General features: G+C 39.1%; 2 protein-coding genes and 1 long non-coding RNA gene across 3 annotated transcripts; 1 reads left to right on the top strand and 2 right to left on the bottom strand.

The window, feature by feature from the left end:
* Positions 1-28011: 28011 nt before the first annotated feature.
* Positions 28012-28685, bottom strand: LOC127805990 (uncharacterized). Its single transcript, XR_008024311.1, has 3 exons — positions 28627-28685; positions 28461-28548; positions 28012-28165 (listed from the first exon to the last, which is right to left on the bottom strand). It is a non-coding gene; the product is annotated as an uncharacterized LOC127805990 (long non-coding RNA).
* A 17131-nt stretch (positions 28686-45816) lies between these two features.
* Positions 45817-48087, top strand: LOC127805844 (U-box domain-containing protein 1-like). Its single transcript, XM_052342647.1, has one exon. The coding sequence runs from the start codon at positions 45920-45922 to the stop codon at positions 47996-47998; it is 2079 nt and encodes a 692-aa protein (XP_052198607.1). The 5' UTR covers positions 45817-45919; the 3' UTR covers positions 47999-48087.
* A 4882-nt stretch (positions 48088-52969) lies between these two features.
* Positions 52970-132880, bottom strand: LOC127805993 (UTP--glucose-1-phosphate uridylyltransferase 3, chloroplastic). The gene is made up of 17 exons (XM_052342909.1): positions 131948-132880; positions 125136-125310; positions 124904-125053; positions 124576-124737; positions 124296-124468; positions 124080-124146; positions 100617-100765; positions 99362-99520; positions 91589-91680; positions 91383-91480; positions 83580-83657; positions 83121-83216; positions 82709-82783; positions 82541-82632; positions 82295-82457; positions 79304-79364; positions 52970-53487 (listed from the first exon to the last, which is right to left on the bottom strand). The coding sequence occupies exons 1-17, from the start codon at positions 132625-132627 to the stop codon at positions 53369-53371; spliced, it is 2589 nt and encodes an 862-aa protein (XP_052198869.1). The 5' UTR covers positions 132628-132880; the 3' UTR covers positions 52970-53368.
* Positions 132881-144179: the final 11299 nt, after the last annotated feature.

The raw sequence follows: 144179 nt of genomic DNA, 5'->3' as shown, positions 1-144179 counted from the left end.
AGCATCTACCAAGTACCTGTCCATGGGAATTAGACCTTCATAGAAATATTGAACTAGGAGTTGGTCACTTATCTGATGGTGAGGACAGCTGGAACACAACTTCTTGAATCTCTCCTAGTACTCATGTAGAGTCTCACACTCATCTGCCTTGTACCACAAATTTCCTTCCTTATTGATGCTGTTCTGGAGGCTGGGAAGAATTTTTCCAAGAAGATTCGTTTCAATCCATCCCAGCTAGTAATGGCAGCTGGTGGTAGGTAGTAGAGCCAATCTTTGGCGGATCCATCAAGTGAGAATGGGAAGGCTCTCAGCTTGATTTGCTCTTCATCTACTCCTTATGGCCACATGGTTGAGCAAACAACATGAAATTCTTTTAGATGCTTGTGCGGATCCTCTCCTGCAAGACCATGAAACTTGGGCAACAGATGGATCAGTCCAGATTTGAGTTCAAAGTTAGCATCCAACTGTGGGTATTGAATACATAGGGGCTGATAATGCACATCAGGTGCAGCCAGCTCTCTAATGGTTCTACCATCCAAATGACCATGATTTACATTATTTCCATGATTTCCATGATTTCCATTATTGCCATTACCATTATTTCCATTACCATTATCTGCCATATTGATGAATTCTAGAATAGGTTCGGATGAAGTATTAGACACACTATTAGGGTCAATCCTATCCCGAGACTTAAGCTCTCTAGCTTGCCTTCTAAGAGTGTTCTCTAATTCAAGATCCAAGTCAAGTAATGTTTTCTTAGATGACCTGGTCATGCACTAGAGATCAGCACAAAAACAGCACACAAAATGGCCTATGCATACCAAAAACTCAAAAACTCAAAAACACAAAAATGTGTCAAACAAGAGGCCCTTAGATGATTTTTTTTATGCAATTTTTCACAAAATTTCAACACTAAAACATTGGGGGACCTAAAAACACTAAAAACCACACAAAATTAGCCACTAAGAAACACAAAATGGCCCAAAAAGTGGTCTAAACGTTGGAATTTGGCCAAAAAACGGTCTCCTCACTACATAGTAGTAACTCATAATCCTCACAACCCCATTTCTTTGGACACCAAAAATCAGCTCAATCGGAGCAAGTGGAAGGTTGTGAACAGTAACCGGGAAAACTGATTTCCCTCAAAACCGGCTCCTATTTTGCCTCAGAAACCACCCTATATGCAAGAAAACATCAAGGAAAGCATATGGACTTGAAAGAATATCAAGTAGGGATGAAAAAGAAAGAGGATGGCACCGGTATCTCGAGCTCAATCCTTAAATATTGCTATCTGTCATGGAGGTGGTCAAAACCGCTGTTGAATGGAAGGCTGCTGTGGGTGATCTCCTCTTGGTTGCAGCTGCTGGTGCCTATCTGCCAAACGAAAAGGGAGATTAGTGTGGAAGGGAAAGACAACGTTGAATGGAGTGTTAAAAGAGAGAAAATAAAAGGAAAATGTGAGAAAGAAAAACGAAATATCCTCTTGGTCAGGTGATCTGCTGTCAGAGGCAGAAAAGTGGGATTCAGCTTTCTCTAAATAAAGGAAAAACGGTTATGCTCCTTGATTTGCTGCAGGGTTGTCTACTTGCTGTGTGAGCTTGCTTTTCAGCGCCTATCAGAGCACATGAAGACCAGAGAAGGACAAAAGGTGTGATACTGAAAATCAGAGAAGGACTGCAGGTGTTTTTTTACTTTTCCAGTTGCTGCAGGGTTGCTTTTCCAGAAGATCAGGTCGTGCAGCCCTCTCCAACAGCCACTTCTTTGTTCAAAAATAATACTAGAAACAAGCAAACAGAAAAGGAAAATACACACACACAAAAAGAAGATCGAAAAGGCAAATAAGGCTTTTCTGTTGCTGCTTGCTATCAGTTTATCTCAAGAACAGAACAGAATTGCTCTTCACCAAGAACACAAAACTGATAACCTTATCAACAGCTGATAACCTCTTCACCAAGAACACAAAACAGACAAAACAGAGAAAACACTCAAACAAGAAAACAAAACAAACAGAAAATAGGGTCGGTCCTCTATGTTTTTAGAAGAAAAACTCGGCTCCCTGGCAACGGCGCCAAAATTCTGGCCAGCGATTGTCGAACCACTCCAGAATTAGAGATCTATGTATCTCTTCTCTAGTTTGCAGCAAAGTGCACCCTAGGTCATCTCTCACAAGGAGCCTCACCTTCTTCTACCAACAAGGAGAACCAATATAAACAACAGTTTGTTTAGGGGGGGTTTCGACAGAAAACTAATTAACAAAACAGAAAGACAAGGATGGATGAAAAATCAGTAAAAGAAATGCAACCGGCTGTGTATTTGTCCCCTCTATGAAATCTTCCTCGTCCAATCTATAAATCTTAGCTTGTTAGATGTTTTAATCTCTGGATATCAAACTTAAAGCATCCCCAACAACCGTCCAAGGATTAGAATGATTGGAATAACAAAATGAATACAGAAACCTCTTATAAACAAAATGCAACCATCCACTCTCTATTCAACCTATCCGGACCTATGCAAGAACAACCGTTCAAGCACATAATATTCATTTCCGAGATGTTATACCAACCGGCTATAACATTCTGTTCTCTTAAGCATTTAACAGAAAATGAAACCATGCAAATTCACACAAACCTGCCATGAACTCCATGCATTCACAAATCTGCTCAAACTAAACCAAATGGAAATGAATAAGAAACAAACAACAAACCAGGTTTTTGTAGCTCATCCGGGACTCAGATTCCACATGGATTCAAGATACACAACCGGTTACAAATGCTCTAGCCTATCATTACAGCAAGGAAGACAAAATGGAACAAAATGAAGAAAACAGAAAAAAAAATGCTACAACAACAAAAACGGCTAGAGAATCCTCTCTCTTTTCTCTTCTCTCCCCCCCTTGAAATAAGTGCTAAGAGGCCTTAAATACATGGCTAAGAAATGAAGAGCTAGGAAGGCTAGGGTTGGGCCTAGCCCAACAGAAAATAAGTGAGCCCAAAAATAGCAAAATTGAGCAGCCCAAGTCTGCTCCTTGAAAGTGAGCCCAAGCTCCTTTAGTTGAGCCACTTCTCTAGCCCATCCAATATTCCCTAAAGCCTGGATCCATAGAAGTAAGATAGAAAATAGTGTAATGACGATTTGAAGTATAATAAAATAGAAACAATGAAAGATCAGCAAAAATTACTTCAAATGGCCTAGTAAGACTAAGGTGAAATGCCAAAATATAGTATAAATATGCATGCTATCAGTGCCCCGGAATCAAGCCAGAGGAAAGGAAAGGAAGTGGTTCTCAGATAGCTAGCTTCTTTACGTTTTAATTGCAAAGCGTTGTACTCTGACTTTAGTGTGAGTTTTACTTGCTGTAAAAGGGAGCCTAAATGATCCCTAGATTTTCAAGTTGTATTATGGATTTCCAGGTGGTTTTTGTGTTAAAAGCATATAGTGGAAGCCTTAAATATCTAGCTTATCATTTTTAAAAAGCTTTTAGGTTCAATCATTTGCTTCTGTTGGCAAAGGCTTCCATAAACGCCCTTTGATTACCATGTGGTTGCTAGCATCATCATGTATCTTTATATGTGTACCTTGGAAAAAGAAAAGTGGGGCGTTACAAGTGGTCCCCCTCCTCCATTCAAGACAAGTTTAAAAAGGGATGATCCTCCTCGGAATCAAGTGTGTAGGGACAACAACAAAAATCTCTTTTTGTGCTTAGAATCAGATAGGAATCAGTAAAGTAGTCTTTACATTTTGCATGTTGTTTGTACCTTTTAAAACACTTCAATTTTCGTTCTTTGTTTTGTTCTTTTAGTTTTACTGCAAGATTCAATACCAGTTATAGCTTTGTTCAGTATTCAATACAACAGTAGTTCATCTTACAATTATCGTTATTGTTTATTTTCATTCTGTTCATTACTTATCTACTGAGTTTAATTCAAGTCATTTACTTTCCATGAAGATGAGTGGCTAATTCAAAACTTAGGGCAAGGCAAGGATAGTGTCTAATGCCTCTGATTACCCAAGGTAGTCGAACTTCATATGTTCAATAGCAGAAGTTAAGAGAGCTTGAGAGTTGTTCTTCATTTAAAAACTTCAGGCTTGGATTGGTTCGTATGCCTAACCTAGAGTCTTCATGCCATGTATGAAGGTTACTTAACTTGGAAACGTTCTCATACCCAAGCCCGAACGTCCATCTTTGTCAAACATTATTTACACACTGATTTATGATAGCTGCTTAACGTAAAGTCCTCCATGCCATGTAAGGGGATTGCTAGAACTAAAGTTATCATCATTTCGGTAGTGTATTTAATGATTGAACCTCAAGCGATCTGAATATTCTGTTATACTTAAGTAAGCTATATGGGAATCAATTGAGCTTGGCACTTGAATTGTCTTGACCCAAGATTTCTCCATATCCAAACACCAGATAATTCCTATCAGTCTAAACAATTCTCATATTCTTTAAGTTGATTGAATTGGTGTGATTATCTCCTTCCATAAGTAATCTCCCTGTGAATTGACCCAGACTTACCCGAAAAATATAAGTTTCTGCTACGATTACACTTGTGCACTGGCGAGTCTAAATGCCTCACTCTTTTATTTAAAAATTTGAGCTACTATATAATCTTTGTTATAACTAAAAGAAGGATAAAAAGTGACAATACATGGTGAGTGATGCATCAATTATAATATATTATATTTATTCCTTTATTATTATTATTATTATTATTATTATTATTATAATATGCCTTGATATTGTTTTAATCTTCATTTTTCATATAAACTTGCATATAATGACAAAATATTCAATTTTAAGATTAAAATATGTTTATAATTATAACAAAATTGACCACTAATCACCTAGGAAGGTGGCCCACGCACCTTCATGCGCAGCCCCTTCTCGGCACGTGTATTACACGCGTCGCCCTTATATTTCGGATAACTTTGCATAGTTTTGGTATTTCAGTCATAACTCCCTCGTTTTAGCTTTAATTCAACCCCCGTTTGAACCTACGGGTTCCTCTACAAGAATGTTACAAAAAATCAAACTTACCTCGCCATTTTTCTAACTGTTTGGGATGACCTCCGACGAAAATTTTCTCCCATCTCTCAAGAATAAGATCCTCACCTTGGAATCCCTCAATCCTCAAACTCCCTTGCAATGATTTGAGAACAACCCATGGCCTTATTTATAGATTTTTTGGACCAATCACGTGTCGCCACATGTCCCTAGATAAGCTTTGGACTCCAAAGACTCAAAGCTATATTAGAAAAGGTTTTAAAATCCAAATCTAGAATTAAATGAATTTTGAAATCCAAAGTTAGAATGAAATGAATTTTGAAATGCAAAACTAGAATGGAATGAATTTTGAAATCCAAAGCTAATACCCCAAGTTTCTTCCAAATGTTATTTTGGCCCTTATTTCAAGTTCTCAAGTTTTGATATTTTACCACATGAACCCCTAAGTCCCATGCTTCTCAATTGGCCTAACAAATTTGAAAAAATATCATTTTTAACCCTTTTTTGACTGGAATAAAAAATCACACTTTGGCCTCAAATGCATGTTTCGACCCTAAACTTTTTTGTTTCATCCTGAAACCACTTAAGGGTTGTTTTAATCACAAAATTAGAGCCTCTACAAGGTTTCATGGATTTCCTAGAAGCCCTTTACCATCATTTGGTCTTTCAGACTATAACTTAGCTGTACCGAAAATCATCCCATATTTGATTTTCTTTCAGTGTCATAAATCACGTCTCGAGACACTCATCGATGTAAGACCCCTATCTTTAAACATCTAAGTTCTGAGGCATTTCCTGTCATCGATTTGATGATTTATTTTACCATCAAACCAATTGTTTGGTATTTTAAACTTACTTAAATTACGTGACAACCTCACAAAAATATGGGTATTTCACGCTCCATCTGATCCATGCGATTTCCATCCTCCCAGCTTCTCCTTTGAAGTGGATTTCTCGGGGGGTGTTTATGATGTTTCCTCATATGAATGTTGTGACTCCTCCTTATGGGGTGCCTCTTGTAACGCCCAAAATTTTTCGTGCATGTTATAACTTAGGATTTTAGGAATATATTTTTTTTTCACACCACATCCACTAATTTACAACATACAATTCCAAAAAAAAATCCCAAGTTCACTTTCTCAGCCTAACAAACCCAATAATCAAATAGTTAAGACATGTGATATTATTACAAACGGAAGCTAGATCCAACCTCATATGGTACATAACCATAACACTTTATTTATGATAAATGAAACCGTTCAAGACGTCTACAAAATGCATTACATGGATATCATCTCTCGAAAGCTATAATTGAACGCCTCAAACATAACCACAAACATACTAAGGTTTACATAGGTTCGTACAAAATCAAAGATAGGCTAAACATGCTACATGCGACAAAATAAGCTTATTCCTCAGCTATCTCCTTGCCTTTAGAGCTGCTTGTTGAACCTGGAACGTTTGAATATTCCAGGGACATAGTCAAATTAGAAGATAAATCTTCTAGTGAGAACTCCAAAACAATTTATATAAATGCATGAACAGATATAAAACGTATGAACTTTTTCTTTTACCTTGCATTCTGTATATTTTCTTGTTAACCCCTACCCTAACCTTAACATTATAAGCCAATAAAGACCTATTGATCATTAAATGTGCATTGTTCTACATTAGTGGAGAGAGGAATGAAAAATATGCTTATGGAGTTTGAATTATTTCTATCTAAAGGTCATTTTATAGCTACTTATTTGCATAAACTCATCTTAAGTGCATTAATAATTCAAACCTCAATGAGTCTCATATTTAATTAAAATTAATTCAAACTAATAAAATCCTCAATTCGTATAATTAATACGCCAAATCGAATCGAATTAAGGAAGGACATGAAATTCATAAAACTGAGGGAGCTCACAAAGGAAGTAAAGAACTATCCTTTAGCTAGTGGATTTCAGTGTTTTTACGCCCGCACGCTGCCAAATTAATACACACTACAAAATAATATAACCTCTTAAAATTAACAAAATTGAACCCAAAATTAAATTTCAACCATACAAAATTATTAATACATGTTTTCCTTGTTACCTGGATAATTAATCTTTGATTAAACCAAGTTAATTCCCAAATTTCTCCCACTTTCACCACTATGCACCTTCTTCTTCCTCTCCTTCTTTCCCTCTTTTGTTGCGCGATTTCCTCTGCTCTAAACACACTAAAATTGGGGTTTAAAAAGCCATCTGGAGGGCAGCTTAGCACACGTCGCGTGGCAGATGTTAGCTGCCCACCGCCTTGCCAAAATAACGTTGTTTTGGGCAAGGAATGGCTGGAAAATTCCAGCCAAAATCCTCCCTCGCGCGCGCACCCATGGGCTTGATCCTGCGACCTCACCCAGCACACATGCACGCGAGACCGCCGGTGCTAGCCATCACCTATAACTTATAAGCACACCAAATTAATTTTAAGGTAACCCCACCACGATTTTCAGAAATTACATTTAGAACCCACATCTTCCAGAAACTACCACATACACCCACTTAATAATAACTCTTATGGCCCGAATTTTCAACAATTACTTGCCCATCTCTTTAATACAAAAATAAATTAATATTTCCTTTAAACCCACAAATAGTCAATAATCACCACAAATACCGTAATTAATAACTATTAATCATTCCCAATTTAAATTAATAATTATTAACCGTTCCTAAATTACCAAGATGTTATAGTCTCCCCCCTTAACAAAATTTCGTCCTCGAAATTCTCTTTGGTTAGCTCAAACCATTCAGGGAGACACACCTATTCCAAAGAATTGGGTCTATTAAGCTCGCGTCTAACACTATTTCTGTGAGATGAATTCATAGTTCCCATGATAACATTCAACATTATCTCTAAAACATTCCATATCATCATTTTCCAGAATTCCCACAAATTCAAGTCCACTAAGTACCCCATTTGACTTAACACACTAACACATCTCCCTAATCCATCACCTCATTTGGGCCATGTTATGACCACTAACACCCTAACCAGCTCAAGGGTCACCATCAATTACATTAGGTGACATCAGCAAAACATCCACATTATATTGTCATAATCCAAATGTCATTCTAAGGCCACCTCGTGCTTACATTGCACTCTCAATTAGTAACATCCTAGCCACATATTAATCTAGGGACATGTTTGTAATGCCCTGCTCCCACTTACGGGTGTTACTCGTGAACAACCACCCGAATTGTCCACCTGCCCGGCCTTAGGCGAAGGGTGGATCGTGTTTCAAGATGAAACGCCCTAGGTGGGATTTAGGCTCGTCCTTCCCTTCGCTGAATCCCAGAATTCGCCAGCAGAATTGGGCTTTAGCCACACCGCATTGGCTATAAAGAAAATCCCCTTCAGGCGCCCAATCGCCATCTTCTCATTTAATTCCTTTTCATTGAAGGATTTTACCGGGCTCCAAAAATCACCATTTAAACCAATCCATTGATGGGTCACCAATTTTGGAGGAAAACTCATCATTTTCAAATTTTCAAAATTTTCGGCATTTTCTCCTAAATACCCGAAAAATCCATTTATTTTGAAAATTCCTCCGGAGCCCAAATTCAATTAAGAAATGCCCCAATTTCTCCCAAAAATTCCAAATTTTTAAAAAAATTTGGCCGGCGGGGCCCACTGGCGCGCCCGGGGCCCAAGTAGGGCCCCGCTGGCAGCTGGCCGCGCGCGGCCGCGCTACAGCGCGCCTGGCCGCGCGAGCCCGCTGCGCGCGCCTGGCCGCGCGCGCGCCCGCCTGCGGCCTGCAGCTGGCTGGCAGCCCTCTGCTGCCCCAGCTGCCTTCCACACTTCTTCCCCCTTTTTTTTTTATTCCTTGGGCTATAAGACCCTAAATTTTCCAGAATTTAATTTAAATAAATAAACTTCACATTCATCTTGGTTTGCCTCTAATTCTCCATAATTAAGGCTTATTCCACCTCTTAATGAATACACAACATATCATACCAAAGTGAGGTTTTGCCTAGGCTTCAACATGCCAAAAGCCTCAATCTCATTCACTTAAAAAAATCAATACTTCAAGGAATATACACTCAAAATATACACTTTGGGCTTAAGAAACCCTTACATAAAGTATATACAACTTAAGCATAAATTACACCATTTGAGAAAAATATTCAATGTCTTCATGCTCAAGCTTCTTTCTCTTGCCAAACCCTTCCATAGCATGCTTCAATACCTACAAGAGGTCAAATAACCTCATGAGCTCCAAGAGCTCAATAAGGGTGCAATGACATAAAGTATGGAAATTAACAACATAGATGCTAATGCCATATGCAAGTGCCTAGGATTCCAATACCTCAACCCTCAAGGTTAAAGGCTTCAACATACCCACCCAACACACAATTTCATGGCCATGAGTCTCATGCACACAAGCATATGCAAAGCAAGCACAAAAATGTTAAAATGCATACAAGAGTCATGCTAGCCTCCATCCACTTGGGGCTTTCCCCTTACCTCATACTCCATGGATCTTCAAGTTTCCAACAACTTCAAGCCTCCAAAATCACTTCCTTTAATTTCCTCAAACTCCTTACATGAAAAACAAGCCTAGGATTATAAAGAAATCCTTTAAAAATGAGAGATACAAGAAAATTATGAAACCCTTACCTCTAGGCTTCTTGGATTTCTTCTTCTCCTTTTTCTTCTTCTTTCTCTCTTCTTCATTTCTTTCTCCAAATGGCCAAAGGAAACCAAGACTTCCCTTCTTGCCATTTTATACTAGTTCCCTCATTTTTCAAGAATGCATGCTAGCCATTAGATTTATTTGGTGAGAATAAATCCTCACCATCCAAACTAACACAATCCATGGCATTAAGTCTTGTTTAAAATCCACCATTGGATCTTTTCTCACTTTACAAGACAACATCTTAGCCATCCAAAGGAAGCACAATCCATGTGCTTTGCTAGGTTTTAATCCTAGCCTTTGATTTAATTTGGAGATTAAATCTCCACCTTCCAATCATTTCTCTTCAAAATCTCTCCACCCATTTGGCAATCCATGCCAACTTCCAAGATTTAATGGCAACCCTTGGATCACTTTCCCATTTCAAGAATTAATCTCATCCCTTGAAATATCCTTTCTTTCCCATTTAAATTTATGGGACTATTTTCATAACCATCACACTTGAATGACATAAATAAATTTCTTTCCCATTTAATTTAATGGGACAATTTTCCACCATCACATGAGAGACCACTTGAAAGACATAATCCCTCATTTTCCATTTAAATAAATCACACCATTTTCCAAGCATTAATGGTGACCATTGACCATTTTCTTTTGGATTTACTTTAATCCATATAATTATGCCTCTCATTAAATGCTTACAAGACCAATTATCATATCTTTTGCATTTAATTAAATCATTCCTCAACTCATAAATCCACATATATATATACATGCTCCCACATTTCTTATATATATTAATTTCTCTCAAATTCCAAGATTATGCTAAGTGTCACTCCAAGACACAACTTGGCTTTCAATTCTTGTTCTTGGTCATCCATGTGGCAATACCACATTTATTTACCAATTTAGGGAAAAATAATTATTCTCCTCAAATAATTTAATATCCACCATTTTCCCTATTTTCCATAATTAATTTCCTTTATGGAATCACTCTAAATCACCAAAATTCTCATTTCATGAATTTTTAATCTCATATCTCCACATAAACACAAATTTGGGATTTATTTCACTTACTCATCTAATTCCACATAGGAATTATTTCCAATTTGCCAAAATACCCTTTTTATTGGATTTTCCTATCCAAATTATCAAAATACCCTTCTCATGGGCATTCTCAATCTCAAGGATCATCACTTCCTCAAGGGAATTTTTGGAAGTATATTTACTTCCTTTCCTATTTTCTTAACACCGGTTACACCGGGTGTTACAATGTTCAAGACACAGGGGTATATAATCCGAGAGACGACCTTACTCACGACACACCACTCCATGCACATATTAATTTTTCATTTGCATCATTTCACACAAAGTTGAGAGCTATTTCAAGGACCACCTGTAGGTAATTAAACCCTCATCTAACATATTTGCATTTGTAAATGAACTCCTACTACTTGATTTGCTTATTTTTTCTTGTTTCTTTCATACTCTTTTCTTTGTGGCTTTTCATTATCCACACCACATATCCATAAGTCTCAATGTTCAACACGTTTAAGTTCTTATTGCTGGTGCGATCACTAAGGCTTGTCCTAATTGCGCACCACCAATGACATCTATTCACCCATTAGAGTTGGTTAAGGTGACTACCCGCTTCGTCCAACCCAAGTATATCTAACTCCTCTCCAGGCACACTCTACAAATTCCCAAGGTAAATATCTTACGAACTTGTTCATATTATTTCCTTTACAACATTCCCAGTGTTCTAACCCATTGTATATATACTATAGCAGCAACCCACTCACTTTAGTGAACACTTGAGGTAGAAAATGCCTCACGCCCCTTCCCGCCTCTAACACTAGCAGGAAACCTACCAGACATCCTACCTTGCAAATCACTCGATATGGTTGCGGTTAACCTCGAATGTCACTAGTGAATTTCCCTTACTAACCAGTTAAGTTGTTATGACACGCGAGACCAACAATAGATTCTATCCGGATGTCAATGGGTTATTCATCTCATGTGACCCATAGACGTCACCAGCACGTCGATTATTCCAAACATCATCAAATGAATTACCCCACCCAACTTGGGTAACAGGGTAGTTACACCTAATGATAATGATAACCTCCTCGTTCTATGCGCAACCATCCTTAGCCTATTTTATCTCTTTTTTTTTCCCTCACCCATATAACATAAATTCACCTCAAGGAGTAATCTTGGATGAGCCCACAGTCAACGGACTCAGGCAACAATTCACTACTAGCCTTGGCCTTAGGCCTAGAGGGTAACTCTTCCCAAAAATGCACCTAGATATTCCTTAATGTCCTGACATACTTTCTGCACCTGGAAATAATTTACAATTGGCTATTAGCCGGCTGTCGAACCACTCCAAAATTAGAGATCTATGTATCTCTTCTCTAGTTTGCAGCAAGTGCACCCTAGGTCATCTTCTCACAAGGAGCCTCACCTTCTTCTACCAACAAGGAGAACCAATACAAATAACAGTTTGTTTAGGGGGGGTTGTTTTGACAGAAAATTAATTGGCAAAACAGAAAGACAATGATGGATGAAAAATCAGTAAAAGATATGCAACCGGCTGTGTATTTGTCTCCTATGTTAAATCTTCCTCGTCCAACCTATATACCTTGGCTTGCTAGATGTTTTGATATCCGGATAACAAACTCAAAGCATCCCCAACAACCGTCCAAGGATTAGAATGATTGGAACAACAAAATGAATACAAAAATCTCTTGTAAACAAAATGCAGCCATTCACTCTCTATTCAACCTATCCGAACCTATGCAAGAACAACCGTTCAAGCACATAATATTCATTTCCTAGATGTTATACCAACCGGCTATAACATTCTGCTCTCTTAAGCATTTAACAGAAAATGAAACCATGCAAATTCACACAAACTTGCCATGAACTCCATGCATTCACAAATCTGCCCAAACTAAACCAAATAGAAATGAATAAGAAACAAACAACAAACCAGATTCTTGTAGCTCATCCGGGACTCAAATTCCACATGGATTCAAGACACACAACCGGTTACAAATGCTCTAGCCTATCATTACAGCAAGGAAAACAAAATGGAACAAAAGATGTAGAAAACAGAAAAATGCTACAACAACAAAAATGGGCAGAATCCTCTCTATTTTCTCCTCTCTCTCTATCTCCTCATATCCTGGAAATTAATGCTAAGAGGCCTTAAATACATGGCTAAGAAAGGAAAGGCTAGGGAGGCTAGGGTTAGGCCTAGCCCAACAGAAAACAAGTGAGCCCAAAACAGCACAATGAGTAGCCCAAGTCTGCTCCTTGAAAGTAGGCCCAAGCTCCTTTAGTTGAGCCACTTCTCTAGCCCATCCAATATTCCCTAAAGCCTGGATCCATAGAGTAGAGGTAAGATAGAAAATAGTGTAAGGACAATTTGAAGCATAATAAAATAGAAACAATGAAATATCAGCAAAAATTACTTCAAATGGCCTAATAAGAATGAGGTGAAATGCCAAAATATGGTATAAATATGCATGCTATCAGCTATACACACACTCCAAAAATTTCTTTGTGAAGATAAATTGATTTATGATTTAAATATAAATTGTTGTAATGTTTGGAATTTTCTTTAAGTTATATATTTGTGGTTATCTTTGAGGCAAAGTTTTGAGAAATCTAAATTAAATAAGCTCTCTTTATTTTCTATTTAAGTTTTTATTTGTATTTCTTTTGCTTGAGGACAAGAAAAAAATTAAGTTTGGGGGTATTTGATGTGCTAATATTTCTTATATATTTTCTATACCATTCTTACTTAATTTTATGCTTAATTCTCATGTTTTTATATGTTTTTTATATTAATTTTAGGTAATTTATCATGTTGACAAGATTTGAAGGAAAAGTGAGAAAAAAGAGCAAAAATTATGGATTTTTGTTGCTCAAGAGTCCAATTAAAAATAAAAACTAGACCAAGTGAAATTTTGAAAAATTCTAAAAAATATATATATGTGAAAGCTTTATATGCCTACTTTTCTACACTTAAAATGGTGCATAAATCCGAATTTTCTATAGAAAGTTATGACTGTTGGAGTGACATAAGGTCAAAACTGTAAAAAAAAAAAAAAAATCAGCATTACCTACGAATTTTTCATTCAATTTTCTCCAAGTTGATCTGATTTGTAGATGGATTGAGAGGCCTTTTAAGGGTTATTTGAGTTGCCTATTTCATGAAGAATTAGACCCAATTTAACCCAAGAAGCCTAGCCCAAAAGTCTAATCAAATTAAGCCCATATATTATAAAAAATCTTAAATTGCAATTCTTGATATTTTGAGGGTTATTTTGTATTTTTCTTTGAGTGTGGGACTTAAAAGTTTGAGTGGGCATGGTGTTGGTCCCTCGACACACAATGGCCACTCAAAAGGGGGGTGAATTGAGTGATTAAAAACTTATTAAACTGAATTCTTCCCTTTTGAAAACTCTTAAGCTTTTATTATATAAAGAAAATACTTGTTATAAATTTATATGCTGTTTGAGAATGATAGCAATATAAATATGGAAACAACAATAACAACACAAGAATATATAGTGGTTCGGTGTCTCCAACACCTACTCCACTCTCTCAAGGTCAACCCGACACTTGAGGTTCCACTAAAACCACACCTAGGTTTTCCAATAAGCTCACCTAGGAAACTTTTTGCACAACACCGAGGTTTTCCCCTTAGCTTACCCTGGAAACTAATACAACAAATACACCTAGATTACTTGGGCTCTAGGAAGTCACTCACAATCTACAATTAATACAAATAAACAATCCTATGTCCAACAAACTTGGACTAATATGGATATGAATACAAGAAAAAATATTACAAGACAAATGAACAAATATAATGATACAATTTTTACCATAGTTGGAGAGAATATCTTATTTACCTTAGGCTCCAAAGATTTAACTTTAAGCTTGAGCCTTGGATTGCTTGAAATGGATGCTTGAGAGCTTGGGTGTGCTTTAGGATAATGGATCTTGATAGAGCATTATCCTTCTCCAAAAATCTCTTCTTGATATATATAGTGGAGCTTCCATCGGATTTGTAACAGCTAGAAAAATCCAACCGTTGGAGTCTGGGAGTTGATTTCTCTAAAACAGGAGTCGACTTCCATTTTAAGTGGGAGTCGACTCTAGTTATACAAGAGTCAACTTCTGTAACACCCGGTGTAACCAGTGTTAAGAGAATGAGAAAGGAAGTGTTAAAAACTTTCAAAAGTGCCCTTGAGAAGGTGTTAGATCCTTGAGTATATTGGTGCCCTATGAGAGGGGCATTTTGGTAATTTGGATAGTGAAGTCCAATTAAAGGGTATTTTGATAAATTGAAAATAATTCCTATATGGAATTAGGGATGTAAGTGAATTAAATCCCAATTTTGTATTTATGTGGAGATATGGGATTAATAATTCATGAAAAGGTATTTTGGGAATTTTTGGAATAAATTCCATATAGGAAATTTAATTATGGAAAATAGGGAAAATGGAGAATATGCAATTATTTGAGAAAATAATTATTTTTTCCCTAAATTGGTGAATAAATTTGGTAATGCCACATGGATGGTGGAGATGAGAACTTGGAAGCCAAGGTTAGTGTCTTGTTGTGACAATTGGCATTTTGTGGTCCAAGTTAAATGGAGAGATTAAATTAAATGCAAAGGAAATTCCATTTAGTCTTTCAAGCATTTAATGAGAGGCATTATGGTGTTGGATTAAAGGAAAAATCCATAAGAAAATAAATTAGTCATGCATTAATGTTTGGAAAATATGGAGATTTTATTAAATGAGAAAGAAAGCATTTATGTCTTTCAAAGTGGTCTCTCATGTGATGGTGGAAATTAGTCCCATTAAATTAAATGGGAAATAAATTAATTATGTCTCTCAAGTGTGATGGTTATGAAAATAGTCTCATTTAATTAAATGGGAAATAAATAGGAAATTCAAGAGATCTAATGGATGAGATGTATTCTTGAAATGGAGAATAAATCCAAGGGTGGGGATTTAAAGAGAGGAAATGGCATGTATTGCCAACCTATTAAAAGTGTGCTTTCTTTAAATGGTGGGGATTAAGTCTTGAAAAGGCCAAATGATCCAATGGATGAGATTAATCAAGATAAAGAGCATGGATTGTGCTTTCTCCTAGTGAGGAGACTTGTTTATTTGAAATGAATGGTGGAGATTTAATTCCCCTTAAGCACATGGATTGTGCTTTTATTGAATGGTGGAGATCCATTCTTGAAAATGGGAAAGGGTAGTATAAAATGGCAAGTGTGGAAGACTTGTCTCCCTTTGGCCATTTGTAGAAAGAATGTAAGAAGAAAGAGATGAGAGGAAAGGAAGAAGAAGAAGAGAAATGAATCAAGGTAAGTGCATTCTTCTTCTCTTTATTTAGTGTTCTTGTATGCAAAGTAAGTGAGTTTTTGTTTGAATGCCATCTTAGATGGGAGAAGATGTTGATGGAAGCTCACTTGAAATGAAGATTTGAAGATTCAAGAAGAGGTAAGGGATAGCCCCATGGGAGGGTGGCCTTGCAATGTGTTGTAAGTATGTTTCATAAGTGTATATGTTGCATTTGGCATGTTCTTTTATGTTCATGAGACTTATGGCCATAGTTTAGTTTGGGAACATGGTTGAATGGTGGGTTGATGCCTCTAACCTTGGAGGGTTGTGAGGGCAAAGAAACCTAGCCACACTTGCATGCATTTGGCATCATATAATCTTGTTATGTTCATATTTATTTGGCATTGCACCCTTATTAAGCTTAATAGCTCATGAGGTTTTTACCCTCACATGTACGTTGTGAAAGCATGGTAAAGTAAAGGCAATGGTGGAATGGCATGTGGAAGCATGGAAGAAGATTCAAGTGTATATTATGGCTTATGTGTTTAATTTATGAGATGTAAATTTAGTTGGTTGGTAATGGCTTGTAAAGCCTAAACCATGGGTGTATTTCCTTTTGTAGCATTTGATTTTATTTTAAAATGAGATTTTGGCTTATGACATGTTGAAGCTAAGTTGTGGTGTAAGCCTCATTGTTGGGTGTGTTGTGGGGAGCAACCAAGATATAAAATAAAATGATTTTGTTGGGAAATTGAGACAAAAATTGGATGAAAGTGAAGTCTTTTTATTTATTTAAATTTTTGGAAAATTTGGGGTTAGGAAGCCCAAATAAGAAAAAAAAAAAAAAAAAGGGAAAAAGAGGTGAAAGTGGGAGCAGGGCCCAGGCAACAGTAGGCGCGGGCAGCAGCCGCGCGGGGGTGTGTGGGCGCATGCAGCATGCCCGGCCAGCACCCAGTGGGGCCTCGCTCGAGCCCCGGCCGGGCGTGCCAGCAGGCCCCGTCGGCCAATTTTTTTTAAAATTTGGAATTTTGGGGAATTAAGGGGCAATTCTAAATTAATTTTTGGGCCCAGAGGAATTTTCGAAATAAAGAAATTTTTTGGACATTTTTGGAGAAAATGCTGAAATTTTGGAAAATTGAAAATGATGAGTTTCTCCTCCAAAAATGGTGATCAATCAGTGGATTGGTTGAAATGGTGATTTTATGAAGTCGATAAAATTCTTGGATGGAAAAAAAGAATTAAGATAAATGAGAAAATGGCAATTGGACAGCTTAAAGTGGTTTTCTTTCCAACCAAATGCGGTGTGGTTGAACCCCAATTCTGCTAGTGAATCCTGGGGTTAAGGGAAGGGAAGGACGAGCCTAGTTCCCACCTAGGGCATTTCGTCTTGAAAGATAGTCCACCCTTCACCAAAGGCCGGGCAGGTGGACAATTCGGGTAATTGTTCACGAGTAACACTCATAAGTGGGAGCGGGGCGTTACAACTTCTGTAATACTAGAGTCGACTCTTCGAAATACACCAATGCTGTCAGGTCGACTGTACATAATATACTCTCGGTTGGGTCAACTCTAACTTTACAAGAGTCAACTTCAGCTTAAGGGGAGTCAACTCCATTGAACCAAAGTCGACTTCTGAGGCCCATTTTACAGAAAATAAATTTTACACATATAGCAATTGTTTGAAGACATAATCCATATAGCATGTATACATTACAAGATATTTACATTTCTTTAGTTTAGTAAATGGAAGGTAAAATATAAATTAAAGAAAAATGAGGGCATTTACTTTAATACATAAATGTAAATAAGAAAGTATCCCCTATTTGGATTCAAGAAAAATATCTAAAAAATTAAAATCCAAAATAATAAGAAAATAGAATTTTGGCTTTAGTACAAATTCGAGATTTAACAATTTTACCACCTCCAAAATACATACATTCTATTTCTTGAAAAATTCATTAAAAATTATTTTAACATCAACGAATATTATTTATCAGAATACAGGGAGATAGTTTTTCAAAATAAAAACATTTTCTTATATGTCTCCTGATAATGCGCTAATCTTCCAGACTTAGAGAAATAACATTTCTTAGTTCATTTTGATACACAAAATACTATAATACTTAAGACATATCAAAAAATCCTTTAGGGAATTTAAATATACCAAAAATAGTTTTATTAAAATTATGTTTTGTTAAATATCAAAATATACAATAGGTTGGTTGGAGCAAGTTGACTCAACACATGGGTGGAATGAAACATGGACGAGGAAATTAGGGAGGTAGGGTATGGTTTGATCCATGTTTTAAGGAGAAAATTAAAGAAAAGAAGAAAGTGATGAGTATAAAAGGAGAAGGAAGGCTGAAAATTTGAGAGAGTTGGAGGTGAGAAAGCTTGAAGGATTAGAGAATTAGAGCATTCTTGGTGGAAGATTTCTTGTATTTTCTTCAATAATTGGTGACAACATTTTTTAAGAAGAAAATCTTACACATCAAAAAAGTTTTATTCTCTTCTTCCATTTCCTTTAAATTCTATATGTATGTTTATTTGTTTTGTTATGGATTCTATCATTTGTAATATGAACTAAACTCTATAACTAGGGTGTTTTGATATAACTTAAATATGATAATTTGATTTACATGGATTGATTTTCTTTATTCATGTAAGTGTTTATTATTATGCTTAATGCTATCAAATACTTGGCCAATATTTGATTGATATGTTAATATAGATTTAGACTAGAAGGAAAAATATATAACTTGATCTGGATAATAAACACTACAAGAATATAATTGGAACGGAAGTAAAAATTTGACTTGTGTGGTTAATTATCATTGCATAAATAATTAAATTTGAATTGTTAACCATTTAAATTAAATTAGATTATTTAGGTGAAATTGAAATACCCTAGTGCTCTAAAAAACTTGAACTTCTTCATATTTATTTTTGTGTTATTATTATTTTATTTTATTTTCTTACATTAATTAATTCATCATTTAATCAATTGTTTAGATAACATTTGAATTAATATAATTTTGGTAATTATCAACCAATCCTTGTGGGAACAATACTTTTACTCACTACTTTATTACTTGTGAGATCCGTTGTGACACCCCGGCCCCACTACTAGGTGCCACCGTAACCTACAGTTACAACCCTGTCCTGTCTTGAAGGACGGCTATGCCCTGCCAACATAAAATATTAAAATAATATTGGGTGCCCTGGGTGGGGTCCAGGCTTCGTTGCCTTCGATTATCGAAAATTCGAGTTTATAATGTATAAGCAACGAGTACATACCCGATTCTTGAAACCAATTAGGCCCTTAAAATATAAATCCAATTTCAAATAAAACAAATAAATACCAACATGCCCAATACAATACTGATAGAGCGCATATTTTCATATTATTTAGCCCTCATATTTAGTTTTTTTGCACGTTAGTTGTGTCATTTTATTCATCTTGATTTTATTTTATTTTATTTTATAGAAATTGGGATTCACACTATTTTATTTTATTTTGGACAGATTAGGGTTTTGATGCCAAGAAGGGAAACAAGGAGATTGGAGACAAAGAAGCAAAAATTGTGTTAATAGATTTGACCTTCTGTGATTCTTTTAAATTTTTGGCCAAGTTATAATCTCAGAACATGAATGATGTCTTCAGAGATATTGTAGATGACTTCTTAGGATTTCTGGAATGGTATTGTTTGTCCAAATCAGAGTTCGTTTGGGCCTCCAAACATCGCTTCAAAGTTGGGACCAGATAGCTGGGTTAAATTAGGAAAGCTGCACAGACGCTGAATCTTTAAAAGGCCATAACTTGGGCGTCCGATATCCAAATCAAGTGATTAAAAAGCCCAAATTCATCTAATCTTCCTGATCTACAATTTTTATGAAGGGGACAAAGCCCATAACTCACGTTATCCTATTCGAAATCAGTTGTTAAGTTTTGGTAACCTAGGGTTTCCTCCCTAAGCTCTATTTAAGCACATTAAGAGGCCATTAGGGCAGAAGAATTATTTTCTCACGTAAACAGTAGCCGATTTTCCTTTTCTCCATTGTTCTTGTCAAGATGGAAGGCTAAGGATTTTGTAACCGGTTGCATGCCATACTCCTTATCCGGTTTGAATCTTTGGACGTTTTTGTATATTTGTTTTCATCTTTAATCTTATGGTTTTGTTTCTTTGCTTCTTCTCAAGTGTGTATGTATTTTATGCGATCGTATGAATGCATGCATGATGCTTGGGCAGATTCGACTAATAGGCTCAATTGGGATATTGGTTTGCAAGAAACAACATAAACTTAGTGGGCGATTGTTCATGTCGGTTTCAGATCTGTGTGCTAAAAGAAATTGAAACTTGTATATTGATTAAGAAGATCTTCTGTGATTTTTATATTTGTTTCGATTTAGTCTTCGGCGATTGTCAAGCATCTTTTTAGATCTGGGGATTAAAGATAAATAGGTTTTTTTTATATGGTGGATGATGATACCCGGGTAGGGAGGAAAGGTTGCAACTGGTTGCATCTCAGTTTACTGTGTTCTCGTTTATTTTGTTTCCTGTTTTTCATCAAAAAAAACCCCTCGTTTAGTCTTGTTTTGACAGATCCGTTTGAGGTTCGTTGGGAGATGACTTTGGGTTACACCCTTATTGCAAATCCGAATCATTATTCATCTAATCTATCGGTGTTCGACAGCCCGACCATTCTCGAAACCAATTAGGCCCTTAAAATATAAATCCAATTTCAAATAAAACAAATAAATACCAACATGCCCAATACAATACTCCAATGGTCAAGCATAACTAGTTCACACTCACTGAGTTACTCATAGTGGGAACCTTAACTTGATCCAAAGCAAGTTTTATTTAAATCACAACCATCTTCAGTAGCCAAGTACATAGCACATATAATTTACATAAATGACACGTACATGACCCACATTCTCATTGCCCACAATTACTATTAATCGGCGACTCTTCCACCACTACCGCTTTCCCTCTCTTAGTCCCCGAGCCATCTTTGGGTTAGTGGGAGTGAGGGGGGTGAGTCTGGGGACTCACTAAAGGCAATATGCAATGTAGTAAATTAATGAGCATGACATCATAGATAAAAATGAAGTGCAGCGTGCACGCAAGCCTGTCCACCACACCTATCTCAGGCTCTAGGTGGCCTCTAATGGTTCCACCCATGACTTCATCCGAAGACTCTCACGGTCAACAATCCACTACCCCATACCTAGGCACTTCCTCAATATCTTATGCAAGCCATGACAAAAGTAATTTACACACAAAGCATATTAAACCCTTACCTTAATTTGTTTGACCAACTCTATTTCGTTGTACAAACTGGTAGCGTACATGCAACGCCCTTACCACAATTATACATATACATGAGGCTAAGTAATTAATTAATTAGCCACAGTCTAAATTCATTAGTTTAACTAATTTACCAATCCAACTAATTATCTTAACTAATTAACTTATTAAACTAATTAATTAAAATAGACTTCAACTTAACTACTAATAAAATTAAATAAATTTAACTCAATTAAACTAATTACCTCACGGCCGATTTCTCCCTCCAAGCGTCTCTGCTTTTCTTCACAATTTATTGTCGAGTTCACCTCTAAACTTCTCCTATTTATAGCCTCATTTGCCCCTTGATTTCTACCTCAAACCCACGAATTTACCCACTAAATTGGCTAATAAATGCTTTGATTTGAGGCTGCAACGTGGCTGAAATTTGGCAAAAAAAATGAAGCTGAATTGAGGGTAAACGGACGAGTGGTGAGGGAAGCACCAGCGTGCGCCACGTGGCGCGACTAGGCAGCACAAGGCTAGCACCTAGCCTCCCCAAAACGAAGTCATTTTGGGGCACTTTGGCTAATTAAAAATCATCTTTTTTTTCTCCCAGCGCGCGCGCCTCCCCCATGAATCGAACCCACATCCCACGCTTGGCCTTCCTTGCGTGCGACTGCCCGGGCTACCACTTGCCTTCAACCTATATATGCATCCCATTATATTTAAGTAATCTCCCAACCTCTTTCTGAAATTACCCTAGCGCCCCAAAGCTTCCAAAAATCATACACACACCCCCACACCTCATTTCCTCTTATTACACTTATACCCCGAATATTCCCAAAAATCCACCAATTTAATTTTATCATTATTTCCATAAATATTCTCAAATAATTTAATTAATTATCTTAATTTTCCATTTCCTCAAAATATCATAAATAAATATTTTCTCTAAAATGTCCTCAAATACCGAAATTGATTATTATTACTTGTCTGCAAATTTCGGGATGTTACATCCATACACTTGCGAAAAATCGCTATCACTTGTGCTGAATGGAATTTCGCCTCCTGAAGTAGATAGGCAACTTTGTGAGTCCAAATTTTAGAGGAAGCGGTTACTTCAACAAGTTGGCCATGAAAGGTATTTTCTTCTAATTAGCACTATTATAGGTAGAAATAATTTTCTCTCACTCAAAGATCCCCTCAACAATCTTCTTTACTTGAGATCTCAGAGGTCTTTATGAGGCAGCCTCATCAGGTGTTTCATCAACAACCTTCCCTGCTTGTCTTTTCCTCCTTATGTATCCTTCTTCAAGTATATAGTCACGCGAGGAGATAGTCCTTGAGGTGGCTTGTCTGTAATACCCCGAGAGCCCAAGGTTAGGTCTAAGAAAGGACTCTAGAGAAGCTAGTATATATATCAAAGATACTAAGAAAGGAAACAACACTAGCTGGATATCTTTTGTGCTAAATGTGATAAAGAAATCCTGGGTTAAGCGTGCTTGAGGTAGGGTAGCTCAAGGATGGGTGCCCCTCGGGAAGTTTGTGTATACGGCCCATCAGGGTAAGTTGATCCGGTCATTCTTATCACTCGATACAAAATATTACAGGTGGAATCAAAGCCAACCCTTAGAGAAGGTGATCCGATGAAGGTAGGGAGTGGCGCCGGGGCACGAGGGCCTGAACAAGAAGCGGCTCCTAGTAGGCTTCTAGGATGGCAACCCCCAAATGGGAGAAGATCTGGGACCATTTGTAAGATCACATGACGAGAACATCATGTGCTCAAGGGGGAAGAATGTAATATTCTGAGAGCCCAAGGTCAGGTCTAAGAAGGGACTCTAGAGAAGTCACTATATATATCGAGAATAGTAAGAAAGGAAACAACACCAGTTGGATACCTTTTGAGCTGAATGTGGATAAAGAACTCCTGGGTTAAACGTGATTGAGCTAGGATAGCTCAAAGATGGGTGACCCCTAGGAAGTTCGCGTAGTCACATCAGGGTAAGTTGATTTGGTCATTCGTATCGCTCGATGCGGGATGAAATCAAGTATCATAATAAGGAAGACAGCTCAACAGTGGGAAGAAAGTCTTCTAGAAAGCCTAAAATGTCCCCAAGCACTTTTGAATTCTTTTCATGTCTCCTTTCAACTTATCATAACTCCTTTTAAGTTCTTGGTATTCCACGAGAGGGATAGTATGCGACATCGTTCCTCTTAAAGGTTCAGGGGGGTCTTGTTATGGCATGCCTTGGAAAACATGTATTGCAGGACCTAGAGGAAGGAGAGAGTTGTTCGGGATGACTCTTCTGTCAACCAGACATCGATAGAACTTGTCCAAGGGAGCCATTCGGGAGAAATTACAGGCTAGCTCCCAGCTCCCCAAGTGTCTCTCTGAGAAGATTTATGGCGAGGCAGGTGAGAGTTGTCTCAAAGAAGTTGCTAGAAGATGTTCTCTGGGATAATTTATAAGGTGTTCAAGAGGACTTGTTTGGCGCCTAGTGGCTTCCTTCCTTGGCTACGATGATTGTCCGGCACAAGTTAATCTTGTCATTGCCACGCATTGGCCTTTTGCTCGATTCCCATAGATGGTGCCAAATTGATATTGTTTCAATACAACAATTAAAATTTGTTTCACAAAAGGAGCTCTGAAAGTCTGCATAACCTGGCGAGAGGACAAGATCATCTGGGAGAGTACCGAGAAAGGTTTGATCCACTGTCCAAGAAAGTTGTCTAGGAGAGTCCAGTTGTTTGGGGAAATGTGGTTAGGGAGAAATAGTTTGCAAGACAGAAGCAAGTCACAAAGCACGTAAGGATTTCTATCGTGCAAGCCTTCCAATGCTTAAGTTAGAAAAAGTCATGGTGAACCAAAGATACAAGCAAAATGCAAGTGAAGATTGTCCATGAAAACTTAGTTCTCCAGAAGAAGTGAGATTGTGCAAGTCTTAGGGTTGGAAGATTGGAAAGGATTCCCCCAACACAAAGGGTCGATGGGTATTTATAGCCTTTGTGATTGGGATATGTGGCACGCACGCACAAGGGATGTAGTGCTCTTCCAGTCCTAAAACTCAGCATTCACTACAAAAAAACAGTAATTTACCAGCGGTTTTTTTGGCATTTAGCGGCGGTTTTTAGCCGCCGCAAAGGGATTTAGCGGCGGTTTTGATACAGCCATCGCGCAGCATTTAGCGGCGGTTTTTATCAACCGTTGGTATAACCACCGCTAAGTGCTATTTTTAAACCGCCGCAATTAGTGACGGTTTTTTAAATTTAGCGGCGGTTTGAAAATCGCCGCAATTAGCGGTAGTTTTTTAAATTTAGCGGCGGTTTTAAAACCGTCGCTAAATTTAATTGAATTTAATATTAAATTATTTAATTTAATATTAAATTTAATTATAAAAATAATTTAACGGGGTTTTTTTTTAATTTTTTGCGACAGTTTTGAAACCGTCGCTATTTTCCGCATGCAAGCCAAAAGCAAGCGCGGGCCAGCCCCCGCCCCTGCGCGCCCACCGTGTCGCGACCCCTGGCCATGCGTGCATCTGCCTGCACATCCGCCCGCCCACAGCGCCTACTGGAATTTAGCAATTGTAATCCCCAAGTTTCGATCCCGTGACCACCCCTACACGCGTACGCGTGCGAAGCCAGCTGATCTGCAAAGCCACCTTGAAATATACTCGCGCATATTAATTATAAAGCACTCGAACCACGATTTTTCAGAATTCACTTTGCACCCATAAACTCAAGTTTTTCAAATTACACTTAGCCCCAAATAAAATAAAATAAAAAAATAATTTTATTTTTAAATGAATTGAATTAAATTAAATTAATTAAATGAACTCTCAAAACACCTAAAAAAGAGTTAACATATTAACTTAATTAATTGAACATAAAATGTTTTAAACCAATGAATTAAATAAAATAAATTAATTGATTAATTAATTTAAAATAAATTAATTAATTGATAAATTTAAAATAAATAAATTATTTAATTTAATTGAATGAAATTAAATAAATTAATTGATATAAATAACTTAATTGATTAAAAAACAAAAAATTTCATATTATTTTGTAAAATTTTATTTTATTATATTTTGAAATTATTAATTTTTTTTGAAATTTAATTTTTTATTAATTGAATTTTTTTTATTACTAAATTTTGAAATTATTTATTTTTTATCACTAAATTTAATTTTTTATTTTTTTATCATTGAATTTTGCGGCGATTCTTAAAAGCCGCTATGAAATTTAATTTTTGATTTTTTTATTATTTAATTTAGCAGTGGTTTCGACGAAACTGCCGCAAAATTTAATTTTTGATTTTTTTTATTATTGAATTTTGCGGCGGTTTCAACAAAACCGCCTCTAAATTTAATTTTTGATTTTTTATTATTGAATTTCACGACGTTTTTTAAAAATCGTCTCTAAATTTAATTTTTTTTAATTTTTTTATTAATGAATTTTGCGACGATTTTGAGAAAATTGCCGCTAAATTTAATTTTTTAATTTTTTATTATTGAGTTTAGCGGCGATTTTAAAAAACCGCCGCTAAATGTAATTTTATAATTTTAATTAATTAATTTTGCGGCGATTTTTGGAAACAACCCAAAATATTGGATAAACCGTTGTAAAAAACATATTTTGTGACGGTTGAGATACCACCGCAAAATACCATGTTTTGCGGTGGTTTTCAAACCTGTTTTTTTGTAGTGATTGTCCTAGTCACACATGATTGTCCCAAAGTTAAACTCAGCCCCCCCCCCCCCCCCGAGAGGAAGGAGAGCCTGCGTTCAAGCGGGCCATATTGACCAGGACAACTTTGTTAGGTAATGTAATTACAATAGCAATTAATACACAACTGGGAAATGACATGACATGATCTGTGTGTGCATACTGGGCTACCAATATTATTAAATCAGAATTTTGCCGGTTCACCCACGCGCAAGTCTAGACTACAAGACTGGAAGACCCTTCCAAATGCAATGCAATTGCATGCAGCAGCAACTAAGTCTATTATGGTCCTCCTCCTATCCTCAACTACCACTACATCCAACAATAGAAGTGTTATTTCCCGGTAACAACAATAAATTTATAAAAAGAGAAACTGCAGATGGATGACCCTCTGATGAACGATTCAAGCGATGGGTGACCCTCTCGTGGTGTGTCTGAGTGATGGATGAGTCTTCCGGGGTGAAGACGCTGATGGGTGAGCCCTTTTTGTCAGGTTGAGAACGGATGGGTGACCTGTTGGAAAAAGAATCGGTTAGGGACGCAGGCGGAGGTCCCCGCGTGAATCCTCCGATGCTTAAATTAGATCACCGTAGGAGTAGAGGACTTGAGAGTAAAAATGTAAATATGAGAGCGAGAGATTGCCTACCAAATGAGGGAAGTGACCTCCTATTTATAGTGAAAGAAGGGGCATCCATGTGTCGCGTGCCCCGAGCTTTGCGGCAAGAATCTCGGAGAGGCTTTGACCGAGTCTCGCGGGGGTTGGTTTAGGCTGATTATTTTGGAGGCGTCGGTGCAAGAATAGGGGGCACATGGATGTTAGTACGTGTAACGCCCCGCTCCCACCTACGGGTGTTACTCACGAATAGCCAACTTACTATTCACACGCTAGGGAAAAGATGAAGAGACGGCTACGTTTCAACGGAAAACGACCTAGGTGGGAACTAGACTTTGCCCTCTCTTCGCTCCGCTCGAGGGTCCGGGAATTATCGATCGACCTATTAAACCCGAAACCTCGCAATCGTCACCCCTTCCTGAGCTCTTTAATGAAGGGCTAAGGGTGACTTACCAGGATCAAAAAGGAATTAAGCTAACTCTCTAACTTAAAGTAATTTATGGCATAACGCCTTAAATTATAAGAAAATAGGTTTTTCTTATCTTTGCCCCAACCATTAACCCATTTATTTCATTTCCAGCTCCTTAGGAAAATATTTGGATTAATCTTCCTTTAGAAAAATTTAAATAAAATTTTCCTCATTAAAGCTCAATTGATATTTCCCTTTTATTTATTTCAAAATTCCATAATTTTCCAACCATTAGAAAATTAATTTTTGAAATACAAATCTCAAGCATCCTCATCCAATTTCAAAATTTTAGGAAAATAGTCCATTATTTAATTTCTCAAAATATAGAAATTTTTCCCACAATTGCCTCAAATTTACATTAATTTAAAAAATTAATTTAGAGGCTAAATACTCATTTAATTATTTATTTATTTAAATTATTTCATAATTTCATAAATGTCAGAAATAATTAAATAACCCACAAAAAAATAAAACAATAATAAAAAAAAGAACTTCTCAGCAGCACAGGGGGGGGGGGGGGGCGCAGCAGCAGCCGCGCCCCCCAGCGCGCGCGCAGGCCGCGCGCGCTGGCCGCGCAGGCCCGCGCGCGGGCCGCGCAGGCTGCGCGTGCGGGCCGCGCATGGCCGCGCGCGCGGGCCGCGCATGGCCGCGCGCGCGGGCCGCGCATGCCCCGCGCGCGCACTGGCCGGCCGCGCGCGGCCGCGCCAGCCCGCCCAGGCGCGCCTTGGCTGCCCAGCCCACTGCCTGGCCATTTTTTTTTCCAAAAAAAAATATATATATTTTTTTTTTATAAAACCATATTTTCCAGAATACATTTCCATATCAAGGGGCTTCCAAAACACTAAATTTTCCCCCCTTTTAACCACATTTACATACAATCCAAGTTTAACAAAATAATACAACACAAAAATACAAACTACATAACCATTACACATAGTTTTCCTCTTTGCTTCAATACCTTCACCCTTGCAAAACTCCCTTTCCCTTGGATGTTTCTCCACCTACATTGAGGTCAAAGGACCTTATGAGCCAATGCTCAGTAAGGGTGCTATGCAAATGTAAATGAAGTATGAGAAACATAACATGTAATGCAATGCAATGCATATCAAGGGTAGTTCTCCATGCCTTCATAACCACTTAGGTTAAGGCACCAACCAACCCCTCACTCCCCTCACAAGTCCTCCTTATGGCCATAGGTCCACTTGGGCACAAAACATGCAAAGAACCATCACATGCAACTCATTCATACATGTACAAATGCAAGCAAAAACCCCTCCACTTGGGGCTATCCCTTACCTTGTTTCCTTGAAGCTTTACACTCTCACAAGCCAAGAATCCCTCTTAGACTTTGAAGCTTCAACACCTCCACAAGCTAATACTCACCCTTAAAGAAAAATAATAAAAGAGACTTTAGCTCTTAAACACATGCCTTAAACTATAACAAAAGAGAAAACTAGATTACCTTTTGCTAGACTTTCTCTTCCTTCTCTAGACTTCCTTGCCTTCTTACTTGCCTTCTTGCTTCTCTACTTAACAAATGGGAAAAAGCTTGGAACTAATTTCTCACTTCCCATTTATAGAGTTTTCTTCTTAATCCATGCCAATTCTCAAGATCACATCCTAGCCATTGATTTTTTTCTTATTTCAAGAGACCTAATCTCTACCTTTGAACATTAGCACAATCCTTGTGCTTCTCCCAAGTTAAATCCTAACCCTTGATTTTAGGAGAACTCTTGCCTAGATACAAAAGAAACACAAATCAAAGAGACTTATCTTATTAAATCTCATCCCTTGATCTCTCTTTGGAGACTAAATCTCCTCCCTTGGATCAATCCCAATTTTCCATAATTCTCCAATTTCCAATTAATTAAATCATGACTAATTTCCAAGATTGACTAATTTCCCAAATTTGCATTTAAATTAAATCCACAACTTTTCAAGCATTTAATGGAGACTTAAATAATTTCTTTTTGATTTAATTTTAAAGGCTCTTGAAAGACATAATCCATTTACTTTAGCATTTATTTAAATCCTCTATTTTCCAACATTAATGCTTGACACATTTCTTTTTATTATTGATTTTTTTTTTAATTTTCTCCATCATGGCTCTCATTAATGCTTGAGAGACTAATTTCTTTTTCCTTTTTCATTTATTAAATATCCCTCTTGGTTCACAAGATCATGCCATGTGTCACCAAATTCTCTCAATTAAATAAATCTTTATTCTCCAAATTAAATTAAATCTCTTCCATAAGAACTTGCCAAGTGTCATCAATCTAACCATACTTGGTTTTCCAATTTAATTCCTAATTATCTATGCACTTAATCAAGAATTAAATTCTCCAACATTTATTCTCCAATATAAATAATTTCTCCAAAAATAATTTATCTTCCTTTAGGATGAAATTCCAAATTACCATTTTGCCCCTCACAAGACATCCAATATTTCATGGCATTTTCTTTAATTCAAGGGCAATTTTGGAATTTTTCATAGACTAAAATTCTCTTAAATGACAAAATTTATCATGACTCTTTAAGGGTATTACAGTACGGCACCCTGGGTGACCCTCACTCGGGGGTACGTACAAGCGCGAGCAAGGAGAGCACGAGGGGCTGTGCGCGCGGGTGCACGGGGCCGGGTGCGAAGGGGCCATGCGCGGGGGCGCGCACGAGAGGCCGCGCGCGTGGATGGCCGTGCTCACGGGCGACTGTATGTACTGATGGCTACGCGCGTGGGGGGAGGGCCACGCGCAAGGGGTGCGCGCGGCCGCCCGTGTGCGGGGGCGCACACGCGGCTGCCCGCGCGCAGGGGCATGCGCTCAGCCGCGCACATGCTCAGCTGCGCACGCGCAACTGAACCCCCGCAGGGGGGGTCACTCGGGGGTACCATACCCCCGAGTGACCCTCACTCGGGGGGAGGGTCGCGCACAGGGGCGTGCGCGGCAGTTCGCGCGCAGCCGCCCTTGTGCAGCGGCGCGCGCGCAGCAGCGCGCACGCTCAGCTACACACGCGCAGCTGAGCCCCCCCGGAGGGGGGTCACTCGGGGGTGGCCCCTACGGGCCAGGGGCGCGACCCCCGCCAAGTAGTCGCGTGCTGCTTGGCCGGGCGCGCGTGGGGCCCCGTGCGCGGGGAGGGCCACGCTGGGCGCTCCCGCACCTCTGGGTGGCCTCCTTTGGTCACCCAAGCTGCCACGTAGCGCTTCCTCAGGATGCCACATGGCGCTTGCACTGTTCTCCTCCTTTCAGTATTCTTATGCATAACAATTGCTCCCTACTCTTTCTGTCGGGAGTCTCGAGAGAAAGAGTATTTTGTTTATGCTGCAATTCTATTTCCAAGAGACCACTTTCATTTTGAGGAGAAGGTTTTCTTCCGTATCTGTCTCTTCCAACTTCAAGTCTCTCGGGGTTATTCTTTCCACAGTGTTTCTCAAGACCACTATAAAAGGATGACTTGGTCTTTCATTTTTTCATTGCTCAACTACTCTCTCGTAAGGATTCTCTCAGCATCCCAGGCTTCTACACGGTATACTTCCTCATCCATGGGTCCAATTACTAGTCGTCGCTTCTTGTGGCCCTCATCCATGGGTCTCTCCATTTACCTCATCCATGCGCGAGTCTTTTCATGGGTCTTTTTACTATCTAGGCGTGACCCTCACCCATGGGTCTTGCCCTTAGTCTTATGTGACCCTCATCCATAGGTCTCATCATTAGCCCCATCCATGCGTGAGTCTTCTCATGGGTCTCCTTATTATCTAGGCGTGACCCTCACCCATGGGTCTTGCCCTTAGTCTTATGTGACCCTCATCCATAGGTCTCATCATTAGCCCCATCCATGCGTGAGTCTTCTCATGAGTCTCCTTATTATCTAGGCATGACCCCCACCCATGGGTCTTGCCCTTAGTCTTATGTGACCCTCATCCATAGGAGTCATAGCTTGCTTGAACCATTCGTGTTTGTGGCCGCGCCTTAGGATTTAAGCACTCAATATGGGCCGTTTTAAGAATGCTTTACCACCTCCACCTCATGCTCCCAACGTATATATATCTTTGGGACGGCAGTCTTCGGTGAAGGGAAAAGAATTAGCCGAGATACAGTCGTTAGGCTAATTCGCAAGCGTACGAATCGCACAAGTAATATAATGAATGAGTAGAGTATCGATCCCACGAGGATTGGATTAAGTACCAAAATTGGATTAACTTTAATATTATTTAGACTATAAAAAAAAGATGAATTTGAATAAATTAAACTAATGATAACTAAAATTAAATGCAAATTTAAAAGCAACTTAACTTGAAAAAATGGAGGCAACTAGGGTATTTCGAATCCACTTATTAATCCGTCTTAATTTTCAATCAATTGGATTTCTATCACTTCAATGGGGTGAATATCTAAATTGGTTAGTTTCTTTCCCAAGATTTACTAACTTAATTAAATCTTAATTTGTTAACAATCAACCTATTTCCCAATAGTTATAACAAATCAAAATTCATTGTTAAGTTTCAATTCATTATCCCTCATAAGATTCAAGTATCAAATTCCTTATCAACTATCTATCTTATGAAATTTATTACTTCAACATGTTATGAAAATCACCTCTGGGTCTCAAATCACAATACAAAATCAATTAAATGATGGTTAAATCACTTAATCGCATTAAGAACAAGAAATAAATAATTGAAATTACGATAGAAAACCCAATCAATAAAAATCAATCATTCATAACAAACTTCATCTCAAACCCTAATTAAATAAAATTAGTTCATAATAGAATTGATGGAATCCATAAAAATAAAAATAGAAATCAAAGCAAAAAGAATAGGAGCTCCCTGCGCCGCCGCAATTGCGCGAGCGGCCTTCATGTGCCCACGCCTTGCTTCCAATTTCTGCCCAGCTTCTCCTTCCTCAATTCCATCTCTGCCGCGCAGCCCCCTCCTAGCATTCCATCCTCCTCTTTTAATCTCTTAATTTATATATATATAGGTTGCACGGCCGCTGCCTTCCTCCCTCCTCCAAGTCCTTTATTCATCCTTTATATATTATAATATATATGCATGTATGAGCCCTAGCCCAAATCCCACATTCGCGCCACTGCCACCACATTATATATACATAAATAATATTATATATATATATAAATAATATAAGATAATATATAATATAATACATATTTATAAATATTATAATATAATATATAATATCCAATATACTATTAATTATAATAACTTGGATTATATTATAATATTAATTATTTATAATATTAATTTAAAATATTAATTTTGAAATTAATTTTATAATATCCTTTTTTTTTCTTTTTATGCCTGAATCTTCGAAATAACATCCTTCGTTGGGTTCCTACAAAAAGAGATTAAAATGATGTAAAAATTATGTAAACACACATTTTTGTAGGAAAAATAGCACAAGGTTAAGATAAAAAGTAGATAAAAATATGCTTACAATTAAACCCTATCAATACAATCTCATTTCCATATTCCAATCGATCATCATATTAGACTTCCTACACCTGAAGAGACAAGTACCGCCATGGTAGGAGGACATGGCTTCGAGGTATATTTAGCTTCTTTAAGAGTAGGTCTTCGTTTCCCCTTGCCTAGCTTTGGCATGGAGTGACTCGATTATCATTGCATTGTCCTAGCTCAACTTCATCCTAATGGTTGGGGTCAGTTAGTTGGCTTCACCATTCTTTGCCATATGATCCAAGTACCTCCTTCCGTAGAGTTGTTTGGTTGCTTCTATAGGTTGAGGAGAGTCGAACGGAGGGGCGTCTTTTTCACACTTCAAAGGATTGTGGGTTTATCTCCTCTCTTTCAAAAGCTCCAAAATAAGGTGGACTTCGAGTCCCGATGGATTGTGGTTGAGCCTTCTCCCAGCTGGAAAGCACCGCTTCGTTGGTGTTGGGATAATGAGCGGGACTTTTGGTCGGAGAAGCTTGATGACATCGGGATTTCCCGGGCTGTCTATCGCCCAGTAATTGAGAGATTATGTGCTCTTAGCACTTGTAATCTACCCGACCTGCTTACCTCAGAAAACATTGCTGCCACAGGGTGGGGCATTGGGCTTGAAGACATGCCCAGGACCTCCACTCTCGCTTTTGTGCCACCATCGGCCATGCCCGAGGACACCTTACAAGTTGAGGAGGAAGAGGGCAGCGAGGAAGAGGATGAGGGCCCCGAGGAAAAAGAAGAGGGGAAATCTCTAGGGAGTATGGTCTTTCTTGGTTATTCTTCCTCTGAGGGTAGACCCCCAGAATCGTAGAGACTGCCTCTTAAATTATCCATGTCAATGGTTGACTTTTACTTTTATCTCTTGTCTTGCAGACGACATGAATATATTCAAGGAACAAACGCTCAGACGACGTGGTGGGAATTCACGACAAGCTGGCGAGCAAGATCGACAACCTCCTCCTCAAGCATCCCATGGCTTGTCACAGAAGCCTCCGTCTAACACTCCAGACCCCAGCCTTCTTCCTTTGCTAGTTCCTAGCTCATCTAGAAGGTGCCTAAAAATGAAGAGGTCTGAGACGGGTGTCTTGCCCAGCCTTTCTTGTCCTGAACCCTCGGTTCCTACCTCAGACATTTCCATGTTAGACCCTCCTGCCCTCGAAGTTTCCCTTGGGGAACCAATTCCAACGGATGCATCTAGCTCACGAAGGAATGGGACTGGCAGTTCTCATTCTTCTTTTGACAGTGAGCTAGATCGAATTAAGGAGGAGAGTCGCCAACCTTTTTGTTCCCTTTCATAGGGATCGACAAAAGCTAAAAGCTGAGCTCCTAGAATTTCAGCCTATTCTTCCTCCCATTGTTGAGCCCAGACGAAATCCCATGCCAATTCCTAACAGCACTCGAGTGAGGGGTGACCACTTCCATGTGCAGCCTGGGCTGATTGATTCAGACTCTGTAAGAGACCCAAGGGTTGGTGCCAAGATGATATATGCTACCGTGCTCCCTCAGGATGAGCAGAATTTTTTTGGCAACTGGCCTAGTGTTGCCAACTCTCCCAAGAAAAAGATTATTGAGGTAGGATGCCTTTATTGTGCCCATATGTCGTATTTGTCGTCTGACTTGGTTGTTGGTCTTCTAATGCACTGTTTGCACCCAGGGAGTTCAAGGGTTGGTGATATCCAACACAATTGGGAGAGCTTATCATCATCAAGCAGAACAAGAGAAAGCGAGGGCAAGAGAGAACATGATAAAGTGGACGGATCACGAGCGTTGCTACCAAGCAGATATCAGAAAGCTAAATTGAGAGGTAGCAGACATGCACTCTAAGCTGGCGGAAGCTGATGGTGAATCGTCAAGCATAAAAGGGGAGATAGATGAGCTCCGGAATAGCAAAGAATTGCTGACGAGAGAGCTTTTAGGAGTTAAGGAAACCCATGAAAACCTTTTGCAAGAGCATTCTTTGAGGGTAGATGAGCTTTCTCGTCAGAAGAAGCAATATAGGTCGCTCAAGGATCGAAGAAAGGAAGAGATTTCGGCGGCACAGGAAAAGGTTGTGAGGGACTATCGCCTTTCAACGGACTGCCAAGAGAGAAAGATCAGTTATGGGGGTTGCTTTACGAAGTATGGATTCTATCTCGCACGCTCGCACCTGGAATCAAAACATCTAGGAGAACAGTTCCCTGAATTGGTCTATACTGATGAGGTTGAGGAGTCTGATGTTCCTGACTGGCGAAGATATAATGATCCTGACCCCACTAGTCCCAAGGCTTATTTGAATGCTCATTTAGTTGATAATCTGGAGAACTTGTCGGGCCCGTGGGAGCCGTACTCCTTTGCCTCAGAGGAAGTGGAGATGACAGATGCCCTACCTATAGCTGATGACACAGTTATTGCATCCTCGGGCCAAGGAGAAGGGGAGGCCCCATCTGCTCCGAGTAGCAGTGCTCCCAGTTCTGGCAGGAGGAAGCGGACTTAGAATAGATCCTTTTTTTTTTTTTTTAAAGTGTAGTAGCTCTTTCTCCGTTGAGTGTAGTATCTTCAATTTGCATAAATAAGATTTGTCTCTTAACAATGGCTGCATTTCGCTGGTTTTCTTTATTATTGCTGCCCATAAAGGGTCTGGGATTTTAGGTTTTTGCTGCCACAAGGTGGACTATGGGTGTTCAGGCCCTTAGTGGTCCTTTGGCAATTTCTTGACCTCTCGCTATCAAGCCAAGTCAATTAAATAGACTGGCGGGATAGCTCGCGATTTCAATATTGGCGAGTTGTGCTAGACGTATTTGTTACTTCATTGGGCCAGGCCACTTGGCTTTGAGGCAGGGCAACTATTACATTTACAGGGCTAATTAAGTCGTGCTTTTCTCATGGTGCATTGCATGGCAGGGCCTTACGTATTGCTATCGGGCTTAGTAAAGCAACCTACTAGCGGGATATTAGTTTACTCGCCAATTTTCACTTCTGGGCAAGACTTGTCATACTACTTTGCGAGGAACAAAAAGCTCTCTTCTCCCTTGTCTGAAATAAAGCGAAAAAAGGAAGACACATGTATTTTACGCGGTTCGGCAAAATGTGCCTACGTCCATGGTCTCTTGTCGGGTTCATATTATTATTGCGTTACATGTCAGGAGGAGAGTACAATTTCAGGTGATTTGTACTCCACATTTTGCTCATGGTTTCACCCTGGAGTGTTTGGCGAATACATGTACCAGGGCTTATCATTTCCTGAATGCGATACGGCCCTTCCCAGTTTGCCCGAAATTTTCCATCCTCTCAGAGTGCATTGGTGATAACCGACTTTCTGAGGATCAAATCTCCTTCCTTGAGAGGTCGGCTCTTTACTTGAGAGTTGTAATAGTGGGCCACCCTTTTATGATAGGCAGCGATTCGTACAGCCGCCCTGTCTCTCTATTCCTCGATGAGATCAATATTTTCTTGTAGTGCATCAGAGTTATTTGAGCTGCTACTTTCATCATAAGCGTCCAATCGGGGTGATCTGCATGAGATTTCTACTGGAATCAAAGCTTCTGTCTCATACACCAAGTTAAAGGGCGTTTCGCCCGTTGAGACTCCTCTGGTTGTTTGGTAGGCCCACAGGACGGTAGGCAATTCATCCACCCATGCTCCCTTTACGCCTTCCAGCCAAGTTTTCAAACCATGTAAAATTGTTCTGTTGCTAATTTCGGCTTGTTCGTTTGCCTGGGGATATGCCACTGAAGAAATCCTTAACTGAATATCCAGGCCTTTGCAGAAATTTCGAAAAGAATCACAGTCAAACTGCTTTCCATGATCAGTGTTAATGATTCGTGGGACACCAAACCGGCATATAATGTCTTTCCACACCATAGCTTCTACTTTCCTAGCACTGATAGTGGCTAGGGCTTCTGCTTCAATCCACTTGGTGAAATAATCTGTTGCTACAAGAAGAAATTTCCTTTGCCCCGTAGCTCGTGGAAATGGGCCGAGAATATCCAGGCCCTATTGAGCTAAGGGGATAGGCTGTAATGTGGGCTGTAATTGCGATATTGGAGCAGAATGAATCGGAGCGTGCCTCTAACATTTATCACACTCCCTGACCTTCGTTTGGGCATCCTGTTGTAATGTGGGCCAAAAGAAACCTGCCCTTAGGATTTTGGCTGCTAGGGCCCTTCCTCCCAGATGCTCACCGCATACTCCGTTGTGAACTTCAACCAAGGCGTAATCGGTTTCCTGGGGACCTAAGCATTTGAGGAGCGGCATAGTGTAAGCTCATTTGTAAAGCGTTCCATCAATCACTGTGAAACGAGCCCCTCTAATTTTAACTTTTTTGGCCTCCTTCGGGTCTGCTGGCAATTCTCCCGTGGTCAAATATTTGTGAAAATGGGTTCTGCAGTCGTTACCATTCTCAATGCATGCTACCTCAGGCTCATCTATACTTGGTCGCTAAAGGACTTCTACATATACTGTTCTCCCAGTGGTTTCTTTGGTGGATGCCAATTTGGATAAGGCATTCGCATGACCATTGAGGGATCTGTTGATCTACATTAACTAGAAACTTTTGAACAATTGTGCAAGTGTCCTAACTTTTTGCAAGTATTGTCCCATGACCGGCTCTCTAGTCTCGTACTGCCCGTAGTATTGTTGAACAATCAACTGAGAATCACTATGCGCTATCAATTGCGCTACTTCAAGCTTTCGGGCTAACTTTAGACCGGCAATTAGAGCCTCATACTCGGCCACATTATTCGAGCTTGGAAAAGCAAATCTCAAAGAGTATTCAAGGAATTCTCCTTTTGGCGGGATAAGCACTACTCCAGCTCCACTCCCTTGTGAACTGGCGACCCCATCTACAAACAATAGCCATTCTGTTCTGTTCTCTTCTTTGGGTTCTTTAGAGGGAGTACATTCAACAATAAAATCTGCCAATGCTTGCCCTTTTATGGCTTGTCTAGGCTGGAAGTGTATATCATACTCGCTCAACTCAATGGACCATTTGGTGAGACGACCGGAACATTTAGGTTTTTGCAAGATGCTCCGCAGTGGTTGGTTCGTCAGTACGTTGATGGAATGGGCTTGGAAGTATGGCCTCAATTTTCTGGAGGCGTTCAGCAGGGCCAGCGCCACCTTTTCAGTGAAGGGATAACGTGTTTCTGAGCCTTGTAAAACCTTACTGACATAGTACACCAACCAATCCACCGATCCTTCCTTCTTAATCAACACTGCACTCACCGCTTTGTCACTTATGCCCAGGTACAAATATAACATTTCCCCAGTTTCGGGTCGGGTCAACAAAGGAACTTCTTTCAAGTATTCCTTTAATGCCTCAAACGACCTTTGACATTGCTCTGTCCACTCAAACTTTTTCCCGCCCTTAACGTCTAAAGAAACGGGAGTTCCCTTTCGACTGACTTGGAGAGGAAACATCCAAGAGCCGCCATCTGGCCTGTCAACCGCTGCACTTCCTTAATTGATGTTGGGGGTTCCATATCCAGTATCGCTTGAATTTTTTTGGGGTTCGCCTCTATCCCCCTTTGCGTGATCATATACCCTAGGAATTTTCTAGATTGAACTCCAAATGCACATTTTGCTGGGTTTAGGCACATTTCGTATTGCCTAAAGACTTCAAGCACTTGCGCTAGCTTTTTTATGTGCAATTCCTTCTCCTGACTTTTTACGATCATATCATCAACATAGGCCTCCATGGTATCACCCAATAACTCTTTGAAGACTTTATTCACCATGCGCTGATAGGTGGCCCCCGTATTTTTTAGCCCGAAGGGCATAATTTGGTAACAATATATCCCTTTCTCTGTAATGAACGATGTTTTCTCCTGATCTGGAGGATACATCATTATTTGATGATACCCCGAGAAGGCATCTAGAAAACTCAACAGTTGATACCCAGATGTTTCATCCCCGAGATGGTTAATCCGAGGTAACGGGTAAGAGTCTTTAGGACACGCCTTGTTGAGGCTAGTGAAGTCTATACACACGCGCCATTTTCCATTGGGTTTTTTAACCATGACGACATTTATCAGTCATTCTGGGTATAAGACCTCTCGAATGAAACCTGCCTGTAGTAACTTATCAACTTCATCTTCTAATGCTGACAGTCTATCAGGGGCAATATTCCTCTTCTTTTGTCGGACAGGCTTGAACTGAGGATCCACATTCAGATGGTGACATATCACGTCTGGCTTGATCCTTGGCATATCCTTTGGTGTCCAGGCGAAAACATCCAAGTTTTTTCTTAGGCACTCCACAATTTCTTCTTTTACCGATTTCAGAAGCTATGTGCCAACATACGCCAACTTCTCGGGGTTTGTATCGATTAAGTGCACCGCTTCTAACTCTTTCACTGGTTGGGGCTTGCGAGCAATCTCTTCTGCCAAGGATTTGTGTATAGCTTTCTCAGCAATAGACAAAGTATCTTATGTCCTTTTTCCTTTTGTTGATGACACATAACAGGATCTCACCTTCCTCTGATCTCCATGAACTTGCCCCACTCCTGAGAGCGTGGGGAACTTCATTAATAAGTAGCAAGAGGACACTACAGCTCTCATATCGTTGAGGAGCGGTCGGCCTAAAATCATGTTGTATGCTGTCGAATGGGCTTTGACCACCATAAAATTTGCCTGTTAAGTCACACTTTGAGGGTCGGCGCCCAATGTGACTGGTAGTTGAACAGATCCCGCCACCGGGACAGCTTCCCCAGTGAAGCTGTACAAGGGAGATGACACTATTTTCAATCGATCAAGGGACATACGCATTTGCTCGAAACAATTCCAATAGATCAGATTAATAGAGCTACCACTATCCACCAAGATTCTACTGACAGGGTGTTTGGCGACAATTGCGGAAATTACCATTGGATCGTCATGTGGGAGTATTATATCACCCCTATCAGCAGGGGTGAATGTGATGGGCTCCTCGTTTTCTCTTGCCTCCATCACTGAATTGACCTGGTAGGCCTGACGAGCGTAGGCTTTTCGAGAAGAAGAAGTATTCCTAGCTAGAGTCTCGGCCCCAGAGATGACATAAATGGCTTGATGTGTCGGCTCATTGTCGAGGGGGGGGCATAATTCTGTCTTCATTCTGCAACAAATTTCGTCTGTCTTGACCCTCGGGTCTTTCTTCCATTCTCTGACAATCTTGGTCTTTTCTTCCTTCAGTTCTTACATACCTTTGCAAGTGCCCTTCCCGAATGAGTGCTTCAATCTGGTTTTTAACTCCCTACATTGGTCAGTAGAGTGCCCTCGAATCCAGTGATACCTGCAGTATTCTTCTTGATTTCTCCCCATGGGACGGTCTGGCTTTTTCGGAAGCTGGAGAAGGCCCGACCCCTCTACTGCTGCCAGTATAGTTGACTAGGGTTGATTGAGCCTAGTGTAATGATGGAATTGTGGTCCAACCGTATCTGACCTCTTGGTTCATTCTTTTCCCTGATTCAATCCTTCTTCATTATCTCGCTCTTTTCTTTTCCTTTCCCCATCTTCATTTCCCTTATTGTTCTCATCATCTCTGTGTGGAGTATGTACTTATTGGCTCTGACAAACAGGTTTGCCAAAGACTTCGGCGGGTCTAGAGAGAATGATTCTTGCAAATGGGGTAGTCGTGTCCCTTGGAACATAGCGGACACAACCATTTCAATAGGCAAATTGCAAATCTCAAACGTGGCATTCCGAAATCTGTCCACGTAGTGATGTAGGGTTTCCTTATGCCCTTGCCGAATGCTAAGAAGGTACGTTGCGTCTTTCTTCCTTTGACTGTTAATAATGAATGCCTTAATGAACTCTGTTTTTAACTGCCTGAATGAAGAAATGGATGTTTCGGGTAAACCATTAAACCAGGCCCTAGCGTGCCCAGTTAAGGTTAAGGGGAATGCCCTACACATTATCTCATCGTCCCATCCATGAAGCATCATTAAAGATTCATAATTTTGCACGTGATCATAGGGATAGTCTTTGCCTGAATAAGGGTTTATCTGGGGCATTTTGAACTTTCTCGGCAAAGGTTTCTCCATTACTTCTGCCACGAATGGTAGCTTTCCTCGAGATTGTTCCTTGGGAGCAGGTAATAACTTATTCTATTGCAGTACCCGCTCTATCATTTTTTTCATATCGGCTGTCTCTCGTGCACTAAATGTGGTAAGGTTGTCATCAGGCCCATCTCTCTATCTAGAATCTCGATCTCTTTCCATAGGAGTGTTGGCTATCGTTTAAGAGTATTTCCTCTTTGTGGACTTCTGATTGATGCTCAAAAATATTAAAATTTTATTATATTTATACCCCTAGTTTAATCTTAAAATTAGTTTTAATTGAATATTTATATGCAATTTGTGGTTATATGCAGGTTTAAAAAATTAATATAAAAATATATATAATATATAAAAAAATAGTAATAATAAAATAAATATAATATAATATATATAAATATAATACCTATATAAATATAAAACATATATATATGTCATATAAGTGCATGCGTGAAGCATATATATAATATAATATATAAGCATATAATATATCATATAATATATATAACATTATAACATATTATAATGTCTTGGCAGCCATGCGTGAAGCTCAATCCGATAAAGCCAACATTCATTTGGATGCTTCACAACCCATTCGGATGGATGAAGTCCAAGTACTGTTGAAGATCAAACTCATTCGAATGACTCGTCCCTCATCCGGATATGCCCTCTCCAAATTGTTCAACGCTGTTTCCATCACCATCATCGGAATCCCTTTTTGAAGATTTTGTCAGAGCACGTGCAAATGACCATGGTGGCACACAACGTAATTTCTTCTTTGACCAGGGCCATTTGCAGAAGATGAATATATATATATCTATCGTCAGCTTCACAAAAAGGAGACCCCATCCGCCATTTCTGCAAGAATAAGGGGAAGAGAGCATTGTTTACGTTCTATTTTTTTTCTTTTCTTTCATTCCAATAGTGTTGTTCATTTACTTTGTTTCATCAATACAATGTTCTTCATTTATGTTAGTTACATTATGCAATTTCTTTTCATGCTTGTTTACATTCTGTAATGTTCTTTAACTGTTCATTTACGTTTCTATAATTTTAATTTCTGTATTTACATTCCAGCATTGTACTTCCTGTCTCTTTAATCTTTAGTTGGAGATGTGTGGCTAAGCTTAAGCTTGGGCCAAGGCAAGGACTCTGTCCAGTGCCACTGCTTGCCCAAGAGAGCCGAACTCTGATTGAATTAACAGAATGCTTATTTGAATTGAGAAATGTGTGTGTATTGAATCTTTGGGTTTGAGTTGAAACATAAACCTAACTTAGAGTCTCCATGCCATGTATGGAGGTTACTTAAACTGGAAATGGTTTCATACTCAAGCTGGAATGATTAATCTGCGATCCAATTTATGGTGGTTTCTTAATTTAGACTCTCTCATGCCATGTATGGAGAGTGCTTAACCTAGAACTACCATGACCTTGAGTTGTGGTTACTTATCGGATCTCAAATGTATGTTAATCTGTATTTCAATTTATGATAGTTACTTAATCCAGACTCTCTCATGCCATGTATGGAGAGTGCTTAACTTAGAACTATTATCATCTTGGGATACAGTTAACTGCATAACCTCAATTTAAATCAGTCGATGTTAATATTTTGATATCTCTTTGGTAAATTAGTGGGCCGGCACATAAATTGCTTTGTCCCAAGATTGCTTCCATACACAAACATCATCTTATTTTTAATCTTGAAAAACAAATCATTTAGCTGAATTGGTCTGACAAACTCATTCAGCGCATAAAAATCTTTCGCCGCATTTCATTTCTGTTTTGATCTCCCAGTGAATCGACCTGGACTTTCCCAGAAAATTAAATTGTGCTACAGCGCACACTCGTACACTGGCGAGTATAAACGCCTTGTGCCTGCATGCTTGTTTCTTCTTTGTTTATTTTGTATGTGTTTGTTTGAAATAAATGCACAAGGTTAAGCGCAGCCAACTTCGCCTTTCAGTCTTTCGACAATCAGTTCCTCCTAGTTTTTCTCACTGTTGAGAGGTTTGGCTATGAGCTCCTCTTAAAGGGGATCTTGGTGGATCATTTTGAATATAGACATGTTGAGCATGGGTTTCAGGGCTCACTTCTCAGTAGGAGCCATCCCCCGGTACCTCCTGACGTGTCCTGTGGGAGGGAACTGTCTCTGGCATAAACTTTCTTAATGCCTCTGGGATTGTGCCGTGAGGAACCAAACTTTGCAAGATACCAGCCATTTCCCGAAGGGCTTGCATTCCTTCAGAATGTTGCTGTCATAGAGCCTCATACACCGCCCAAGGAACGACAGATGGGACTTGTATCCCTGGGTAGGGTCCTGAGAGAACATGTGAGGCAGCAAAAGGCAGTACCTGAAGATGCACCCCCAATGGGTGAGAGGGTTCTGGAAGAGGCAGCTGCTGGTGAATGAGGGATGGAGGACCCTCATGAGGAGATTGATGGATGAGGGGCGGTTGACCCCCATGGGTGAGGGGCGGATGGCCCCCATGGATAAGGGGTAGCGGGCCCTCTTGGGCGGATGGATGTTGCTCCTCCGCTCGAGCGAGGGTCTCTAGTCAAGGTGATTGGGCACCCTTTGAGAGGGTCTGGCGATTACTTCAGGTTTGAGCCATAGCGAGGGAATAGTTCGGTAGCTTTTTGTTTGCGTTTCCCACAGACGGTGCCAATTGTTGTTGCCCAGTAACAACAATAAATTTATAAAAAGAGAAACTGCGGATGGATGACCCTCTGATGAACGATTCGAGCGATGGGTGACCCTCTCGTGGTGTGTCTGAGCGATGGATGAGTCTTCCGGGGTGAAGACGCCGATGGGTGAGCCCTTTTTGTCAGGTTGAGAACGATGGGTGACCTGTTGGAAAAAGAATCGGTTAGGGACGCGGGCGGAGGTCCCCGCGTGAAACCTCCGATGCTTAAATTAGATCACTGTCGGAGTAGAGTACTTGAGAGTAAAAATGTAAATATGAGAGCGAGAGATTGCCTACCAAATGAGGGAAAGTGACCTCCTATTTATAGCGACATGAAGGGCATCCATGTGTCGCGTGCCCCGAGCTTTGTGGTAAGAATCTCGGAAAGGCTTTGACTGAGTCTCGCAGGGGTTGGTTTAGGCCGATTATTTTGGAGGCGTCGGCGCAAGAATAAGGGGGCACGTGGATGTCAGTGCGGCACCCTAACCCTCACTCGGGGGTATGTACAAGCGCGGGCAAGGAGAGCACGAGGGGCTGTGCCCGCGGGTGCACAGGGCCGGGTACGAAGGGGCCGTGCGCGGGGGTGCGCACGAGAGGCTGTGCGCATGGATGGTCGTGCTCACGGGCGGCTATATGCGCTGATGGTTGAGCGCGCGGGCGACCGCAAGCGGGGTGTGGGCAGGTGGCCGCACAAATGGGCACCCGTGCACGAAGGCACACGCGCTAAGGCGCAGCTCCCCCGAGTGACCCTCACTCGGGGGGAGGGCCACGCGCAGGGGGGTGCGCGCGGCCGCTCGTGCGTAAGGGCGTGCGCGCGGCTGCCTTCACGTGCATGCGACCGCCTTTGTGCAGGGGCGCGCGCAGCTAAGCCCCCCCCCTGAGGGGGGTCACTCGAGGGTGGCCCCTGCGGGCCAGGGGCGAGGCCCCCGCCAAGCAGCAGTGCTGCTTGGCCGCGCTCGCATGGGCCCCACGCGCGCGGAGGGCCGAGCTGGGCGTGCCCGCGCCTCTGGGTGGCCTCCTTTGGTCACCTAGGCTGCCACGTGGCACTTCCTCGAGCTGCCACGTGGTGCTTGCAATGTTCTTCTTCTTTCAGTATTCTGTTCTTCTTCTTTCAGTATTCTTATGCATAACAAGAAGGAATTCAACCAAAACTTAAAAAAAGAAAAGAAAAGAAAAAGAAAGAAATTGATGCTTTTGGCTTGCAGGAACTATGAGTTTAATCGACAACATTAATAGATTAATTACAAAAGACAAACTATTAACCTTCCAATATGAACTCTGTATCCGTGCGTGCATGATATATATACAGCATACAGCAGCTAAACGACCACTAAACTTTGATTCTACCAAAATTCATTTTTTATTTTTTTTATCAAATTTTTCGATTAAAACTTGATGTTGGATATATTATGATAAATCCCAAAATTAGATATGTTGATTGTGGGGGGTTTTGGTCTATGTAATTTTGAGATCTATAATAATAATAATATATATCTTGTCAATTTTTGTTAACAAAATTTAAAAAAAAAATTAAGAAAAAATAAAAGTTAGTGAATATATGGTAACAAAAATTGAAGTAGAATAATAAATTTGTAATGGAATGAAAAATTAATTGAGAAATTGGCGGTGTAATTACCTTTTATATATTAATGCTTCACAAAATCACAAGCAAAAGTTTCAAAACTAGAGAGTCAAACATCCTCTTGGGGAGAAGTAGATTATAATGGACTATCTTATTGATACCTATTGCTTTACACTTTGAATTATACAATGCGTTATAAATAATAAAAATATCTCTTTTATCTTATCGTCTTTGGTGAGTGGTATTTTAGTTATGTGTCTTATCGCTTTACGTCGTTTTATCTCACTATCTTAGGTGAGGAATATTTTAAATATTTTAATTATATTGTGTAGTCTAAAATGTAAGACATAATATACCAATAGTATTTTTTAATTATAATTACATGCAAAATTACGTAAACTAAATGAAGACGACAAAAAAGAATGAAAATCAACATCAATCATCATATACCGGAATGTGTCCCATGACACTATTCATTAACCAATCTAATTATTTTTGGGTACCCTAAAGATCACTTCTTTTTTTTTTTTTTTTTGCGTCCCTAATAATATTCATTCATTTGGGTACCCATGGCGTATATCTTATTTCATTATTTTAAATATTAGGGGCCGAGTCAATAATACAAGATCATCTATGAGTAAACATATTAATATTTGACAAAGTATTAACTAATTGCCAGGGAAGGAAGCAACGGCCCACCTAACCCAAACCCAACCCAAAGATTTTGACACGCCTCATTCATTGGTCACATACGCATATATATATTCAACGAGGAAATTTATGAAAAAGAATTATGAAGAAACCTGCTGCGAGGCCGGTTTGTCCTCCAAGTGGCAGCCAGCCCAAGAGTCCTCTCCTCAATCAGTACAAGCAGAAGCAGCCAGTAGTCAGTCCCTTGCATTATTTTAATCCCATTAGCCCGTAGCATAGGTTGAAGGCAGTCTAAATTCTAATAAGCCCTTGGATAAGAAAAACCCGACAATGAAATGAAGCCAAACTTATTTAGCACGGTGAGAAGCCATGGATGCAGCTTTACCTACTCTCATGGCCTCCTCCTCTTCCTCCTCCGGCTTTCCTCCAACTGGGTCTTTGCTGGAGTCATTGATCCACATCTCTAATGAAGCCACCACATCTGCAGAAAAGCTTCCTTCATCTATACAGGTCAAAAATGTGTCGACCATGATCAGAAGGATTAAGCTTCTCTCTTCACTGTATGAGGAGATCCAGGAAGAAGACAGCCCGCTTCCTCCATCCTCAATCCTGTGCCTCACCGAGCTCTTTTCGGTTATTAAAAGAGCAAAGCTTTTGATACAGGATTGCAAGGAAGGGAGTGCTCTGTGGAATCTCATGCGGACGGAACTTGTTTCGAATCAATTCCATGTTCTGGTGAAGGAGCTGGGGAGAGCTCTAGATATATTACCTCTGAGCTTGCTTAATCTGACGGTGGACACTAGGGAGCAAGTGGAGCTCCTTCACAAGCAAGCCAAAAGGGTCGAATTGTTCGTTGACCCTCGAGAGATTCAGACAAAGCAGGAGCTCCTCCAAGTTGTGGCACCTAGAAATCAGAAGAACAGCAAGGACAAGGGCTTCATTGACTTTGACAAACTGGGAGGGATCTTGAGCCGCATTGGTTTGAGAAGCTCGTCGGATTATGAACAAGAAATAGCAAAGCTAGGGGCAGAAGCAGAGAAGCAGGCTGGCACAGGCGGGCTCATCGTTGTCTCTAGCATCAACAATCTCATAACTGTTGTTTCACTAGCCAAATCGACAATTTTTACCAAGGAGGAAAATGGAAAAGGCAATGAAAACTTGAGGCTGCGCTCGGCATCATTTAGGCTTCAGGATCAGTCTTCATCTTCCCAGTCAATAATTTTCAACATCCCTGATGAATTTCGCTGTCCAATTTCACTGGATTTGATGGGGGACCCTGTGATAGTAGCATCAGGTCACACCTATGATCGAAATTCAATCGCCCAGTGGATAAATTCGGGCCATCACACTTGCCCAAAAAGTGGGCAGAGGCTAATCCACATGGCCCTTATACCCAATTATGCACTCAAGAGTTTAATCCATCAATGGTGCCAGGAGAACAACATACCAATCATTGAGCCAACAGCTTCATCTTCTTCAAGCTTGGACAGAAGCAACAGCAAGAGGAAGTCATGTGATAATGCAATTGATCACGTCTCCGCGACAAAAACTGCCATGGATGCTGTCAAAATGACAGCTGAATTTCTGGTGGGGAAACTGGCAACCGGGTCACCAGATATCCAGAGGCAGGCAGCATACGAGCTGCGTTTACTTGCAAAAACAGGCATGGACAACCGCAGGATAATTGCTGAGGCAGGAGCCATTCCATTTCTGGTTACGTTGCTTGGTTCCCCTGACCAAAGAATTCAGGAGAATGCCGTCACTGCCCTCCTAAACCTGTCCATTCTTGAGAACAACAAGATACTAATAATGGCGGCTGGTGCAATTGACAACATAATCGATGTTCTACGCTTGGGGAAAACCATGGAGACCAGAGAAAACGCTGCAGCGGCTATCTTCAGCTTGTCCATGATAGATGAATTCAAAGTGATCATTGGTTCCCGTCCCAGAGCCATACCAGCCTTGGTAACCCTCCTGAAAGATGGCAGCACAGATGGGAAAAGAGATGCTGCAACAGCACTTTTTAACCTTGCGCTTTACAATGTCAACATGGTAACTGTTGTTGCTGCTGGTGCAGTTCCACTATTCATTGACCTCTTGATGGATGATACGGCAGGCATTACGGATAATGCTTTGTCAGTTCTTGCTCTGCTTTTGGGTTGTTCTGAAGGGCTGGAGGAAATAAGGAAAAACGGAGTCCTGGTTCCCCTTCTCATTGATCTCCTGAGATTTGGTTCTCCAAAGGGGAAGGAGAGTTCAATAACTCTGCTGTTGGGGCTCTGCAAAGATGGTGGGGAGGAAGTTGCAAAACGATTACTCATAAATCCACGAAGCATTCCTTGCCTCCAGAGCTTGGCTTCTGATGGGTCTCTGAAGGCTCGAAGGAAGGCGGATGCTCTGCTTAGATTACTCAACAGATGCTGTTCTCAGCCTCGCAATCCTGTTTGATTTACACACTGTAGGAAAACATCCAAGTAAGAAAAGTGTAAATTTGTGAAACTTATATAAATGGAAATGGTGTTCATTTGCTAGTGCAAGTTAGAGTTATTAGTTATTTTATGCATAAATCGTGAATATCACAAAGATAAATACTTGGTTAGCAACGAAAATTTTGAACCTTTGAAACTTGTCGTGCACGAGCCTACTCAAACTTTCAAGTCAGGTGCACAATCATAGGATGGAAAGTGCACTCTAACCACAATTCAAATACCCACTCTTCCAATAAGAACATTCACAATATATATGATGCTCAATGATTTTCTGTGTGTCTCATAACATACACAGGGACTTCTACTTATAGAGGAGAAAATCTTATTTGATAAGGTTTAGGAGATGAAGATCAATCAAAATTCTAATTCCGTAATTATCTCCCTTGGAGATAATTTTATTTTAGGATGAGACTCATCTCATCTTATTTTTATTCCTGATCAGATTGACTCATCTTGATCACTTTTGAATATTAATTAACCATTTATCAATTATGATATTTTTCTACATCTCCCACTCGGCATGATAGGTCAAACAATACTCAAAGTATGAGTATAATCTCTCTTATCAGAGTAAACTTTCGTAAAGTAAAATAAGGCGTGTGATCTGTGAGATATAATTGAGAAAAATAGAAGGAAAATATTTATCAGAGAGCATTCAGCTCCAATCTAATGAGACATCTCTTTGTGCCTTGACCTAACATTATCTCATTTTCTCAATAAGAAATTATTATTTCATATATATATATATATTCACAATTGTTCAAATATCATAAAGATATTATAATTGTCTTCACAATTGTTCAAATATCATAAAGATATTATAATTGTCTGGCCATAGAATATATATATATATATATATTCATAAAAATGGTTTAAGTCTTCTTCTTATACTCATATTAGTTCATTTTGGATCAATTGCCCTTCCAAAAATGTTCCATGAGTTGAATCTATCCACAACTTCATAATATAATCAAAAAATTCCAAAAAATACATCTGTAACTATGAAACACTTGTAACTTAACAATGAGAATCAGTCATAAAAATGGTTTAAGTCTTCTTCTTATACTCATATTAGTTCATTTTGGATCAATTGCCCTTCCAAAAATGTTCCATGAGTTGAATCTATCCACAACTTCATAATATAATCAAAAAATTCCAAAAAAATACATCTGTAACTATGAAACACTTGTAACTTAACAATGAGAATCAGGACTTTCTCGTTAACGAAACACCTATAACTATGAAACACCTGTAACTTAATAATGAGAATCAAGACTTTCTTTAACTTATATATAATTCCAAAATATGCTGATATTCTACTCTTGTGTTAGTTTTGATGATAAAAAACAAATGATTCATATCTTTAAGTCAAATATATGATTTTCAGATTTTCAAACAAAAATCAATTTCAATTACCTTTGTGAAAATGAAAACCAAATGAATTTCATGTATGGAGATTTGCTCAAACAAGTATTATGAAGAATCTCTTAAATGATTTTTATAAATTAGTTTTGAACAATTGGATAAATGAAGCAAAACACTTTCAAATGCAAAAGACCATGCATGTTCTTTATAGATTGATATTTTTGTCTTTGACATGATTTTAATGATGAAATTTAATTATATTTTATAAAAGAATTACTTTATTAATTTGCATTCACTTGGTGCTCTAAATTTCTTTTATATGATTTATTAAGTACTAAACTTAATTTCATCATACAATTAAATTTTGATGACAATTGAAATATTATATTTCTATTTGATCAAAAATTGTTGAATGAAAATTAAATTCAATGTCAAAATATCTTGTGATAAATTTCTTATGACATTTTGGAATATTGTGTTTTTAATTGATTTAAAATAAATTTTCAATAAAATATCTTTTAAATAATAAGAAATCATTTTTTAGTGCATTCAGGATCATCTGTCGACAAACATTAGAAAAATGCATGAAACTGTCGACAATCCTCTAAGACTTTCAATAGTCAGTAAGTTTATAAAAGCAACTGTATTAGAGTTTGACAAACAACTGTCGACAATCAATAAGTTTGCAAAGGCAACTGTCAACGATTTATATACTTCTGTCGACAGTTTTTCATTTCTAAGCCTATTATGTCAATAGTTTATGTTTATGTGCTTTTGTCAACAATTTGTTACGCAGAAATCTTCCATCAGTTAGTTTTTTTAAACTCCAATAGTCACAAATGACTATATTTATCTTGAAGCTTTTGGGAGGCCTATAAATATAAATTGAGGATGATCTTGAAGAGGCTAATAGATGGAATGAAGTGAAGTGAACTTACAAATTATTTACATCTTCTCAATTGTAATTGTACATTAAATTTTCTCTCTCAAAGGCTTTGATCTCAATTTGTATTTTATCATTCAAGCCTTATTTTTACTTTGAAAGACATTGTAACTAATAGATTCATCGCATAGATTCTCACTTATTGTACATTTCTTGTATTTTCTAGTTTGGGTAGCTAGAGGACCTACTTATCTAAGTAAGAGGTTTGCAAATTTCTAGTGGTTAATGCTAAAGGGCCTACCAATTTTGGTAGGAGAATTAATGGATTGGTTTACAAAATCCTTAGTAAGGAATTAAGGTGGTGGATTATACTTGGTTTAAATCGAACCACTATAAATCCTTACGTTCATCTTTTGTTTATGCTTTTTGTTTAATTTATTATTTCAAACATTTCAATAATTCTCACTTGAATCATATTCTTATTTGTTTTGAAAAAGATTTCAAGTTTTCAAGCTAATTTTTAAATAACCCAATTCACATTTCTCTTGGATTGGTGCCATAACATTTCAAACCTATCACATGCTTTATAACATTCATATAAAAAATAATAATAGTTTAACACTAAAAAACTTTGTTTCAACATAAAGAAATGAGAAACTTAAATTGATTTATCTAATAGACATCTAAAAAACAAAAAAAAAACTAAAACTAAAACTTAAATTCTTGAAATCACCACACACCATGTCTATGCTCCAAACTCCTTATTCATATTCACCCCAGGGGGAAAAACATAAAGGGGGTGAGATAAATCTCAATAAACACAAATGAGCTATTAATCGTATTTAAACATGAGATAACTTGAACTTGTATCATGAGGAGACACGATAAATTCTACCAACTTATGAGGGTAATGAACCTTCGTACGTAGTTACTAAACTCCAATCTCGAAACTTGCTTGAGAGACCATAACTTGATTCCATGAAAACACGTAAATAGTTTATAATGTATTTATCTTTAAACTTGGTTGGAAAAACAAATAGATCTTAATGCTATTCTCTTAACAAAACCATCACACCTTGTTGTCTATGTTGTAGCAAGGGAGAGATAAAGGAGTAACAAGAAAGGAAAGGGAAGAGGTCGACCCATATGTTGGAAAATCTATCCCATCCTATAGTTCCAATCCAATAAGAAGAAGAAGAGAAGAATAGAAGAAGAAATTGTAGGATAAATGGAAGGAAGAAGAACATATATATGGCCATGGACTTGAGATTCAATGCAAAAAACTAAATTGAAATAGGATTTGAAATTCAAAACTAAATTATAGTTCCAATCCAAGAAGATTTAGAAGAGAAGAATAGAAAAAGAAATTGAAGGAATAAAAAGAAGGAAGTAGAACATATATATAGCCATGAACTTGAGATTTAATCCAAAACTAAATTGGAATAGGATTTGAAATCCAAAACTAAATTGTAGTTGTAATCCAAGAAGAAGAGAAGAATAGAAGAAGAAATTGCATGAGTAAATGGAAAGAAGAAGAACATATATATATAGCCATGGACTTGAGATTCAATCCAAAATTAAATTGGAATATGATTTAAAATTCAAAACTAAATTGGAATAACATTTAAAATCCAAAACTAAATTGAAATAAAATTTGAAATCTACAATCTTTAACTTCCACATTTGTCCTTTACTTTTTTTCTTATTTATAATACATTCATTTAAATCTATTTTTCAATTTATATTTACAACTCAATAAATTATAAACTCTCAATCGCTCCCCATATGAATTTAAACCTTACATTTTCTCTTAAAGATTTAAATCATAACATATTTAAAAAAAATCAACTTATTCATGTCATATCTAGAGAACTTAATTTATTTATATCCATAAAATTCAAAGAATTTTCAAAAATATTCTAGAAACTCATGTCATGATAGGGCTAAAATCTGAACCTTCTATACTTTTCATTTTGGTTCCTACCAATAATTTCAGGTATCACAACACTCTAATCATTTTATTTTATTCTTGATCAGATTGACTTTTGAATATTAATTAACCATTTATCAATTATTATATTTATCTACAAGAGCTCCACAGTTCCATCTTCACCAGACGGGTTTTCCTGTTCTATTTGCTTCTTCATCAGATAGTTTTTATCTATGTCATCATTAATGGGATATAGCACTAAAATCTAGCTCAAGGCAGAAACTTTTGTTACTCAAGATTCATTCAAGACAATTGGGTAGTAACACTGGGAAGCAACTCCTAATTACTATGTACAGAAAGCAATGAGAAGAAAATGAACTGCAGGATGGATGTTATTGCACATCCATATAGGGTTAAAGAGCAGAGACGTGAATTATTTAAGATGAGAAAAAGATGTACCCCAGAGAGAGAGAGTGCAAAATCAATCCCTTGATTCGAATTAGAACCACAACATACAAACAGAGTACCAGATGTTTTATTGATTTACACCACTTCAAATTAACAGTTTTCTTGTCTCCTCCTGCTTTAACCTGTAGAGAGCCATGAAACCATATTATCACAGAATAGTTGATAGAAATCTTAATTTGGCTGGATAATCCATTGTATGATCATATAATCAGAGCACTGAGGAACTATTCTCTGGTTTTTGGGCAAGCGTAGAAGCCAGCCTTAGGAACAATACTTAAGGTATGTGTTCTGAAAGCAGAATAGCTTTACTCCAGTTATTTTGATAATGATAAGGTGCAGATGCAGAAATGGTAAATTACAACAAAGAATAGACAACTTATTGAAGCTGAAAGAAAATTTGCTATCTACATGTTGAAGTGGGACATCATCAATTTTACATGAAGTGGGGCATACCAAAGGAGAATTGGAATACACCTATTACTTGAGCTCTAACACACATCTAACTTACACAAATTACAGCTGATAACCTGTCAATCTTACTGTCTCACACTAAGATATTATTGCACAGAAATATCCGGTGTAGGTAAGGTTCAACTTCTGTTCAACCAAGAAGAGATCACCAATCTGGCAGCGAGCTCCCGACTCATTTGAGAACCATGGTTCACATAACATCGGGGATCTAGTTAGTCTTGTAACTCCATAAATTCCAAGACAATTTGTGTGCCCTTTATTAAGTAGTTCCAGAACCAGCTTCCACTATTCATCAAATTTTCTTCAATAGGGTTTAACTGGACTGCTAAACCTGAAATGAAAATCAAATAAACAGTAAGCAGATGTACCAATGTATGATTCCAGCAGAAACTTCTGCAGCAACTACAGCTATACAGACAAAGCAGCCCCATGAAATATGGGAGAGAGAGAGTAGACAAATATTTGGTTGGTGAGAAGATCAAAATGACCTGAGACCAAGGGAAACAGGCAACAAATTATGACGACAATGTATTTTTTACAACCCAGATTTACCAAATAACTGACAATTGGCTTTCCACTAATCAGACCATGAATTGGCTTTCCAAATAACTGACAATTGGGTTCTTATTTTAATTTTTAAAATGCAGACCATGAATTACATATTCAAACAATAAAAATAAGTCCTGAAAGTGAAAATCCTTTTTAAACCAATTTTCTTTCCTTTCAAACATAATTATTTGGCAATGGTAACTGTTGGAAAGTTTGATATATATTGTTTGGCAGATTTGGCACCTGGTTCTGTTAAGAACCAAGGCCTATATTCTATGATTTGATAGTTTTTTCATTACACTTGACAATCGATCCCAGTTAGTGGATGTAATTAGCAGCATGATTTGAGAAATCTGAAGTTAGAACACCCACCTCCCCCAGTGATAATCCCCAACTCTAAATTATAATAGTCAAGTTGAATGGGATCAACAATATGGCTTGGTCACAATCACAATTTGATGATTATTCATGGTGTGGCCAAGATTGGTAGCCTGAATGGTAAAATCAAAGAATCCCCCAAAACTAAAACTTCTTATCAAAAGAAGGCCACAAATAACTTCCTGGTTATGCCTTGATTGTTACAGTCTATCCAACTGAGAATAGCTAGTGATTAGGACAGATCTGGAATCCTACTAATACTGGCATTGCAATCATATGAGGATTAGAAAGCTAGGGAAAATTGTTGAAAAAAGCTACGTTTAGGTATGTGACAGGTGGATCTGCAATTTAGAGGCAAAACATGGATCAAAATATGAGATTTGGAGTCTGAAATTGAAAGATTAGAGAGAGAGACGTCTCCTAAGCATCACACCTAGGTTTAGAATTGCATCTTACAATTCAAAGAAAGCATCGGGCTTTAGAGAAACCTAAAATTAATCATTGACTAATGGGAAACAGAAATTAGAATAGTATTTATAAAATTCCAGTAACCCTATTTTTACTAGGATTAGGAAATCCATTCCTATTGGGAAACTAAAAAAAATGGATATGCTTTCTTTTCGTATTGGGAAACTAAATAAGATCTAAAACTATTAATATTAAGATAAAGAAAAAGACTAAATAAAACCCTAACATCATTAAAGTCAACAAAAAAGACTTTAGGAAACATAATCAAAATTAAGCAAAGCTTCTAGGAGGGCTTTCCTTCATTAAAGCATCACAAATCAATGCTTGGGCTTTGGAACCAATTTTAAGACGCCTCTTAAGATTCTTTAGAGGTTGCTTCCAACATCCACCATCAATTACCAAGTTATTTATTGGCACTGCAGAAGAAACCAGATATACAGCATCCAAAAGCTACTCAGAATATGAGAGGCCAGGAGGATTGACCTATAGCCACCTATAAGTCTTTCACTATTAGACGTTCAAGGCTAAGTGCGTAGATGAAGCCACTGTTTCTAAAGCTTGAGGATGGACTTATCCATGATTTTTTTTTTTTTTGGGGGGGGGGGGCGGGGGTTGTGTTTGATGGAGAATGATCTTGTTCAGGATTAGACCCCAAGTAAGAACTCTCTCCCTACTTTCTAAGAATTCTTTTCCTATATCCAGCATGAATAGATTTCCCAGGTGGGAGCAGAATGAGTTCCCAAGTGCCACTAGTGTGTAAAGCAGTCATTTCACCAAGCATTGCCTAATGCCACCACCTATAGTTTTAGGAATGGAAATATAAGACAAGGACTATACAAATGCATAATAGGGTGAAGATAAACTATGATAGCTGAGAAAATAATAGGTGGGATGAGGATAGCCCTAGACCTCCAATTCATAAAACTTATAAGCGTAGGAACAATAAGCTCAAAACTGAATAGACGATGCCTATTGCGAGTGGTTAATGATTAGATTCTAGTTATTCTTCTTATTCCTTTTTTGTCAATTGTCCGTTTTTCATTAGTACTAGAAGTCTTTGTATGGTAGGAGACTTCTTCAAATTCGGTTGCTAGCAGTGTGCAGTGTCCTAGTAGGAGTCTTTTAGGGTTTCCTTATAACTTATTAAGAAAACAATCAGAATAATAAACTCCTTTTTCCCACATACTTTGTGTGCAAGAGATCGAAGGGCAGAGCTGCTCGACCATGAAGCCATCTAGGTGGCCGCCTAAGGCCCGCATTTACGAAGGCCCCAAAATTTTACAATTTATATATTTTTTCTTTTTTCTTTTTAATAATAAATATTTGAGAGCAAAATAAAATCCAATTTTTAGCCCAAACTTGAAAATGTTCTTAAATATGATAAGACTTTCTAATATAGATGGTTTAGATTTATTTTTAGAATTAAGAGTGTTAAAGAATAACTTTTCAAGAGGAAAAAAAATAGTTCAATGGAAATTCTTCATTACATCAAAAGAGTCGATTATTTTCCAAATGCATATATTGCTTATAGAATATTGTTCACAACTACAGTTTCAATAGCTTTTGCACAAATGAGTTTTTCAAAATTAAACTTGATAAAGTCGTATTTGAGGTTAACTATGTCGCAAGAAAGATTGAATGGCTTAGCTATAATATCCGTTGAATATGATTTATTAGATAAACTTGATTATGGAGATTTAATCAACAATTTTGCATCTCAAAAGGCAAGAAAAATTAATTTTACATAAAACTGAACATAGTTCAATACATGTTTGTGAAATGAAAAAATGTTCATTATTGGTGAACTTTATCTTTTTAATGCTATCAGTTTAATGCTTTGTTTTGTTTCCTTCTACGGGAGAATCAATAATGGATAGCTTTTTCTCTCAACTTGAACATACTTTCTTAGAGTTTCAAGGAAAAATTAGTTTTGTTGTTTTCTTTGTTTATTGTAGTAGGTTGTTTGGTTTCTTTTGATCTCTCAGACATTATATTTTAGTTGAAAATTCACTGTCGTTAAAAGATTATCATATTTTGTAGTTGAAGTTCAACTTTTTTTTATTTTTTAATTTAATGAAAAGATAGAATTTTCCCCAAGAAATGTGTATTATTTATTTTTTTACAAAAGCAATTAATACTCTTGAGAAGGCCTCGACAAACTTTTTTCCCTAAGGCCCCCCAAGTTGGTTGAGTCAGCTCTGTCGAAGGGTTCTCCCTAACGAGCTCTAGCTTAAACATGGGTCAACAAGGACAGAAGTCCTTGAAAGAGTTAGCTACAAATTTAGTTAATCGCCCATAGACTCTATCCGTTAACAGATTACATGTGGAAAAAGTGTCTTTTTGAATGGCAAAGGGAGGACTTGCATCAGGAACCGTGGTGTGGGAAACCATTGAAGTAGGGTGTGAATCATCTAGAATAGGTAAAGGGGTGTTAATTGGTGCAAGTATAGATTGAGATCGCCGATGAAATGTGAGGAGATGGAGGAGGGGAAGTCGAGGAAGTAGTGGCATCAGATGGGTAAACTATATTGCCAACATATGGGACTAGAAGGATGTTAGTGTGGCGTGCAGTAGAGGTAAAGGAGAAGAAGGGGATGGTCTCAAAGAAGGTGGCATAACATATATAACATAATAGTTGAGATCTAAGAAATAACACCGGTAGCCTTTTTTTAAAGAGGATTAGCCCAAGAAAATATATTGAGGAATTGAGCTACTAGCTTGTCTTTGCTTCATAAACAAAACACGTACACCCAAAAATACAAGGAGGAAGAGAAAAGAGTGACTATTGTGGAAACAAGATTGAATGTGGAACCTGATTGCGTAACACAAAAGAAAGCATGTGATTGATTAACAAGTGGTAAGTACTACATCTCCCCAAAACTGCAATGGGACATTGATTTGAAGGAGTAAGTATGAGTTGTCTCAATTAGGTGTCTACTTCTCTATTCAACCACTTTGTTTTGTAGAGGAGTGTGAGGGCAAGATGATTGATGAAGAAAACCTTGCAAAATCATAAGAGACTAAAAGGAAGTAGAGAAATATTCACGTGCATTGTTACTGTGTATAGTTTTAATGGAAACACCAAATTGGCTTCGAATTTCAAAATAGAGGCTCAAAACATAGAAAATAATTCTAAATGATCCTCCATTAAAATCAACCAAGAACACCGAAATAATCATTAATAAAAGTAATGAAATATCGAAAACCCAAAATTGAATGGACACGACTTAGAAGACTCAACTCTACCCGTGATACGACTCGAAACCAGACTGCTAACATGTTTTTCGAGCTAACATGACTCATATTCTAAAGATGACAATTTGGATAAGCCAGAAACCATTTGTTAAAGTTTTTGAAGACTAGGATGACCCAAGTGGGTGTGGATGGTTTCTAGTAATGTAGTAATAGTACACGCCATAGGGATGATTGGAATGTTAAGATGGTAGAGCCCCTATGACATACGCCTTGCACCAATTGTCCGTCCCATACCCTGATCTTACACAAGTATAGAGTTAACAACCAATGTGACAACAATTAAGGGAGCAAGTAATTTGACTAATAGAAATCAAGTTAAAAGGACAACCAAGAATAGAGCATAGTGTCTAAAGATAATGAAATCCATACCTTGACTAGGAGTCAAGGATAGAGTATGTTGGGGATCTTGGCTAGGCTACCTTCGCTTGTAAATATAAGGAGATCCCTTATACCTTACTGGAGATGACAGCCTTTGGGTGGCTACTTGCTCATCCAACTCAGCTTCATCATGCCTTTCTTTATGGCTACCTAAGGATAGGTCAATGGGCTAAGTTTGAGTAGTAGTAGGAATGGTCTGGGCATTAGGGCTAGAGCTAGATTAAGGACCATTTTGGGGTGCAAACAAGAGATTAGGAAATGGGATGTCATCAAAGTTGTAGTCACCATAAAGAGTCTCCCCCTGGCGACCAACTGGAGAGGAATCAAAAAATGGAATGGACTCAATGAAGGTAACATCTTTAGAGACATATAGATTTCGAGTTGATGGATGGTAACACTTATATCCCTTTTGAGTAGGTGAATACCCTAGAAAAACACACTTGACTGCCCTTGGATCCAGTTTATCTCTATGTTGTTTGGAAATGTGAACAAAGCCAACACACCCAAACACTCTAAAAGGAAGAGAGGTATGCAAATGAAAATCCGAAAAATGAGTAGTTAGGCAGGCAAGTGGACTTTGTTGGTGAAGGATCTTGGTTGGCACTCGATTAATAAGAAAAGCAGCAGTAAGGACAGCTTCTCGCCAAAACATTTTAGGAACCCTATGATGATGAAGTAGGGTAGGCACCACATTAAGGAGATGTCTCATCTTCCTTTCAACTACTCCATTTTGTTGTGGAATATATAATAAGATTCATGGACAGTTCCTTCTTGCTGGAAAAACTGATGCACATACAGCCAGGATTGAGTGCATTCCAGTGCTCCCAATACAACAAATTGGTATCAGAGCATGGGTGTTCATCAAGAAAGCCAAGTTTCTTGGTCTAAGAGACATAACAAAGTCGCAGTAATGGTTTCAACCGCATCTGCCACAAGATATGATATAGAAAAGTTCGATGGGCATAACGACTTTGGCCTATGAAAGATGAAGATAAGGGCCTTGTTAGGGAATCTTGGATTGGAAGAAGCACTCGAAGGAGAGTCCAAAATGCCAGCCTCATATTCCACAGAAAAGAAGAAGGAAATAGGTAAGAAAGCCTATAACACTCTAATTCTAAGCCTAGGTGATAAGGTGTTGCGAGAAGTCTCCAAAATGAAGACTACAACAGAATTATGGTTGAAATTAGAGTCTCTTTACATGACTAAGTCTTTATCAAGTAGGTTGTACTTAAAGGCTAAATTCTTTGCATTTAAGATGAATGAAGGGCAAAAACTACAAGATCACATAGATGAATTTAATAAGCTGTATCTAGATATTGACAACATATAAGTCAAATATGACGATGACGATAAAGCCCTAGTGTTGTCGCATTCTTTACCAAAATCCTATGAGACTTTTGTGGATATTCCAAAACACGGTAGGGATACCCTTACACTTGATGATGTAATAGGAGCTTTAAACTCCAAAGAGTTACAACAAAAGGTAGAAGGCAAGAACACTACTAGAGATGTTCTTGCGGTAAGATCAAGGCCTGATAGAAGAGACCCTAGAGGAAGGGATAGATCTAGGTCAAGATCTAAGAATGGCAGGAAAATAATTAAGTGTTACCACTGCCATGAAGGACATATTAAAAAGAATTGCCCTAAGAGAAAGAAGGAATTTCAAGAAAATGGTAATCCTGAAATTACAACTTCTATATGTGAATTTGACTATGATAGCGCAGATGCCTAAGTTATATCTGATAAGGCAGATAAAGAGGATTGGATCTTGGATTCGGGTTGTTCCTTTCATATGACACCACATAGGGATTGATTTCTAAATTTTAGGGACATTGGTGGTGGTAAGGTATTGTTAGGAATTACCAAGAATGTAAAATTATGGGAATTGGAGACATTAAAATCAAAGTGCATGATGGAACCATTAGAACATTGACTTCTGTGAGATATGTTCCAGTTTTGAAAAGAAACCTAATTCCACTTGGTGAGTTGCATAAGAATGGCTACTCCTATAAAGGAGATGGTGGAGTTTTTAAAGTGACTAGAGGCTCACTAATATGCATGAAAGCAGTCCTTCAGAATGCAATATATGTGCTGCAAGCATCCACATTATGTGGTGATGCAGCAGTAAGTGAAAATAAGACCTATGAACATACTAGGTTATGGCATTTTAGGATGGCACATATAAGTGAGCAAGGACTTAAAGAACTGTCCAAGAAAGGGAATTTAGGTGCTGGGAGTGTTACAAAACTAGATAAATGTGAATCATGTATTTTTGGTAAATTTGTAAAAGTTAAATTCCCTAAGAAAGCTATCCATTCCTCCAAGGCCCCTTTAGAATACATTCATTCAGATCTATGGGCCCTACACAGACCTTATCCCATGGGGGTGCTAGATATTTTCTATCTATTATTGATAATTTCTCTAGGATTGTTTGGGTTTATGTATTAAAAGCAAAAGACCACACTTTTGAAGCTTTTAAAACCTGGAAAAGCATGATAGAAAATCAGAAAGGTATTAAAATTAAAATCATTAGGACTGATAATGGCTAGAGTTTTATAATAAGGATTTTAACCATTTGTGTAATGAAAATGGTATCCTTAGACACCTAACAGAACTAGGAAACCCTAAACAAAATGGCTTAGGAAAAGGATGAATAGAACCCTACTTGAGAGGGTGAGTTGAATGCTATTTCATGCTAAATTACCTAAAGCATTTTGGAGTGAAGTTGTAGCTACCGCAGCTTATGTGATAAATAGATCCCCATCAACTGCCATAGGTTTTAAAACTCCTTATGAAATGTGGACTGGTCATCAGTTGAGCCTAAACCATCTGAGAGTATTTGGGTTGAGAGTATTTGGGTGTTTAGCCTATGCCCATGTGAAACAAAGAAAATTAGAACCTAGAGCTAAGAGAAGTCTGTTTATCCGTTACCCTTCTAGAGTAAGAGGATATAAGCTGTGGAACCTGGAATTAGGAATGCCAAGGACAATGGCAAGTAGGGATGTTACCTTTGATGATAATTCCACTATAAAGGACATTACAATCGATGACCCAAAGGATGGGGAGAATAAATCTAAGGCTGTGGAAGTTGAACAGCAAGATGAATCTCATGATAATGTCTTTGATAGTCCTTATGATCAAACATCTGATCAACAAGAAGAGAGTGAAGGTTCTTCTAATATAGACAGTCAGCCTAATCTTGGAAGATACAAAGTAGCTAGGGATAGGCAAAGGAGAATCAGTAGACCTCCTGTTAGGTATGGATAATCAGATTTAGTATCATATGCACTGTCAAGTGCAATGGAGATTTCAGGAGAAGAGCCTCTCACTTATGAAGAGGCAGTTCGTTCAAAAGACTCCAAGAAATGGCTTGCTGCCATGGAATCAGAAATGGAGTCACTTAGGAAGAATGAAACTTGGCCCTTGGTAGATAGACCCTTAAGTCAAAGGGTAGTAGGCTGTAAATGATTGTTTAAAATTAAAGAAGGGGCTGGAAATAATCAGCAACCTAGGTACAAAGCTAGGTTAGTGGCAAGAGGGTTTACCCAAGTCCCTGGAATAGATTTTAATAAAGTTTTCTCACCTGTAGTGAGACATACTTCTATTAGAGTCTTGCTTGCCATTACAGCCCACTTAAACTTAAGCCAAAGGCAAATGGATGTAACCACCGCTTTCTTGCATGGTGAATTAGAAGAGGATATTATAACGGATCAGCTTAAAGGATTTGAATCTAGGGAAAAAAGGGAGCATGTATGCTTGCTGAAAAAATCTCTTTATGGATTAAAGCAATCCCCTAAGCAGTGGTATAAGAAATTCGATACATTCATATTAAACCAAGGGTTCAAAAGAAGTTCATTTGATTATTGTGTTTATCTTAGACATATTTCTGCTAAGATCTCTATATATCTTCTCCTTTATGTTGATGACATGCTGATTGCAAGCCAATCAGATGAGGAAATTCATAAATTAAAACTGAAGTTGAAATCAACATTTGAAATGAAGGAATTAGGAGAGGCTAAGAAGATTTTAGGCATAGAAATTTCCAGAAATAGATAGCAAAGAAAGCTCTTGCTATCTCAAAAGTCCTATCTTGAGAAGCTTATTAGAAAATTTCATATGCTTGATGTAAAGGAAGTGAATGTTCCTTTTGCTCAGCATTTCAAGTTATCCCACGAGCAATCCTCAATTGAGGAAGAGAGCATTAAAGAAATGAGCAAAATTCCTTATTCAAGTGCAGTAGGAAGCTTTATGTATTGTAGGGTATGCACAAGACCAGATTTAGCCCATGCCATGAGTGTGACAAGCATGTTTATGGCTAATCCAAGAAAGGACCATTGGACTGTTGCGAAGTGGATATTTAGATAACTAAAAGGAACTATCAATATGGCTTTAGTTTATGGTGGAGCAAGTTTAGGAGAAGAGCCAAACATTCTAAGATTTACGGATGCTGATTATGCAGCAGATTCAGATAAAAGGAGGTCATTTACAGGGTATGTTTTCAAGTTATGGAACTCAACCATTGGCTGGGAAACCAATTTGCAATCTGTGGTGGCCTTTTCAATCACAGAGGCAGAATATATAGAAGTAATAGGAGCTATTAAAGAGGCCCTATGCCTGAAAGGTTTAGTCAGTGAATTGCTAGGGAAAGATATTAGGGCTACCCTAATGTGTGATAGCCAAAGTGCTATACACTTAGCTAAAAACCAAGCCCACCATGAGAGAACCAAACATATAGATGCTAGGTATCATTTTATTAGAGAAGTTCTTGAAAAGAAAGAAATTAATCTAATTAAGGTCATAGGGGAGAATAATGCAGCTGATGTATTCACCAAAGCAATTCCTATATCCAAATTGCATCATTGTTTAAGGCTTTTACAGGTATCTTGTATGTGTGATCAGGTATGAATGCAGGTCCAAAGGAGAACAGATCATATTCAATCAAGCTCAGGCAATACTCATGCAAATGGTGGAGATTTGCTATATGTTTGCATCGAGTTTAGCCCATTGAAGGAATCAGTGGAGTCCATTCTATTTCAAGCAGCAGTTAGTTAGGGTCTTCTAACAGTAACCTACTGTTTGGGGGGTAAATAGGTATGGTCATATCTTTATATGTTTCCTTATATTATCCACTTCTATTGTCTATAAATAGAGAGCAGGGCCAGTCACTTGAGTTATTATGTGGTGAACGAGTGCATGTGTTTGAGAGAAAAGTCTAGAGAAGATAGCCTTTGTAATCTCATGTTTTTGTTGTACTCAGGAGGGACTACTTTGTACTAATTGTTCAAGATTGATTAGTAAGATTGCTCTTGAGGGGATTAAAGGCTGGATGTAGGATCATCTAACACTTAGATGATATGAACCAGGATAATTGCTGGTGTTCTTATTGTGGTTTGCTTTCTGTTCTTTATCATTTTCATTCTGGTTTTGTGTTCTATTATCTTATCTTGTTTAATCCGTGTGTGTGTGTGTATCATATACAGCAAAGATTGAGTGCATTCCAGTGCTCCCAATACAACATACACATATATATTCTCACTCGAGTGTTATCTTTCAATTAGTCAGCTAATCTAATTCCTACTCGAGTATACCTTCCTATTAGTAAGCTAATCTCATCCTTACTCGAGTAAGCCTACTAGCTGATTACTTTTTCGTTCATAGTATTAGAGCCACCTTAAAGAACCCCTAGTTGTTTAACCGAAGCCCTGTTTTTTCACCATGTCTGAAATTTCATCCAAGTCTTGTATCTCTACTCTAGTCCTGAACCCACATACAAATTTCAAAACTCAGTCCAATCATGTCCAAATCACCACCATCAGGTTGAATGGTGATAACTTCCTACACTGGTCTCAATCTGTTTGGATGTACATGAAATTGGATATTTAACCGGCGACACAAAGGCACCTAATGAGAAGGATCCAACCTACTCTACATGGGATGCGGAAAACTCCCTGGTCATGACATGGTTGGTGAATTTGATGGAAGAAGAGATCAGTGCAAATTATATGTGCCATGTAACGACAAAGGAACCTTGGGACAATGTGAACCAAATGTACTCATATTTGGAAAATAGTCCAAAGTATATGAGTTGACCCTCAAGCTAGGTGAGATCCAACAAGGAAGAGAGAACGTTACAAAATATTTCAATTCACTGAAATAGTTGTGGCAAGATCTAGAACTATTCAATGACTATGAATGGAAATCCCCTAATGACTGCGACTACTACAAGAAGATGGTGGAAAACCATCGGATTTTCAAGTTCCTGGCTGGACTCAACATTGAGTTTGATGAAGTTAGAGGGAGAATACTTGATATGCAACCTCTTTCATCTCTTAGTGAAGTGTTTTCTAAAGTCGGAAGAGAGGAAAGTCAAAGGAATGTCATGCTCGGGAAAAAGATTGAGAATATACATACTAAGACTTCGGCAATGGTGGTTGATGTTAAGGTGTATAAGGCGAGCTAACAAAAGAAACCTAGAATTTGGTGTGATCACTGTAATAAACCCCATCATACATGGGAGACTTGTTGGGTCATCCATGGGAAACCAGAAAACTGGAAACCTAAGAATAGCAAGAAACCTGGTCGCACTTACCTTACAACTCATGAAGCTAAAACTAGTCCATATACCAAGGAGCAGATGGACCATCTTCTAAAGTTGCTAAAGTCCAATTCCTCATTTGGTAGTATTCCTAGTGTGTCAATTGTTCAAAAAAGTAGTGGTTCTATTGCTTTATCTTGTTTTTCAAATTCCACACCTTGGATTATAGATTTAGGTGCATCTAATCATATGACTAGTTCATCCCACTTATTTGATACTTATTCTCCTTGTCTTGGAAATGAAAAGGTCAGAATTGCTGAAGATAGTTTCTCAGCTATTGCCAAAAAAGGCTCAACCAAAATTTTAGAGAATATCTATCTTAGATCTATTCTTCATGTGCCTAAACTTGCTAGTAATCTTTTATCTGTGAGTAAACTATTTGAAAATTCTAACTGTTGTGTTGTCTTTTACAGATCTTATTGCAAATTCCAGGACTTGAACTTAGGGAGGACGATTGGCAGTGCTACCATTTTGACGACAACTTCTTCAATAATAAACCAAGTGCTTAAGATTTGAGTAATGTTTGTCCCATTCCTATTTACAAACAAAAAATGCTTTGGCATCGTAGACTAGGACATCCTAGTTTTCAATATCTTAAACATTTATTTCCTAGGTTGTTCAAAAATGTGGATGTTTCTTCATTTCAATGTGAAAGTTGCTACTTGTCTAAAAGTCATCATACTATGTATGTTGCAATTGCCTCAACCTTTTTACTTGGTTCATAGTGATGTTTGGGGACCCTCTAGAGTCACAACATTAACCGAAAAACAAAATGGTTATTAACTTTCATCGATGATCATACAAGATTGTGTTGGATTTTCTTGATGAGTAAAAAATCTGAAGTAAAAAGGTTATCTAAAGATTTTTCTAACATGATTGAAAATCAGTTCCAAACAAAAATTGGAGTGCTTCGTTCTGACAATGGAACAGAATATTTCAATGAAGGATTGGAAAACTTTTTAAAGGAAAGAGGAATTCAACATCAGTCCACTTGCTGAGATACCCTAGAACAAAAGGAAATTGTTGAACGAAAAACAAGCATTTTATTGAAATTGCTCATGCTATTATGTTTTTATCAAACATTTCAAAATAATATGGGGTGAGGTTGTGTTGACAGCAACTTATTTGATTAATAGGATGCCTACTTGGATTTGTCGAGCCCTCAGATTGTGGGCTGGGTAATAGTGGGAATTCGATTGAATTCCAAGAAAGAAGATAGGAGTTTAGGAAGGAACAGGTAGAATAAGGAAAGGAAGAGAGAGAGAATGAGAGACAAAGAGAGAGAGAAACAAAAATGAGAAGGAAGAACTCTGCATTATTCTCCCTGATCCTTCCTTACTGCCGTAGGTCTCTTGATAGAGCCTCTAGCACCATTCATCAACTAATTCAACAACCTAACTAACATAATAGCCAAATAGGTAGTTGTTATACAGTTTCAGTTAGTTATTCTTGTTACCCACCTAACCGCTTAACCCCTTTTAGTTAGCCCCCATCAGCTCACACAAGGTAAATGCCAATCAATTACAATTAGAACCCTAGAGTCGTGACAATCCCCACCCCTTCAACCAATTATTGTCCTCAAGAATTTAGCTGCTAACTCTGTTCTTCATCCAACTCCAGCCTTAACAATCTGATTTATTCTTCTCCTCTTTTTCCTTGCTCTTTTTCTCCTTCTAAGCTTTGTCCCCGTCTTCTCTTACGTTCTGTTGCTTTTGTTTTTCCTTTAAAAATAAAATGTAGACTCCATGGATTGCCATGTCAAGGCTTCCTTCTCCAATGTCAAATCTCCCAAACCAAATGCAACAACCCCCTCTTCCAAAATATCAAAACTTCCGAACCAAATGATAGCATCCTTCATCTTCCGAATCTGGTCTTTCTCTTCTGCAAATCTATTGGCTCCATTGATCTTCCTACGGCTTGGTCACTTTCGACACTACTTGTTTTGTGTCGAATCAAACCCTCAATTCACTGCTTAGAATTTCTGCCCAAATTGAAAGATTCACAGCCAAGGATTGCTTGGCTCTAATACCACTTGTCAAGCGCTCAAATTGTGGGATGGGTAATAGTGGGAGTTCAGTTGAATTCCAAGAAAGAAGATAGGAGTTTAGGAAGGAACAGGTAGAATAAGGAAAGGAAGAAAGATAGAATGAGAGAGAGAACGAGAGAGGAAGAGAGACGAGAGAGAGAGAGAAACAGAAATGATAAGGAAGAACTCTGTATTATTCTCCCTGATCCTTCCTTACTGCCATAGGTCTCTTTATAGAGCCTCTAGCACCATTTATCAACTAATTCAACCACCTAACTAACATAGCAGCCAAACAGCTGGCTGTTATACAGTTTCAGTTAGTTATGCCTGTTACCCACCTAACTGCCTAACCCCTTTTAGTTAGCCCCCATCAGCTCACACAAGGTAAATGCCAATCAATTACGATTATAACCCTAGGGTTGTGACAGGATCTTAAAATATACAACCCCATTGGATTGTATGAAAATCTTCTTCCCAGAATCTAGAATACACGAAGGTCTTCCTCTTAAGGTATTTGGCTGCATAGTTTTTTTATACATACCTGCTAAATTCAGGTCCAAACTAGACCCTAAGGCAGAAAAATGTGTTTTTAGAGGGTATGCACCAAATAAAAAAGGGTACAAACGATACAATTCAAAAATGAGAGAGAGAGAAAATGAACAATTTTTTAAAAATTCTCTTCAAGGGGAGAATGAGAGAGAGGAAGATAATTTTTGGAGTGATGTATCTCTACCAATATAATTTTGGAATAGCTTGCAACAAATCCGGTTTTAGAAAACCAAAATAATCCTAATCATCTAATTTTGCCAAGTATCATTGATTAAAATTCAGGGGAAGGAATACTACAACAAAACTTGGATTTTGAACTTCAGGTTTATACTAGAAGGAAAAATCATACAAAAGAAAGGGGTCTGCCTATTACACTAGCACAAGGCCAATCTGACTCTTAGATTGATGGGCTAGAGAATCTTCCAAGTAATTCCTTGATTCCAACCCTTATTTTTTCAAATCCTAATTCCATTCCTAATGAGCCTTCAGATCTTGATATCCCGATAGCTCTTAGAAAAGGTGTTCATTCTTATACTAATCATCCCATTTCAAAATACTTGTCATATGAAAACCTCTCTATCACAACCCTGTTGCAACTATAGCAGCTTTTACCACAATTCCGAGGGAATTGTGGAAGAGATTTCAGAACTCCACTTGATGGGGAGTCGTCGGAAGAAGAAAACAACTAGGAATTAGAGAGAGAGAGAGAGATAGACAGAGGGAAAGAAGGAGAGAGCAGCTGGAAAAGAGAATCTTCTTGATTGATTATTCTTCATCACACGGTATGGTCCTTTATAGGGACGTTGGAGGAAATATTCCCCTGACAGATGGGGCCCTCTCCCTTAATCGTGTAACAACTTGATTCTAACCGACCTACTGGTCTACCTAGCGCCTAGGGCTACAGTCGAAATGAGCTTACAATTTAAAGGTCTTAATTAGCAAAATTTTTAAAAACAACTCTTAGTAGCCTGTGTGACACTCTCTAACAACCATAGAGCCCATACTACCAAGATCTCCCACCTATTTGTTCCAAAAAACATATAGGAAGCTGTAGATGATCAGAATTGGAAATCTGCAATTTTGGAAGAGATGAAAGCTCTAAGGAAAAATGGTAATTGGGAGATGCATGACTAACCAAGGGGCAAGAAAACAATGGGATGCAAATGGGTTTTTAATATAAAATGCAATGCAAATGAAAGTATAGAAAGATACAAGGCGAGACTAGTGGCCAAGAGGTTTACACAGACTCGTGGAATTGATAGGAGACTTTTGCCCCTGTGGCGAAGTTAAATTCAATCAGAGTCTTGTTGTCACTGGCTGTGAATTTCAATTGGTCTCTACATCAATTGGATGTAAAAAATGCCTTCATGACTAAAGACTTATAGGAAGAGATTTTATGAGTTTATCTCCTGGATTTGAAGAGAAATTTGGCAAGAAGAAAGTATGCAGGTTAAGGAAATCCTTATATGGCCTCAAACAATCACCCAAAGCATGGTTTGAATGCTTTGGAAAGGCTATAAAAGGTCATAGTTATTGCCAATGTCAAGCAGACCATACCTTGTTCTGTAAGCATTCAAGAGAAGGTAAAATTACTATCTTGATTGTTTAAGTGAATGACATAATTCTAATTGGTAATGATGTAGTTGAACAACAAAATTGAAAAAAGATCTTGCTGGTAACTTTGAAATCAAGGACTTGAGCAAGTTAAAATACTTTCTCAGAATGAAGTTTGCTAGATCAATAGAAGGTATTTCTATTTGCCAATGCAAATATATTCTTCATTTACTTGGTGAGACAGGTTTACTAGGTTGCAAATCAATGGAAACTCCAATAGAAGCCAACCTAAAGTTTCAACCAGCCCAAGCTGAAAAAGTGGTCAACATGGAACAATATCAGTGCCTAGTTGGAACTTGGAAGGCTGATCTATTTATCTCATACATGACCCGATATTGCCTTTGCTGCATGATCAGTTAATTTATGCATTCACCAAGTCCCGAACATTTTGAAGTTGTGTACAAGATCTTGAGGTATCTAAAAAGGACTCCTATAAGAGGGCTATTGTCCAAAAAACATGGGCATCTACAGATTGAAGTCTATATGGATGCTGATTGGGCTAACAATATTATTGGCAAAAGATCAACCTTAGGTTATTATGCTTTTGTCAAAGGAAATCTTGTTCCTCGGGGAAGTAAAAAGTAGACCGTGGTAGCAAGAAGTAGTGAAAAAGTGCTCATGAAATATGTGAGTGCATGATGATCAAAAGGATGTTGGAAGAATTAAAAGTATCTGACTACACTCCTATGAAAATATATTGTGACAACAAAGCTGCAATCCATTGCTCACAACTCAGCTCTCCATGACAAAACCAAACATGTGGAAGTTGACTAACAGTTATCAAAGAAAAACTTGACAAGAAGTTAATTTGTATGCTCTACATTCCAACTAGTGATCAAATTGCAGATATACTTACAAAGGCACTACATAGAAGACAATTTGACAAACTGATAAGCAAGGTGGCCATGGAAGATATCTTTAGACCAGCTTAAAGGGGAGTCTGGAAAATCAAGAATGATTCGGCTGTCAATATTACCGAATCATTAGTTGTCTCATTTGTTCTTTGTTACTAAATATAACTTAGTCTAATAAGAAATAGAATATGCATAATTGTAACTAGTAGTAATTAGTTAGTTTCCTATTCCTATTACTTCCTATGGATGGGAGGATGCGATCATGTGTCGGGCTTTTCCTTTAACCTTGACAAATCATGTTGGCGCTTCCTACAATGGTCTTGCTAAGGGATCCATCTCCTCTTTCGATCAATTAAGGGCAAAATTCATAAAGGCATTCATTGTTAACAGCCACGGAAAGAAGGATTGCACGTATTTGCTCAGTATCTAACAAGGTGGCAAAGAAACTCTCAAACAATATGTTAATCATTTTAGAAACACAACATTAGAAATACAGGATCTACAAACTAGCATGGCAACTGCAAGAATCCCTAGCCTTGGATCAGCCAACAATGTTGGCAGATTTGTTTGCTCAAGCCAACAAGCATATATTACAAGCTGAAGTAATGTGAACAGTCGGAGGAAATGCGGATAGGGACAAGAAGAGAAAAGGAAGAGACTCTGATAAAGAGATAAGCCAAAGGGAAAAAAAGGCCAAAAGACATGACTGGACCACCCTCTGGCTACAGTTCAAAGATTATACCCATTTTGACAACTATTGAAGGGTTGGGTCTTACTAAATTCCCTAAGAAGTTTTTTTTTTTTTTCTATAAGTGAGATTCATAGAACAAAAAAAAAACCAATTTCGAATCGACTACAAACCATGGCCAAGGCATACCCCGGATCAACCAAAAAACCAGGGGCAAGAACACAACAACGATCATCCTCTAGGCCAAAAGAAGAAAAAATAAACTAAGATAAGAAAAACGTAGAAAGAAGCAAAATAAAAGACATTATGTACAAAAAATAAACAAAAACCTGGGTGTGATCGAAAGCAACAATCCATCTCAGAAGAACAAGCCTGTTGCACTGATCGCGAGCAAGAAAACTGAAAATGAAACGAGCCCCAACTGGAGAGGCTGCATCAAACACAAGGCATCGGAGGGATTGGTGCTAAACAAGAGACTCTAGGATCACAGAAGCCAACTCCCAACAGCAAGCAAGCAACAACTCAATGGGGAGGGAAAACCTAGTCCCTCGGAAGTGGCCAAACATGATGAAGAGCATAACTCTGAATAGATAGTCTGAATCGAAGAGTCGTCAAGCGGGCCCTCACAGCGCAATGAATCTGATGAGCCAACTGAGAGGCAAATCTCTCCTGATCACGAAAGCACCTGTTATTACGCTCCCTCTAGATGAAATACACCAAAGCACGAAGCACCAATCTATTCGCCACTTGCCACGGACCCTTGCCACTCCATCTAGCAGCAGCCCAAAGCACACTTGTATCCCACCGACGCCAAGACCAATTGAATTTCTTTGATTTGCGAAAGCATGTCAGCACCTCTCTAGAATAAGGACACTCGAAAAAAAGGTGACTGTGTGTTTCCGTATTCATCCTGCAGAGGAAACATCTATTCGGAAAAGACAAATAAAGGTTAATACAATCAAGTGTAGAAAGACGCTCCCGAATCACTAACCACAGAATGAAAGAATGAGCTGGAATACACTTCGGCGACCACACGAGCCTATGCCAAGGAACTCGGGGACGCTGCTCCTGAAAGTCCTTAAGCGTAGCCCTAACCGAAAAAACACCATTCGCAGCCGGGAGACAAAAATTCTCGTCCCTGCTCTAAAAGCGGGGAAGGCTAGGAAGGTGGTTCTTAATAAGGTCGTAAGCTAGACAGGGGAAAAGGTCAAGCCAATTCCAAGAACCATTCTCAATGAAATCAGAGACCTTGGCCAAGGTATGGATGCCTAATTGCCAAGGCAATTGGCGAGAGAAACGATCAATAAGCACACACAAAGGATGCCATTGATCATGCCAAAGGAACACGCTACGACCATCCCCAATTTTCCACCCCACTCTAGGACACACAACTCTCCTGAGGGAAAGCAGCTTCCTCCAGTACCACGGATAAGCGTACGACACTTTAAGGAGCTAGAAACACGCCCCCTTAACTCGATAGGTATGCACCCACTTCACCCAAAAAGACTCCCCATTGCCTAAGAGCAAACGCCAGATTAGCTTGGCAACAAGGGCTTGATTCCAGGCATTGAGAGGCTTGAGACCCAGGCCCCCTTGCACCTTGGGGCAACAGATCTCCCGCCAAGCCACTTTAGCTCTATGGGGGTCAGCTCCATCACCACTCCATAAGAAATTACGAATTAATTGCCCGATCTCATGGATCACCCATTTTGGCAAGATAAACACAGAGGCCCAATAAACATAGATAGTGGAAAGAACAGACTGAGCTAACTGAAGGTGGCCCCCAAAGGAGAGCAACCTACTCCACCAAGAGCAAATCTTATTCTTAACCTTATCAATGATAGGCCGGCAATCCCCATATGATAACTTGGTGGAAAGAAGAGGCATCCCCAAGTACCGCATAGGCAACACGCCTCTTTGGAAACCCGCAACAGTCAAAATATTCTCCCTCAATGACTCATCTCTACAAGATACGAAGCAATCACTTTTTAAAGCATTAGCCTTGAGGCCAGATAAACCAGAGAATTTCTCCAAGCAAGATTTCAAGATACCCACTGAAACAGGATCACCATGAGAGAATAAAAGGAGATCGTCTGCAAACATGAGTATCACCAGTCGAGTCTGCTCACATTTCCAGTGAAATTGAAAATCTGGAGACCTCGTCTAATGGCTAACAATGCCATGCAAGATCTGCATTACAAGGACGAAGAGATAAGGAGATAGAGGGTCCCCTTGCCTAAAGCCCCGACCACTAGGGAAGAAACCATTTAACTGCCCATTGATTTTAATGGAGTGACGAGGAGTAGTGACACACTCACGGATCTAGCTACAAAACTGCGGGAGAAATTCATAAGATGAAGGACATTTAAGAGAGAGTCCCACTCCACAGTGTCATAAGCTTTCTCTAGGTCCACTTTCATCGCACATCGAGGAGGCCCCTTGTGAAGGTGATATTGGAACACGAGCTCCTGGGCGAGCAAGACGTTATCCCCAATCGAGCGCCCAAGCACGAATGCTGCCAGAGCCTCATTCACAAGACCAGAAAGCATGGGTTTGATTCTATTGGCCAAAATCTTGGTGATGACTTTATACAAGACGTTACAACAAGAAATAGGCCTAAATTGAGACGGTGTCTCGGGATGAGGGACCTTAGGAACCAGACTAATGATAGTCGCATTCATCTGACCTAAAAAACGACCAGAGGAGAAGAAGCTCTTGACAACCTCTACCACATCAGGCCCCACAATCCCTCAAGCCCTCTTGAAGAATTTAACAATAAATCTGTCCGACCCAGGAGCTTTATCATCCCCCATACTGAACAAGGCTCCCTGAATTTCCTTTGCTGAGACCTCAGCAATAAGGCCCCCCCACTGACCCTGCGACAAGCGTTTGTCAATAAAGGGGGCAATCTCTTCAGGGGACACAGGGGCTAAACAGGCACTATGACCAAAGAGGTTTTGGAAGTAGGAAACCATAAAACTTGCCACTTCCTCTTTAGTATCCACAACAAATCCATCTTCTTTATTGAGGCTATAGATATGGTGATTATTCCGCCGAGCTAACATGGACTAGAAGAAAAAGCGGGAACACCGGTCTCCCTCCGCAAACCATCTTATCCTAGCTCTGAGGCGAAAATAATCAGATTCCTGCACCAGAGCCGCCGAATAATCCCTATTAAGATCTAGCTCTCGCTAGCAAAGATTAGGAACATGAGGGTTATCCTGCATCTCTCGCTGAATTCTATACAGACTATCTCGGAGAGACAAAACAAGATCAGAGACATGGCCACTTGACTTATTAAGAGTCTTCATAGCTCCTTTAACCACCCTGAGTTTCTGGACCACTCAAAACATAGGGACCCCAGGAACCCACCTGCTCCAACTGTTAGCCACCTTCTCAAGAAAAAGAGGATGGTCGACAAGGTGGTTCAGGAACCTAAAAGGGCTACCATTAGTCCGAGAAGTACTAGATAAGAAAACCACGGCAGGGCTATGATCAGAGATTCCTGGTTGAAGGAAAAGAGCCTCACTCTCAGGGTAACTAGCAAGCCACCCATCATTCACAAGGGCTCTGTCCAGCTTTCGGAAAATGCACTTTGCAGCAGACCTCTTGTTGTTCCATGTCAGCTTTGGACCCCTAAAGGCTAGATCCTGAAGAGAAACCAAGGAAAGAAACCCATTAAATATGCGCATACCCAAAGACATAGAGGTGTTCCCACCTCTCGTCTCAGAACTATTACGACAAACATTAAAATCACCAAGGAGGATCTAAGGGTCGTTAGCCACAGACAACCCCACACCTCTCCCTTTTTGCTTGAGCTCTTGTTTTCGGCCTACTCCCTGCCGAGCTTGTACTTGTCACCCTATAAGACTCTGAGTCGTCATCACCCTGAGCCTTTCTAGCACTAGAGTCCCTCGGGTCATCCCTCTCGGCAACCTCTCCCTGAGACTCTGTGGGGGAAGGGGCGTCCTTATCCTTTTCCATTTCATTTTCACCTAAGACACCATATTTATTGTTTTTTATTATTTGATCGTCGATATCCTTAGGGTCACAAGGAACCGTAACGGTATGATACGAAAGGCAATCCACCATATTCACAGAGAATAGTCAGGTTCTGAGGGTCTAGAAGATGGCCCTACCTCCTCCTCCCTAGCAATTGCCTTATCCTTTCTCTCATTAGTTTTTCCTTTCTTTCCGCGAACCATAATAAAATCTTCACGATCACATTCATTCTGATTATCTTCAGTGTTCTTGGGATTCTGATCATTCTTCTTTGAATACACGACTCTAGCTTCACTCCCTTTTGGCTGAGGCTGAGTCGGACATCGAGAGTTAGGGTGACCAAAAAACTTACAGTGGGGACACATGGATGGCATCCATTGATATTCAATAGGTAGCCAGGATATCCTAGGTTCACCTGTGAGATCATCTATTCCTTGTTGAACATCAATAAATTTGGGGAAGCTGGAATTGACACTTACCTCAACACACACTCTGGCAAACCCAAATCTAGTCCTTTCCTCAGTCATAGGATCAGCGTACAAGGGTCGACCTATTGAACTAGCAATAACAGAAATACCTTTAAGGGACCATCCTTCAAGAGGGGGATTATGGATTTTAATCCATATTGGAACCGATGTGTGGAACTCTCTAGAGATATTCATGCCCGGGTCCCAGCATTTTAAAATGACAGGACGGCCCGCAAAATGACAAGGACCTGCATCAAAGATTTTAAGCATATTGTCTAAAGAATCAAAGAGAATATTATTAGAGAGTACCACAATGAGACCTACATATTTTAAGCATATTATCAGAGAGTACCTCAATGAGACCATGGCGTTGCCACATTTTTTTTTGCAATATTTTGAACAACCGGAAAAGGAAGTCGCTTTTCTATGAAATATCCTACAAGAGTATTCTCCAAAATTCTGTGCATTCTTCAATTACGTCACTAGGTAACTGAATAAGGGGAATATCCGAAAGCGTACCTGAAGGTGGGAAATAATCAAGGCGCGTGGGAGCACGGTGAACCCGATCTTTAGTTATATCCGCCCATGATTTATTGGGTTGTATGGAAGCAGCCAAACAAGTGGGCTTGGGAAAAGATGGTTGTTGTTTACTAATAAAAGACCCATAGGCTTGCTGCTTTGTCCCATTAGTGTGCTGGGCTTTACCCTTTAATTTATGCTGGCCATATTCTGGAGCCCACTTACCTAAATCAAGACTAGAGCCCACTCGCAAGTGAAGCCTATCACCTTTAGAAATCGGCCCACCTGCTTCAACCTCCAACGGTCTCCTTCTCCCTTCCATCACGTGAAGATCCCTGGAAATCCACCGAGCATGAAGCGATTGCTCAGCACTTTGAAGCATGGACCTATGCTGGAAACGGTATGTATTTTCTTGGTTGCCCCAGTCATCAGGTTCTGCCTCGCCAAGTTCGGCATCCATCAGAGATGCTTCTGCCACCGTCGACACCGCCACCTAATGCCTTTCCAAGCTCCTAGTTGGACCATCACTGGCGTTCCACATCCTTGAACGAAGAAAGGGAGTCCAAGCTTCCTTCCGGTTCCCGTTCTCCATGGTCTCATCCCCACTGTCACTGCCTTTAATATTCTCTCCACCGGACTGATCCACCCCACCATGTGAGATTTGCATGCTGACCTCGCCTACTGTTCGAGGCGACGTTCCTGCTAGTGACGAAGCTCTTGGCGACAAGGAGCTGGAGTCCCAACCAACCATCATGGATGAAGACAGCTCTTCCAGATCGATTCTTCTGGGAATACCATTCTTCAATGCTGGACTGTCGCGAAAGTTGAGCTCCTCGTCCAACAGTTCACCTTCCTCATCAGATCTGGTATTTTTTTCCAGCCCTTGAGTCGTTATATCCTCCTAAGCCTCACCATTTTCTTGATGCCCCCCAGCACCTATCTGCACTAAATGGTCACTAGACATGCTAGAACTTTCCAACCGAGAGACTAGTGCATTATTTTCCTTGACACTTCTCGTTCTTTCTTTGCCCTTATGTCCATCTTCCTTCTCGACTACCCGTTCTTTGAAATGAACAGTGGTGAGGGGTTGCTTGGTGGTTTCCCCAACACTTCAGCCAAGAGGAGGCCTTTTTTCGTATGGCCTCACCAGCGAAAGCCACCTGGCGCGCGCTAGGATCTCCTTTCTTTGAGAGTTCGCCACTTGGAAGCCTTGGTTGCCGTCATCATTGCCGTTGGTTTGCTCGTCGCTGGTCTTCATTGTCGTCGCTGCCTATTATAAGTGTCAATGTTCACAATTCACAATATCATGAGTCATAGTCTTTCCAAATGAAATCTTAAGGAAATGCAATCAACCACACTTGTCAATATGCACAAATCAGACAAGATGGACTCTCGGCTCTTTATTTCCCAAGAAGATTGACGAGCCTATGGAGAGGAAAAGGGATGCCTTCTGCCAATTCCACGGTTCTCATAGCCACTCCACCGACAAATGCCAAGACTTAAAGAATCAAATAGAGACGTTGATTAGGGACGAGGAAATAGCAGAATTTGTAGACATGACAACCTAGGGGGGAAGAACAGACTGACTACCACAGAGGACAGGGGTATAACTCAAAACGAGAAGAGCAACGAAAGAACAGAAGCTTCTCCAAGAAGCATGTTTTATTGCTTGAAGGCCCAAAGCACAAAAGAATTCTGAATCCATATGCCCACTTCAAGAAAATATCATAAACAGGATTAAATGTCTTTAACATTTATATATGTCATTCAACGATGCACGAATAAAACAATTTTCATTTTGTTGTAGTTCCATTTTTTTGTATTTTGTTTTCCAGGACAATGAATACACTAAAAAGGGCTGAAACCCCAATAAACAAATGAAGCCTAGTACCAAAGCATGGAATACACGAACAATCTAGAGCTCCTTACCTAACGCCTAGTATCAAAGCGTGAAATGTGCAAGAACGGTTTAGGGGCTTATTATTCTAAAAACCAAAGCGTGAGAACGGTCTAAAAACTGAAATGCTAAAATGTGAATGGTCCAAAAACCAAAGCTCATAAAGCGCGAGAACGATCAAAAAACGCAAGAATTGCCAGAATGATAAAGGGAAAACCTAATATCAAAAATGTAAGATGCATGAGACCAAACTAAAAGCCGAAAGCACAAAAGCACAAAAATGATCTAGGATAACCCATAATCAAAAGCGATAGATACGTAAGAAAAACCTAAAGTCGAAAGCGCAAAATGCATGAGATCAGACTCGAACCAAAAATACAAAAAGCACGAGAATGATCTAGGATCTATCATCAACAATGAATTGGGGAGCGAGCATAATCCCCGTCCACCATTCACAAAGAATTGGGGGAGTGAGCAAAATACCTATCCCACATTCACAAAGGATTAGGGAGCAAGCGTGTCCACCCTCTTCTAGCGAAAAGAGAAGTGTAAGTGGTAAAAGTTTTGAGCGATTTACGATTCAAAAGCTAACCTACAAAATTCTATATAGCTTGTGAGTTGCTAATGTGTTACATAGAGAAACGAACACACGCCTAGAATCAAAAGTGCATAAAGTGTGAGAACAACACAGAAAGCCGAAATGCGAAAGAGCAAGAATGATCTAAGGCAAACTCAACATCTAAAGTGAGAAAATGCATGAACAAAGATTCAAGGATCATCGTCTATGACAATAAGAAACCAAAGGACCAACAAAGGAAAAAAGCCCAAGCATGGGGAAACGGGCTGGAAAAACATTGGGTAGGCCCATAACAAGGTGGGATCAAACTAGGGGGATGGGCTAAACGATTGAGGAAGCAATCCTAGCTGAGTGAGGGTCACTTGGCAACACAAGGGCCTTGCACACAAGTTGAGTGACCCTCCCGCACACGCAACTGCGGGGGTCAAGAGCCCCACCCCTCGCATGGGGCCCCAGGGGCCCCGCACCCCCAACCATGCTCCCATGCCAATCATGCTTCTACCACCCATGCAAGCCATGCCACCGCTCTAGATACCCGAGGTTAGGGCCGAGAGACCCCCTTTCGCCATGCTAAGGTTGAGAAACCCCTAGGTGGGGGCACCAAGCCAAGCGAGAGACACTCCCGAGGGCTACGAATCCCATGAGACCTAGTCAAAGATGCATTCAAGATGCCCGCTAAAATCAACAAGTCACACGCCACCTGTCAACCTTCCCTCTCACTATAAATAGGAGGGTCGTCCTCCTCATTTAGGTATGCTAACTTCACCTCTTAAACCAAAATTCTTCTTCTGGCAAATGACTAACTTAAGTATCGGAGGGTTTGCAAGTGACCTCACTGGCGCCCTTAACCAATTTTCTCTTTTCTAGGTCACTCGTCATCAAAGGGTCATTTCCTCCACAAGAGGGTCTCCCATACTAAAGATTACTGCCCAGAGACGGTTTCCTGTACTAAAAATATATTGTCGTAGTTAGGCAACAACACCTTGTAATTAGAATCTTGTCCATAGTTAGAATAGGTCTTCTTCTATATAATGTATAGATCTCTTGTTAATGAAAGTAGAAGAAAATTTTCCAAGAAATTCTTTACTTTGGGTTAATTTGTCAACAAAAAGTCATGATCCCCTATCTATTCATAAAACAAACTAAAAGAGAAGAAAAGGGGGAATAAATGGAAAAAAATCAAGTTAATCAACAAACTATTAACATGACCAATTGTGATAGAGATTAGCCACACGGAAATATATCTTATTATTTTGTCAATTGATGACTAGAGGCAGCAAAAAGAAAAGCATTAATGCTATATAGCACATATTAGCTCAAAAACTAAAAACCTGTTTTTCCTGATGTGATCTTCATTTTGTAGCCATTTGGAACTTCAAATATGTGATTACCCTGCATTAGGGAAGAACAACAAAGAAAAAACTTTTAGCACCATTATAAATTGAAACAAATTACAGTTGGTAATTTGATTTCGCAACTAGAATATTGATAAAACCCTTGGATTTTATAGGGAACAGTGGGGGGAAATTGAAAAGAGAAAAGGGAAAAGATAAAAGGATTTTGATCTCTTCAAGGGGATTAACCTCCAAATCAGCCAAAGCTTTGAATTGTATTTGATTGTTTGAAACAATAAGCAAAAGGCAATTACATATTTATAGAGTTCCCTTAGTCAATCTGGACTTGTATTCCTTAATTAATTAGGATCTCTGGTAAAAAAGGAAGCAATTAAGTACCTAATCTAATCTAATCTAATCTCTTAATTAAGGAAACATAATCAAAGATAATCAACTAATTAAAGTACCTAATCTAACATCAAAAATTAAGGAACTTTATCATAATCAACTAGGATTTGTAATCTAAAATTGAAATCAAAGAAAATAATTGTATCCCTAAAATGTCAGAATCTTAACATTCTCTGCCTCTTCAAATCAGCCTTGTCCTCAGGGTTGAGTAAGCATTGAACCCTGGAAACCTCTCTTCCAATGACTTGAAAGTCTCCCGCATGACATCTTTCATTGGTAAATTGGCCTTGTACTTCAGCAAGGATCTCTACACTCCGTAAGTGCACTGAAAACCTCCAAAGAACTCTTTCCATTCTATGGATTGTAATAGTTGTGATGTTATTCCCACACTTTCCCTAGAGAATCACCTGCTTTGCATTGAGAAAAATTTTCATGATTAATTTACAACAATTCCAGAAAATATCTCCTAGAATCCGTAACCAATCAATCCCAAGTGCCACTTCATATTCCTCCATTGGCAATAGTGAAAAATCCACAAATAACTCCTGACCCTGCATCATGAGCTTCACTTTGGAACACTTGCCATCACAGGCTAAACTTGTCCATTAGAAATCTTTACCTCAAATTTGTCACATTGTTCAATAGGATAAGCCAACCACTTAGCAACCTTACAATCCTTAAAATTATTAGTGCTTTCCAATATCAATCAAAACATCAACAAATCGACACTTCAAAAACCCCTCAATTTGCATAGCTTGAGGATTAGAATAACTAGCTAAGCATAAACAGTGTATGTGAGGGTTTCATTAATATGATCATTATCAATACCTTCTTGATCTGCACCAACAGTATCATCCTTCAGTTCATCTTTCATTGGATCAATCATCAGAAGTTTGCTTTGCTTGCAATGATGCTCCTTACTCCATTTTTCATCACAATGCCAGCATAAGCCCTTTGCTAACACTCTTTGAGTTTTTCTTGGGTCAGTAGTCTGGTAAGAGGATTTTGGCTAGGAATAATCAGAGCAGTTTGACTCAGTAACAACTTGTTCACTAGTACTCTTCTTAGCTCAACAATTTTCTATATTGATTTTCTCCTCTTGCAACCTTGCAAAAAAAAATTGCACCAATCATAATACGTGATTGGTGAGTCTTAACTTCACAGCAAATATCCATATGAAGACCTGCAATAAATGTGTCCAGCAACTAGCGTTCAATCCAATCTTTAGCTCAGTTTGATATTGCTCAAATTGACTTTGGTACTCTAGGACAGTAGAAGTATGACAAGTTTTAGCAAGCTCCCCATCAACATTCTTGTATTTAGATGGCCCAAAACGAACAAGAAGCCCTTCCTCAAACTGTTATCTTCCTGCAACTTCAAGTTCCTCATATCGCTTGGTTGAAGAAGCAGAATTTCCAACATACAGACTTTTGCTAATACTCTCGAGCAAACTCTTTTGAATTCGTAGAGAGATGCTTGCAGTTTGCTCTCAAATTTCACCTCAAACACTTCAAGTTGAGACCTTATGAAGTTTTCCAAATCCATTGGTGCAAGGTTGAAGATTTGTGATTCCTTAGTTTTGCTTTCGGTTTTGGGTTAAGGGCATACAATGAATGTCTTGCAAAGAAAAGATGGGGATGGTAAAAAAAGCAAATCCTAGGAGAACTGCCTTTGATAGCAAATGATAAAACCCTAAGGTTTTATCGGGAATATTGGGGGAAAATTGAAAAGAGAGAATTTTGATCTCTTTGAGGGGATCAACAGACCAAATCAACCAAGTTTTGAATTGTATTTGATTGCTTGAAAAAATAGGCCAAAGGCAATTACATATTTATAGAGTTCCCTTAGTCAATTAGGATTTGTATTCCTTAATTAACTAGGATCTCTAATAAAAAAGGGAAGTAACTAAGCATCTAATCTAATCTCTTAATTTAAGGAAAGATAATCAACTAATTAAAGATAACTAATCTAATCTATAAAATTAAGGAACTTTATAATAATCAACTAGGATTTGTAATTTAAAATTGAAATTAAAGAAAATAATTGAATCCCTCAAATTTTGGAATCTTAAAAAATATGCTTGGTCCTACAGGTTCTTTCTTTTTTTCCTTTTCTATGATAAATGAGGTCCATGGGCAACTTGAACCTTCATTGATGGCATCCATCAGCAAAGCTGTTACGGCTCCTAGTTCATTAAAAACTTTAACAACCATTTGCATTATAGGTATGATAGAATCACTTGCCACTACTACATTGGAAAATATAATATACAAATTGCAGTAGGTTTAGTTCTAGCATGCCATAATGCAGGATAAACATAGTGAGGAGCCATAACAATCCATTTTGACCTAGTGGGAAGAGAAAATATTGCTGAGGAGTGTCGGAGTATACCAGACAATACATAGAAAATGAAGCAAACCATATTAAAACTAAAATACAGTTTAACAAAATCTGAAAAGTAAATAAATCCCATAATGCATATCGCTGAAAGAGGACCCATACAGCGAACCTTGTTGGAAAAGGTTTAATTAATAGAGTTGAGTTTTCAAGCGCAAATAAATGATCTCAAATTGATCTAACCTGTATGACTACATCAGTGGCTTCAAATTCAGCATTTCCATGCAGTACAATCTTTAGTGCCTCAAGTCTATGCACCTGATGCCTCCAGTATATATTCTCTTCTGAACTCCAATCAATTCCCTCATTGCGTACTTTGACATTTTGTAACTTGCATCTTCCACACCTGTGCATTGACTCCATTCCAACGTCAAATTAGCTGCCAAATAAACGCAAGACAGAAATGAGCAAATCAGCATTGTTGAATACCTGTACCCATACTGTAGTATGGGTTCACCATTTTCAGCAGGGTTCATTGAGCCCAGGATATTTTCAGCCAAAACTATCAAACTTCCATCTAACTGCAATTACAGGACGAGATCAGCAAGAGAAAATTATTTGCATTGCCTTATTTACTGTGTACGAGAATATTAAAACCTGAACTTCTCTCCACAAGAACTCAGCAACCTCTAACTGTAACTCAGAATGCTCAGAAATGGAACCTCCATGAAACTGGGGCATATAAACACAGATAGCACAATTAAAACCTATGCATTAACTATTTGGTGCTATGTTGGAATAATAACAAATGCATGAAATTCTAGCACAACCAACATGGTGGAATGAAAAACAGCTCCTTTGTTTGTCACAGCGAGCTACCGATTAAGCAAATGAAGTAATGAACCATTTCTTAGATAACAAATCTGGATAATTTGGAAGAACATGAACTGAGGGACAAACTCTTTTTGGCAGTAAACTGATAATGATTTACTAAAAGAAAGTCAACAATTTAATAATAAGTTTTGGAAGTAAATATAGAAATACCATTGCCTAAAGTTTCAGAGATTACTTTTTGCCTGGTGACTTCCCAAAGTGGGCCCAAAGCAGGATGAAGGAAGATCAGAAACGGGGGTCCAGAATCAGCATACTTGTCATTATCTTCAATCTGCAGAATACAAAAATAAAAATGGAGTATAGCTTCAAATATACACTCTAGTTTTATGGCAAATGAAAATGCAATATCAGTAAAAAAACAGATTTATACATCTAAGGCAAGAAAAATTAAAAATATAACTCAGAAGTCACTGATAACTATAGTATATTTTCTGTATCAATACTTCTTAAGATTATAGATTAATGATTGCCAGCCTGTCAGGATAATATCATATACAAATTAAGGTATGTCCTAATCATATTATATTATCATTCTCTTGTAACAAACATGGGAATGATAGTAAACATGCGAACAGAAAAAACTAGCAATGGGTAAAATTCAGCACTAAAATTGCAGAAGATGTAGAGCATGTACCTTCGGAATCTTTATACCACAGTGGCACAGAAGGTCATAAGCATTGCGCATTATATCCAATACTGCACCATCTGGAGTCTGTATGTAAAATAAACATACCATTAGAAACCATCAGGATCATTAGGAAGTTCATGTTTTCAATATGTAAGAAATAAAATGACACTGTAGAAGATTGAGAACAATCCTGGAAATTCAAAATCTAAACAAGCATCTACAGTAGATAGCAGAGTTTTTCTTATTGAATGTGATCTTTCTGAAGTGCCAAAGAAGTAAAAGCCCAGCTTATGATAAGCTAAGATAAACAAGCAGAAAGTTCCGACTCTATCAAAGGAGACTGGTCCAGTGTTCCTTGGGAAGGATTCTTAAAAAATCAACCCAAAAGTTTGTTAATTACTCTGTTAAATGGAACTTCTAGAACATACTCAATTTACCTCAAACAAGATTTAAAACAAAATTCTCATGCTTGAAACACAATAGTTTTCATTCCTGGTGCTTATTTTCAAATCAATCATGGTAGGAAAAAAGATGAATAAGTAAGATTTTGAATCAACAAGTTAGCTACTATGTTCTGATCAAGTAGTTTAGATAGAAAATAATTAGAATTCCAGATTTGTGGATGAACATAAACTTGAATTCAAGGACATCAACAGCCACCAAACGTCAAGGACAGACCAATGAGATGCTACTAAAAGTATTGGAAGTATTTGGCTTAAACAAATTTTAACCAAGGAATGTTTCAAGCCGGCGTAGTATGCTAGCAAATTAGTTGAATTGTAGGCTAAGTAGGCATGCCAACGAATTGAAACTAAGTTTGATACAACAGCATACTGCCAGCTAAGAGGTGCACATTAAAACAGCCCAACCAAAAATTAAGACAGCTTTTTACAAAGCTTACAGTTTTAATATTATTATTTTTTATTTTTTTGTCCTCATTTTTCTTCTCATTTAGAAAAATGAAAACTTAACATGTTTGATAATGTATTTCATTTTATTATTATTATTATTTTGGATAACTTTGTTGTTGGAGTTTTGGCGAGCCAGCATGGCTCCCAGAGCTTTTACAAGTCCCATCAGCAGCTTCCGTGGATGTGGCAGAGAGGGTAGGGAAGGGCAAGAAAAAAAAATGAAACGGAAAATGTAAAAACACCTTTTTATTGTTTTATCTTCTTGAAAACAAAAACAGAAATTCATAAACAAAAATTGAACCAAGTGGAACCTAAGCTGGATCCACTTTCTATAGTTCAGGTTGGTCCAATTCTCTGCTGACATTGGTTTGGTTCCCCTATTGGAGTATATGGAAAACAATCTGTTACAAGACAAGTTCGGAATACTTAATCTACTGGGCTGCCCACAATTTGTCTCTGGGTGTGTTAGATTATTAGCTACAAAATGATAAACAAAGTGCCTAGTAGTTGGAAACAGGTACAATTTTTCCTGCTTTATTTTTTTTGCTAGCTACAAATTTTTCTTCATTTCTTAAAGAAATTGCAGGACTTTCAGATAACTCCTAAAAGCCATGGATATTAGGTCTTTTCAGTGTTCTTTTGGTAGAATAGAAGGCTTCAACATAAGTGACAGGGTCAGTAGTAAATTAGGTTGAAGTTGGTGGGGTTTGGGTAGGAACAATTTTTTATGAAAGGAAAGCAAGATGACCATACAGAAAGGTATCACCAAGGTTATGAGATGATACATGGACACATTGGATTTGTAGGTGGGAATGATGCTGGGAAAATTGCACCAGTGTCATAGTGGCTTGAAAACTCAGAATCTCAAATTCCGATTTCAGAAAAAGAGATGAATATCTAATAACATTTCCAAGTGGACCAATGTAAGATTTAATAGAACTTTTGTTAACTGGAGTAAATAGGGAGATAGGAATGATGCTGGGTAGATTCTAACAGGTATATTACCACCTATTACAAAAGAATAGAATATCATGTAGATTTCCATTACTTCAAGGATGAACAGGTCAACCACATATACAAAAATAAAAATAAAAAAATTACAAGAAGCCAAGAAATATAAAACTCCGTTGAATAGTATAAGTGACGGTATTGGTGTAATTAGTGTATAATATCCTATTTGTATATATATACCATTGTATTATACATGAGAACTGGAGAAATACATAATATTTTATTAGGCCAAACCTATATTTTACCCCTGCACTTTCACATTTTTTTTGTATGACCATCTGAACTATTCATTATTTTGGTAACACCTTTATCTACATTTTCGACTCAATTTAACCTCTATACTTTGACTTTTTTTTCATGTGACAAGTCTAACTTTTCGTTATTTCGATTACACCCCTATACCTACGTCCTACATTTTCGAGTCAATTTAACCCCTATACTTTTACATTTAAAAAAAAAGTTAAGTGAGATGATTAGGGGTGTAAAAAAAAAGGTAAAGTTCAGGGATTAAATTGACTCAAAAATGCAAGTATATGGGTGTAAACAAAACAACAAAAAATTCAGCTTACTACAAAGAAAAAAAAGGTCAAAGTAAAGAAGTTAAAAAAGTTAAGTGAGATGATTAGGGGTGTAAAAAAAAGGGTAAAATTCAGGGATTAAATTGACTCAAAAATGCAAGTATATGGGTGTAAACAAAACAACGAAAAATTCAGCTTAGTACAAAGAAAAAAAAGGTCAAAGTACAGAAGTTAAATTGACTTGAAAATGTAGGTACAAAGATGTAATCGAAACAACGAAAAGTTAGGGTGGTCACATGGAAAAAAACATGAAAGTAGAGAGGCAAAAATATAGGTTTAGCCTACTTTATTATTTTCCACATGGTATCAAAGCCAGGTTACAAAGCCTAACCCTAAGCAAGCATCACCTCCAAAAATCATTCTCCTCGACAGTTGTTGTAGCTAACAGCAACTCCTCCTCTCGAAGTTTTTCCTTCACATAACATCTCAGATCTAGTGATTCTTCACAATTTCTTCAAGATTAACTGACCCAATTGGACCATTTCAAGTGTTTTCAAGTCATGATTTTAGGTCGCAATAAGGGCTTAGATCTGGTTGTGACGTCTCCTCACTATTTCAAATCTCATAGTTTCAGTCGCAATTAAGGCTTTGGATTTCTTCTGATTCACAACCCCTCAATCTCAATTTGCAATGTCTAGTTTCTGGATTCATTTGTGGTTTGATTTGGTGTTCTAGTGTTTTCATTACGTTCATAATCATGTCCTCATCCACCACACAATCTTCATCATCAACCTCGCCATCAACTATCACCGTTCCCCAATTTTTAGGCATACTAATTATTACCATTAAGAAATTGAATGGGAAAACTTATTCTACATGTTTTGCAGCTATGGGAATTTGGTTTCTTGGCCATGGACTTAAGAATCACTTGACGATGGCCCTCTCAACTATTCTTGAGGGCAATCAACCTATTTGGTGAAAGGTGGATGCCCAATTACTACGTATGATGTGGCAAACTACTGAGCCGACATTGATGCCTATTTTTTGACCTCTTTATGAGTGTAGTGCTCTTTGGACCCATGCTCATGAGCTCTATACATGTGACACAACTCAATATCTATGATGTGATTGGTGCTTCAATTCATAGTCGCCACAATGATTTGGAGATGACCACTTGATTGGGTAAGATTTAGGCTTTCGTTACTGATTTCAATGAATTGACATCAGCCTTTTGATATAAACATCAAAAAGCAACAAGAGCAACGAGATAAGATGTTTACAATGCTATCTCCATGGGATTCAGCTCGAAACTTAAGCTAGTTAGAATACAGATTCTAGGCAATGCCTCCCTTCCACCCTTTACAAAGGTGTTTTATCGTGCAATTCTCTACCTATAGACCATTCTACTCTTGCTATTGCTCAGCTCCATTCTCATCCTAGTCAAGGGGATACCTCAAGTGGATGTCGTGGTGGTCACCATGGTGGTAGGCACACTTGGCCCAAGTTCCTCATTCCATTCTTTTACCTCGATCGACTTGTATTCTCTCCCTCGCATCTTAGGATGTAACTATTATGTCCACCAACTTGCTCCTAGCCATGATAAGTTGCCCACACAGTATCTCAAATGTGTTTTTGTTGGTTATTCAAGGCTTCAAAAGGGGTATCATTGCTACTCTATTGAGTTGGCTCGCTATTTTGTTTCTGCAAATGGTTACTATTTTTGAGTCCTCTCCTTATTTTCCCTTTGCCTCTGAGTTCTCTACGTCAATATTTACCAGTTTACCTTTGTTGTGGGGTGCCCTAGGAAAATCAACGTCAAGAATCCCAAAAATCCATAGAAATATTCCAAGTATGCCAAAGATTCGGATGACCCCGAAGAGTCTTCTGGGACTAGAGTCTCCAAGAAGGTCGAGCCTTAGCATTTCCAAGGCCCCAGACTCATTCAGAGTCTCCTGAGCCCAAGCCATCTGATGGCTCCAAAGAGTCTTCAGACCCATCTGGAGGATACTCATCGGGGGACTTCAACCCCACCACCAAGTGTTTATAAATACTTGCTCATTCCACAACAAAGGGACCTTTTTGGATCCTTTAAGACCTCTCTCTCTCACACAAGACTTAGACCATGAACCACATAGAACCCTTCGGGAGAAAATCCATCAGAAGACTACCATCCAGAGCATACATACAGCATACAACACACATACATTTACACTCGTATCATATTTCAAGATATCATTGTCTGACTTAGGCATCGAAGGGCCTGCCTGGGGAAGATCCCTGAGTGCCTTCTAACTATCTCTATGTTGCAGACCTTCCGGAGATCCATCCGAAGACTCTCCGAGGAGCAAGGCCCTCGAAGACTCCTAGAAGCCACCCAAAGACTCACAACGTTCTCTTGACTCTACTAGACAGCGGATTGAGCCCGGCACCTGTTGTCCCTCTTGTGGTGCCCCTGAACCTTGTGACTGCCTAGACTTTACCTAAGTTGTTCCCTAAAACAAATAAATTTAATTGTTATAATTAGGTAACAACAACCTTTACCTATTCCATTTCATAATCTTCTCTAATCTCTTCCACTACCAGCTCCATCCTGCCTTAACCCCCTTGATCTTTAAGTTTATTATTCATGTGCTCGCCATGTAAACTCATAGCCATAGCCCATCTAATTGCTAGAACCATGAATAGACCCACCCTCTATGCCAGTTGGCCTTTCCTCCTCTTTGTCTCCCCCAATTCCTGACATTGACTTGCCTATTGCTCTTCATGAAGGTACTTGTTGCATTATCAAGCATCCCATTTCACATTTTTTGTAATTATCATTCTTTGACCCTTGGCTTTTCCACCTTTGTCTCTTCTTTGTGGGTGTAGCAACGATGTAGTAGAATATTTCTTAGGAGGCTATTAATTTTTTTGTTATGTAAATTAACAGTTGTATGCTTTCAGTTACAATTTGTAACTGAAACTATGGAAAAGAGAGAAAACCAATGTTAAACAAGATAGAAAAGAGAGAAAACCCTTTTTAGGAGTAGAACTCTCTGTTACGTTTAGCCTCCTTCTATTGAAATTTATAGTAAGTTGTACAATAATCAAGGCTAAAAATAAGGCATAAATTAAGGCTAAAATTGAGGCCTAAATGATAGCTAATTACATATGATCGCATGTTAATTAACTGCTAATTGATAGCTACTCCAACAGTGGCAAATCTTCCTTCCTTGATTTATGGCAAATCTTATTATTGTCAATCTTCTTGATGTACTCTTCCTTGATTTGTGGCAAATCTTCCTTCCTTGATTTATGATAAATCTTCTTGATTTTTCTGTCTTGATTCACAAGAGAAACAACTGTCTTAGAGTAGCTATATATAAGCTACCCGAAACTGTTTTGGGAGTTGTTAAGTAATAACATAATTGAATTCTTCTCTCTCTTCAATTCTCTACCTAATTTCTCTCTATTTTCTCCCTCATCTTTCTCTTTCTCTCTCTCTCTCTCATTTCTATCTTCAAACAAACCCTCGGTCAAGACTGGTTCTTGACATTCTTGTCTTCTATCACTATTCCTAAGACTATTACAAAAGCTCTTTCCCATCCAAGGTGAGATGCTATGGTCGAAGAAATGTCTACCTTACATTCCATAGGGACTTGGGACCTGGTACCTCTTCTAAAGGGTAAATCTATTGTTGGATGTCACAGAGTTTATATTGTTATAGCTGGTTTAGATGGCCAAATTCATTGGTTTAAGGCTCATTTTAGTGCTAAAGGATATATTTAGGTCCTTGGCCTAGAATATGGGGGCACTTTCTCCCCTGTTGCTAAGATCTCCTCTGTTCACCTCTCCTTGTTCCCTATTGCTATGTTTCCTCTTGAGTTTGTTGCATAGGAGGAGTTCAAGTTGGTGTGTCACCTTTGGAAATCCTTTTATGGCCTAAAATAGTCGCCTTGGGCTTGGTTTTGTAAGTTTAGTTTAGTTGCTTTGAGTTTAAACTAACTCAGAATGGAGATAAATATCCCATTTTTTATCACTCTCAGTCTTGTCACCACATTTTTCTAGTGGTCTATGTTGATAATATAGTGATTACATGGGATAATGGTCTTGGTATCACTAAGTTGGAGGCACACCTTCATTGATAATTTCAGACTAAGCATTTGGGTCCCTTGAATTATTTTTTGGGTATTGAAATGGCTCGATCAAAGCAAGGTATCTATTTTTCACAATGGAAAATACTTGGATATGCTAGAGGAGACAAGGATGCTTGGGCATAAGCTAGTAGATACTCCTATGGGTCCAAATATGAGATTGTTTCTAGGGTAGAGGGAGCCTATTTCTGATGTTGGGCATTACCATTTACTAGTTGGAAAACTTAATTACCTCACAGTTACTCATCCTAATATCTCATTCATTTCGAGTCTGGCAAGATAATTTTTAGATTCACCTTGTGATAGTCACTGGGACGCAATAATTCATATTCTTTGATATACTAAAGCTGCCCCTAGTAAAGGTGTATTGTGTCAGGATCATGGATACAATTGGATTGTGGGATATACAGATGTTGAATGGGTGAGATTCACTAGTGACAGATTTTCCACATTTAGATATGTTGATGCCAACCTCATCTCTTAGAAGAGTAAGAAACAAAATGTTGTTGCTAGATCTAATGCAAAAGCTAAATATAGGCAATGGCCCTAATGACATGCGAGTTAATGTGGTTGAAACGATTAATTGAGATTTAATCGTTATCCAGATTAAGTCTATGCAATTGATTTGTGACAATCAAGTTGCAATACATATTGCTTCTAATCCCATTTTCCATGAGAGAACCAAGCACGTTGAAGTTAATTGCCACTTTGTTAGGGAAAATTGCTCTCTAGGGATGTAGTAACAACATTTGTAGGCTCTAATGATCAATTGGCTGATTTGCTCGCCTAGTCGCTTAGAGATCCTCATGTGAGTTACATTTGTACCAAGCTAGGCATGCCCAATATATATGGTCCAGCTTGAGTGGGAGTGTTGAATGGTTTAAGGAAGATATTTGTGTAATTAGTGTATAATATCCTACTTGTATGATATATGAGAACTAGAGAAATACATAATATTTTTTATTTTCCAAAGCTCTAAGCTAGGTGGCATCAAAAATAAGTGTGCAGCACAAAACCTTGGAAAGACCATAGTTTGAAGATGCCAGTAGATGCAATGAGTAATACCAAATAAAGAAAGCATGCAACAAAGATAATGCAAAATAAAGAGTAGCAGAAGGCAAAACTTCTCGCTCTTACAAAAAATTTTGCTTTTAACAAAGCTGAATGACCAAGTAAAATATATATCATCAATAGTCATCTAGTAAGGATATACAACAAACAATTACAAACTATAACCTGTTGTAAAGACTTGTCACTGTGTCTTCTTTTCTTCTTAGCAGAAGACGTAACCTTTCTCCGTTCATTATGCACAATAAAGGTATCCAACACATGTTCTGTTATGCAGCCAAGAAAGCTTCCATCAACAAAGAGGAAACACATTCCAGTACAAATAACACAAAATGCCAAAAGATCTTACAGGAAACAAATGAACACTTCAATACCTTCAACACCTTTGAAACACGGAGATGAATATAAACTGAAGAAGTTGTCAGCTATGTTTTGCATTGTGCATTCCAGCCGTCCACCAGAAACACTAGTGCAAGCGAAAGTTCAATTAGCTAAAGATATTGCCATGATAGGACAACAAATAGAGTCAAAAAGTAGTTAAGGAGGAGGAAACATTCAGGAAGATTTGAAAACAACCCTGAGTAACCTTCCACATATCCACCAAGGGTAAGGAAGAATGGTAACATATGATGTAAACAATTCTGAGCACAATATAAAAATTTACATTCTCCAGCTTCAAGTAATATGAGCTCTCTAACTGATACTCAAGACTGTCAAATCCCAAGTCCATTGAACTCCTATTAAAGTATTTTGCATGCAACTTAATTATGCAATCACAGAGCAAAATCCCATGCCAGAAAAAAAGTAGGATTGAATCAATAGAACTAGAAATTAACTCCAATCATAACTAGAAAATAACACTATACTTGGTGAACAAAACAAGAGAACCAAAGTAGGAATACCTTAGGTATAATTGGAGATGAACACACAAACTGTTTTTCGAGTTGTATTGAATTTAGATGAGGTATTTATACATGAGCAGGCCTTGGTTTGCTCCTAGAATACAGGGATACAAAATACAAATTTAACTATGGTACAACAGATAAGATAGGATTTAAACTTAAGTAATAGTTCTATCCTATCTTTATGGAACTACTTTATCTATACCTTTTTAGACATTCTTTATCGTCCCATCTTTCTTTAATTTCAAAACCTTTCGAGCTCTTCTTATCATCCTATCTCCTTTCGACAACAAGTATTTTTTGTATCTTCTTCCTTTAACACTTGGTTTCCAAATGCCTGCTACTCTTTTTTTACCAACCCAGAAAAGATAAATAAGAATATAATTGTTGTTGCTTGACCATAACAAAGAATTTAGGGTATGGGAGACCCTCTTAGGACGGCACACAGGTGACTCTTCCGGACAATAAATGACCTTTCCAAGTGATGGATGACTCTCCTAGGGGTGGATGACTGAGCGATGAATGACTCTCCCAAGGGTGGATGACTACGATGGATGACTCTCCCAAGGGTGGATGACTCTATCGAGCGATGGATGACTTGTCGAGAGAGAAAGGGGGAGCAGCACTAACGGGACTTCACCTTCTTCTTGGCTAAAGGGTAGGGGAGCTGCTCCGATCGGTGGATCTTCACCTCCCTCCTGATCATCAATCCCTTGGAGGGTGTCAATCATTTCCACCTCCCGCGAGGCAAAGGCATGCAGCTCCCACAAACCCGTTAAATTCATCAAATCATCCTCAAGATTTGAGTTCAGGAAAGTTTCAAAACTCATGGGATTCGAGTCATTGTATACGCACCAGTCGAGGGCCTCAAACTCCACTGCCTCTTCCGTGAAGTCCAGCTCGGGAAATTGCTCTCTAGGTCGCTTGGACTCTAAGAAGGAGCGTGCAAGGTAAAATCCATATTTTTGTAAAGCAACCCCCATAGTGTATCTTCCTCTCCTGACAGTTTATCAAGAGGCGCTACCTCCTTCGGAGCTGCAGAGAACTATTCCTCTCGTTGAGCCTTGAGGGACTTAATTTGCTTCTTATAACACGCAATCTCATCCACCTTCAAGGAATATTCTTGCAAGAGGTTCTCATGTGCCCCCCCTCCCCCCCACTTTGCCATGCTCTTTTTTTAGCGCCTCCTTAGTCTTGCTAAGCTCGTCAATCTCCGCGTTCATGCTTGAGTAGTCGACACGAGCATCTTTCAACTTGGAGCGTAAGTCGTTCATCTCTCGCCCCATTTTCCGAATGTCTGCCTAGAGGGGATGCTTGTGCTCTTTCCACTTCACTTAAGCCTCCCTCCACTCCTCCTTCTCTACCTCTGCCCTGTTATAATACACCCTTCTAACGACATTCGAGAACACCAACCCTTGGACCCCCTGGGCACACAAGCATTGCATTAGAAAACCAAGAGCAAAGTTAAAAAAGATGACCGAGATACGAACGCAACAAAGCCAGCTTACCTCAATTATCTTTTGCTCGAGTGCATTAGCAATGCTAAGCCAGTTGCCAAAGAACTCGCGCTTGTCCTAGGGAAGCATAGAGGCATATATCAAGCGAGCACCAACCCCAAGATCCTTCACAAAGTCCGTATCAATTAGCTTGGGATAGAGCTGGAAATGGTTGCCTCTTAGCCAAACATAGCCAAGGATGGGCACGGGAGTCAAGCGAGGATCGACAATTGGAGGAAGAATTGGAGGGTAGCCCGAGAGCTCTTCCTTTACCTTTAGCTTCTGTCAGTCCTTGGGATAGGGAACAAAAGGCTGGCAACTCTCCTCTCAAATGCATTGAAGGTCGTAGCTAAAAGAGGAATGGGAGCTGGAAGCCTCCCCTTTTCAAGAGCTGGAGACATTAGGAGGGTCTTCGGTGATGTTCTCAAAAGGAGAGGGGTCTGCCACGAGCACATCCGACAACAGAGTCGACGCCTCAATGCTGGGAGGGTTCGTTGAAGTACCCACCCCCTTTTTTAGTCGTAGACGCCTACAAGATGGATGACTAGGCTTGTCCCTTGTAACTGGTGGCAAGAGGGGGTGAAGATCTTTTTCGCCTGATGGGTGCAAATTCCTAGCGCGCCTTTTAGTGTCTGTTCCTTGAAAAGATGCATGTCTACAAAACAAAGGATTAAAGTGCAAGTTAGCTACTAACACTGAAGAATAAGAAGAATCTCTACAATACTGAGGATCTACCCTTAAGGGAGGACTGCTCATAAGGGACTATGAAAACATGTAGAGAATTGGTAGCCCTCAAAGAATCCCCCTCATCTTCTTCTTCAGGCACCTCATCCTCTTCTTTGGGACTCTCATCCTCTTCCTCACTGCCCTCATCCTCCCGGCTCTTGTCTTCTTCCTCGACTTAAAAGGCGTCCTTGGGCATAGTCGGTGGTGGCACAAAAGTGAGATTGGAGGCTCAAGCATGTCCTTGAGCCAAACACCCCAACCAGCAGTTGCAATATTTTTCAAGGTAAGCAGGTCGGGCAGATCGCAGGGGCCAAGAGCACACAGTCTTTCTATCACTCTATGATGAACAGCCTGGGCGGTCCCAATGTCTGAGAGCTCCTCCTTCCGAACATCCCACTCGCTATCCCAGCACCAACGAAGCGGCGCATTCCAGCTGGGGGAAGCTCGACCATGATCCATCGAGACTCGAAGTCCATCTTGTTTTGGAGTTTTAAGAAGAGGGGGGATAGGCCCACAATTCTTTAAAGGGTAAAAAAGACACCCCGTCACTCCACTCTTCTTAGTCTATAAAAACATCCAAACAGGAGGATAGAGGAAGGTATGTCGATTCTATGACATAGTATGGTGAACCCTATTAACTAGGACCAGGCATTGGGATGAAGTTGTGCCGGAATGATATAGTGACATTCCAACCACTCCATGCCAAAGCTAGATAAGGGGAAATGAAGATCGGCTCGGAAAGAAGACAAGTATACCCCGAAACCATGGCCCCCTACCAGGGTGGTACCCAACTCTTCTGGCGTAGGGACTCTAATATGATGGTCGTTAGGAATCCGGACACGAGACCGGATCCCAGCTAGTTTCCTCTCTTTTACTCGGGACCACTTTCTAAAGGATATGTATACACTGGGAGCAAGAGGAGGAAGGGGAACAACGTTCTTTCTACGACACATGATAGATGCCTAGCAAGGACGACAAAGGCAAGGAAGGGGAAGACCATGCAAACAAACAACAACAACAACATATCCAGCCTTTATCCCACTATGTGGGGTCAACTACATGAATTCTAAACTTCCATGTATTTTTGTCTTTTGTCATATCTTCATTTAGGCTCATACACTTCATATCAAACTTTAATGTCTCTCCCAAAGTCTTCTTGGGTCTGCCTCTACCTCTTTTTTTGACTAGTTGTTCCATTTCATCAACTCTCCTCACAAAAGCGTCTCTTGGTCTCCTTCTCACATGACCAAACCATCTTTGTCTAGTCTTTCTCATCTTCTCCTCGATTGGCACTACTCCTACCTTATTACGAATAACCTCATTTCTAATTTTATCTTTTCTTGTATGGCCGCACATCCATCTTAGCATCCTCATCTCCGCTATGCTCGTCTTTTGCTTATGTTGATATTTGACTGTCCAACATTCTGAGCCATACAACAAGACTGGTCTTATAGCTGTCCTATAGAATTTTCCTTTCAGTTTTAATGAGATTTTACCATCACATAATACCCTCGATGTATTTTTTTATTTTAGCCAACCTGCCTTAATTCTATGTGTGGCATCCTCGTGAATTTCTCTATCTTTTTGAATCACTAATCCCAAATATCGAAAATGGTCTTTTCATTGTAAGATTTAGTCTTCCAATTTTATTATAACATCATTCACTCTTGCATTCTTACTAAATTTACATTCTCTATATTCTGTTTTTCTTCTACTTAATTTAAATCCCTTAAATTCTAAGTTATTTCTCCACAACCCAAGCTTAGTGTTCACTCCCTCTTTTGTTTCATCCACCAATACTATGTCATCTGCAAATAGCATACACCATGGCACCTCTATCTGAATGTGTTTAGTGAGTTCATCCATTACTAAACCAAATAAGTATGGACTTAGTGCAAAACCTTGACGTAGTCCCATTGTAATTTTAAATGGTTCAGTATCCCCTCCGTATGTTCGGACCCTTGTCTTTGCACCGTAATACATGTCCTTAAGAGCTTGTATATAGGCTATTTGGACTCCTTTCTTCTCTAAAACACCCTCCATAATACTTCTCTAGGGACCCTATCATAAGCCTTTTCTAGATCTATAAACACCATATGCAGGTCCTTCTAATGATCCCAATACCTTTCCATTAGGCGCCTCAGTAGGTATATAATTTCCATTGTTGACCTATCAAGCATGAAACCAAACTGATTTTATGAGACATCTATTTCTTTTCTGAGCCTTTGCTCTATTACTCTCTCCCAAAGTTTCTTGATATGGCTCATTAACTTAATTCAAGATGGATGAACTCAAGGTGACCTAAGACACATGGATGAGGGTCACTCGTGGGTCGCGTAGCTAAAGACACCCATGGGTGAGGGTCACTCGTGGGTCGCGTGGCCAAAGACACCTATGGATAAGGGTCACTTATGAGTCGTGTGGCCAAAGACACCTATGGGTGAGGGTCACTCATGGGTGACGTAGCCAAAAAGGCCTATGGATGAGGTTCACCCGTGGGCATCACATGCGCACGGATGAGGAGGTTTTGTACCGTATGGAAGTCTTGAATGCAAAGGAAGCTTGAGAGAATTTTCACAAGAAAGTCGCCGAAGCAATGGCCAAATGAAAGGCCAAGCCCCCCCCCGCCCCCCCCCCCCCCCCCTTCCTTTTATAGTGGTACCAAGGGGCCAGAAAGCAATAGATGACCTCGAGAGACATGAAGATAGAGGAGACTGGCACAAAATAAAAATCAATTAAGGAAAAAATACCCATTTGAAAATAGAGCAGTGATGTAGGCGAAATACTCTTCCTCCCACGGTTCTCAACAGAAAGAGTAGGGAGCAATTGTTATACCTAACAAAATAAATCTACAGTGTGGATCGACAAAAAATCAGCTAAAATGGGCCAAGGACTCAGAGGAAAGTGGCCGAGCCCCCGAATGGTTGTCCAAAGCCATCCCGTCACCCCTCGAGTGGCAGTAACTCGAGGGGGGCAGCCGACGAGTGGCCACAAGACGAGGGACCCACCCCCCGCGTACTAGGCCACGCCACGTGGCCACCCGCGCATAGGCTACACCATGTGGCTATCCAAGCAGCCACCCTAGGCCCCCGAGGGTGGGTCACTTGGGGGTGGGGCAGCCAAGCAAGGATTCCCGTCATGCATGGTCACGCCATACAGCCGCAAGGCGAGGGGGCCCCGCACGCATGGTCGTGTCAAGCGGCCACAAGGTGAGGGGGCCCTGCACACATGGCTGCAATCACGGCCGCACCCCAACACCCTCAAGTGAGGGTCACTCAGGGGTGCCACAAGTGCGCACCTGTGTGCCCACGCGTAGCTCACCCAATTGCAAACCCCCACGAGACTCGATCAAAAACTACCTCCGAGATACCCGTCGAGAACAGTAGGCCGCCCAACACCTGTTGGCCTCATCCATCACTATAAATAAGGGGTCTTCCCCCCATTCAGGTACGCCAATTCTCCTACTCACTTTCCTTTCTTGAGCTCAAATTCTCCATACTTTCGAGAGGCTAAATTAAGCATCGGAGGAACTGTGCGGGGGTGCGGACCAGTTTTCTCTCTAGACAGGTCATCCATCACCCAGCAGAGTCATCAATCGGAGTCATCCCCAGGAGTCATCATCCATCGCTCAGTCCTCCACCCCCAAGAGAGTCATCCTTTGCTTGGAAGGGTTATCCATTGTCTGGAAGAGTCACTCGTGTGCCATCCTGAGACGGTTTCTCATACCCTAAATTCATTGTTGTAGTCAAGCAACAACAATAATAATAATAATATATAATAAGACAAATATACATGCTTTACATATAATTGTATTAGACCTTCTATTTTTATTAAGTAAAAAAAGATAACAAAGAAATGAAATATATTGCCAGAAGGGGTGAATCCTGTACAAGAGAGAGCAAAAAAAGTACAAGAGAGTAGTGGAAACAATCTCTCTGCAAAATAAGGATAAAAGATTGCATAAAGAAACAACCCTTCCCCAAGCCTTGCAAAAAGGGGAGGGTCATGCCTAGGAATGCCATTTTTAGAGCTCATCAACAAAATCCAGAAACAAAACAAAGCAGGAAGAGAGAAGGATCCATCCTCAACCACAAATAAAGAAACAAAAATGATTCCTTCCAGACAAAAGATCCGAGACTCTACAGCCTCAAAAGCTCACATTCCTCTCATCAACCTACCATGTTGATAGGGATATATTTCTATTTTGATTTAAAAGTAAGATTTAGATTAGATTTTATCGTGTTTTGTTTTGATTTATCATAGTTGTTTAGGTAATAGAATTTTATTTGATTTAGGGATGAGATATAGTTATATCTAATTTTAGAAATTATAATAATATTTTGTTTAGTTGTTATCTTTAGATAGGTATCTTATAACAACATAATGTAACCTTTTATTCAGCTTTGGAAACTATATCTAATTTTAGAAATTATAATAATATTTTGTTTAGTTGTTATCTTTAGATAGGTATCTTATAACAACATAATGTAACCTTTTATTCAGCTTTGGATGATTGAATAATATGATCTCTCCCTCTCTCTCTCTCTCTCTCTCTACCTTTCTCTTCTTATTGCTTCTTGATTCTTCTTCTTGGCTTCTTCTCTTCTTCTTCTTAATCAACTCTCTGTCGTTAACTTTCTGTGATTCATTACTGTCCCACATCACGTGGCATAGATAGAAAATAGTCTTCCAATTATGTTTTAAAGATGATCCCAAAAATTATTATAATACTAATAACTCAAGTATATTCCCTTGGCAGCACCATATTTTTATTAAATACACCCATCAGCGGTTCACTTATGCTTAATTTATGAATTCTTAGAATGTAGTCAATCATATTGTCGTAAACTTATGGGCAGCATACACTGTAGAATGTGCAAATGATTTTTGACCTGAGAACAGAATGTACACCCTCCTGGAAATGCATGAACTAAATCTGAAAACATGATGAAAATAGCATAAAACCACACCAAATAAAGAACAAGATCAATAACTGAATGACTAAAAAGTTGTAGGGATATACCAATGCCGGAATCCAAACTGATCCATATATGTAATTTTCTTCTTTACATTGAGCACCATGCCTGGCAAACTGGTTTCATCATTGTGAGAGCCAATAAGCTCAGCAGAAGGCAAATCCACATACAGAATGTTCGTATTGGCAGGGAACCTTGCCTGCAAGCTTAATGCAATGAACAGGATTCATGTTGGAAAACACTGTAAAATCTTCAGCTGAGAGAAATACTGGAATTGGAACAAGATATGACCCAGAAGATTACACAACTTCACATAAGAGATGTTAAAACCAACAATTAACGTGCAGAAAATAAGTAAATGGTCACGAGTATATCTTCTTTAAGTACAAACAAAAAGTTTGCAAGAATCTATGGGGTTGTTTAGTTCTGGAAAATAGCCCCAATTTTCTGGAAAATTACCCCACATAAAATGGAAAATTAGAGAACTTGTTCAAATATAAAATTTCCTAATAGCAAATGGATATTTGGTTCTGAACCACCTAGATTCAACTCTGTATAGCACAAGATTGACATCCAGTGGTACACATTGGCGTATAGTTTCTAGAAGCAGTGCTTGTAAATTCGTAATTGCATAGATTTACCTTAAATTAATACTGATGCTGAAAACCAAAAGAAAGAACACAAGAATAAACTTGAGAACTCAAATCAAATCAATAATCAAGGCTACTGTCAATTACATCCTAAAGAACTATTTGTAGGCAACTAATAACTATAATCCTTTCCTAACTAGGATTCCTTAATCCCAATCTCATTAAGATTCTGCTAACTAATGGAAACAAAAGAAATCAAAAGAAATTAGGAAACAAAACTAAAATAGGAAATACACAAAAGAAATTAAAAAAAAAAATTACTAATTCCTAAAATCTACTTTTTTCCTACATCAATTCTCCCACAGTTGGAGAAAACTCATCCTTGAGTTTTGTAGATCTTCTTACTCAATCTGGAGGATTCACCCAATGGAAGAGAAATCTTTATATTTGTTAGGAAATACACAAAAGAAATATAAAAAAAAGGACATTCCTAATTCCTAAAGTCTACTTGTTTTGTCCTACATCAAGTACTTTGTTAAGATTTTTGCAGAGGTCTAAGAAACACAAAATAAACAGAACTGTAAAGAAGAAAAAAAAAATACTTTGGTAATATAAAATTACATGGAAGTACAACAGAAGCTAAAAACAAACAATCAAGCAATTTTGAACACTTATCATTTTCAAGCATGGAGCAAAAAGATTTCGAGAATACCTATTGGTGATCCCTAACTTCTCAAACTCGGTATACTCAATGCATGACAAACCATATTCCCACATCCCATCTGGATTCTTTCTCTCAATTAAAACGTTTATTCCTTCTGTAGCACCCAAGTTCCGCTTACAAGAAGCAAACCCCAATTTCTGTAAACAGTAGTAGTTAACAACCAAACATAATAGAGTACACTTGAAAAAAACACCATTCTCATAAAAACAACCAATTATATGTTCATGTCAAGAGATAACAAATTAATTTCCATCTATCTTATTTAATCTTAAAAGAAATTTCCTCAATAGACAATAATCAAAATCCCATATATCTAATCTACTTGAGAATTGAGAGAGTTCTTCCTCGTAGAAAATTTACAGAAACATTCGTTCAGAGCTACATCTGGAAAGCACAGTCTATGTTATGTAAAATATATAAATAATAAGATATTTTGGGTGCAACAAACAGGAACCAAACAAAGATGATTCTTTTATTTTTTCTTTTTCTTTTTTTTTTTTCCTTTTTCTTTTTTGTATCTGGGGGGAGGGAGTTCAGATTGGGGGTTGAGTATGTGGACTCCCTTGCATGCTTCCCACTGAAGTCATGTTTGTTTAAGATTTGAAGACATGATGCAACTTTAATTGATAAAAATAAGGATTAATTACCAGGATGTTGAACTTTACCCAGGTTTTCAATGTTAGACTGAAGTTTTTATTTTTCAATAGTAGCATCCTACTCTTATTTAGTTTCAATTATGGACCACCATCTACCCCCTTTAGATGTTGCCATTAAAATACAACGTGACAAGCGGATGTGTAATGAGCTTAACAAAGAGATGGCAAAAATTATCCACTCCACCATACAAAACATTAAAAAGTTATCAAAAATTGAAGAACATACAAAAACTGAGTCTAATGGGGCATAATCATTTCCATCTCATTGTCTAGCTCATTACACATCAGCTTGCCACATCATATTTAATGGAGGTAGACGATAGTCCATATTTGAAGTAGCAGGCTATTATTGAAAAATTAAAAGTTCAGTCTAGAATTCAGAACTTGTGTAATGTTATTTTTTTTTATCTTTTTGGGTAATTAACCCTAAAAACAATAAAGAAATTGAAAAGCATAATGATGAAATGATGTTGAAAACACAAATGCAATTGAAGTCTCTCCCTGAAGTGCGTGAATCATGGTTGGTCCTGTAACTTTAGTTGTTTTCTTTTATTTTATTTTATTTTAACTAAGTAAATCCAGATTTGGCAATCACAACTTTAATAAGAAAAAAGTTTCAACGGGTTAGGATTGCAAAACTGTAACTTGTATTAACTGGGTTTGATAAACAAGTCAGAGATGTTTATTTTATAATTAATAGGAACATAGAATATGTTAGATGCAGGCAATAAAAGTGCTTCTCAGCAGCAGGTCCATTAGCTCCTTTTTAGGAAATTCAAAAATTCCATGTATGGCCATTTGGTTTGTAAAGAATAGCCTTCTTTCATTTTCCAAAGCAATTCTGACTATTAGTAACCTCAAGCAGAGACGTCATTGGTCACAAGTGTAGGGAAAAACAGAATGTCTGCAATTTTTGTGCAGTAAGGCTGCTGGACAGGCAGAGTGATTCCTCTTTTCACTTTATAAAGTGGACTAGGCATGCTCCCTCAGAATCTAAGGTCTGAAAGCACACAGAAAGGTATTCGCAGAAGACCATTTGTACATTACGTAGCTGAAACAGAGTAAAAGGAAAAGGATGTCTTTCAGTTACTAATTGAGTGGCCTTCCATCATTTAAGTCGAAGCACTTATCCTGTTAATATTAACTTTTTGAAGTAAACCCCCCGCCCTGTCCCCATGCTATAGGCTCTTTTTCTTAAGAGGTGCGGATGATATGTGTTGTAACCTACCCTTCCAGGGCAATTCCCCCGGAGAAGTCTTCGAGGAGAATCCTCAGGGGAAAGGCAATTGTTCTCGGGAGAAGGCCTGACCCTTCGTCTTCATGATCTTTTCCCTCGACTCTTCAACTAACCCAAACAACTCTTATGCACTCTTCTTCGAGAGAACACACACACACTTCATCTGCACCCTGCATACTTCATCTGCATTGTACCAGCATTTCTTCTCTACTATGGCAACACCCAATTTAAGCATCGAAGGGTCCACGTAGGAGAAATCCCTGTGTGCCTTCTAACCTACTTATGCCTTGCAAACTACTTCTTCAGGCACACATCAACTCTCCTGGATAACAGAGACTCGGTCGGACCACTTCTTTCGCACAATAGCTTTGCTAGGCACACTTCTTTGGGGCACCCTAGTCCCCACGGAGACTTCTTCAGCAAACCTTTTTTGGGACACTTCTACCGGGCAATTCCTCAGGGATACTTCCTTGCTCTCCCAGACAGCAAATCAAATCTTGCCCTGAGCAATTCTGCCGCAAACTTCTCTAGCTACAACCTTGCTCCTCCGTCTCACCTAGCCCTACCAGCTTCTTGCTAAGCTTCCTCGATAAATAAATTTCAATTGTTGTAGTCAAGCAACAACAATATGTGCTTTTCCTTTTCCTTTTTTTTTTTTTTTTTTTGTGTTTTGTTGCCTACATATAGGATAATACATGTGTTTAGATGACCTGTGCCGACAGTTGTGAGGGACAACACTAATATTTAACTTTACTATAAAAGGATGCAAGTAAAAGTCAATGTCCCAACAAGTGTTGTCCTCACCTAACATTCCATATGTTCCATATGTAAATGTAATGTTTTGTTCACTTGAAATATTGGCAGCCTAACAGGACAAACTTGGACATGGACATTGGACATTGTGGACATACCTTGTTTCTCAACGTTTAGTTCTTTACAATATGTACAACTAGGAAGATTTACAGCTAGGAAGATTTCTCAGTTATTCGATTTTATTAATTTCCTTATTTACTGATTGATTAATCTTAGGAGATTGCTTGATGATTCTTAGGAGTCCAATCCAGTAGGGATGTGATTGGATTCTTCTTGTATATATACATACCCCATTTGTACAGAGAATTGACACAAGAAATTCTTCCAATTTTACATGATATCAGAGCATACCTCCGTCATCATCATTTCTTGTTAGCCACCATCGGTCTTGATCGCTGACCCCACCTCCGTCACCAAAGAGAGCATCGCCTTTGTTCTCAGATTCTCTCTCTCAATCTAGGTATATTATTCAACGCTATTGTATGTCGCTATTCCTGTAGATCATACCTGGTCAATCATTCTTGGCTTCGTCTCAGCCATTGTCGTCACTGTTATCTTTGGCATCTCCTTTCATTGTCGCTTCTATGACCCACATCCAACCTCATCTCCGTTCCTATCATTGTAATCGCTTCAGTTGAGTTATGGCTGCCAAGAAAGTTACCTCGCTGTCGGAGATTGCTCCAAGCCACACAGGTGCTGCAGACAGTGCCTCCTTCTCCATTACTGGCCATAAGATGAATGGCCACAATTACCTCCCATGGTCACAATCTCTATTAATCTTTATTACCTCACTGGTGAAGCCCAGCAACCAAAGAAAGACAATATAAAATACCACTCATGGGAGACAGAGAATAATTTAGTTATGCCATGGCTGCTTAACTCCATGACTAATGAGATCGGTGAGAATTTCCTCCTCTATGACACAATGGCAGAAAAATGGGAGCAAAGGAAGCTTACTCGCATGTGGAAAACACTTCAAAACTCTTTGAAATTGAGTGCGTTCTTCACGATCAATGGGAAGAAGATCTCACTGTCACTCAATATTTCAGCATTCTCAACCGACACTAGCAATAGCTTGATATGTTTGAAGAAGACAACTGCAAGTGCCCAAAAGATGGGGACTCATAATCTGTCTCTCGAATCCACTGCCCTTGCTGCCCGTGGAAGTTACCCCCATCAAATCACAAGAAGCAGAAGAAGGATTGGCCAAAGTGTGAGTATTGCCATAAACTTGGCCACACCCGTAACAAATGTTGGGATTTACATGGCAAACCAACAAACCTGAAGCCATTGAACCGATGAGAAAGCATGTTGTGTATTCAGAAGAAAATTCCAATTTCCCCGAAGCCGCTCCTTTAAGTAAAGAGCATGGAGTTTTTGCAAAAAATCTTTGGCCAGCCACCAAGCAGTCTATCTTCCTCAGCAATTACAAATGGAACCGTGGCTCATAAAGGTAATTCTATGCATGCCCTTCCTATCAACAACAATCAGTCTGCTGTGTGGATTGTAGATTCCAGAGCTTCAAACCATATGACATGAGATTCCAGGCTGGTCACTCAAATCAGCCCTTGTAGAGAGAAGTAGACAGTACAAATCGCTAATGGAACATGGTTCCAGGTGGCCAGAGTGGGAACAGTGCACTTAATCAAGGGTTTTCTCCTTCACTCGGTTTTGTTTGTCCCAAAATTAAATTGTAATTTGTTATCCATCAGCAAATTTACTCAGGATTATAATTGTCTCTCTAAATTTTCCAAAAATTTGTGTGAATTTCAAGATTTGAATTTGGAGAGAATGATTGACAGTGCTATCCTATGTTAAGGGTTATACCTAGCCACAAGCACTCCTCCAAGTAGACCAGATCTGCAAGTTGGTAATCTAGATTCTCAGAGTTCTTCTTTCTCTGTTTCTCTTCCCAATTTTAATAATCCAGCCATGCTTTGACCTTTTGGGTTAGGGCATCCAAATTTTGCATATCTTGAAAAAGTGTTCCCTTTACTATTCAAGAATAAAAGTTCCAATTTGCTGCAATGTATAGCGTGTCAATTGTCCATGCATACTTGCCATTCTTTTCCATCTCATCCCTATAAACCTTCTCATCCATTTGCCATGTTATATAGTGATGTATGGGGACCCTCTCGTACTAAATATGTTCTAGGATATCATTGGTTTGTATCTTTTATTGATGATCACACTAGATTAACGTGGGCCTTTCTTTTAAAAAAAAAAAATCTGAGGTTGCTCAAGTCTTCAGAAATTTCAATACCATGATTCAAACTCAGTTTCATATTAAAATTCAAATTCTAAGGATAGACAATGCCAAAGAATATTTCAGTTCTGTCATGGGTAATTATCTTTTGAGCCAAGGCATTCTCCATCAAAGTTCTTGTGTCAATGCTCCTCAATAAAATGGCATCGCCGAATAGAAAAATCAACATATCCTTTAAGTTACCCAGTCTCTCATGTTTTCCACTCATGTTCCAGCACATTTTTTGGGGGATGTTATTCTCACTGCCACCTACTTAATCAATCAGATGCCTTCTTGAGTCCTTAAGTTACAAACTCCTATCCAATCTCTTCTCACTATCTACCCGAATTCTCAGTTTGTGTCTAATAGGCAGCCCATAACATTCTAATACCGAAGACCAAAAAAATAAGGGCAGAATAGGGATATTGAAATGGGAGAAGGGCAATTGGTGCATGTGCAGCCAACAAATTCAGTTAAGGGGTAGAATGGGAAGAGAAAAGAGGGGGGGGGGGGGGGGGGCATGTGAGGGCAACGGATTCCTTTAAATAGAGAAGCATATAGAGTAGAAGGGGAGGAATTTTCTGGTGAATATAGAGGGAGAGCATGGACCTCTCGAATGTCCACTTTCTTTTCATTTTGTTAACTTCCAGCCTTGTAGTTCCTTTCGATTATCAGTATCCTATCAGTGTGCACTAATTCTCTTAAAGTATTTGGTTGTTCAACCTTTGTTCATATTCATTACTCTGCTCGTGGAAAATTTGATCCTCGAGCCCTCAAATGTATTTTTTTGGAATATTCTCCTCATTAAAAAGGGTATAAGTGTTTTTATCCTTCCAAAATAAAATACTATCATTCTATGGATGTTACTTTCTTTGAATCTCAACCCTTTTATCCCAATCCTACCATTCAGGTGGAGAGTGAATTCACCACAAGGGAATGTTAGTCTTGGGATGTTGAGGATTGTCCATCATCATTGTTGTCTCCTAATTCCACTGTCACTGTTATCCCATCTCTAGTCCAACTAATTGACACCCAATTGAAGTCTCATTCTTCTCCTAATCCCATTGATTCACCTAATCCCACCGATATTGGCTTACCAACCACTACAGCGCTTCGTGTCTACTCTAGGAGATGAAATGCTCAAGATCAGGGAGAACACCGATCATAGACCGAATCTAACCAGCAATCCAATCCAGATTCAATGAATGAAGGTAACACTAATTTTGAAAATATTGCTAGTAAGACATCTAAGAATGATCTAGATTGGCCAACAATTGCACTAAGGAAGGGGGTAAGATCATATACAAAGCATCCTCTTTACAATTACATGCCTTACAAGAGTCTCACCAAAGTTCCGAGCATTTGTTACTAGTTTGGATACAGTTTAGATTCCTACTAATATTCAAGAGACTCTCATTGATCCATTATGGAAAGCTGCAATGTTGGATGAAATACGAGCATTAGAAAAGAATCAAACTTGGGAAGTCACCACCTTGCCTTTAGGTAAAAACTAGTTGGATGCAAATGAATCTTTATTGTAAAGTATAAGAAAGATAGAAGTATTGACAGGTATAAAGCTCGTCTTGTTGCAAAGGGATTCACCCAATCTTATGGAATTGATTACCAAGAAACATTTGCACCAACAGCTGAACTCAATACGACACAAGTTCTCCTATCCCTAGCAACAAGCTTAGATTGGCCGTTGTTTTAACTTGATGTGAATAATGCATTTTTGAATGGGGACTTAGAATAAGAAGTGTATATGAAGATTCTGATGGGAAACGTCAACTATTGGAATATCAATACAAGGGTTTAATCGGTTTTCAAAAATATTTTCCGAAAATGCAAATAAGGCAACGGAAAGAAACATCAAAAACACCTTGCAAGACCCATTTCCAATGACCATATGCAAAGCAAGACTAAACCATTCCATAGGGGGTAGGGGGTTTAATATGTATACCTCACAGCACTAAGAAGGCCGACGTAGAGGCTGGAATCCTCACTGGACAACAACACCTTGCTCCCGAATAGATTTTTGGTTAGACCAAACTGACCCCCGAAAGCACGGGAGGCCTAGTCAATCCACGCTCCAGTGAATGGTTGAATCCCTCAACTCACTCTATGTGTTAGCCAGAGATAGTGAGGGAGATTGGGCTGAAAATGGGCTGAAATAATAGGAAAATTTCAACCCAATAACAATCTCACTGTTGTGGTGGAATTGCTACTATAGCAAGATGAACAAAGAGGGGAGCAATGGAGGAAGGGGCAAGGAGATAGGTGTTGTGCCATGAAAAATTGAGGGGAGAAAAATGAGGAATTTTTAATAAAAAATAAAAAAGTGAAGGCTTGCGGCAAAAGGCTTGTCGCGAAGTGGCCTCGTGGCTGTTAAAGAGATTACTTGAGCTTGAGCGCCTATTTCTGTTAGAATAATTAGTTGTTATTCTGTTATGTGTTATATAGCTTAGGCGGTTAGTTTGTTGTTATAGTAATTAAGCGCTTTTGTATATAAGCTCAGTGAGCTTCGTTGTAAGGTGCTAGAAATTGTATTCGTATTCTTCTTTGAAGATCGTTTCTCTATTTTCTCTTGTGCCCTAAATTTCTCTAAACCTATTCATCATTACATGGTATCAGAGCCTACGACTTGCGTCAATGGCTTCGAATCTGGATCGGGATTCTTCTTCCTCACTTCCGATACCTTTTTCCACTTCGTTATCCTCATCTTCGTAGTCGGATTTCTCGTCTGTAGCAAAAGCGTTTAGCTTCATACCTATCAAGCTAGACTCAAGTAACTATATATTTTGGAAGGCACAAATTCTTGCAACGATTCGTGCCTTCGACTTGTTGTCGTTTTTGAACAAGTCACCTCCTCCTCCTAAATATGTGTCAGATCTAGCTGGTGATAGTAATGCTCCAGTGATTAATGTGGATTATATGAATTGGATGCGGTCAAACCAACTTCTACTCGGCTGGTTGTTCTCCACCATTGACAAGGAGGTACTTGTGCAAGTGATTCAATGTGAATCATCTGCCGAGGTATGGTCTGCTCTTGAGAGTTTATATTCTCGCCAAACTATAGCAAAATCTTTTCAATTAAAGCAGCAACTAAGGTCTGTTAAGAAGGATTCTATGTTTATTAATGATTACATATTGAAAATTAAGACGATTGGTCATTCATTGGCTACTATTGGTGAATCCTTGAGTGATAAAGATTTGTTACTTGCAATCCTAAATGGATTAGATCATGAGTATGAGACAGTTGTAAGCTTGATCACCTATCAAATGGATGAAATAGATTTAGAAAAAGTGCAGTACTTGTTGTTAATGCATGAGCAGAGATTACATTCTAAAAATACTGTTGCACAGTCTATGGTGAATTTTGAGTCAGTTATGAATACTCCTGTTAATGTAAACATGACTTCAGTTGCGTCACAAAATGGTAATAATACTAGAGGAGGTTTTGGACAAAGAGGAGGAGGACATAGAGGTGGAAGAGGTCGTGGTAGATCAACTAAAATGATCTATTGTCAATTGTGTGAAAAACCAGGGCACTTTGTTAGTAAATGCTATCATAGATTTGACAAAAATTTTCAAAGAAATGCTGGTGGTCAAAGTTTTCAGAATTTGTTTCAAAATTTTCAGAGGTTTCCAGCTGCTGATTCTAGGGCATATGTAGCTACCTTTTCTGATTCTAATGAGCCCTACATGACTTACATCGGTTCTTCTCAAGGAGTCACTTCGTATAGCCATTTTTCTCAGCCTCCAGAAAATTTGTCTCACTCACCATTCTCCTTACAATGGAGGAGACAAGGTCTCTGTTGGAAATGGTAAGGAATTGTCTATATCTAATGTTGGTCTTGGACATCTATATACTAACACTAAGCCTTTTTCTATTATCACATTACCTAGAGTTCTTCATGTTCCTCATATGAAGAAAAGTTTAATCAGTGTATCACAACTTACTAATGATCACAATGTGATTGCTGAATTTCATTCCAATGTGTGTTTGATTAAGGACAAGAATACAGGTCGTGTGCTACTTCAAGGACAACTTAGGGATGGTCTTTATCAGCTGGTTCCTGCTCTTGGTCAAGTTGCCAGCATCCCTGAGCAATCTATCAAATCTTCTCATCTAGTGTCTTTTACAACTACTGCTATTTCGTCATCTATGAACAAATGTACTGAATTTTCTTCCAATTGTTGTAAACCACAGCTTCCATTTAGTCATGGACTGTCTCCTAATGTTTGTTTAGTTCAGTACAATAAGACATGTCAGCAGTGGCATGCTCAATTGGGTCATCCTACTTACAATGTATTGAAATTGGTTCTTAATAAAGTTCGAGTTCCATGTTCTTCTTCAGCTCTTTCATTCTGTGATTCCTATAAACTTGGCAAACATCATTAACTTCCATTTGTTTCTCATAATATTATTGCCAAAAGGCCATTGGAGTTGATATATTCAAATGTTTGGGATCCTTCTCCCACTATTTCTGTTAAAGGATTCAGATATTACATTATCTTTGTTGATGCTTACTCAAGATTCACATGGCTATATCCATTGAAATTAAAATCAGATGCTTTACCTACCTTTATTAGTTTTCATAAACTTGTTGAAAATCAACACCAAACCAAGCTTAAAGCTATCCAAACTGATAATGGAGGGGAATTTCAAGCCTTTTTGCCTTATTTACGAAGTCATGGAATGCGGCTTAGGTTTTCATGCCCTTATACTCACCAACAAAATGGTGTAGCTGAAAGAAAACATAGGCATGTAGCTGAAATGGGTCTTACACTACTTGCTCATGCTCATATGCCATTACAATTCTGGGAAGAGGCCTTTCAAACTGCAGCTTTTATTATTAACTTGCTGCCTTCCTCTTCATTATAGTTTCATACCCCATTTGAGCTTCTCTATAAGAAAACACAAAATTATCTGTTACTTCAACCCTTTGGATGTGCTTGCTTTCCTTATTTGAGACCTTATAACAAGCACAAGTTTGATTTTTACACAATCAAGTGTATATTTCTTGGATATAGCCATACTCAAGGAGGATACATTTGTTTGCATCCTTCTGGAAAAATCTATGTTTCTAGGCATGTAAGTTTCAATCCTGATGAATTTCCTTTTCAACATCCTTTCTCTTCTTCGTCTTTTCTGTCATCTATGTCAAATTCAAATAATTCTTCTACTTTGATTTTTCAATCGCTTCCTAATTCATCTCCTTCTTCTATTTCTTGTCCTCGGGTAGCACAGTCCTCTAATTTGCCAGAATCAGTTCACAATTCTATAAATTCTGATCATTCTTCAAGACAACCAGTGACATCATCTCAACCTGTTCACTCTTCTCCCAGCACATTAATTCCAGTTTCTAAGTTTACAACTGTTCCAGCTCCATCCATTCATCCTATGATCACAAGGTCCAAGACTAAACAACTTCTAACCACTTCTCCTCAAGCCTTGGTGAGTTCCTTAGAATCTAATACAGTTCGTGAGGCCTTATTAGACTCAAGATGGGTTAAAGCTATGGAGGAAGAGTTTGCAACATTGCAAAAAAGTGATACGTGGGAACTTGTTCCAATTTCTAATGATATGAATCTAATTGGATGTAAATGGGTGTTCAGAATTAAATATAATTCTGATGGGACTGTTCTAAAGTTCAAAGCTAGGCTAGTTGCAAAAGGTTTTCTTTAAAATCCAGGTGTTGATTATGCTAAAATATTTAGTCCTGTTGTTAAAGCACCTACTATTAGGGTGTTATTCTCTTTAGCAGTGATGTTTGATTGGGATATACAACAGGTTGATGTCAACAATGCATTTTTAAATAGTGATCTTGAAGGAGAAGTATTCATGTCGCAGCCAGAAGGCTTTGTCAATTCTAAGTGTCCTTCTCATGTGTGCCGACTGAAAAAGTCTCTTTATGGACTTAAACAAGCTCCTAGAGCTTGGTACACCAAGTTAAGAAATGCTCTTCAGTCTTGGGGTTTCATAAGGGTTGTTTCGGATGCTTCACTGTTTATTAAAAGAACTTCAGCCTTTGTCATTTTTATCTTGGTGTATGTTGATGATATATTGATTACTGGTTCAAGTTCAACTGCTGTTCAAGCTTGTATTCATGATCTTGACACTCATTTTGCTCTAAAAACCCTAGGATCTATTAATTATTTTCTAGGGTTTGAAGCATATAGAGATAGAAATGGTCTCTACCTTACTTAATCCAAATATGTGCTAGATTTGTTAAAGAAGGCTGCTATGTCAGATTGTAATCCATGTGACATTCCAGTTGATTCAGCTATTTCTCTAACTAATGAAGGTGAAGTATTGGCTAATCCAGCCTTATATCGAACACTTATAGGGTCATTACAATATCTTACTTATACAAGGCCTGATATAGCTTTTGGAGTGAATAAACTTAGTCAGTTTTTGGCTAATCCTAAGCAGCAACACTGGTTGGCTTGTAAAAAGCTGTTAAGATATCTTAAGGGTACAATTGGTCTTGACCTTTTGTTTTCACCTTCTTCAACAGATTTCTCTCTTAATGTTTACACGGATGCTGATTTTTCTGGCTGTCAAGTCTCTAGACGGTCAACTAGTGGATTATGTATCTTTCTTGGTCCCAATCTAATCATTTGGAGTTCAAAGAAACAATCAGTGGTTGCTAGATCTGTTGGAGAGGCTGAGTAGAGAGCCATTGCTCAAGGGGTGACAGAAGTTATGTGGCTGACATCTTTGTTTGGTGAACTGGGTTATTTATGTGTGCATACTCTAATTATTTGGAGTGACAATCAAGCAGCCAAAAGCATGGCTAAAAATCCAATTTTTCATGCTCGTACAAAACATATTGAGGTTGATATTCATTTTGTTCGTGAAAAGGTGGAGAAGAATCAAGTTGAGATTCGGTATGTGCCTACTACTCATCAAATTGCAGATGTAATTGGTGAACAAGCTATATTTACAGCAGTCTCCTATGGTTGTTGTGGTTGCTGATACTAAAGCTGACTCTAGAGAATTGACTGCTAGACGAAGTCTCAAAAGGAAGTCTACTTTGAGGGGGAATGTTGAAGAGATTACTTGAGCTTGAGCTCCTATTTTTGCTAGAATAATTAGTTGTTATTTTGTTATGTGTTATATAGCTTAGGTGGTTAGTTTGTTGTTATAGTAGTTAAGCGCTTTTGTATATAAGCTTAGTGAGCTTCGTTGTAAGGCGCTGGAAATTGTATTCGTATTCTTCTTTGAAGATCGGTTCTCTATTTTCTCTCTAGATTTCTCTAAACCTATTCATCGTTACAGTGACAAGAAGCTGGCCGCAAGTGGCCTCGTGGCAGCCTTGCCATGAGCTGCCTCACAGTTGGAGGCTAGCTGCGAAGGCTAGCCTCGCGACAACCTTGTGGCAAACGCCCCCTCTCGAGGAAACCTAAGCTCCATTCAGCAATCACCACGTGTCAGCACCAGCCATCCTTGAGAATCGTGCCCTATAAATACCCAGTTATAGGACATTAGAGAGGACTTCCGATTTTGGTAAAATTTTGACACCTTGATTGCATTTTTCACTGTTTTCGTGAATAGTTATCTGGATCCGGTACTGACTTAGGCATCGGAGGGTAGTCGGAGATGAGGATTCCCACGAACTAGAAGACCCATTTCTGAGTATTAACATGGTCAAATCCTTGCGGCGAGAACCTACAGGCAAAGTCAAATCCTTGCGGCGAAGTCAAATCCTCACGGCAAGGAAGATCCTTGTGGCCAAATCCTTGCGGCGAGGAAGATCCTTGTGGCAAAACAAATTCTTGTGGCGAGGAAAATCATTGTGGCAAGATCCTTGAGGCAAGGAAGATCCTTGTGGCGAAACCCTTGTGGCGAGGAAGATCCTTGTAGCGAAATCCTTACGGCGAGAAAGATCCTAGTGGTAAAATTCTTGCGACAAGCATCCTTGTGGCAAGCTCCCTTGAGGCAACCTCACTTCACCCAACATCGAGCTCAAGCGGACCACACATCATAAATTTTAATTATTGTATTTTTGGTAACAACAATTTGGCGCCGTCTGTGGGAAACGCAATAAAAAGTCAATCTTAACACAAGATGCCGAGAGGGACAAGATCAACCGATTTGGCGAACCTGCCTAACCCCACCCGAAGGAGCGCTCGTGCCAAGACAGGAGCCACAAGAGGCCCCAGTCAGGTGCACCCTATGGTACCAGAATTTTCAGAAGATCACCATGACAATGAAGTGCGTTCAGGGAACTTTTCTATGCTCGAAGGCAACTAGACCGCTGGATTGGGGGGCAAGGAACGTTCAGAATAGGGAGAAGTACACGTAGTTGGATAGAGGAGACATGCAACAGGGCGAGGGAAGCAAGTCCCACATGCAGCGCCCACTAGTCAGGAACAACACTCCTTTGGACAGTCTTGAATTCCAAATAGAAACTTCGTGGTGACTTTAGTACCTCCGAGACCCATGGGGATAGCTCCACCCACAGTCCTACTCTCAAATTATGAACAATTGCAGAAGAATTTTGAGGAGCTGAAACAACAGAATGATGAACTTAGGATGAACAATGTGGAGAATATGAAATGACTACAAGGAATCACTGATTTGCTACATGAACTAATGTCAGACATCCACATTCCCCACAGGGGACAAACCAATACAGGGGGAGAACACCGGAGATCCCCAAACACCCCTCCAAGGACCACACGGCAGGGGATAAGAACCGAAACTCTAGGGCTGAATAACCAAGTCCCAGAAATGACAGACTCGAGAAGGGAACATGACAAGAGGGCAGGGTAAGCTCGCATGTATAAAGAGACAACAAAAAGCACCCACTCAAGAGCTCCTTATGTCTCACCTCCTTGCAAAAACGAAGCAAAAAAAGAAACACTCAAGGCATCTAACATCAAACGCCTCGTAGAAGAGGTACTGGAATAGAAGCAGGTAATGATGGTGCCAAAGGAAGCGCCCCCAAAAGGGTTTCCTCTATCTGAAGAACTCCAAAGGCAACTAGTGCAACCAAGGTTAAAACTGCCGCAACTTTCGATATATTTGGGGAAGGAAGACCCAGAGAAATACGTGCAACATTTCATCGCAGTGGCCTTATTGCATGGGTGGAATGAGGTCACTAAGTGCAGAGCTTTCCCACTCTCCCTGGCGAAACAGGCTCAGCAGTGGTTCACTGAATTACCTGCAAGGCATATACAATCATTTGAACAATTGAAGAAAGAATTCTTGAAGGCGTTCTCCATCTACATCCCGAAGAAAAAAAGTGTTATATATCTGATGAGCTTGCAACAAAAGCCTAATGAATCCCTAAAGCAATATATCGAGCAATTCAGAGCCACGACGCAAGAAGTAAGGGATCTCCCAGTCGGATTGGCCGCGCCAGCCCTGCTTGACGGAACTACATACGCCCCGCTTAGAAGATCCCTAACCTTCTCTGAGCCGGATTCTATGACTGAATTATTTGACCGAGTAGAACAGTTTATCGTCCAAATAGAAATTTTGGACGCATGGGAATATAATAGAAGAGGAAAGGGAACCTAGCCCGAATTGCGAAGGACCCTACAGAATTCAAAAGATGTTGGGGCCCAACACATGCATACTACAGACGCTACAAGGCGAGGCGATGGGAAAAACTTGGAACACCTTGCACCTCAAGAGGCACTTCCCAACTTTACTAGTCATTAACTCCAGTGGAGAGGACGAAGCACGAAACGCAAAGCCGAGCCTATCACCATAAGCATTGCTCGATCTAGCTGAGGACCGGGATTATCTTTACTTTTCTATTATAATAATATCCCCCAATAAATAAAAGAATATACCCTTATATTCCCGTGGAGTAGGCAAAACTATAAGTCGAACCACGTAAAATCTCCATGGGCCCAAATTATTTGTATGTGTCATAGAATGTGATGCAGGTACGGTGGATCAAGCACAACCCGCTCCCGAAGGTCAAGTCGCCTAGTGACAATATGGTGCCGATGACCATGAACCGGCCCGATATCACCAAAAGATCCGACACCTATGCCTGCAGGCTCACCCGGATCTCTCATTTGAGTCCGGTGCTATGCCTTTTGGCTAAACCCGACTCCTTGGTTGATCTGGCGCCTAAGCCTCCTGGCAAACTCGGATCTCTAGCAGGAATCCCGCGTCGGACCACTGGCCAAACCCAAATTCCCTGAGGTAGACTGGGCCCTATGAAGGCGGGAAAGAGGTGAAGCAACCACATGACAGCTCTGACATGAGCCTGCTCTTGAAGGTCAAGTCACCTAGTGGCAATTTGGTGCCGATGACCACGAGCTAGCTCGAGATCACCAGAAGATCCGATACCTATGCTCGCAGACTCACTCAGATCCCTCGTTTGAGTTCGGCGCTATGCCTTTTTGACTAAACCCATCTCCTTGGTTGATCTGGCGCCTAGGTTTCCTAGCAAACTCGGATGTCTGATAGGAATCCGACGTCGGACCACCGGCCAAACCCAGATCCCCTGAGGTAGACTAGCCCAATGAAGGCATAAAGAGAGATAGGGCAATCATATGACAGTTTTGACATGATTCCGCTTATCAGAGTTAAGTCACCCAGTCACAATTCGGTGCCGATGACCACGAGCTGGCTCGGGATCACAAGAACATCCAATGCCTATGCCCGCAAACTCACCCAGATCTCTCGTTTGAGTTCGATGCTATGCCTTTTTGGCTAGACCAAACTCCTTAGTTGATCTGTCGCCTAGGTCTCCCGGCAAACTCGGATGACTGGTAGGAATCTCGCATCGGACCACTGGCCAAACCCAGATTCCTTGTGGTAGACCAACCCCGAAAGACAGACATGGAGGACACAATAGCCAATGCGCTATGATCCGTCTCGGGATCACCAGATGCTCCGAAGCCTATACCCGCAAGCTCACATGGATCCCTTGATTGAGCCCAATGCTATGCTCTAAGGCTAAACCCGACTCCTCGACTGATCCGGCGCCTAGGTCTACCGGCAAACTCAGACGCCCGACAAAATCCTGCAGCAGAACCTATCCTTGAGGGCCTGGTTGCCCAGAGATAATCTGGTGCCTATGATCCTGGCTAACGTAAGATCTTCAGGTATTCTAACACCTATGACTGTAGGCTCACATGAATCCCTTGATTGAGTCCGATGCTATGATCCCAAGCTAGACCCAACTCCTTGGCTGATCCGACGCCTAGGCCTCCCAGCAAACTCGTATGGTTGACAAGAATCTCGTGTCGAACTTGGGGTCAAACCTAGATTACCTATGGCAGATGAGCTCGTAAGAGGAAGGCGGACGCCCCCAGAAGGTTCTCCACTCAGAGAATACGTGTTTGCCCTCAAGACGTCTCACGAAGACTTGACGATGAGACGACCCCCGAACCAGAACACTGGGAGAGCTCGAGGTCACAACAAGGATTCCATGATTTAAACCGAGGACACAACGTTTATTCCTCGTGATTGTTCATGAATATGGGCCGTAAAGGGGAGCAGAAGACGTCTGATCGAAAAAACAGTTAAAGAAAAGCCTAAATTTAAAGCATCCTAACTCCACAACAGGAGAGTGTCGTAAGCATGATGGGTGATGAAGAAATTACCACGGGAGGCAAAAACAAAGCTAGCGGTAGTGCATCTCTATGACACCCTCAATTCAACTGATATTTTACTCTTCAATTTTGTATAAAGACAAAACAGAAGAGTAGGGGGCAATTGTTGTCATAGTTCTGAAAGATGCGAGGCGCAAAGGGTCCTGGAGCCTGAGGGGCGAGGCGCATGAGGCGAGGCGCGCCTTTGCAAAGCGAGGCACACGAGGCGAGGCGCACCTTTGCGAAGCGAGGCACACCTTTTAGAAAAAAAACTCAAAATCTTGTAAAATCATAAAAAACTATCAAATTATCAATAATAACACATGCATATCATTAATGTTTCATTATCTTCAAATTCTAAACTAACAACATCAAAGTTGATTCATTCATCATGCAATTTCTAAACTAGAAACATCATCAAAGTTCAAACTTAAAGTCTCAAACTCAAACAAGTACCAATCATCGTGCAAAGTTCTAAACAAATATTTAAACACTACAAGTCCACAATCAATAAAGAAGTTTTAATCATCATTATCATCATACCCTTCACCAAATTGAAAATCATCATCTTACGATGCTATATTTTGCTCATATTATTTTTCTTCTTTTACATGTACTCTCCAATCTCTTGTTTTATTGATGGAGGACATTTTGGAATAGCTTTAGTATTCTCCACAATCAATAAACACTACAAGTCCACAATCAAGAAAATGTTTTCATTTTGAAAAATGTTATTTTTCTAGATCTGGAAGATTTGCGCATTTTTTCTAAGTCTGGAAGATTAGCGCATTATAAGGAGACATATAAGAAAATGTTTTCATTTTGAAAAACTATCTCCCGGTATTTTACTAGCTAATATTAATTGTTGTTAAAATAATTTTTAATGAATTTTTCAAGAAATAGTATATATGTATTTTGGGGGTAGTAAAATCGCTAAATCCTGAGTTTGTACTAAAACCAAAATTCTATTTTCTTATTGTTATGGATTTTGATTTTTTAGATATTTTTATTAAATCTAAATGGGAGGTACTTTCTTATTTACATTTATGTATTAAAGTAAATGGAAGGTAAAATATAAATAAAAGAAAATGTGGACATTTACTTAAACTAAAGAAATGTAAATAAGTTGTGATGTATACATGCTGGAACTGAGAAGAGAGGAGGCTGGAAAGGAGAGGAAGAGAGGATGCAGGCACGCGTTTCATGCGCCTCTCGCCTCAGCGCCTCACCTTGCAAGGCGAGGGCCTTACTGAAACCGCCTCGCCTCAGCCCAGGCGAGGCGCCAAACTGGCGCCTTGTGCCTAGGCGCGCCTTTAATAACTATGATTGTTGTACCATGAAAAATCAGGAGGAGAAAAATGAGGAATTTTTAATAAAAAAAAAAAAGTGAAAGCCGCAAAAGGCTTGTCACGAAGTGGCCTCGCGGCAAGAAGCTAGCCGCAAGTGGCCTCGTGGCAGCCTTGTCGCGAGCTGCCTCGCAGCAGGGGCTAGTCACGAGGGCCAGCCTTGTGGCTAATGCCCCCTCTCGAGGAAACCTAAGCTCCATTCAGCAACTGCCACGTTTCAGCACCAGCCATCCTTGAGAATCGTGCCCTATAAATACCCAACTACAAGACATTGGAGAGGACTTTCGATTTCAATAAAATTTCGACACCTTGACTGCATTTTTCACTGTTTTCGTGAATAGTTATCTGGATCCGATACTGACTTAGGCATCGAAGAGTGGTCGCGGGCGAGGATTCCCGCGAGCCTTCTAACCCATTTCTGAGTATCAACAAGGTCAAATCCTTGCAACAAGAACTTGCGACAAAGTCAAATCCTTGCGGTGAGAAAGATCCTAGTGGCAAAATCCTTGAGGCGAGGAAGATCCTTGTGGTGAAACCCTTGTGGCAAGACAAATCCTTGTGGCGCGAAAAATCCTTGTGGCGAGAAAGATCTTTGTGGCGAAATCCTTGCGGCGAAACAGATCCTAGTGGCAAAATCCTTATGGCAAGTATCCTTGTGGCAAGCTCCCTTGAGGCAACTTCTCTCACAGCAACATCACTTCACCCAACACCAAGCTCGAGCGGACGCCACACTATAAATTTTAATTGTTGCATTTTCAGCAACAATAATAGGGTTTCTAAACTCTTTTGAGGGAGAAAAACAACTTAGGCTGAGAAAGAATCACACAAGCCAGACCTCTTCTCGTTCTCCATCCTCATATATCACATATATACATGCCCAAAAATGGAAACCCTAGCGCTGCTTTGCATAAACGAACAAATCTGCCATAGGAGAGAGAGAGAAGACCAAGGGGCGACAAAAAGGACGCACGTTGTCGCCCCTCTCGTCCTCCCATCATCCTCCTGTGCCACGTGCCCCTCATTCGATTGCAAATATGACAAATCGATCGATGATTCACAACCCTCTACAACAAAGGAAGTGTCGACAGTTTTGCTCGATTGGTCGACATAATCGATCGACAACTTCCATAAATTGCATCTAGGTTTGCCATTAAAACTTAATAACCCTTTCACCATCCCATGATGAAACCGAGGCCCTCGTTAACTCTTAACGACATGCCTGTCAACTCTTAACATTTGCTCCTTATTAATTTGATCGTTGAACCTGATCCGTTAACTCTCAATGGTAACGTCATTAACTCTTAACGACGATTTCAAGTTTAATCGTTTAGTCAACCACCACACCCGGATATGCATGTGACCTTCTAGGTTCACTACTAAGTAGCAATCAGGACACGTCAAACTCTTTGAGGTTGACCAAGCATTTTAGTCTATAACGAGAATCTCTCCATCTCCCCAATATACCCCAAAAGACCCTAAGTGACAACTAACATTATGTCAGGACGATCCTACTAGTAATGAAGTCTTACTTCAAAATAAAACCTATTTGGGCTTTCGATTCCCATGTACTATAATCCCTCTATCAAATAACATCCCAATCGAGTGAGAGTCATGGACTCATCAAACTCACTAACTCGATAGCTATGCTAAAATCAGTGTAGTAAGATTGAGATGACACATCGTAACTCTTTCCGACATTGGAACATTTTCCAATCAAATGCACCCTGACTAGGGGTTTGTTCAATCAAGACCATCACTGATTGCACAAGATGTTCACTTCACGCCGAAGGTAAACGGATCCCATTAGCAATCACTTGCCTCCATACACCACTGCATAGGGACCACACAGTGCATCTCCCACCCGATAACCGAATGGTTCTTAACAACAGCAAATCCCTAACACCGACATACAAGACAATTACGTTACCCTCGGTCTAATGACTAGTAACACAATTGAAGCTTGTGATAAATCATAAATACTCTCGACCATATGATCTATCACGTGCGTCACATTCAGTAAATGTTCCACTAGCTTCTACCCACAAATATACTATATCCACCTCATGGATTATGGCATGCGACTCACCATCTTTTATCATTAGCATCTCATACTAATCAAATGTAGTATTCCATGTGTCAGTCCATACTCGACTAATAATAATCCCCTTCTGAAAAGTCTAAGGACTAGGAATTATCATTAAGATATCCTTAATACAAAGGTCCTTAGTCACATGTTCTTAACACTTAAGAATAAAATCTTTAACAGGAAATCTAAAAACTTATTCATATATAATAATTGAAGAGCTATGAATGAAGATATGAATTTAAAATATAAAAACACATTTTATTATATATGCAAGATTTACATCATTAGTCTCATTATTACAATTGCTAGATGCCATCTAAATCTAGCATTAGGGCACCAACACTATCAAATTCCCCCAAGTGTACAAGTTAAAAAGGTCACTATATGGCCTTAAGCAGTCAACAAAAGCGTGGTTTTAAAGATTCACAAGAGTTGTAAAACTTCATGGATACTCCCAATGTCAAGCCAATCGTACTCTATTCGTGAAAAAGCCCTCCAAAGGTAAAATGTCAATCCTGATTGTATACGTTGATGATATTATTGTCACAAGGAACCTCACAGAAGAAATGAGTGGTCTAAAGAAAATTCTTGCCAAAGAGTTTGAGCTCAAAGACTTAGGAAATCTCTAGTATTTCTTGGGAATGGAGATGGGTAGATCTAGTTGTGGAATCACTGTGTCTCAGAGAAAGTTTGTTTCGGATCTACTAAAGGAATGCGAGATGCTAGGGTGTAAACCTACTGACACTCTAATGGAAGCCACAACCAAACTCGAAAGGGAAGAGAAAAGTGCTCCAGTTGACAAGGGTCGATACCAAGTGCTAGTAGGTAAATCTATATACCTTTTATACTAAACCTGATATCAATTTCTCAATCAATGTTATTAGTCAATTCATGAGTGATCCAAGGGTCCTAATGATCTTGATTTTCATACCTTTTTTATTCTCTATCATGATTTTCCAGGTTCTAAAAGGCTCAAAAGTGTGATCATTTGATTTCAAAACATAGACCCAAACCATCCTAGAGTAATCATCTATGATTGATAGAAAATATCTTGCCCCTCCATGAGTTAAAGTCTGACTAGGGCCCCACAAATCTGAATGTAGATATTCTAAGGAGGCTTTCAAGGTGTGGATTGCTCTCTTAGGGAATTTTACTTTTGTAGACTTACCAAAAATGCAAGATTCACATTTATCTAACTCTGTTAAATTTTCAACAACTAGGATTCCTTGATTGGATAATTCTCTAAGGCCTTGCTCACTAATATGAGCCATCCTATAATGCCACAATTTAGTGTATTCATAGGTTCTGTTTTCACCTATAGCTGCATCTCCACATAATGTGGTTCCATGCAGCACATATATTCCATTTTGTAGGATAGCTTTCATGTAAATAAGTGAGCCCCTATCTACTTTTAGAACTCCACCATCCCCCCTATAGGAATAGCCACTTTTATCCAATTCACCTAGGGAAATTAGGTTCCTTTTTAATTCTGGAACATATCTCACAGCAGTTAAGAGTTTTAATTATTCCATTGTGCATCTTAAGTTTTATGTCTCCAATTCCCTTAATGTTACACTCATGGTTGTTTCCTAAAATTACTTTACGACCACCAATATCTCTATAGTTTAAGAACCAATCTCTATGGCATGTCATATGGAATGAGCAACCCAAGTCAAGCACCCAAACCTCCCTATCTTCCTTGCTAAATACAACCAAGGCATCAGCACTATCATAGTCAAACTCACATATGGAGGATGAAATTTCAGGATTTAATTTTTCTTGGAATTCCTTCTTTCTTTTAGGGCAATGCTTCTTAATGTGCCCTTCTTCATGGCAATGATAGCACTTAATTATTTTTCTGCCATTTCTAGATTTAGACCGAGACTTGCCAGTATTCCTAAAGTCTCTTCTTTCTGTCCTACTCCTAACTGCAAGAACATCTCCTGTTGTGTTCTTGCCCTCTACTTTCTACTTCAATTCCTTGGAGTTTAATGCCCCAATTACATCCTCTAAGGTCAGTGTGTCTCTACCATGTTTTAGAATGTCCACAAAGATTTCATAGGATTTAGGCAAAGAATGCAACAAAACTAGGGCTTTGTCTTCATCATCATATTTTACCTCTGTGTTTTCTAAGTCAAGACATAGTTTATTAAAATAATCTATATGGTTTTGAAGTTTCTGCCCTTCTTGAATCTTAAAGGTAAAGAACTTGGCCTTCAAATACAGCCTACAAGAAAGGGACTTAGTCATGTATAGGCTTTATAATTTCAACCAAAGTTCTGCAGCAGTTTCCATTTTTGAAACCTCTCTCAAAACTGTCTCTCCAAGACTCAAGATCAACTTATTGAAGGCTTTCTTTCCTATCTCCTTCTTCTCTTCTATAGAATAGGTTGCTGGCATTTTAGAGACTCCTTCGAGAGCTTCTTCAAGTCCTAAATTACCCAACAAGGCCCTCATCTTCATTCTCTAAAGGCCAAAATCATTCTACCCATCAAACTTATCGATATCATATCGAGTGGCAGAGGCCATAGAAGACATTCTTACGACTATTCCTATCGATTTCTAATAGTTCTTGGCTTTCTTGATGAGTTAACCTTGCTCTGATGCCAATTTGTTGAATTGGGAGCACTGGAATCACTCAATCTTTACCATTTAATAGCCACACACACACACAGTTTGTTCCCCAGAATAACAGAAACAGAAAATACAAGTTAAGAGCATAATGGAAACAGGGAAAAGATACGCAAACCAAACAAGAGACACAGCAGATTTATCCTGGTTTAGACCGCAATAGTGATCCTACATCCAGCATTAGTCTCGAGAGCATTCACTATGAAATCTTGAAGAAAACAGTACAAGAACCCTCTTCTGGCGAGTACAATGCTCTATGAGATTACAAAGAACTCTCTTACAAGCCTTTCCTCTCACTTTACAGAAATTCACTCGTATAGCACTTACATGAATGATAATTCGTGACTGCCTGCCTATGCCTCCTATTTATAAACAAATTAGGGCGGTAATTACAAGGACTCATTACAGAGAACACAATCTCTAATATACCCCTTATAATACTACATAAGTTAGACTCTCTAACTTAGTTTTTTTTCAGCCGTTTGATTCACTCGAGAATTCTCCTGATTTCTTCTTAATCTTCTAGGCTATATTCGATGCAAAACACAACACTCAGCATTTAATTCTTTACAATATGTACAGCTAGGAAGATTTGTCAGTTATTTGATTTTATTAATTTCATTATTTGCTGATTGATTAATATTAGGAGATTGATTGATGACTCTTAGGAGTCGAATCCAGTAAGGATTTGACTGGATTCTTCTTGTGTATATATATCCCATTTGTACATAGAATTGACATAAGAAATTCCTCCAGTTTTACAGACATCCAAGCACCTAATAGGTTAAGGGTATTCTCAAACACTGATGCAATAGAATTCTGCTGCCGCCAAACGACCAAGTTATCCAGCTCTTTAGGAGAAACCATACCTTCCCATAATGCAGACCAATACCCGCCAGTGCCAGAAGTGTAAAATCTGTAGCAGCCACAACATTACTGCAAGTCACCAATGTCAACATATACTCAAAATCCAAAACCCCCATGCCATTAATCATTGCAATACAATAGATAAATAACTTAGCATTACAAATATGCTAGTAAAGTTCATTTGACTTGTTCATTTACTTAACCAAAAAAAAGCTCACCTGACTTGTCTGACAGTTGCACCTTTTCTGCCATGTTCATAAAACCATTCAAAAACACCTTTATCATGTGCAAGTTTCCATATTGCACCATGACCACTGGGCTTGCATAAAGGCATGAATTTTCTGGTGACAAGCCATTGGCCATCTTCTGCACTGACAGTTGGAACAAGAGGCTGGCAATTCACAAATTAACTTACAATAGATCCAAATAATCAAGAGAAATAATAGCAACAAGGAGAAGCAACAGTAGAAGACATCATGTCAATTTTCCACATCAAACCTGTTCAAAGAGGTGAAACTGTGATCGACCTCTTCCAAACCACTGAAGTGTTTTGCAAAGTGATGTGATGCGTTCATGGTTCCTCTTTGCAGAACTCGTCATCATTGCAACAGGGGTGATGCATTGAATTCCATACAACTTGAAATACAAAAACTCTCTAGCCTTGCAATGTCAAAAGAATATGTTATTCATTATACATACTTAAATACATACATACATATACTGACATCTATCAAGAATAATCAGCCATTAACAACAGCTCATCCCTATTGCAAAGCATCAAAAGGATATACAAAATTTTCAAGCTCGCCAAAGAGAGATCCTGTACCTGAAGATCTCTTATCAACCCTTCCAATAATGTTCGTCCACAAAAAGGAAGCATTGCAGCAGGGAGACATTCACCTGTCTCAGGGTCTACCAAACCAAGCCTGTCTGCAGAACCTCCAAGAGGATAAATCTCACCTAGGTCTGGCAAACCCTACGAGAATAAATATTATAATTGCAATATAACCAAAGCCTCATACTTCATTTGAAGTAAAGAATAAAACATAGGCACAAACCTCAACTCCCCAGATAGCTGCTTGGGATGCGTACTCTGTATCTTTTGAAAGGTCAAGTACACTCGGAGGATGAATTTCCATGAATTGGAATCCCATTGATTTATTGATGCCCTGGGTCATTTTTCCCTCATGTGTCATTGCTTCAGCAAGAAGCTCTAGCACTGTTTTCTGATATCTGCATGCCATACATAATTACACTCAATTATATAGATTGTTTTTGCTCCTAATATCTTTGACTTGACAGTCAAATAAAAATAAAATTAAAATAAAAAGGCGACAACAAAAAGTGACAAATAAAAGAACCAAACTCGGCATAGTTGTATATCAAACTGTTAGAAAATGAATTCCATTATTGCCATCAAAACCCAAAATCTGTTCTGCACCATGCAACGACAACAGTTTCTCTAAACAAGATTGAGAAAATATAATTCTCTATTTCTTGATAATAATACAATGATTTCCCTTTTCTCTTTATAGAGGAAGAGAATAATACAAAAGGAAAATAACAAAAAAGGAAATAGGAATATACATAGAATCTAAGATGTACACAGAATATTCTATTTCTACACTCCCCCTCAAGCTGGCTTGAAGATATCTTCCATGGCCAGCTTGCTCACAAGTTTCTCAAACTGAGTTCTATGTACTCCTTTTGTAAGAATGTCAGCCACTTGGTCAACTGTTGGAATGTAAGGCATACAAATTACTCCATTATCAATTTTTTCCTTAATAAAGTGTCGATCCACCTCTACATGCTTTGTCCTGTCATGGAGAACTGGATTATGAGCAATAGAGATTGCAGCTTTATTATCACAATAAACTTTAACTGGAAGGAAAGTGGAGACCCTCAAGTCTGATAGAAGCCTCTTTATCCACATGACCTCACAAATACCATGAGCAACTACACGAAATTCAGCTTCAGCACTGCTTCTGGCCACCACATTTTGTTTCTTACTCCTCCAAGTAACAAGATTGCCTCCCACAAAGGTGCAGTACCCTGATGTAGATCTTCGGTCAGTTATACTACCTGCCCAATCTGCATCTGTATAAGCCTCTATATGAAGATGTCCACGTTTTCTAAAAAGTAGACCTTTCCCAGGGGTTCCCTTTAGGTATCGCAGAATTTTGTAGGTAGCTTCAAAATGTTGTGAACCAGGTGAGTGCATAAATTGACTTACAACACTTACAGCAAAGGCTATGTCTGGTCGAGTATGGGATAAATAGATAAGTCTACCCACAAGTCTTTGATATTTCTCCCTTTCTACCACATTCTTAGCCTCGGCAGGTTGAAGTTTTAAGTTGGGTTCAATGGGAGTTTCAGCAACCTTACACCCAAGCATTCCTGTTTCACTGAGTAAATCCAGAATATACTTGCGTTGGTTGACAAAGATCCCCTCCTTAGATCTTGCAAATTCCATCCCAAGAAAGTACTTTAGAGGACCCAAGTCCTTGATCTCGAACTCATGAGCTAATCTCCTCTTAAGCTCTTCAATCTCTCCCTTGTCATCACCAGTCATTATTATATCATCCACATAGACAATTAAGATTGCTTTCTTACCGTCGTTGGCGTGCTTGAAGAATAGTGTGTGGTCTGCTTGGCTCTGAATGTAACCATAACTTTTCACCGCCTTTCCAAATCTTTCAAACCACGCTCTTGGAGACTGTTTTAGACCATACAATGATTTTTTTAAACGACATACCTTGTTTGTCCCGAGGCTCTTTTCAAACCCTGGTGGAAGATCCATAAACACTTCTTCTTCTAAATCACCATTTAGGAAGGCATTCTTTACATCAAATTGGTGGAGTGGCCAATCAACATTCACTGCAAGGGAGAGGAGAACTCGAATAGAGTTTATTTTAGCTACTGGAGCAAATGTTTCTTGATAGTCGATGTCGTATGTTTGGGTGAAACCCTTAGCAACCAGCCTTACTTTGTATCTTTCAATGCTCCCATCTGCCTTACATTTTATAGTAAATACCCACTTACAACCTACTGTTGCTTTGCCTTCTGGTTTGTTCACAATCTCCCAAGTTCCATTCTTTCTAAGAGCACTCATTTCCTCTTGGACTGCTAACTTCCAATCTGGATCACCAAGGGCATCCTGAATTGTTCTTGGGACATGCAGGTTAGAAATATTTGAAAGAAAGGCCTTATGATGATTGGACAATTTTTGGTATGACAGGTATTTAGCAATTGGGTGTTTGGTACAAGATCTCACTCCTTTCCTAGTAGCAATAGGGACATCAAGATCAGACAAATCAAATGTAGAATAATCTGTAAGAGTGAGTTTAGAGTTACCATGAGAAGAAGAAGAACTATCAGAAACCCCATCACTCAAAGACGTCGATTGTTCAATTGTTAGAGGAATATTTGGACTGATAGTATTTTTCAAGGTTTGTCTTCTAGTATAAAACTGAAGCTCCGGTTTTGGAATATTTTGATCCATTTGTGGTAATTCTCCCCCTGGTTCCAATCCCATCACACTAGGCACCTGTGAACCAGACACACCTTGTTCCACAATATTTGGAACATTTATATCCTTGAGTTGTTTATTAGAGTGGAGGGGAGCACCAATCATGGTAGGACGAGGATCCTCAACATTAGAATTCAAAAAATTATCTTCTTTCTCAATATGCTCCCCTTGAAGATGATTTTTGGGAAAGTAGGGTTGAGTTTCGAGGAAAGACACATCCATACTAATATAAGTTTTTTTGGTAACAGGATTAAAACATTTGTACCCTTTTTTATTTGGTGCATAGCCCAGAAAGACACATTTTTCAGCTGTGAGATCCAATTTAGAACGAAAAATGTGAGGAACATAAACAAAGCAAGTGCATCCAAAAACTTTTAAGGGTAACTCAGAATATATACGACAGAGAGGGAAGAGTTGTTTTAAAGAGTGTAAGGGGGTTTGAAACTGTAGAACACGAGTGGGCATACGATTAATGAGATAGGAAGCGGTTAAAATTGCATCACCCCAGAGGTATTTAGGGACATTCATAGAAAACATGATGGCCCTGGCAACCTCGAGTAGATGTCGATTTTTTCGTTCAGCAATACCATTTTGTTGGGGAGTTTCACGACAAGTGGATTGATGTAAAATTCCTTTTTCTTTTAAAAAAAACCCCAAAGAGTCATTAAAATATTCAGTGCCATTATCAGATCAAAGAATACAGATTTTTGTGTTAAATTGAGCTTCAATCAAATGGAAAAAATCCTTAAAAGTTCTAGGCACATCTGATTTTTTTGCAAGTAAGTAAACCCAACAAAGTCGAGTATGATCATCAATAAAAGTAACAAACCACTTTTTGCCAGACAAAGTGGAGACTTTAGAAGGACCCCAAACATCACTATGTATTAAATAGAATGGTTTAGAAGGACAATAAGGTTTTGAAAGAAATTTAACACGATGATCTTTGGATAAATGACAACTCTCGCATTGAAACATAGAAGGATCCACTCCTTTAAACAACGTAGGAAATAAATATTTCAAGTAAGAAAAACTGGGATGACCTAGCCTAAGATGCCATTGCATTATTTGATTAGAAACAAAAGTAGAACTAATACCACTCAGCCCGTGAGCTTTTTTATTACGCAAGACATCCCCATCCAAATAATAGAGCCCGTTTATTTCTCTAGCACTGCCAATCGTCTTCCCCGAGTTCTGGGCCTGAAAAATGCAATAGGAATCAAAAAAGATAACACGACAGTTAGAATCTTTGGAGAGTTTACTAACAGAAAGAAGATTGCAAGCAAGTTTAGGAACATGGAGTACTGATTGAAGATCAATATTCTCAGAAAGTTTAATGAGTCCTTTACCTGCAATAGGTGAAAGACTACCATCGGCTATTCTTATTTTTTCACTACCAGAACAAGGAACATACGAGTTGAAGAGATGAGATAAACCAGTCATATGATCAAATGCTCCTGAATCAATTATCCATGGAACAGATTGAAAAGAGCTAGATAGGGCAAAAGAGTTTCTACCTGAATAGGCCAAAGAACAATTGGGTGTACAGGGGACAGATTCGGCTTTAGCAGTCGCAGAAGTTGATCAAGTTGCTCTTTGTTGAATGGTCCTGTATCAGCTTCATGTGCAGTAGGTTGGGATCGCTTTGATCTAGACTTCCAATTGGCTGGCTTGCCATCAAGCACCCAACAGGTCTCCCGAGTATGGCGTGGTTTATTGCAATGATCACACCAAACACGAGGTTTTTCTTCTGCCTTTCGTTGACTCGCAATATGCCGTCCACCAGCATTAGCATCAGCAGTCACAAGTGCCATATTTTCAGATAACCCACTTTCTCCACTCTTTCTTGCCCAACATAACCAATTTTCGGCTTTCTTCACGCCGAACTTCAGAGAAGGCTTCACTAAGAGACGGAAGTGGATTTCTACCGACGATCCTCCCTCGGACTTCATCATACTCAACATTGAGTCCAACAAGAAACTTAAATACTCAATTAGCATCGACCATTTTCTGATAATACTTGCAATCTTCTGTGTTTTTCCACTCATATGTATTGAAGAGATCTAAGTCCTGCCAAATGCGCTTTAAAGAATTAAAATATAGGGTGACAGTATCACTACCTTGTCGAATCTCACCAAGTTTCAAGTTGAGCTCGTAGATTTGGGATTGATTCCCCAAATCGGAATACATGGCAGTGACTTCATCCCATAGCTGTAGAGAAGCACATATAGTTTGAACTTATCTCTTCCTCCATGGAGTTAACAAGCCACGTCATCACCATCGAATTCTCGGCATCCCAAATGTCATATAGTGGGTCTTTGCTGTCTGGGGTTAATGTGGCGCCAGTCAAATAGCCAATCTTTCCCCGACCTCGAATGTACATACGAACAGATTGCGACCAACGTAGGGAATTAGTACCATTGAGACGAATGGTCGTAATCTGTACCGGATGTGAGTCGGAGGAGTTTCAAGAAACTCGAAACTGAGCTTGAGAAGACTGAGATTGCTGGGTCGGAGTGACTGAGGATGCAGAGTCATTCATGATGGTTGAAGAAATGGATTAGGGCAGCAAAAGTAAGGACCCACTACCAGCTGGATCTGGATCTGGATCGGATCTGGATCTGGATCAGTACAAATATGGAGACCCTAGCAAAGACCCATGGATCTGGATCCTTGAATCTGGGTACCCAGTTGCCCAAATCACAGCACAAATCGCACGAACGACCAGTACAAACAGCAGCACAAATCGCACGAACTAAGCACAAATGAGGCAGCAAGAGCGAAGAATAGGAGCGGCTCTGATGCGCGATGCAGAGCCGACCTTCTCGACAGCAACAAGTGCGGACGTCCGATGGAGAAGCAGCACGAACGACGGATAGGAGCGGCTCTGGAGTGCAACGCGATCCTTCGCAACCGAGAATAGCAACAGGCGCAACTGATGAAAGCCGACCTTTGCGAGAGGCTAGGAGATCGCGACCGTTCCAGAGGCGGCGGCTGAAGATGCAGCAGCAGCGGTCGGGATGGCCAAATCTCAGAGGGGGCGACCGCTGGAGGGTGGTCAGTGAAGAACGGCGGGACTTCTAGGGTATGGCAGAGGAATAGAGGAAATTAGGGTTTCACAGTTGAACGGCTGTGATTTAATCCTAATTCCTGCTCTGATACCATCTAAACAAGATTGAGAAAATATAATTCTCTATTTCTTGATAATAATACAATGATTTCCCTTTTCTCTTTATAGAGGAAGAGAATAATACAAAAGGGAAATAACAAAAAAATAAATAGGAATATACATAGAATCTAAGATATACACAGAATATTCTATTTCTACAGTTTCAAACTTTCATAAAAAAAAAAAAATGATGTTGAACTGCAGAGTAAATCATGGATAAGTTCTTTGTTTTCCTCTCAATTTCTGACCACTACCATTGGCTTGGATCTTAGAAAAATTACCACAAACAATTATGAATTTTCCATGATTAGACACATTAGCTTTTTACCAGTAATCAACAGAATATTCACACAGCACTGAATACCAAATATGGATAATCAAATAGCAAGGAAACCAAGCATGTGAGATTTGAGAGGTGTAATGCCACTGGCCCAAACAATTATTCCACTCCACACAAAGGATTTTCAGAGCCAATGACTCCAAGATATAATCAAGATTTCACAAATAACTCCCTGATTCTTGCATTCAGTGAATTTACAAAAAACAGCTTTAGTCATTTCAAAAGCCAAGTAAAACACACACACACACGTGTGTGTGTGGGGGGGGGGGGGGGGGGGGGGGATAAAGAAATAGGAGAGGTTCCGTAAATGTAGAAGATGGAATTCAGATTATCATATTTTACTTAATATCAATAGAGACAGAGATTTATAGACTTTCAAGACCAAAAGGGTGTCTTTCTGTTCAAATGTATGTCTTTTTAGAAAAAGCATAACTCTTAATCTAAATTTTAACTACCAAAAAAGGTTTAAAAATAAATAAATTTCAGAACTCTTAAAATTTTCTCCAACATAATTTCCCCTGATGAAAGTCAAAAGTCAATTGAAATCTAATCCGGGTAACGTGATCATTGGTGGACGGCTGAGAATTAGTAGACATAATTAAATTTGCCTTGCCTATCTATCTGCAGCAATATAGTTTATTAAGCTTTTTTTTAGTAGGTATGTAGTTTATCAAGTTAACGTGCACATTAGGTACCAAATAATGAAACTTGAACATACGTTTAGCAGAAGAGCGAACAGATTTGGATAAACCAATTAGGAAAAAGTCAGCCATTTCCCTCTTAATGAAAAAAACAAGAACGGAACCAAAAACACAAGGAGAAATAGTAGACTAACCCAATGATTCCACCAATGCAGTCATAGAAGTGCTCCATCTCTCGCAGTGTCTTCAGCAATGTTCTCAAGGTCTTAACCTCTTCTTCCTCGCCCTTCAAACTCTCATCAGCCTTCTTCCATCCCCCACCGCCCCTCACATCCAACTTCTCAATCATTTCAACCAAAGAATGGAGAGCGCGCTTCAATGAGCCTCTGGCAGACTCAAACTCACCGTCGATCACCTCGGAAACGGAACCCAACACATGCTCCTGTCCCGCGGCGACCACACATTTGAGCAGAAACAACTCGTATTTATCCCTGTTTAGAGACTCGAAAACCCTAGAAACTCCATTCTTATGCGCGCCGAAAAATCGCTGGACTCTGGAATCAGAGTCGATAACTCGAAGTTTATCGTTTAAGCCTCTGGAATTGGCAAGCCTGGAGCAGAGAGCACGGAGGCGTGCAATTTCTTGGTGAAAATCGAAGTCCGGCGCTGGCGGCGCGTACTCGACAGGGGCGGTGGAGACGCGGGGGATTCGGCAACACGACGGGGAAGAAGAAGAAAGAGAGGTTGAAGGCTTTACAGAGTGAAAGAGGAGGGAGCTGTGGGAGTGAAGGTTGAAGACGAAGCTAGGAGACGAGGAGGAGGTTTTGTCTTTATTGGTTAAGAGAAGAAGGGCATTTTGAGGAACAACGGCCATAGTTGTTAGAGCGACTCTTTCTCAGAGAGCTTCATGAACAAAAAACAAAGTTCAGAAAGAAGAAGAAGAAGAAGAAGAAGAATAACGCGAGATTCCCGAAGCATATACGAAGTGTGTTGTGTGTCTGCTAGCGCCTGGGGAGGGTGTCGTCGTCAATCCTCATCTCTTGTCAACGTTTTCGATTGGTTGCTCGACCCCTCTCTCCCATCTCTTCTTGCTGTCGGAGTTCTTTATGCTCGTTGCAGTCTTGTGGCTGTGGCAAATGGTCACAAACTTCTTTTTTATTTTTTTTCTATCTTTTTGACAAAAGAGTAAGAAAGAGTAAATAATAAAATAGAAAAATAATCTTTTATATTATGAAATTGGAAAATTCTACCCTGAGCTCAATAAATTACTTTTCACAGCCCACACATCTATCAAATCCTACAATACTTTTAAAATACCTATTTTACCCTTCAAAACTCATTCTCTCTTTTTCTCCTGCACCATATATACACACAAACACATACATATATATATACATGCCATTGTTGGGACACACATTCTCTCTCTTTTTCTCTTTATGCAATGGCTGTGAGGTAGGTTGGCCCACACACTCTTTCTCTGTCCCCCGAATACATACACACACATATATATATATACGCGCACACACATATATATATATATATTTACACACACACATAACGCATGGTCGCGACCATGGCAGTCACGGCCATGGGCGTTCCCCGACTGCTTAATTTATAATTACTTAAAATGTAAATATTTAAAAAGAATTTATTTATTTGTATTATTTTTTTATTTTATTTTTTATTTATTATAATAAAAAATATAATTAAAATAATAAATAAATAAATAACATGTTCCGTGATTGCCGGCAGTCAAGGAACTCAAGAGTCCCCGACTGCTAGTAGTCGGGGAACCCAGTGTTCCCCGACTGTTGGCAGTCAGGGAAGCCAGCTCATGGTTGCGGCTGCCATGGCCGCGACCATGCATTATGTGTGTGTGTGTGTGTGAGAGAGAGAGAGAGAGAGATAGAATGTGTATATATATGTGTGTGTGTGTGTGAAAGAGAAAGAGTGTGTGTGTGTGTATATATATATATCTGTGTGTGTATTTGGGGGATAGAGAGAGAGAGAAAGTATGGGTCTATTGTCATTGCCGACCCACCTCGCAGCCATCGCATAGAGAGAAAGAGAGAGAGAGTGTGTGGGTCGGTCGCCATGGCCGACCCAACAATGACGTGTATATATATATATATGTATGTATTTGTGTGTATATATGATGCGGGAGAGAAAGAGAGAGTGAGCTGTGAGGGGTAAAATAGGTATTTTAAAAGTATCATAGGATTTGATAGGAGGGTGGGCTGTGAAGAGCAATTTACTGGGCTGCCGATAGAATTTCCCTATGAAATTAGCTTCTAAATATGTGTCAAAAGGTCAAAATGACCCCTTACCACGTGCATTCAGATGCCTGATCAGCATATATGTTCATGTTCAATCAAAAAGAATGTGACGTCGGTTACAGCATACAACGTGAGGTGCATAAAGAATAAAAAAAAAAAAAATTAGGGCATAGGTTAAATAATTGGATCACGATAAATTGAGATTCGCATTAACAAGTCGTGGGTTAGATTTCTTGCCTTGCGCAATAAGGTAAAACTTCCACCTGTGATTTACCTCTTCTACCAAAATCGAAGGCACGAGCAGTGGAAACTGCAGAAGGGAAGTAATTCCAAGAATAAAAAAAATAAAAAAAAACCTCTACAATAATAATAAATAAAATAATCCAAAAAAATAAATAAAAAGAGATAAAAGACCGGTCCAAAGGATTTAGCAGAGTTTTCTAGGCAAATGAGAGTCTCCGAAAGATCTCTTTGCGTTAGCCTTCTAAGCAACCTTTCAAGAGAGTCCAAAAATATCCCTTTTCCAAGTGACCAGTGAGCATTTCATGAAGAAATATGTAATTTTACCTCCAATGTCCACTCAAAAGTCTCTTAACAAATGAGGCGTATTTGATAATAATCCTTATCCTATATCAACAAGAAGTTCCACCTTTTTTAAGAAAGCATTTCCATAAATAGAGAAGGACCTTTACCCACTAGGTAAGCCATTCTTAATGATATCAAGCGCTTCATGAATTCTTCAACAATCGACCATCTATTAGCTTAACCAACAAAGTGTATGTGTGAGAATTGCCTTGCACCTTTTAATGGTGCTTTACGATTTCCTTGAGACTCTAAATATATTATTGTGTTCAAGTAACAATAATTGATGTTATCTCTAAAATTCAATTCAAACAGTAACAATGGTTCGTACATTAATGAGATCAATGGAACTATAAAAGATGCGAAAGATCCTGTGAGTCTACAAGGAATTCCAATCACTTGAGAAAAGGCAAAGAAAATGAGAGAGACACCCAATGGGCTAATTGAAGACATTCAAGCAAAACAAGCCTTTGCTAATACATCTACTGTTGTGCCATAGAATTCTCGAGTATCCACCTAGAGGTATTTCGGTTATTAGGCGATTAGGGGTATTTCGATCATTAGACGCCTAGGGGTATTTCGGTCGTTAAGCCCAAAACGGGCAAACCCCAAAAGTGGTCCCAAGGTGGCACACATTTCCCAAGAAGAAAGCATGGTCAAATGGCCAAAGGATTAGTGATAGCAGTCGTTAGGTGAATACCCAAAGTTTGGGGGCAAAAGTGTCATAAGGCAAAGAGGGAAGGTCTCCCCCTATAAATAGCAAGGTTAAAAGGTCAAAGAGGGGCCCAAGTTCTCTCTCTCTTTCTCTCTCTCTCTCTCTCTATGACCTCCTTTTCGAGAGGAATTTCCCTCTCGGAGAGGGCCCATTCCCGCCGAGAGGATTTGTCCTCTCGACGGTTTCTTTTCAGAAGGCCAGCCGCCTTCCAGTGGCCATGGTAGGCTCCTAGCTTCTCTTGGGGCAAGAGTGTCTCCCTCGAAGGCGATGGCAAGCCGGTCACCACTACAAACTCCCCTCTCAAAAAAAGCCCTGGCCTTTCCGCAAGCCTTCTCTCAGGAAGGCTTCTTCCCGAGAGGTTTTTCCTCTCTCAACGACCATTTCTCTAGAAAAGCTGACCCTTCGTCTCTTCCATGTCTCTCGAAGAGACCTCCTCCCCTAGGCCTCTTAGGAGCTTCTTCCCGAGGCCTCTCAGTAGGGTGCTCTCCAAGGCCTTCCAGGAAAATCGATTCCCAGCTCATCTCCCTCTGTTTTCTTCTCCCCTGTAACCAATATATACATATATATGTGTGTAGCATATGTAAACGTAATAACCAGAGATATAGGAGCATGGGTTGCGATATGGTGCAATGGCACCCCAAACTCTTATGATAAACCCTCAAGTCCTTATATCCCATTATGTCCACACGATAATATATATATATATAATGCTTATGCATATACTTAATGTTTATATAATGCCACACGTGATATGCCTATAAGATGTAATGCAATATGTTTACTCCATAAAATGCGATATGCCTATACTTAATGTTTATATCATGCCACACTGAGACCCTACTTCAACAATCAGCCGTGAGGCCCACTTTCTCCCAGAGGGCCCCTTAGATTGTGTAACGCCCCGCTCCCACTTACGGGAGTTACTCGTGAACAATTACCCGAACTGTTCACCTGCCCGGTCTGAGATGAAGGGCGGACTATGTTTCAAGAAGAAACGCCCTAGGTGGGAACTAGGCTTCGTCTGGCCCTTCGCTTACCCAGGATCCATAAAACACCCTAGGGCCTCGCGAGTTTCTTATGAATGAAGAAATAACCCGCTACACCGCCCAAGGGCTTCAAGATGCTTCTTAACACCGGGCTAGACTAAGGGGAAAACTCATACTCAGAAAAATCCTCCAATTTTTCCAACACTTCATCGCTCGGGGACTCCTTCGGGGATTTTATAATTTCTTCTATAGCTCAAAATCTCCCAAAATTGGGCCCTATTATTTCCCCTTTTATTCCCCTAATTTTTGAAATTTCCCCCCACCTTTTTTTTTTTTTTTTTTCGCACGGGCCCCAAGGCCGGCTGGGCCTTCCCTGGGCCCGGCCGCGCGCGCCTGGGGCGGCCCGCGGCCACGCGGGCTGGCCCAGCAGCGGCCGCGTGGGCTGGCCGCGCGGCCGTGCGCCTGCCGCGCGCGCACCCGCGCCCCCTGCTGCCTGCTAACCTGCTGCCCCCCAATTTTTTCCAGCAACTCCCTTATTTTGAAGTTCCAACTTTCCAACACCCCAAAAATGCCCAAATTCTCCAGAATTTCCTTTCCATATATACACATCAAAATGTACCCTTTGGGCTTAAAGAAATCCTTACACAAGGCATATACAAATTAAGCAAAAATTTCAACATTTAGAAAAAAAATATTCAAATGTCTTCATGCTCAAGCCTCCTTCTCTTGCCAAACCTTTCCATAGCATGCTTCAATACCTACAAGAGGTCAAATAAACCTCATGAGCTCCAAGAGCTCAATAAGGGTGCAATGACATAAAGTATGGAAATTAACAATATAGATGCCAATGCCATATGCAAGTGCCTAGGGTTTCAATGCCTCAACCCTCAAGGTTAAAGGCTTCAACATTCCCATCCCAACACACAATTTCATGGCCATGAGTCTCATACACACAAGCATATGCAAAGCAAGCACAAAATGTTAAAATGCATACAAAAGTCATGCTAGCCACCATCCACTTGGGGCTTTCCCCTTACCTCAATACTCCATGGATCTTCAAGTTTCCAACAACTTCAAGCCTCCAAAATCACTTTCTTTAATTTCCTCAGACTCCTTACATGAAAAACAAGCCTAGGATTATAAAGAGATCCTTTAAAATGAGAAATACAAGAAAATTATGTAACCTTTACCTCTAGGCTTCTTGGATTTCTTCTTCTCCTTTTTCTTCTTCTTTCTCTCTTCTTCCTTCCTCTTTATTTCCTTCAAATGGCTAAAGGGAAGACTTCCTCCATCTTCCTTTCTTTTCTTTCACAAGACTCTTCAAATGGAAAAACTTGAGCTTGAAGGTCCACTTCCCTTTTTATACACTTTCTTTTCTCTTTTCTTTTTGATTTATTTTCCTAGCCTTGATATTCCCAATTGCAAGACTTGATCCTAGCCTTTCATTTCTCCTTTACTTTTGAGAATAAATCTTGACCATTGGAAGAAGCACAATCCATAGCCCTTAGTCTTCTTTAATCTCAACCCTTGATGCGTTTTGGAAGACTGAATCCCCACCATCCAAATTAACACAATCCATGTGTTTCTCAAGAATGAATCCTAGCCATGGACTTCTTTGGAGATCCAATCTCCACCATCCATCTCATTCTTCTATTGGATCCTTGCATCCCATTTGGCAATCCATGCCAACATAAGGCCTTAAATCTCTACCATTAGATAAATTCCAATTTCAAGACTAATTTTCCACCATTGGATCAAGTCTTCAAATCCCATAAATATCCCATTTCTCATTTATTTAATTGGGACTAATTTCACCACATTAAATATGAAAGACAACTTGGAGAGACATAAATGCTTTTCTTTCCCATTTATTTTAATCTCCCATTTTCCCCCATTAATGCTTGACCATTTTCTTTTCATTTGCAATTTCTTTTTATTGCAACAAAATCATTACACTCACATGGGCTAAATGGCTCATCTTTTCCATTCTTTTTGGTTTATTTAAATCCTTTAATTTTGCTTGAATAAGACCATGCCAAGTGTCACTCTAAGACACAAACTTGGCTTCCAAGTCTTCCATCTCACCCATCCATTAATTATAAACATAATTTACCAATTAATTATTTCCACTCCCATAATTAATTTCCTCATTTTCTCATAATTAATTCCTTTATGAAATTTCTCTCCAAAATTACCAAAACACCCTTTGTGAATTTTCAATCCCATTTATTTCCACATAATGCAAAATAGGAACTAATTCACTTCCATATTCAATTCCACCTTGGAATTATCTCCAATGTACCAAATTACCCTTTTATTGGACTTTGCTATCCAAATTACCAAAATGTCCCTCTCATAGGGCACCCTCAATCTCAAGGATCCGACACCTTCTCAAGGGCATTTTTTGGAATTTTCTCATTTTCTTTCTCATTCTTTTAACACCTGTAACACTGGGTGTTACAGATTGGTCGGCCTTCCGGGGGGGATTCCTTTTAAGCCCTATTGAGTGTTACTAACGTGCAGGTACATCTCCAGTTCCCTATGGTAGTATCGAGATTGACCCTCTCTCGTCGGGAAAGGTATAATTGTTTCATATTCAATAATAGCATGTTTTAATTGTCTATTGAACTACTTTCCTAATGGTACTGACTTAAGCATCGAAAGGCATATGCGGGTGACGTGCCTTCTAACTGGTTCTTGTGAGTGCAGATGTGCCCAAAGCACGTGGGGAGCCAATCTCGAGCGATACCAAATATGCGCTCAAGAGATCATCTATAACCCCGTTCAGGATATCGGGGACCGAAGCTACCCAACGCCTATCTTCACCAGCAAACTCCTATCAGCTGTCTACCTCGCTCTACCTTGCCTCCAGCTTTCTCGTATTACAAATTCTATTATCGTAGTTTCCAAGCTACAACATCTACGAATTGGATGACAACAAATGGAAGTCAAGTTTATGTCAATTTAATCAGCATGCTAGCTGACCTGAATTGATGTATCAACCCATTATAAGATGACACGTGGCAGCCAAGCTTATGTTCATGTGTAGCTAGCCAAAAGTAATTGTTTAATTTGTAATTTTAATTTGTTAAATTGTATTTATAGGTATGAAGAAAGAATGGGCCAACCATTAAGGTAGTGGTGTGTGTGTGTGGCTGGTAGTTAGCATTTGGGTAATTATTGGGTTTATGGGTAGTTATTTTAGATTGGTAGTTATTTCATATTTGTTTTTCTATTTAAAGGGGGTTGTAAACACTTCAAAATGATGGTTAATTCCGTGCTTCTTGAAAGGAGAACTTTCCCACTTGGCTTTTCCAAGAACTTAAGACTTATCAAGATTGTTTCAATCTTGTAACGTCTAATTTCCAAGGCTTATCATTCCCAACTTTTTCTTCTCTTATTTTGGAGTGTGGCATTTATATCATTTTTTTTTTCTTATTTTGTTTTGTTTGCTTGAATCTGGTTTAGCTTTCTTGGGATGATGCTCATCTTGTTCATGGGTTTTTAGATGCAACCAAAGGGATCTTCATTTGCTCGCATCAATTTTGGTATCAAAGCTCGGTTCTAAATCAGGTTCGAAATCACATTAAAAAAAAAAAACATTTCAAGTTACTGGAATCTGTTAATTTCTAGATTCTGATTAGGTTGCATTCTTGCTATTTCCTTTGTTCTTGATGTTTTCTTCTATCATATACAAATTTCATTTTTTTGTGTTCTTCTTTCCCGCTCTTTGATTTCGTTCTCATTGGTTTTCTTGTTTTTCGTCCTTTGACTTTTTGTCCTTGTTGTACTTCTTTTTCCCATTCCTTGATTTGTGACTATACTTTAGTTCTTCCATTGGTATTGCATCCTTACTTAGTTACTTTTGATGCCTCGTGATATATTAATCTTGATTTTGTCAACTCTAATCACCTTCATTATTGTCGTTTGTGTGAATCAACTAAACCTGCACACCCATACATAAAGAGGTGTTGGATTTCAAGAATCAAAACCATATTCAAATAGTGAAATTTTAGTGCTTATATATATATATATATAAAGAGTTTCAATCAAGCATGTGAAAAAAAAAAAAAAAAAAAACACATACACACAGCAAATCAGTGGGTACATAGCATTTCAACACACGACTAGAGTTTACTTTCTCCTAATTCATACAAGGCTTTGGAGACTTTGACAAATTTGGTTGTTTTTTCGATTTTCTAAGTTCATCCATTGTGATTAAATTCCCTATTCAAAATTTACTCAATTATGTGTTCCTTGTTTCAATATAACCCGGGTTATACTCTTTGCAAATTGGGTTGCCCATAGATTTAACTTTCTTGATTATAGTTGTTAAGTTCTTTCAAGAACTAATTGAGAAAGTTGAGTGGTAAAAGGCAAGAGTGTGAGCTTATTAAAAAAAAAAGACAATAAAGAGTGCTATACACGAGGGTTTAGCGAATCAAACAAATTGAGAGAAAACACGTGAGGGAATGGTTGTGAGGTTATATCTGAATTTTTATGCAGGTTACTAACATGGACCCAAAAGACAAAGAAGTTAGAGACGAGGGGAGTAAGGACAATTCATTTGTGATCCAAGCAATGCAACAACACTTTGAACTCCTCAATGTTATGTTTGGAGAATTGATTAACTGAATAGAAAGAATAGAAAAGTGAGAAGTTGGCCCAACCGACGTGAGCAGAAGACCAGCTCATGAAAGTGCTAACTTGGGGAGACAAATTTATCTTGATGAATATGAGGATAATGGAGAAGATGACCTAGACTTTGATGATCAATCTACTTTGCCTAGATTCGACCACATATTTGGAAGGAGAAATTTGAGAAGACCAGGAACTCTAGACTGAGATGGAGATGAAAAGCTTGAATTTGAGGATCAAGCCACAAATAGATTGGGTAATGAACGGGCTAACAAATTTGGTGGGAGGAATCTAGGAAGTGGAACTTGTGTTTGACTATCACAACTACTTCGAGGATAAAAAGGTAAAACTTATTGTGATTGAATTTATTGATTATGCTATAATTTGGTGGGATCAAGTTGTTTTGAATAGGAGGAGAAACCACGAATGGCCCATGGTGTAATACCCCATATTTTCTTAAGGTTGTCATGTATTTTAATTGAGTTTAAAATACCAAAAATGGGCTTGAAAGGGCAACAAATGACCAAATCAGTCACAGGGAGTGCGCTAGAGCTTAGATATCTGAGGATAAAGGTATATTTTTGACGAGCGTCTCAATGCGAGATTTATGATGCTGAAAGAAATTAAATCAGAGACGGTTTTTAAATTAAGCTAAGTTGTGGCCTGAGATAGTCGAATGATGGTAAGGGGCTTCGAGAAATCGTACATATCGAGTAATTTTGAATTATTAATTTTGAGATTTTAAGTATCTCGATAAATTTGATATTTGAGGGTGTAATTGTAATTAGAGAATTATCCAAACGAAATAAGGATAAAATTAAGAGCTTATGTGGTAAAATATTAAAGTTCAGGACTTGAAACAAGGGCCAAAATGTCATTTGGAAGAAGTTAGGGAATTAGCTTGGATTTCAAAAGTTAAATCCATTCTAGTTTTGGATTTCAAAAGCCATTCAAATATATCTTTGAGTCTTTAGAGTCCATAGCTTAGATTGTGACAAGTGGCATAATGTGATTGGTTGAAGAAATCTATAAAAAGGCACATGGGTTGTTCTCAAATCATTCCAAGCAAGTTTAAGAGTTGAGGCACTCTAAGAGGAGGAGCTTGCTCTAGAGAGAGAGGAGGAAGTTCGACAAGAAGGTGGGAAGAAATTGATGGAGAAGCCGGGGAAGACCGAGCCTCGTCGGAGTTACGAGCCTTCACCGCAGTTTATCAAAATCAGATATCAAAAAAGCGAGGTATGTCCCTTTTTTTTAATAATCCTATAGAGGGAGAAGAGAGGGTCGCGTAGGTTCAAACGGAGGTCGAATCGGAGTTAAAACAAGGGAGATATGGCTGAAATACGAAAACGACGCAATGTTGTCCAAAATCTGGTAGCAGTGCGTGAGATACACGTGCCAGAAATGGCTGCGCATGAAGGCGCATGAGCCACCTTCCTAGGGCACGTGAGGGGCCCATTTTCCTTAAAATTTTTCAGTTATGCCCCTACCTTAATATCCTTCCATCTTATGTAAAAATATTTGAGGTTAGGTTTACCAAAACGCTTGTTTTCTGTAGAAATCTAGGCCATTTGCTGTGAAATTATACTGTCCAAGAGATAAACCAACAAGGTGAGACTGCTATGCTCCAAATCCTATTTTTATTCTCTTATGAGAGACTTCTATTACATGAGACATGTTTTGTGATGTTCTTATACATAAACTCTTGTTATTCTCTTATGTGAAATCATGTTGTATATATGAAATATATTTTTTTGGAAAATATATGTTGTTGGCTTTTTAACTGTTGCATTTATAAAATTCGTGTAGCCATACTGTTGTACCTATTTGTTGTTGGCCGAGGGCAAAAGTCGGATATCCCCCAAGAGGCACTATGCGTGCGCCATCGAGAAAGCTCTCGTGGGGAAGACCATGAGTATAAGGAACAACGGATATGGTGTTTGCATGAGTTCTATGAGGTCGGGCCGAAGTGACATGGTTAGGGACCTCCCGAGAGGCGCTATGCGTGCGCCATTGAGAAAGCTCTTGTTGGAGGAGGCTGACGTGTTCACGAGGCACTTCGGAGTAGTTCTCGTTGTCTTCTCATACATTTTCTACTTGATCATGCATCAATATAAACTGTTTTTGGAGTTTCTCACTAGAAGATTCATCTTCTAATTGGACTATGTCCTTGGAATATTCAAACATTCCAGGTTCGACGAGCGGTTCTAAGGGAAAAGAGGTAGTTAAAGAATAAGCTTAATTTATTATCTATAGCATGTTTAACATATTTTTGTTTACGTACGAACCTATATAATTCTGGATATATTTAAGATGTTCAGTTATCACTTGCTAGAGATGATATCCATGTAATACATTCTGTAGACATCTTGAACGATTTTATTTATAATAAATAAAGCATTATGGTTGTGAACCATATCAGGTTCGATCTAGCTTCCGCTTTCGAAATTTTAACACCTATCTTAGCTATTTGATTATTGGGTTTGTTAAGTTAAGAAGGTGAAAATTAGGGTTTTTGAGATATTGTGTGATGTATGGCAGTGATTGTGATATGAATAATTTTTATATTCCCGAAATCCTAAGTTATAACACGCTCAAGAAATTTGGGGTGTTACACATGGACACTTGGGAGCAAATGAAGTCAATCAAGAGAAAAAGATTCATTCCAAGTCATTACTATCGAGACTTGTACCAGTAACTACAAGACCTCACTCAAGGTGCTCGAAGTGTGGAGGATTACCACAAGGAAATGGAGGTTGCCATGATCTGAACCAATGCGGAGGAAGATATGGAGGTAACCATGGCTAGGTTTTTACAAGGGCTAAATAAAGACATTGTTAATGTGGTGGAGCTACAACATAATGTTGAGTTAGAGGATATGGTACACATGGCCATGAAGGTTGAGAGATAGCTCAAAAGAAAAGGTGCTACACGAGTGGGACAGATTTCGAGTTCATCCTCAACTTGGAAACCAAATTAAAGAAAAAGGGAGAAAAGGGTAGATCTTAAAATCAAATCTAAGCCTAAGCCTTATAAGGGCAAGGAAGTGAGCCCTAGCAAGGAGAAAGGTACTTCTAAACCTCAATCTAATAGAAATCGGGATATAAAATGTTTTACGTGTTTAGGCAAGGGACATATTGGATCTCAATGTCCAAACATGAGGATAATGGTTTTAAGGAGCAATGGAGAGATAGAAACTGAAAGTGAGATAGAGGCTGAATCTTTACCAGTA

This window comes from Diospyros lotus, chromosome 7, assembly GCF_014633365.1.
Source record: "Diospyros lotus cultivar Yz01 chromosome 7, ASM1463336v1, whole genome shotgun sequence".
Lineage (NCBI taxonomy): Eukaryota > Viridiplantae > Streptophyta > Magnoliopsida > Ericales > Ebenaceae > Diospyros > Diospyros lotus.
Note: the sequence above shows the minus strand (reverse complement) of the source record. Positions and strands in the feature narration are given on the sequence as shown.

Bases quoted from the DNA above. Each gene is read 5' to 3' on its own strand.
- LOC127805844 (XM_052342647.1), top strand. From the start codon at position 45,920: ATGGATGCAGCTTTACCTACTCTCATGGCCTCCTCCTCTTCCTCCTCC.
- LOC127805993 (XM_052342909.1), bottom strand. From the start codon at position 132,627: ATGGCCGTTGTTCCTCAAAATGCCCTTCTTCTCTTAACCAATAAAGAC. The intron at 91,681-99,361 runs GTATATCCCTAC...CGCTTGCACTAG, and splicing joins CAGTTTGGATTCCGGCATTG to TGTTTCTGGTGGACGGCTGG. The intron at 83,658-91,382 runs GTTATAGTTTGT...TTTTACATACAG, and splicing joins GTGACAAGTCTTTACAACAG to ACTCCAGATGGTGCAGTATT.